General features: G+C 44.1%; 1 protein-coding gene across 8 annotated transcripts; it reads right to left on the bottom strand.

Moving 5' to 3' along the window:
- Positions 1-50,524: 50,524 nt before the first annotated feature.
- TACC1 (transforming acidic coiled-coil containing protein 1) lies at positions 50,525-139,993 on the bottom strand (the record flags this gene model as incomplete). Of its 8 annotated transcripts, none has more annotated exons than XM_080710870.1 (14): positions 50,525-50,593; positions 51,694-51,814; positions 55,498-55,604; positions 56,720-56,880; positions 61,509-61,552; positions 65,619-65,695; positions 67,530-67,655; positions 83,481-83,533; positions 89,263-89,470; positions 95,044-95,104; positions 96,329-96,364; positions 100,314-101,397; positions 138,820-138,935; positions 139,812-139,972. In XM_080710870.1, 14 exons carry the CDS (start codon positions 139,970-139,972, stop codon positions 50,525-50,527), a joined length of 2,424 nt encoding a protein of 807 aa, XP_080566996.1. The 8 variants fall into 8 exon arrangements, with proteins under 8 accessions (XP_080566996.1, XP_080566998.1, XP_080566999.1 ...); XM_080710872.1 differs by having other exon boundaries at positions 89,350-89,470; XM_080710873.1 differs by lacking the exon at positions 96,329-96,364 and having other exon boundaries at positions 139,812-139,993.
- Positions 139,994-144,179: the final 4,186 nt, after the last annotated feature.

Here is a 144,179-nt window from a genome sequence, read left to right as displayed (position 1 = left end):
AAAAAAAAAAAAAAAAGAATGCACTGTCAAGCCCCACCTTTCATTGCCACTGGGCACTGTTAGCTTCCCCCAGCACCCACCTTTCTTATCCTTCTTACCCAGAGCAGAAACAACAAAAATGAAAACAGTTATGACAGGAGAAAGGCATTTGTAGAAAACCAGGTCAACAAAAGGGGCATATAGGAAGCAGGAAAAGAGACTGGGTACAGTGTGGGCAAAACCCTTCTATCCTGTCAACTCAAGAATGCAGGCTGAGAGCCGGGCGTGGTGGTGCACACTTGTAATCTCAACATTTGGGAGGCTGAGACAGGAGAATTGCGGTTCTCAGACAGCCTCAGCTACTTAGTGAGGCCCTCTGCAACTTAGTGAGACCCTGTTTTATTTTTTATTTATTTATTTTATTTTATTTTATTTTTTGAGAGTCTGGGGGTGGAATCCAGGGGCATTTGATCTCCGAGCTACACTTCCTGCCCTATTTTTTATTCTTTATTTTGAAACCAGGTCTCACTGAGTTGCAGAGGGCCTCACTAAGTAGCTGAGGCTGTCCGCGAACCGTGATCCTCAGGTCTCAGCCTCCCGAATGCTGGGATTACAAGCGTGTGCCACCACACCCGGCTTGAGACCCTATTTTAAAATAAAGAATAAAAAATCGGGCTCGGGGTATAGCTCGGAGGTAGAAAGTCCCTGTGTTTCATCCCCAGTAAAACACACACACACACACACACACACACACACACACACACACACACAATGCAGGCTGAGTCAGGTGTGGTGGTGCATGCCTGAAATCCCAGTACCTGGGAGGCTGAGACAGAGAATTGCAGGTTTGCAGCCAGCCTCCGCGACTTAGTGAGGCCCTCCACAACTTAGTGAGACCCTGTTTCAAAATAGAAAATTTAAAAATGGAGCTAGGGGTGTAGCTTGGAGGTAGACGTCCCTGGGTTCAATCCCTAGTAAAACAAACAAACAAAATAAATAAATAAAATAAAATAAAATTTAAAAGTAGGGCAGGGGCAGGGCATGGTGGTGCATGCTTGTAATCCCCCCTAACCCCCGCTGCTTGGGACGCGGAGAAAGGAGGATCGCGCAGGTTCGAAGCTGGCCTCGTTGGCTTAAGAGACCCTGTTTCCAAATAAAAATATAAAAAATAGGTATCTGGAAGTGTAGCCCGGAGGTAGAAGGGCTTCCAGGAACCCCAGTACCACCAAAAAGAAAAAAATAGGGCTGGGGGTGTAGCTCAGAGGTAGACGGCCCCTGGGTTCAATCCTCAGTATTGCCAAAATAAGGGGGGCCCAGAGGGTAGAATGCTCCTGGGTATAATCCCAATCCCACACACACACAAATCGAGGCTCTGCTATACCCCCATATTTATTGTGGCCCTGTTCACAATAACTAAGGTATAGAATCAGCCTCAGTACCATTAACAGGTGAACAAATAAAGAAGACATGGCATATAGACACAATGGGGTATTATTCTACCACAAAGAAGGATGAAATCCTGTCATTTGCAACAAAATAGATGGAGCTGGAAGATATGTGTTAGATGAAATAAGCCAGGCACAGAAAAACAAGTAGCAGATGTTCTCTCTCAGGTGTGGGTGCTGCGCAGTGACTACTAGAGGCGCACCCGTGTGGAGGAGGAGAGGAGAGGGAGGTTGGATTTGAGCATTAACATAACACATGTTAATCAGCCACACATGTTGGCATGCCCCTGTAACCCCAGAGTTTGGAAGACTGGGACAGGCGGATCAAAAGTTTGGGACCAGCCTCAGCAGATTAGCAAGATTTTCAGCAACCTAGAAAGACACTATTTCAAACACAGAAAGTAAAATGGAGCCAGGCGTGGTGGTGCACATTCATAATCCCAGCATTTGGGAGGCTGAGACAGGAAGATTGCGGTTTGCGGACAGCCTCGGCTACTTAGGCCCTTTGCAACTTTGTGAGACCCTGTTTCAAAATAAAGAATAAAAATAGGGATAGGGGTGTCACTAGGAGGTAGAATGCCCCTGGGTTCCGTCCCCAGTGCTGCAAAATAAATAAATAATCAAATGGGCTGGGAATGTAGCTTGGAGGTAGAATGCTCCTGGGTATAACGTTGAAATTGAGTTGGAAGGGTCGCAAAGGCCCCAAACACCAACCAAGTTATTAAAGGCCTCTTTAATTAAAACTGGCACCTTCAGGTGATATCTGCCAACCATGGGAAAAGGGACCGATTACCGAGCAGCACAGCCACGCTGTCAGCAGAGTCACACGGCAGAGAGGAAGCATGTCTATATTTATAGCGGAGGTCTCGGTGTGGGGCTAGGAGCGTGGGAATGCCGATGCTCTCACAACATCCAGAGTCTCACGGCATCTGGAGTCTGACTCGCAATGTCTGGAGTCTTGTAATATCTTCACTCTGGCTTCCGGGGTTCTGCCTGCTGTTCCCGCCGTGGGGTCCCGTGGGGGAAGGGAGGTACCTGACCTATCACTGAGTTCAGTCTCCAGTACCACACATGCAAAAAGTTAATCACAAATAAAATAGTTATTGATAATTGTTGGGGTGTAGCTCAGGGGTAGAGCACTTGTCTTGCATGCACAAAGCCCTGGGCTCCATTCCTAGCACTAAAATAACAACAACAATAATAAAATTATTAAACATAATAACTAAACTTAAAATAAAGGTTGGGGAACTAAGGGTACAGATCATTGGTAAAGGATTTGCTTAGCATGCACAAAACCCTGTGTCCCATTGTGGGTACTGCAATAAAAAATTATACAATTTTTTAAAAATAATAAGTAAAGTAAAAATAAAGTTGTGGGGCAGGAGGTGTACCTAGTGGAACAACATGGACTTAGCATGCATGTATAAACCCTGATTTCAATGCCCAGCACCAAAAAAAAAAAAAAAAAAAAAAAACAGAGAAGGTGCTTTCTATTAGCACAGAAACTAATGTTATAGAATAATCTGTGAATATTCTTTTATTCTATTATAGTCTGTCTCACATCTATTTTATACCTACAAAAATTATTTTTCAAGTCAAACTATATTTCTTATAGCATTTTTGCTCCTCTGAGCTGTTCCTTAGGAACCTAGTGAGACTTCTGTTGTCATTTTCTCCCTTCCCCCTTCAGCTCCCATTTACCACCACTGCCCTCTTACTCTCCTCCCATCTCCCAAGCACCAAAAATAATTTGAATTTTAAGCTTTTTTTCCCCTTCCTGTGGGTGTGGGAGAGATCTCCTTAGGGGATTGTTCTATATCTGGTCCACTCCATCCAAAATTTGGCAAAATCTCTAACTCTATCTTGCCCCTATCTCGCTCCTCCTCTTTCTTTTTTGTGTATTTGTGTAGTATTGAGGATTGAACTCAGGGGCATTCTACCTCTGAGCTACACTGACACCCCTATTTTTTTAACTTTAAAACAAAGTGTCACTAAGTTGCTAAAGGTCTCACTACATTGCTAAGGCTGGCCTCGAACCTGCCATTCTCCTGTCTCAGCCTCCCAAGTTCTGGAATTCCAGGTGTGAGCTACCACATCTGGATGCCCACCTCTTTTTCTTAATACAAGGTAAATTTAGATCCCCTGTCTCAAGAATTTCTCTTCCTAGTCCTCAGGATAACCAAAGTGAAAACAGCCCCAGGAAGCCCCAGTGAGTCTACAGCCCACACTTATGGCACTTACCGGCGTCTTGCTTTAGAAGGATAATGCTTTCTGAATAAAAGTCCTCAGCCTCCAGCTTCAAAGGACCAGGTGATTGTAGGAAAGAGGAAAGCAAGATGTGTGCTGTTGGCTCAGGAGACCCAAGCCAAGTTCCTGTTTCAAAGATCAGAGTTCTAAAAATGATAAAGTTAAGAATGTTGTGTATGTGTGTGTGTGTGTTTTCTCTCTCCCCTGCTGAAGCACGTGATCCCCTTGACTGGCCTCTGGGGAGCAAACATCTTTCTAAAAAATTATCTCTGAGTCAGGCTCAGTGGCGCATGCCTGAAATCCTAGTACTCGCGAGGCTGAAACAAAAAGATGGCAGGTTGAGGCCAGTCTCAGCAACTTAGCAAGACTCTATTTCAAAATAAAAAATTAAAAGGGCTGGGGTGTTGGGGTGTTCTGGGTGTAGTGGAGCATACTTGTAATCCCAGTACTTGAGAGGATAAGACAGGAGGATCACAGGTGCATGGCCAGCTCCGGCTTGTTAGTGAGGTCTTCCTTAACTTAGTGAGACCCTGTTTCAACATAAAGAATAAAAAAATAAGGCTAGGTTTGGTGGCGCACGCTTGTAATCCCAGCATTTGGAAGTCTGAGACCGGAGGATCACAGTTCTCAGACAGCCTCAGCTACTTAGTGAGGCCCTTTGCAACTCAGTGAGACCCTGTTTCAAAATAAAGAATAAAAAGTAGGGCTTGGAGGTAGAATGCCCCTGGGTTGCATCCCCAGTACCACACACACAGACACACACACACACACACACACACACACACACACACACACACACACACAGTCCTTGAGTTCAATCCCCAGTGTCAAAATAAGAATGAGTGCTGTCTGCTATAGTGTCTGACAGAGTAGGTGCCAAATACTGTTCATTGACCACACAGCACGCGCGTCACATTGACTATTTGTTTACCTGTCTGTCTTCCCTCTGGACTCTGGCTGTCTTACTCATTTTTATATCCCCTCTACCTAAGCTGATACTGGAGAATAGTAGACATTCCATATTTGTTGATTGAATCAATTCACCAGCTAATACTGAGTCCCAGCCTCCACCCTGACCTGGTTTCCTTCGTTGGTCAAAAATACGCTCTTTGCCGTGTCTCCTCCAAGGTCTGGACTAAAGGTCCTGAAGTTCATACACTGACTTAAGTAGCCAGACCAGAACTGTATGAAAAGCCAGCCCTCCCCTTCCTAGAAACACTAAGAAAGTTTGTTCAGCAAAAGCACCGAGGGGAGAGATTATGGAATACAGAATCTAAGGTTGAAAAAAAAAAAGGAAAAAAAAATCTAGGGTTGTTGGTATTTCTGAGTTTATTGTGGAAACGTGGTGTGTTCAAATTAAAGCCAGATTCCGAGGTGCTATTTATATTCAGAGAATTTTTCAAAAGCAGAGAACATTAGTCTTCCTGCTTCCCTTCAAGTGGGGGTGGGGGCATTCTGAAAGATAAAAGCCAGAGAGGAGGGAAGAAAGAAAAGAAAAAGGGGAGACCAAAGAGGCAGTAGGGAGGAAACAGGGTGGGAGAGAAGGAGAGGAGGGGAAGTAGGAAGAAGAAAGGGACGGTGGGAAGGAGGGAGGGAAGCCTGGTGTGGTGGCCTAAGCCTGTAATCCTGTATTGGGAGGCTCACAGGCGGATCGTGGACTCAAGGACAGCCTCAGCAAGTGGTGAGACTCATCAACCTAGCAAGACCCTGTTTCCAAATAAAAATAAAATAGGGCTGGAGCTGGCTGTATCTCAGAGGTAGAACACCCAGTACCAAAAAAAAAAAAAAAAAGATATGCATATAATCACATAATTTTACCCCTTCTTCCTCTTAACCCTCCCGTAAAATGACAACAAATGGGAGGAAGGGTCATGAACACTCAAGAACAAAGAGTGTATGAAAACAGCTGCCAAGGAAAATGTTAGAATTTTGAGAAGCTTGAAAGCGGTGATGCCTGCGCTGAGGGGCAGGCTCGGGATGGGCTCACAGACTGACAGCCATCCTGTCCGTCCTGTCCAAGGGAGAAGAGGGTAGAGGGGTCCAGGAAGGGCCCAGGCTGCTCACAGGGGCCAGCAGCCAGCTCAGGAGAACAGCAGGGCAGACCAGCCACTCCATCAAGACAAACAAGGGGAGAAAGGGAACTTGGAAAAACCAGAGAGCGTGCAGGGAGAGAAAAGTCAAACTCCCAGCAAAATATGTGAATGACAGCTCAAACAGGCAAGGGGTTCAGGCTTGGAATCAAGCCTCAGCCTCTTGGTACTTGCGAGGCTGAGACAGAAGGATGGTAGGATCAAGGCCAGCCTCAGCAACTTAGTGAAACCCTGTTTCAGAATAAAAAGACTAAGTCTGGCGTGGTGGCACATGCCTGCAATCCTAGCATTTGGGAGGCTGAGACATGGTATTGAAGGTGTAGTTCAAAGGTAGAATGCCCCTTTAGTTCCATCTCCAGTACCCCCCCCCACACACACACACACTCAAAAAGATGCAGGGATCACTGCAAAAATAGTAATAATTTGGGGCTGGGGTGTAGCTCAATGGCAGAGTGCTTTCCCACCACGTACAATGTTCTGAGTTTGATCCCCAACATTGCAAAACCAATAAAATATAATAGTGGTAATTTAAAACATACACAGCTGGGCATGGTGTTGTATACTTGTAATCCCAGTACTTGGGAGGCTGAGGCAGGAGGATCACAGTTTCGATAAGCTTCAGCAACTAGTGAGGCCCTCTGCAATCTACTGAGACACTATTTCAAACAAAATTTTTTTTAAAAAAGGCTAGGGGTAGCTCAGAGGTAGAATGCCCCTGGGTTCCATCTCTAGTAGGACACATACACATCAGAAGCTAAAAAAAAAAAGGATTATTAATATTTTCACCATACAGATTCAGACATGGTAGCACATACCTGTAATCCTAGTATTTGGAGACTAAGACAGAAGGATTGCAAGTTTAAGGCCAGCCTCAGCAAGTTAGTGAGGCTCTTAGCAACTTAGTGAGAACTTGTTTCAAAATAAGAATTAAAAATAGAGCTGGGAAGCCGGCGTGGTGGCGCACGCTTGTAATCCCCGTGCTTGGGAGGCGGAGACAGGAGGATGGCGCTGGTTCGGAGCCAGCCTCGCTGGCTTAAGAGACCCTGTTTCCAAATAAAAAAAATATAAAAAATAGGTCTGGGAGTGTAGCCCGGAGGTAGAAGGGCTTCCAGGAACCCCAGTACTACCAAAAAATAATAATAATAATAATAATGATAATAGAGCTGGGAGTAGAGCTTGGAAGTAGACTGCCCTGGGTTCAGTCTCCAGTACAAATAATAATGATAATAATAATAATCTGAACAAAAGTGTGTGTGTGAGAAAGAAAGAGAGAAATATGCTTCTTAGAAAGATCATTCAGAAAACAAGAACTCATAGAGATTATGAAAAAAAAAAAAAGATCATTGGGAAAAGATATTTTCCCAGTGAAAAGTTGGGAAAATCAGAGAGTAAAACAGAAACACAAAAAAACTGAGGAAAATGAAAAATAATTTGGTCCAAAAATTAGGTAAAATTTTTAAGAGATTCAGCTAATTAAGAGAAATAAGCCGGGCATAGTGACGCACGCTTGTAATCCCAACCTTTGGGAGGCTGAGACAGGAGGATTTCAGGTCGAGGACAACCTCAGCTACTTAGTGAGGTTCTTTGCAACTTAGCAAGACCCTGTTTGAAAAATAAAAGAATAAGCTGAGTGTGTTGGTGCACGCTTGTAATCCCTGCGCTTGGGAGGCTGAGACAGGAGGATCACACAGGTTCGAAGCCAGCCTCAGCTGCGTAGTGAGGCTCTCAGCAACTTAGTGAGACCCTGCTTCCAAATAAAATATAAAATAGATCTGGGAGTGTAGCCCAGAGTCAGAAGGCCCCTGGATTTCATCCCCAGCACTACAAATAAATAAATAAATAAATAAATAAATAAATAAATACAAATAAAAGAATAAAAATAGATCTGGGAGTGTATCTTGGACATAGAATGCCCCTGGGTTCCCTGGGGGGCAGGGAGATTTAGTTAAAGGAACCAAGGAATTGCTTTAGTGGTTCTCTGTACCACATCTATTTCAACGTTTTCTTTTTTTTCTTTTCCATGGTGCTGGGGCTTGAACCCAAGACCTTGAATGTTGAGGACACATGGACACAATCTACCGCTGTTTTATTTTCTTATTGACAACTTTGTCTGTACCCTGGAGGCATCACTTGATTAGGGACCAGAGAACACTAAGACTTTAACCATGGCCAGGAATAGTGATGCACACCTATAGTCCTAGTACTTGGGGTGCTGAGACAGGAAGATCAAGGCCAGCCCCAGGAATTTAGTGAGATCCTGTTTGAAAAAAATAAAACAGGACTGAGTGTTACCTTGAGGTAGGATGCTCCTGGGTTCAATCCCCAGTACCACTAATAAAAGAGACTTTGGCTGTGCTCTGCCACTAATACACGTGGTGACTTTGAGCACATCGGATATGAATGTTGAACCTCATTTTCTTTTTTTTTTTTTCCTCTGCAAAATAAAAGGATTAGGCCATCTCCTTGCTATAGGCCTTCTGGGTGCTAATCTTACAGGAGTCATGACTTGTGAATGGATGTCAGGACTGCTGGCGGCCATGCACCACACCAAATGGCAGTGGCATTGTTAAATATAAGAGGAAGAATAGTGGCACCAGGTGGCAGGCGGCCGGGCCAGGCAACAGATGTGCAGAGGGAAGTAAAATAACGTGCAAGTGCTCGCAGGAGGAACAATCCACGAAGAAAGACGCACCTGCGCCCAGGCGTTCATGTGATTTTGCCAAGAGGGTTCCACTGGCCCGCACAGTTTGTGCCACTGTAGAGCTCAGAATTTCCAGAAAACGGTGAAGCTATTTCCATCAGAGTTGCTGAAGCTGAAGGTGTCGCTGGTAACTGGGGAAAAGCCAGTGAGCATCTGGTGAGGGCGGGAGGAAGGGCCAAGGCTTGTACATCACCAGCCCAGGAGCTGATTACAGAGGCTAGCCTGGCCCGTCCCTCCCCTAGACACAGCCCCCCGACAACTGCTCCTTCTCCCTTGCAACCTCCGCTTCCTGAGGGGGCCTTTGTGTCCTCTGTAACGTCTGCTGGACTGGCCTCCAGGTGGACAGCTCATCTAGTTTAGACCGATTATGACATCACACCAACCTGGTTCAGTTGGTTGAACCCTGGATGAGTCTGTGGCACAAGCCTGGCCAGTTCCCTAACCTTCCTGGGCTCTTTCTTTCTTTCTTTCCTTTTTTTTTTTTTTTTTTTTTTTTTTTGTCCAGGGATTGAACCCAGGGGCATTGTACCTCAGAGGTACACCTACGGCCCTATATTTTATTCTTCACTTTGAAACGGGGTCTCGCTTAGTTGTGGAGGGCCTGCCTAAGTATCTGGGGCTGGCCACAAACTTGCAATTCTCCTGTCTCAGCCTCCCAAGTACTGGGATTAAAGGCATGCACCCCATACCTGTCGGGATATTTCAAGTTAGAGCTGGATTTAGAAAAAAGAAGCCCATACTCTTGTGTGCATCAAAGCTGGGCGAGAGGCTACCTCGGGCTGCTAGAAAAAGTCCTGTGAAAACAAAGCATCTAAGCAGAAGAAAACAAATATTATTAAAAAGAAGAAGAGAAAAAAGGAGAGCCGGGTACAGTGGTGCACACTTGAAATCCTAGTACTCGAGAGACTGAAACAGAAGTATTGCAGATTTGAGGCCAGCCTCAGCAATTTAGCGAAGCCCTCAGCAATTTAGTGAGACCTTGTTTCAAAAATAAGAATGAGCCGGGCGTGGTGGCGCACGCTTGTAATCCCCGCGCTTGGGAGGCTGAGACAGGAGGATCGCACGGGTTCGAAGCCAGCCTCAGCTACTGAGTGAGGCTCTCAGCAACTTAGTGAGACCCTGTTTCCAAATAAAATATATATATAAAAAAAAGGGTCTTAGAGTATAGCCCGGAAGTAGAAAGCCTCTGGGTTCCACCCACAGTACTACCAAAAAAAAAAAAAAAAAAAAAAGAATGAAATAGGGCTTAGGGTGTAGCTCAGAGGTACAATGTCCCTGGGTTCAATTCCCAGAACAACCCCCCCCCCCAGAAAAAAAGGAGAATTGAGGAAGGAAACAGTTAAACAGTTAAAAAAAATTGTTATTTTATATAGGAAAGTGTCACTACCAGTCTTATGAGCATGTATGGGGGGGTTGGGGGTATGAAGGAAACTCAGCAAGTGCTATGCACCCTATGTTTGTTTCCCTTTGAATCTTACTATGATGTTTAATTACAGTGCACCAATAAAAGCATTTTTAAAATACTCATGAGCAACGGTTCCCCATAGCCTGGCACAGCTGACATTTAAAACGTCATCATGCTTAGTGTGTATGAGGCCCTGCGTTCAACCCCCAGCATCAAAAAATATTTTTTAACTTATTCTGTGGATACAGTTCAGTGGGAGAGTGCTTGCCCACCATGTACAAGGCTGTGGGTTTGATCCTAAGCAACACACACAATTTTTAATTAAAAATATCAATAAATTGAGATGTGGTAGCTCATGCTTGTAACCCAGCATTTGGGAGGCTGGGACAGGAGGATCTGAGTTTGCAGCCAGCCTCAACTACTTAGTCATGCCCTCCGCCACTTAGTGGGACCCTGCTTCAAAATAAATAATAAAAAAAAATAGGTCTTGGGGTGTAGCTCAGAGGTAGAATGCCCCTGGGTTCCATTCCCAGTGCTGCCAAAAAAAAATCAAATTGATGTTTGAGATTTTCTGAATATTTGGTTCATCCCATTAACCACTGAACCTCTCAGCAATGAATCAGCACAGGCAGACAAATATATGAAATGAAGGTGGTCGTTAGCTATTTATATTATTTTTCAAGTCCACTATTCAAATTGAATATTTAACTCTAATGCTGTGTGCGTGTGCGTGTGCGTGTGCGTGTGTGTGTGTGTGTGTGTGTGTGTGTATGTGTGTGTGTGTGTGTGATGGTGCTGAGGATTGAACCCAGAGGTGCTCTACTACTGAGTTATACCCCCAGCATTTTTTATTTTTGTTATTTTTGGTACTGGGAATTGAACCCAGGAGTATTCTACCTCCAAGCTACACCCTCAACCACATTTTATTTCTTATTTGGAAACGAGTCTCACTAGGTTGCGGAAAGCCTTGATAAGTTGCTGAAGGTTTGGTAAGTTGCTGCAAGCCTCCTGTCTTGCTTGGCCTTCCAAGTACTGGGATGCATGCTGGCTTATTTTTTGAGACAGAGTCTCACCAAGTTGCCTAAGACAGCCTTGAACTTGTGATCCTCTTGTCTCAGCCTCCCAAGTACTGGGATTACAGGTATGTATTACCATGCCTGGGCTAACTCTCCTAGTGTGTGTGTGTGTGTGTGTGTGTGTGTGTGTGTGTGTGTGTGTGTGTGTGTGACTGGAGACTGAGCCCAGGGACATTCTACCCTATTTTCTTTTTATTTTGAAACAGGGTCTCAGTAGATTGATGAGAGTTCCACTACTTGCTGAGGCTGTCCTCGAACCTACAATCCTTCTCTCTCAGACTCCCAAGTACCAGAATTACAGGTGTGTGCCACTACACCAGGCGTCGTCAGCATCTTGCTTCAAAAGCTAAATTCAACCAGAAAACTGTACCTGCCTTCGAGGCAATTTCTTGAGTAAGGTAGCAGAATGAGCCAAGAATTCGGGCACTAAGATTTCAGTTCTTCTGCCTTTGTCATTAACTTTCTGTGTTGCTTAGAATAAGCTACATCACAGTCTAAAAGAAGGAATGAAGAAAAGAAGGGGAAGGAAGTAGGTTTTGGCTTAGTCTTTCCTGACAGGAGAAATGCAATTGAGAACAAAACAGACTCCATTCTAGGGGCGAGGAAGGGAAATGAAGTCATTAAAATACAGGGGCATAGGTCAGGCGTGGTGGCGCACGCTTGTAATCCCAGAGCTTGGGAGGCTGAGACAGGAGGATCACGCAGGTTCAAACCCAGCCTCAGCTACTGAGTGAGGCTCTCAGCAACTTAGTGAGACCCTGTTTCCAAATAAAGTATAAAATAGGTCTGAGAGTATAGCCCAGAGGTAGAAAGCCCCTGGGCTCCACCCCCAAGTACCACAAACATACACACAGAAATACAGGGGGTGTGGTGGCTCTCATGGTAATCCCAGTACTTGGGATGCCGAGAGAGGAGGATCATTGGTTCAGGTTAGCCTCAACAATTTAGCGAGACCCTGTTTCAAAATAAAAAATAATAAGCCAGGTATGGTGGCTCATGCTTGTAATCCCAGCATTTGAGAGGCCGAGACAGGAGAATCTGGGTTCACAAACAGCCTCGGCTACTCAGTGAGGCCCTTTGCAACTCACTGAGACCCTGTTTGAAAATAAAGAATAAAAAACAGGGCTGGGGGTGTACCTCAGAGGTAGAGTGCCCCTGGGTTCCATCCCCAGTACTGCAGTAAATAAATAAGACTGAGGATGTGGCTCCATGGTAGAGCATTTGCCTGTGATGCATGAGGCCCTGGGTTCAGTTTCCCAGGAACACACACACACACACACACACACACACACACACACGTAAAATTTAAAGAAAAAAATAAAATGAGCTGGGGTTGTAGTCTAAAGGTAGAATGCCCCTATGTTCACTCTCCAGTACCATTACCTATACATATGTACAGATAATGGTAATATATATTACAAATTTTACACATACACACCCCCCCACACACTAACACATATATGTGTGTGGGGGGTTGGCTGTAGCTCAGTAGTAGAGCACTTGCCCAACATGGCCTGAGGCCCTATGTTTGATCCACAGCACCACACAAAAAAAAATAATTAAAAATATAAATATTGCTACACTTTGGATTTGGGTGTTCTCCGAAGGCCCATGCATTGAAAACTTGGTCCCCTTTGTCGGGCGTGGTGGCGCACGCTTGTAATCCCCGCGCTTGGGAGGCAGAGACAGGAGGATCGCACTGGTTTGAAGCCAGCCGCGCTGGCTTAAGAGACCCTGTTTCCAAATAAAATCATAAAAATAGGTCTGGGAGTGAAGCCCGAAGGTAGAAGGGTTTCTAGGAACCCCAGTGCCACGAAAGAAAGAAAGAAAGAAAGAAAGAGAAGAGAGAGAGAGAGAGAGAGAGAGAGAGAGAGAGAGAGAAAGAAAGAAAGAAAGAAAGAAAGAAAGAAAGAAAGAAAGAAAGAAAGAAAGAAAGAAAGCAGGCAGGCAGGCAGGCAGGCAGGCAGGCAGGCAGGCAGGCAGGCAAGCAAGCTTGGTCCCCTTTTGGCTGAAGTGGAAAGTGATGGGACCTTTGAAAGGTGGGGCCTCCAGGAGGGTTTAGGCCACTGTGGGGAGGCCCCCAGGGGTCTGCAGACTCAGGGCCTGCTTCCTCTTTTTCTTTCACTTCCTGGCAGTGAGAGGAGTGCCTCTTCTCCACCACAGGCCTGCCCTGTAATGGGCTGCCTCCCCTCAGGCACCAAAGCAACAGGGTCTGACACTTCCAAACTGTGAGCCAAAATTACTCTTTGAAGACACCCTCAGCAATTCAGTGAGACCCAGTTCTTAGTACCAAAATTAATATAAAATAAATAAGTATGTATTTTGAGCATGAGCCTTTATTCTTAACTAGGTTTCTATCCAATTGCTTCCTGGTTTCTACCTCTGACTGTCTCAACTTCATGTATCTCAAATGTACCTGAAGCCTCACTGCCTGCTCAGGAACCTCTCCCTTCCACAGTCCCTGTTCTGTAGACACTGCCCCACCTCGCCACCCGAGCCAGTTACCCCACAGCCCCTGCTCTTCCCCACGCCCTTCTTATTCTTCCTGTGTACCATTCATTCATTCATTCATTCATTCATTCATTTGTGGGTTGCAAATCAAAACTAAGACAGGGATGACCCCTGTCCTCATAAAGCACATTTGAGGGAACAGAAGATAGTAATCCAGCAAACAAAAGAACAGTGTATTAGAGTACAATGAAGGCCACGTGTTCTCTAGAAGGAGGTGAGGTTAAAACCAAGGTTGAAATAAATGGGAAAAGCTGACCAAGGGCCTCTGGTCAGAGGATGGCCCTGCAGGAGAAGTAAGGCCCCCAGCCCTTTTTAAATTTTAGTTTGAAACAATGTTTGACTAAGTTGCTGAGGCTGCTCTTGAACTTGCAATTCCCTTGTCTCAGCCTCCCAAGTACTAAGACCACAGGTGTGAGCCACCATACCCAACTGGAAGATAGCAGTTTCATTTTGTTTTATAGTGCTGGGGGTGGAACCCAGGGCCTCATTCATGCTAGAGCACTCTGCCACTGAGTCACATCCCTAGCCCCAGATTTTAAGCTTCTGAGAGGTTCTCTTTATTTGTTTGGTACAGGGAATTGAACCTAGGAACATTCTACCTCTGTGCTATATCCGCTATATCCCTAGCCTCCCCCCGTCTCTGTTTTGCAACAGGGTCTCACTAAGATGCTGAGGGTCACTGGGCATGGTGGGACACATTTGTAATGCCAGTACTTGGGAAGCTGAGACAGGAGGATCGCAGATTCACAGCCAGCCTCAACTACTTAGAAGAGGCCCTCTGCAATTTAGTGAGACCTTGTTTCAAAACAAAGAATAAATTGGGCGCGGTGGCGCACCCATGTAATCCCAACATTTGGGAGGCTGAAAGGAGGATCGCGGTTTGTGGACAACTTCAGCTACTTAGTGAGGCCCTTTGCAACTCAGTGAGAACCTGTTTCAAAATAAAGAATAAAAAATAGGGCTGGGAATGTAGCTCAGAATGCCTCAGTACAAAACAACAACAAAAAAACAAAAACAAAAACAAAAAAAGGTGCTGAGAGCCTTGCTAAATTGCTGAGGCTGGCCTCAAATCTTCATTCCTCCTGTTTCAACCTCCCAAGTACTGGGATTAAAAACATACACCATGCAGGGCATGGTGGTGCAGGCTTGTGATCCCCGCGCTTGGGAGGCAGAGACAAGAGGATTGTGCAGGTTCGAAGCCAGCTGTGCTGGCTTAAGAGACCCTGTTTCCAAATAAAAATATAAAATAGGTCTGGGAGTGTAGCCTAGAGGTACAGACCAAGGGTATTTGTAATCTCTACAGAGAAATAATTGCAGATACTTTTCCAAACATGGCAAGAAACTTGAACGTACATGTTCAGGAGACATATAGAACACTATTAAGACAAGATCAAAGAAGGACCTTCCCACGCCATATAATAATCAAAATGACCAACAACAGAGGCCAAGGAAAGAATTTTAAATGAAAGAATGGGTGAGAATGAAAGAATGGGTGACATATAGGGGCAAAATAATTAAAATCACCCCAGATTATACAACCCAAGTCATGAATGCCAGGAGAGACTGGTATGATGTGATCCAGACCCTGGAAGAAAACAACTTCCAACCAAAACTGCTATATCCAGCAAAGTTATTATTCAAAATTAATGGAGAAACAAAGTATTTCAAGATAAGCAGAACCTCAAAAAATTCATGAATTCGAAGCCAACCCTAGATAAAATACTTAAATAAATAAACCCTAAAGAAGAAAAAAGAAGCAGACTTCAGAACCAGAAAAGAGATGAAGTTCATCAGCAGGGTATCTAAGTAAAGAAGAAATAACATTATATCAAACAGAAGTTGGAACACAAAATGACAGGAAAGAAAAATTATATTTCAATAACCCTGAACACCAAAGGACTTAATTCACCAATCAAAAGATGTAGACTGTCGAGCCGGGCATGGTGGCACATGCTTGTAATCCCTGTACTTGGGAGGCGGAGACAGGAGGATCACACAGGTGTGAAGCCAGCACAGTGGCTTAAGAGACCCTGTTTCCAAATAAAAAGAAGTATAAAATAGGTCTGGGAGTGTATCCCGGCGGCAGAAGGGCTTCCAGGAACCCCAGTACCACACCCACACACACGAAAAGACATAGACTGTCAATGTGGATTAAAAAACATAATCGAAATATTTTCTGTTTGCGAGAACCTTACAGCCAAAGACATTCATAGACAAAAAGTGAAAGGATGGGAAAAGACATATCATGGGAAAAGATATATCATGCTAATGAAGACCAAAAATGGGCCAGGGTAACAGCACTGATATCCAACAAAACAGACTTTAAGCTAAAACACATCAGAAGAGACAAAGCAGGGCCCTTCCTTTATTAAAAGGAACAATCCACCAATAAGATATAATGATAGTAAATGTTTATGCACCAAATGTGGATGCACCCACATTTGTAAAACAAACCCTCCAGGACATCAGATCTCAAATGGACCCAAATACAATGATATTGGGAGACTTCAACGCACCTCTCATGCCACTAGGTGAATTTTCAGGGCAAAAAATGAGTAAAGACTCTTCAGAACTAAAGAAAACTATAAACCTGGAGAACATTATGTTAAGTGAGATCAGCCAAGCACAGAAAGAGAAGGGACATATGTTTTCTCTCATATGCCCCAAATACGGACTATTAGGAATACCTGAGGGACTCCAGATAATGGAGGGGAAACCTCAGCAAAGCTGAAAGGAAAGGGTAGGAGAGGAGGAAGGCTGAGGTTGATTAATGGAGGAGATACATTTGAATATGTGTAAAAATATGAATGTAGTATGGCCAACCTAGGCACTCATTGCTGGGAGGGGGAAGGGTAAGTGGGAGGTAGGTGGATGAGTGGTGGGATGACGGTGCAGTAGGCGATGACGGGAGGACTCATGCGTAATTCACGTGGCACTTTTGCTGGTGCCCTTTCTGCACAGCAGCTGTCCCACACCTGTGGAGCCTGGTCGAGAGGCCCTGGGCACTCGCATCCTCTCAGATCTGGCCCACTTTGGAGACAAGGAAAGCTGCTGTGGCTGCTACCAAACCTGTGCTCTTCCCGAGGAGCCCCGAGGGAGCCACCTTCCTCCTGCTCCCTGTTCTTCCTCAGTCTGTCAATTGGAGAAGTGATTTGCTGGGCGATGGGGCTTTCTGTGCTCTAGTTACCATCTTGAGATGTTTAGTGAATTTGAGGCTAGAACAACTGTTAGCGTCTCTCTGGGCAATCAGCAGACCTTCCAGATCTTGGGAAATCTTTGTAAGAAATCCTGACCTTAGCCAGGCGTGGTGGCGCACGCTTGTAATCCCAGCATTTGGGAGGCTGAGACCGGAGGATCGTGGTTCGCAGACAGCCTCAGCTACTTAGTGAGGCCCTCTGCAACTTAGTGAGACCCTGTTTCAAAATAAAGAAAAAACAAAACAAAACAAAAAAACAGGGCAGGGATGTAGCTTGGAGGTTAAATGCCCCTGGATTCCATCCCCAGACCCACCAAAAAAAAAAAAGAAAAGAAAAGAAAAGAAAAGAAATCTTGGTCTCAGTCCGTTGGATTCTCTTTGTCTCTTGATCGTGCCTATGGCAAGCCAGGGCTAGGATGACAAGTCAGCCGCCTCCTAAGTTCTGGCTTCCACAGAGAGCAGACCCTGCTGACTCAGAATAAAGCCTTGTACAGAAACAGCTTTGTTTAAATTTCTATTCATTTTTCATTTGTTTTTCTCATGTTGGGATATTATTTAGAAAACAGGACTAAAAAACGCTATTTATCAAAAGTTGCCCAGGCATTCTGTGTTTCTTCTCTGCCTTCCCCTACTACTGTGACATTGCTACACCCAACCAAGTGCAGGTGACCAGGCTTCACCGCTCTCGAGTCCCTGCTGGCCTCAGCTAGGAGGGAGGACGTCTCGTGCTTGAACTGCCACTGGTGTATAACAATGCATACAGATCATATAGCTGTTGTTATTCATCAGGCTCTGTGATAGAAACTTATTTAGTAAGTTTTTGCCATCAAAAGTTAAAAAGAATATTTTATAACCTCATCATCATCTTTCTTGATCTCCTAGACAGTATACCAAAGTGCATTTTTCTTGGAAGGATCATTGTTGATAGCCGCTGGGGTATCTCATTAAAGCAGCAACAAGTTGCCTTTTTTTTCTTGCCTTGACTAGTGGCACCTTTGTGCTTTGGGGAAGTAACATTTATTTGAAGATCAGGTCATGGGCACTTTTGTCTTCTCTCTTGTCTTTCTGGAACTGAGGATAGAACAAAGCAGGCTGAGCTACATCCTGGCCCCTAAGTTAACTCTTTTTAAACTTCTGATGATAAGTATAAGATACCAGAGACTGATCTGCAAATCAAGCTACAAGTATTTGTTCAAGATTCTGTCTGTGTTCAGGTAGGGAAAATAAAGATGATTCTATATGACAGTGGGATGACTGTAGTTCACAACGATTTGTTATATGCTTTATTAAGAACTAGAAGAAGCCAGGCATGGTGGCTCATGCCTATAATCCCAGTACTTAGGAGGCTGAGACAGGGAGGATTGCAGATTCAAGGCAGGCCTCAGCAACTCAGCTAGATCCACAGCAACTTAATGAGACCCCTTTCAAAATAAAAATAAAAAGGAGACTGGGAAGCCAGGCGTGGTGGCTCACGCTTGTAATCCCAGTACTTGGGAGGCTGAGTCAGGCAGATCACAGATTCACAGCCAGCCTCAGCTACTGTGTGAGGCCCTCAACTTAGATCCTGTTTCAAAATAAAAAATGAAAAATAGGGCTCGGGATTTAGCTCAGAGGTAGAATATCCCTGTGTTGTGGGTGTAGCTCAGAGGTAAAATGCTCCTGGATTCCATTTCCAGTAAACACAAGCGCGCGCGCGCACACACACACACACACACACACACACACACACACAGAGGTATAGTGGTACACACTTGTAATCCAGTACTTGGGAGGCTGAGACAGAAGGATCTCAAGTTCAAGGCCAGCCTCAGCAACATTTTTAGACCCTTGGCAATTTAGTGAGACTCTGTTTCAAAGGAAAAATTTTTAAAAGAGCTGAGGGTATAGTTTAGAGGTAGAAAGCCTCTGGGTTCAACAACTCCAGTACCAAAAAAAGAAAAAAAAAGGAAGAGTTTGAATATCTTCAACATGAATAAAAAGGCAATTTTTAAGGAGCCAGAAATGCTAATTTCCCTGATTTGATTATTACAATTATATACATATATCACTTTCAAACTGATCCCCATGAATATATATATTTATGTTAATAAAAATATTGATAATTTTTATTAATAAGCAACCGAAAATAAAATAATAGTGGTCAATGTGAGGGAATAAATAATTTGTGTCCTATACTTGTTGGAACGGAGAGCATGACTATGTCCATAGAAAACTCTAACTGAGCTGGGCACAGTGGCACACACCTGTGGTCCCCGGACTTGAGAGGCAGAGACAGGAGGATCACAGGCTCAAGGACAGACTCTGCAATTTAGTGAGACCTCAACAACTTAGCAAAACCCTGTTTCAAGACAAAAATAGGGCTAAATGTAGTTCAGAAGTTCATTCCTCAGTACCATAAACACACACACACACACACACACACACACACACACACACACACACCCATAAAACTCTAATTGATTTAAGGAGAGAGAGAAGGAGGGAAAAGGAGGAGGAAAAGGAGGAGGAGAAGCAAAAGAAAGCATTAACTGATTTTTTATTATCATTAACACATTAACATGCAAAACATAATTAATAAGATAATCTTGGAGCTGGGTGTGGTGGCTCACACTTGTCATACCAGCATTTGGGAGGCTGAGACAGGAGGCGTAATTTGTGGATAGCCTCAGCTACTTAATAAGGCCCTTTGTAACTCAGTAAGACCTTGTTTCAAAATAAAGAATTAAAAAAAACATAGGGCTGGGGATGTAGTTTGGAGGTAGAATGCCTCTGGGTTCCACCCCCAATACTGAAAAAAAAAAAAAGAAGATAATCTTGAACTAGGTGGTCAAATAGTAGATGGCATTACAGGTGGCAAATGCTATCAATTTTTTCAGGATCTCTTGGCCTTAATGTGAAAGATCAACACTGTACTAATCATAGGATGGGCCACAAATATGGATGAGAATCAGAAAATGACCACCAAGAGCTCAGAGTAGCCATGCGAATGACCTTGGGAATGTTTGCTCTTCCTGCCTGTTCAATAGCTGCAGACCTGGGACAGGGGGGACAAAGCTGGCCTGGAAGAGCAGAGATGGCAGGTTTGCTGAGCCCCAGGACATGCATGCAGGACCAGAACTCTTGTGCACTTTTATTGGGCAGTGTTGGTAACTGCTGTCATTAGTTACTGTTTTGTGAGTTCTTACTGAAGAAAGTCATAATGGGACACTGTATAAGTTAGCTTTCCATTACTGTGACAAGTATTCAAGAAAATAAACTTATGAGGAGGAAAGGTTTGCTTTGGCTTATGGTTTCAGCCCAGGGTCAGTTAGCTGTTGGCCTTGGGCCTAAGGTGAGACAGAGCATCTGGCTTGAGTGCCTGGTGGAGCAAAGCTGCTCACCTCATGAGAGGAAGGGGGTAGAGTGCTCCCAGGACATGCCCCCAGTGACCTTTCTCCTACTAGACTCCACCTCTTAAAGGCACCACAACCTCCCAACAGCACCACAGGCTGAGACCACATGAGCCTTGGGGTGGACGCTCCAGATCCAAGCTGTAACACTGTAGCAGGTTTGATGTTACTACATTGTGACCATGTTCAGTTAGCTCGTGTGTGTGTGTGTGTGTGTGTGTGTGTGTGTGTGTGTGTGTGTGTTGCTAGGAGTTGAACCCAGGGGTGTTCTGCCTCCAAGCTTCATCCTGAGTCCCCTGGTCCTATTTTACTTTTTAGTTGGAAACAGGGTCTTGCCGAGCTGCTGAGGCTGGCCTCAAACCTGTGATCTGCCTAACTCAGCCTCCCAAGTACTGAGATGACAGGCATGCACCACCATACCCAGCTTCAGCTGATTTGTTTGGGATTAGCTGCTTATTGTAGTCACATCACTAAAATAACTTAGATTTTCAACTTCCTTTAGAGTAAGTTTAGTGCTAGTTTGTCCTCAAGTAAGTGACTAAAAGTTTCATTTGGAAGGGGCCAAAAAAATCAATAATTGAAGGCAGAATTAGGCATTCACTCAGCTCTTGTTGGCTGGCAACTCCCCACCCCATCATCCCTATTTAACATCTTTGGGGGTGCACTGCTCCAGATGACTCATCCAAGCAGCTCTGGAAGCTGTCTCTGCTCTTGACAGTAAAGCTGTCCACCCCCATCCTCCCTGCTTGGTACGGTGACCAATGTTTCATGGCCTTCTATTTAGGTACAGGCTGTTAGGCATCTTCCTCCCACACACCGATTTTCATGTGTAGAGCTTCAATAATGGAGCTGCCTCCATTATTTTCATCTGCCCATGGCACTCAAAGTTTGTTTTAATTGTAATATTAATTAATTAATTTTTTGGTATAAGATACTGAGCTTGGGGACATTCTATACCCAAGCTATATCCCCAACCTTTCTTATCTTTTATTTTGAAACAGAGTCTCATTAAATACTTGAGGGTCTTGCTAAGTTGCTGAAGCTGGCCTTAAACCTGTGAATCTTCTGTCATGGGAAAACTAGATCATGCCACAGAGAATCCTGAGGAGTTCCCAGGCTTGCGGAGGGAAACTTGCCTCAGGATGTTGGGATCCTTGGCTTCCATGAGAGAAAAGAATTTCAGCACACGCCAGTCAGAGACAAAGACAGAGGTTTTATTTAGAAAAAGTGGGAATACATTTCCAAAGGAGAACACAGGCCACCTCAAAAGTGTGAGAAGCCCTTGGGTTCTTTACAATCCTTTTTTTATAGGGGACCCAGAGGGGGTGTGACCAGGGCATATGGTGGGGATGGGTAACCTGGATATATCTGGTCTCCTTTCCTTCCATTCTCAGGTTGTCAACATTTTATTGGTGAGTGCTGAGTGATGCCTGGGTTTGACCAAAAAAAAAAAAAAAAAAAAAAAAAAAAGATGAGATATCCTTTGAGATATTTTTGTTTGTCAAACATCTCAGGAAGTTCAGATATGAAGATAGGCCATTATGATTAAAAACTGTAGGCCTGGCCTATTGCAGACCCAAGTAAAGGACAGGCTAGGTGGGCTATTATTAAAATGCGTAGGCCAGACCTATTGAAGACCTTTGCCTAAGAAAAAGACAGGCTAGATCTGCTATTATAATTAAAACTGTGGCCCACTAAGGGCTTTTGTTTTATGAGGAACAGGCTCTATAAAGTGAAGTTAAGAATTATGAAGTTTCTGGGTGTGTGTGTGTGTGTGTGTGTGTGTGTGTGACTGGGGATAGAACCCAGGGGCCTTCTACCTCCAGGCTATCCTCCTAGACCTATTTTATATTTTATTTAGAAGCAGGGTCTCAGTAAGCTACTGAGGGCCTCACTAAGTAGCTGGGGTTGGCTTTGAACCTGTGTGATCCTCCTGTCTCAGCTTCCCAAGTACTGGAATTACAAGCATGTACCACCACGCCTGGCAAGTTTCTGGATTTTAAAACTATATTTTTGCTGGTCATGGTGGCACACACTTGTAATCCCATCATTCAGGAGGCTGAGACAGGAGGATCGAGGTTCATAGACAACCTCAGCTGCTTAGTGAAGCCCTTTGCAACTCAGTGAGACCCTGCTTCAAAATAAAAAATAAAAAAATAGGGCTTGGGGTGTAGCTCAGAAGTAGAATGCCCCTGGGTTTCATCTCCAGCACAAAACAAACAAACAAACAAATAAACAAAAAAACTATATTTTCCCCTTCCTTCACAATTCATCTCCTTTCTACCTAATATTTTATTTCTTCTAACCTACCTCACTGCTGTATCAGTCTCCCAAATACTGGGATTACAGGCATGTGCCACCATACCCGGCTACATCTAAAGTTCTCGTGCCCAGACAGAGGGTGAGCACTTCACTGGGCATAGCAGTGCCTGCCTTTAATCCCAGTACTTGGGAGGCTGAAAGAGGAGCATGGGAGGAGGTTCAAGAACAGTTGCAGCAAGTAGTGAGACTCTCACCAACCCAGCAAGACCCTGTTTCAAAATAAAAATAAAATAGGGATTAGGGTATAGCTCCGAGGCAGAATGCCTCTGGGTTCAATCCCAGTACCACAAAAATAAATACATAAATAAAATTAAGAGGAGGAGCACTTGATGATCCGTGGGGTCCTTGGAACCTACAAAACAGGCCTTTCCAACAAATTGTCTCTAGATTTGTAGATCCATGTATCCAAGGAAATGATTAGGGACTAAATTATTTCTCAGCTTTATCAATGTAGGAATCCTACTCTGTCCTGTTTACCTAAAATATAAAATATAATACTCTGTCTAGAATAACAGCAATTCTAAAACTGCTGGTGGTTATCAGCTCTTCCTTTTCTTTTAACAAAGAACTGGATGAAGCTGGGCTCAGTGACAAATGCCTGTGATCCCAGTTGTTGGGAGGCTGAGACTACAGGGTCATAGGTTCAAAGCCAGGGCCCAGTAACTTAGTGAGACTGTTCAAAATAAAGTTTAAAAAATGTCTGGGGGTGTAGCTCAATGGTAGAATGTCTCTAAGTTCAACCCCCTCCCCCCATACAAACAAATAAGTAATAAAAAATAGGGCTGGGATTGTAGCTCAGAGGTAGTATTAAAGGGCCAACATGACTCTATCTTTTATGGACTCCATTTTGTTACAATTCAGTGCTGTTACTCTGGAATATATGTACCTGCTGAACCCTGTTGAACCTTTGTATTGTTTTCCTAATATTGTAAACGTTTAACCTAGGCCTTGCTGGACTGTAACCACCCCTTGAATGCAATCACCACTCTTCCTCCTTGATTTGTTCTCTGATAAACTGCTCAGTACAAAGTTCGACCCCTCCCCTGGGGAAATCTAAAGAAGGCAAACTGGTTTCCAGATATGGACCTAAGAGGGGGCTAGCCAACCAAAAACTGATACCTGTCTCAGTTAAGGGGCTTAGTCAATAAGGAAAAGGTCAAATATAGTTAAGGATTTTATGGTTTTTCCTTCATAAAAAGGGTCTGGCTGACTGGAAGGGCACGCAGCTCTAACAATTGGTTCGAGAGTCTGCAGTCCCAGCTAGCTGGTAATTTTTCTTTTATGCTAAATTCTTTTAATTAATTAATTATTTATTTATTTATTGGTGGTACTTGGGGTGGAACCCAGAGGCTTTCTACCTCCAGGCTATACTCCCAGACCTATTTTATATTTTATTTGGAAACAGGCTCTCACTAAGTTGCTGAGAGCCTCACTAAGTAGCTGAGGCTGGCTTCGAACCTGTGTGATCCTCCTGTCTCAGCCTCCCAAGCGCGGGGATTACAAGCGTGGGCCACCACACCCGGCTTAATAGATTTTTTAAATATCCTGTTGGTGTGTGGCTCTCTTTGCTCCTGCATAGTCCTGGCCCAACAGTGTGCCCCTGAATTCAGACCCCAGTAACACACACATACACACAAACAAAACAAAACAAAACAAAACCAACTGGAAGTCAGATCTGCGTTCTGAGCTAAAAATAAGTATTTTTGTGTAATTGTCTTTTTTCCCCCTCCCTCCTTCACTCCTGGGTAGATTTTCACATTCTGTTGAAAGGTCAGGCTTTAAAGAAAAAACTGGGTATCTAAAGCTGGCCTCAAGGCCAGCCTCTCACATGCTAGGCACGTATTCTATCACTGAGCTGCACTTCCAGCCTTAAAAATTATTTGCTTCCAAAGTGATGCCCTATGCTTGTAATCCCAGCATCTGGGAGGCTGAGACAAGGATTGAGATTTGGGACCAGTCTCAGCTACTTAGTGAGGCCTTTTACAACTCAGTGAGACCCTGTTTCAAAATAAAGAATAAAAAATAGGGCTGGAAGGTGTAGCTTGGAGGTAGAATGTAGTACTGCAAAAAAAAATTTCTTCGCTTTCATACTAAAATAAAAATGAGACTGGCCAATTTATCTAATGTGGGAACCAAATCACCATTCAGTTTTGAGTAAAGTGTATTGGTTATCACTGAACTTTTCTGTATGATGTTGGAATTAATACATGAAGAAGTTATATAGAAGCTAGGTATTGTGGTACACCTAGTACTTAGGAGGCAGAGACAGGAGCACAGGTTCCTGGCCAACCTCAGCAACCTAGTGAGGCCCTCTGCAACTTAGTGAGACCCTGTTCAAAAATAAAAAATAAAAATAGAGCTGGGGTACTAGAACAGAAGTAGAATGCCCCTGGGTTCAATCTCTAGGAGCACACGTGTTACAGTATAAGAGATGTTGACATGCGTTCTTGCTCTTAGCTAGTTTAGAAAAACCAGAACTATCTTGCTGCAAGCTTAAGCAATTTTTATTATTACAAAGATAGAAAGAAAGTGTTACGGATTGAGAGAATGTGGTTGTGGGGAAACTGTTCCCCAGGAACCTCTGCGAGGGTCCCGGACACCCTTTCTCCCAAACCATAACAAAACCCAAAACGATCAAAAACAGAAAAACCGCGGCTTCTTGTCCTAAGCTAAGAATAAATATGCATAGCTTGGACAGTTGCTGAAGATTTAAAGAAGTTTATTAAAAAGATAGAAATACAGAAAATAGTTAGAGCCCCATGCCAAAATGGCAACGAGGGGGGAGGGTGGCCCGGGCCAACTCACCACTCCCAAGATACAGCACGTGGACCGGACTTTTTATACCCATGACCTCCATCTTGTTTCCGTAATTTTGACATGGTCAACGTCCCTGTAAGGTACCTCCCCTTATCCTGTAAGGTACCTCCCCCAGCAAGGTGTAGCAGGGTGTCTCCTTTCATGAAGGTCGACCCCTCCTACCATTTTAGCTAGCTTATCCAATCATGTAGATCTGTCTTTAGATAAAGGCCTAGTTCTCCTCTCCTACTGACTTAATTGCTTTTAGCTAGGTTAATTTACATTGGAATAGTTGCTTGCTTTTAGGCAGAAACCAAGTCCTTGCACAGATTTGTCCCTCACCCAATTTTTGAAATATATTAATAATCATAGCTTTCTCAAATCTTCCTAGGCCATTCCCAATACTGGTACAGAAAGGACAGAATTACAAAAACATTGCATTAGAGACATAAACGTAGTGAAGTGCCTTTAAGGGAGAACACTATAGTTTTGAACATAGAACTGTTTTTATGTAAGGATTCATTATCTCCTTTCTCCCATTCTTCTTTGCCAACAGTCTTTAGTTTATGACCAAGATGTGTTACTTGGTTAACAAGGTCAGGGGTTACATGGTATGTGCCTACTTTGGAGAAGACCTGTACCATCTTCCTGCGTCCTTGGGAGTTTTTAGCCATTTTGATCTCTATCTGCTAGAAGTTATTATGTAAACTTGTCTTTAAAGTATGGAGACTTTGGGCTATAACTCTTGTGTATTTGATAATTAATATAGGGTTCCTTATTAATTTAAACTACTTAATTTAAACTACTTAACCTTAATTTAAACTACTGTGAGAATTTAGTGTTTGTTTTAACATGGTTAGCTGGGCTAACAGCTAACTTTTAGCTCACCGCGGTCAATGTTGGCTGTAGCTATTGGCTGACAGCTTAGAAGCAGAGAAAAGGATTTTATTGTTTTGCCTAAGTATGAAAGCTTATTCTTATTAGCAATTAATACAGCTCTTATTAACAATCAATACAGGCTCAATTCCCAGACACACACACACACACACACACACACACACACACACACACACAGTGCTGAGCTACATCCCTAACCTTTGAGACTTTCTGATAAAAAACAAAGGCGGGGGGCAGTGATGGGAGGGTGAGTAGCAGGTAAAAATGAAGGGGGCGGATGGAAACAAGGTAGGTGGAATTGCCAGTGTCTCCTTTAAGTCCCCGGAAGTAAAGTGAACTCTTCTGCCTAGCCATTTTTGCTTCTTAAAGCTCAGTCACAAAGGTGGGTCCAGAGAAGCTAGACTGGAGGCCTGATTTACAGCTGGGAGCTGGAGGTTTTGCATAAAAGGAAGTAAGGGTCCCCTGAAAACTCAGCCCTTTAAGAGTCTCTCCCCATCAGCAGCCGAGCTCATGGTCCCAGGCTCACCAAGCCCCTGTTAGATAATAGAGAGATGAAGAGAAACACGGCTCTACAGACTGAACAAGCTCTTTAACTTGAGTGGAGCCTGGGAGGGGAACTGACCCAAGAGAGTCCACAAGAGTCAGGAGCCCCTTCCTTGCAGACCAAGGGGCCTTTTATGGGGAATTAGGAGGGAGGGAGGGCAAGGCAGTCATATCTTTCTCTGATTGGTCGTTTAACGGCAAGCCAGGACAGGTAAATTTATGGGGCTGGGGGCAGGGGCAGGGGGCTGGTCAGAGGCATCTTCCCACCTTTTCAGAAGGTCTTTGGGGCTTTCTGAAACCTGTGCCTTACTCGAGCACTATGAGTATGGTCATTAAGACTCAGCAGCAGGCCGGGCGTGGTGGCGCATGCTTGTAATCCCCGCGCTTGGGAGGCAGAGACAGGAGGATCGCGTAGGTTCGAAGCCAGCCGCGCGCACTGGCTTAGGAGACCCTGTTTCCAAATAAAAATGTAAAAATAGGTCTGGGAGTATAGCCCGGAGGTAGAAGGGCTTCCAGGAACCCCAGTACCACCAAAAAAAAAAAAAAAAAAGACTCAGCAGCATTGTTAGATTAAGATTTTTTTGCTTTTGAGCCAAGTGTGGTGGTACATGCTTGTAATTCCAGTACTTGGGAGGCTGGCACAGGAGGATCGCAGGTTTGCAGCCAGCCTCAGCTACTTACTGAGGCCTTTCACAACTTAGTACCTGTTTCAAATTAAAAGTAGCTGGGTGTGGTGGCGCACACTTGTAATCCCAGCATTTGGGAGGCTGAGACAGGAGGATTGCGGTTTGCAGACATCCTCAGCTACTTAGTGAGGCCCTTTGCAACTCAGCGAGACCCAGTTTAAAAATAAAGAATAAAAAATAGGGCTGGGGGTGTAGCTGGGAGGTAGAATGCCTCTGGGTTCAATCTCTAGTACTGGGGAAAGAAAAAAAAGAGTACTAGACCAAGAGGCTCTTCCTGGTCAAGCAGACTCAGTTGGTTTTTCCCACTGACATTGTACACTTTATATAGGTACTAGTATCTCTTAGAGTAGCTTGTGGCAAGATGCTAGAAATTTTTGTTTTTGTTTTCTCTGGTTTGATCTGTTAGGTTCTTAAACCTGGCTCTTTGGTCTATCGTGATAGGCTCCATTGTCTATCTGACTGGACCTTCAGGCAAGCTACAGTAGTCCAACAGTGGAGCATCAAAGGAGCACGGTGCCTGTACCAGTACTGGGATATATATATATATATATATATATATATATATATATATATATATATATATATATATATACCTTTTTTTTTCTTGGTGGTACTGGGGTTCCTGGAAGCCCTTCTACCTCTGGGCTACACTCCCAGACCTATTTTTACATTTTTTATTTGGAAACAGGGTCTCCTAAGCCAGCGCGCGCGGCTGGCTTCAAACCTACACGATCCTCCTGTCTCTGCCTCCCAAGCGCGGGGATTACAAGCGTGTGCCACCATGCCTGGCTTAATAAATATATTTCAAAAAGCATTCTGTGGGCAGACCTGTGGGAGGACTTGGTTTTGGCCAGGAAGCAAGCAGCTATTATAACATATATTAACCTAGCCAAAGGCAATTAACAAGTGGAAAGAGAAGGGGAGCTAGGACTTCTTCATTCTAAAGACAGGTTTACATAATAATTGATAATCTAGTTAGGATGGGAAGAGGATATCGACCTTCCTTCCAGAAAGGAGAAACCTGGGCATAGACCAAAGTTTGGCAGGAAAATCAAAGGAATGAACTTTACCTATGTCAGAGTTACGTAGTACAAGATGGAGGGCCTTATGTCTATAAAAACTGCTCCAGGTTTTGTATTTTGGTGATTTCATTCGAAGCCCCCCTCATGCTTTAGCATGAGGCTGTAACTGTCTTCTTTATTTCTATCATTTTAATAAACTCCTTTAAATCTTCAGCAAGAGTTCGGGCTATTGTATATTTATCCTTAGCTCAGGACAAGAACAAGGAAAATGGTTTCCAGGAGCCTAGCAAAAGTCCCCAGGACAGTTCACCCAAATAGTAACAGTCACCCCCAAACTGTACATGATGTTAGAAGATAGCTCTCGGCCCTTAAGCCCATAATAGAGGGAAGAATGATTAATAAGGACAAGCTCGTTATTTATTTGATGCCCTAGAAGAGGCTTTTTTTTTTTTATGGTACTGAGGATGGAACTCAGAGGCTTTCTACCTCCAGGGTACACTCTCAGACCTACTTTTTTATATATTTTATTTGGAAACAGGGTCTCACTCAGTTGCTGAGAGCCTCACTAAGTAGCTGAGGCTGGCTTCGAACCTGTGCGATCCTCCTGTCTCAGCCTCCCAAGTGCTGGGATTACAAGCGTGCGCCACCACGCCCGGCTCCAGAAGAAGCATTTTGGAGGAGAAACTTTAAGATTGTTTCCTCAGAGGAAATTTGATCTTAGGAACAATCAACTGAATCCCATGGCAGGGATAGTAGGTCTGCCTGTATATGTTTGGTTCCAGGAAGAGGTGTGAAGGCATTTTGGGCTCAGAAAAATAAAAGGATTAAGAGGCTCTAACCCAGCCAGGCATGACGACGCACACTTGTAATCCCAGCATTTGGGAGGCTGAGACAGGAAGATTGCAGGTCGCAGCCAGCCTCAGCTACTTAGGCCCTTTGCAACTCAGTGAGAACCTGTTTCAAAATGAAGAATAAAAAAAAAATAGGACTAGGGGGAAGAATGGCCCTAGGTTCCACCCCCAATACTGAAATAAAAAGGGGAGGGAATAGCAGTTTATATAGTTTATATATAAGGTACCTGGTTTTATTTGATTTATTTATTTATTTATTTATTTTGCAGTACTAGGGATGGAACTCAGGGGCATTCTACCTCCGAACTACACCCCCAGCCACATATATATATATATATATTTTTTTTTTTTTTTTTTTTTTTTTGGTGGTACTGGGGTTCCTGGAAGCCCTTCTACCTCCGGGCTACACTCCCAGACCTATTTTTACATTTTTATTTGGAAACAGGGTCTCCTAAGCCAGCGCGCGGCTGGCTTCGAACCTGCGCGATCCTCCTGTCTCTGCCTCCCAAGCGTGGGGATTACAAGCGTGCGCCACCACGCCCAGCTATTTTTTAATTCTTTATTTTGAAACAGGGTCTCACTGAGTTTCAAAGGGCCTCACTAAGTAGCTGAGGCTGGCTTCAAACCTGCGCAATCCTCCTGTCTCAGCCTCCCAAATGCTGGGATTACAAGTGTGCACCACCACACCTGGCTAAGGTACCTGGTTTTAAAGAATCCAGTTCTGATGAGTCTGGTGGTCTTGCCTGTTTGAGAGTGGATACATGATACCAGGAGAGGAGTCCCTTTCATTTTACTGATGATGAGGTAGTCAAGATAATTTGGTGTGGTCCTTCTCATGTTGAGCAAAGTGCCTTAGGCAAAGTTTGGAGATATACTGAGGCTCCTGGTTGTAAGGAAGAGTGGGTGAAGGAGAAGGATTGGGGAGGATTGGAATCTATGTTTCCATAACACAGAATGAGGGGAGTAGAGGAGGGGACTGAGCAAGAGTGGAGGAATGGAAGGCAAACCCGAGTGGGCTGAAGTACAAACGGAACAACAGGTCTCCCACACATTATTTCAAAAGGGCTGACTATTAGAGGGTTTTGGGGAAGTGTTCTTAGTTTTAGGAGGACTAAGGGAAGGAGGCTATCCAGTCAGTCGGAGTTTTGTTGGGAGAGCTTGGTTAAGGTTTTATTTTTTTATATATATATATTTTTAATATTCCATTCATTCTTTCAAACTTTGCTGATGACTGGAGATGTGGAAATGCAAAGTTACCCCCCAGAGTTTTTTTTTGTTTTGTTTTGTTTTTTGCGGGTCTGGGGATGGAACCCAGGGGCATTTGACCTCCGAGCTACACCCCCTGCCCTATTTTTTATTCTTTATTTTGAAACTGGGTCGCACTGAGTTGCAGAGGGCCTCACTAAGTAGCTGAGGCTGTCCGCAAACCGTGATCCTCAGGTCTCAGCCTCCCCAATGCTGGGATTACAAGCATGTGCCACCACGCCCGGCTCCCCCCCCTCAGAGTTTTATTCAAATTTTGAGTGATTTCTGAGGTAAACTCAGGCCCATTATTGGACTGGACTGAATTGGGCATGCCAAATCAGGGAATTACACTAGAGTGAGTGATGAGTAGCAGTTGAGGCTCTTTGCCTGCAGTTGGAAAGGCCTTGACCCACTCTGAAGTGGTATCTACTAAGACTAAAAGATATTTTACTTTTCTCATTAGGGACATGTGAGTAAAGTGTAAGATTGTAGAATGCGGTGTGGTCCCATTAGCATAGAGACATGCCAAGATCTATAATCGGTCTTATGGATATCTTTATTCGTGGGGGGTCAACCTCCAGCCCCCACGTGGCCGCGGGGGCCGGTGGCGGTCGGGAGAGTGCCTCCCTCCCTCCCTGGGTCCTCTCTGAACTCTGCTCCCCTTCTTCCAGGGCGGGAGGCCTGGTCCCCGGAATCGCAGGCTCCACCTCCTAGCTCTCGGCCCTGCCCCAACCTTACATTCCGACCTCTTTGACTCAGGGGTGCAGAAGGGCTTTGACTAAGGGGGTGCAGAAGGGCGTGGTTTTTGCTCATCTAGCGGCTTCATGCTGAGACTGGGCGACATCAATCAAGGGCCCCAGTCAAAGGCCCCAGGTCAGGAGAAGTCGGAATTTGAGTCGCCGGAAGGGAGCAGGTGGCTGTGGTCGCAGCGAGAGTTGGAGGTTACCCTGGAGAGCTCGGTGGCCGGTTTGCTTTGAGGACACTAACAGGCAAGGTGCTATTAAAGAAAAAGAAAATTGTGAGAGCGGAACCCAGGCTGGGCAGAAGCCCTTTTAGACGCAAGGCAGTCACTAGATCTACTAACTTAAATAGCAACATTTTCCTGAGGAGAGCGTCTATCGCCCCTTTAGCAGTTTTTCATTAGACCAGAGTTATTAATAGCAGCAACTCCCGAAGCAGACCCACACCACTCTTTTTAGCATTGAGTGAGTATGGATATGTCTGGTTAAACACCTGTCACTGCCTTGGGAGCATCAGTTACCCATTTTAGAAGTTTAATACTTACGCAATTTGGCATCCGAGGAGGGAGAGCACCATAGTACGTAAACAAGTGGACCTGCTAAAATATAAACATCAAAGAGAGTTATGTCGAGAGAAACAAAGTTTAGAGGGTCCCAACACCGTGCAAGAGAATTTGTCCCTGGAGCTGTTGTAACAGAGCCCTTTTAGATATGGCCTAAACTGTGGGCAGAGGCTGGAGGGCTTGCCTCATCATCCTGAACCGAGACTTGAGAAGGAAACTAAGGCCTGAAAGATCGAGCAGGCCACCAAAGAGGAAACTGGCTTACCCTGTACCTGCAGTTACCCTGGGCCAGCAAGGAAGATGGAGGAAGGAGGACGAGGGATTCCAGGAGCTGTCAGTCCTTGGTCAGACCAAATAGGGCCAGCGGCGGGTCCTTGTCCAGAAGGGTAGACCCCCTGTAGTGAGGTACCTGAGGTCCACCGCTTTTTAAAGGACATTCGCCTTTCCATGGCCATATACTCCACACCTGAAACAGGCTCCTGGAGGTGGTTGTTTTTACTGTCGTCCTGTCCTGGGTGGCGCTTGCCACCCGGAGGGCTGACCTTCCTCCTCCGGCCTCAGGGCTGCAATCAGGGCCTGGGACTGTAAATCCACCATCTGACGAAGATGGAGAGTACGCTCCGCTTCGGCCTGTTCCTCTCTGGAAGTAAAGACTTTAAATGCCATGTTCATCAAGTCTCGAATAGGAGTCTGTGGGCCATCCTCAACTTTTTTTAGTTTTTTTTTTTTATATCAGGAGCCGCTTGCCCAATGAAATGGGTGGCCAATATGATCGAGCCTGCCTCAGAGGATGGATCTAAACGGGTATAGCGTGTAAGAGCCTCTTGCAACCGATTAAGAAAAACTGCTGGGTTTTCATTTGGACCCTGGGTGATTTCCCTGAGCTTATCATAATTAACCGCCTTATGAGAAGCATCTCGCATACCATCAAGAAGACATTGTATCATATAATTTCTCATTTCTATTCCCTCCTTTACATTATAATTCCAATGGGGCTCCTCAGATGGAATTGCAGCCGTACCAATAGGAAGCCCTGGATCTGTTAAATGACTCTGGTCAGCCCTCTCTCTGGCTGCCTTCAGGATCCGATCATGTTCGTCTGGAGTTAGAGAAGAGGTTAGAATGACATGCAAATCCCGCCACGTTAGATCATATGCCTGCACAATATGCTGGAATTCCTTGATAAAACCAGAAGGATTGGTAGAAAAGGATCCCAGTCTCTTTTCCAGTTGAGTGAGGTCAGGAAGGGAAAAAGGAACATGGACCCGTATCACCCCTTCTGCTCCAGCCACTTCGCGAAGTGGGGCCAGGAGAGAGGAAGATGGGGCTTGTAACCCAGCTGTGTCAGACCCCGGCCCCCATGTTTTATTGCAAGATGGCTGCTGTGGGTCCGCAGAATTGTAAGCCTGTGACCCAGAATGGCCACCAGGTGGCGCCTGTGAGTTGCCACGTGGTGTCCAAGATGGCGGCTGTGGCTGGCGGGATACTCCAGCCAGCATGCCCTGGGCAGCAGTAGAGCCGGTAGAGGGAGAAAACAGAAAATGCAGCCGCCAGAAGGGCTGTAAATACTCGAGGTCACACCATTTTGCTGAACGCGTGCAATATTCACTGAGAGCCATCAGCGTCCTAGAGTCTAGCGTGCCCATGGCAGGCCATCGATTATCATTGGGTAGATCATATGTCGGCCAGATCTTAGTACAAAGGGAAATAAGTCTCTCTGGGGACAGTTCCCCTGAGAATCCCAGAGCCTGCAGATTAGATAACACATGGCCCAGCGGGGATTGAGAATCGATCTCAATCTTAGATGGCTGACTTCCCCCCATGAGTTGTAAGTGGGCGAGCGAGAACAAAGGCAGGACACTCCAGCGTCCCAGGGCCCTGCCTAGTTCAGTACAGAGTAGGTGTGACAGAGTGACAGAGAAAAGATATCTCTTTGTCTCTTTTACACACCTCGCGATCGTCCTGGACGATTGGAGAACTGGAGGATACCGGTATACCGGATATTACAGCAGTCAGTCAGTCAGAACCCTCCGAGTTAGGCGGAACCCACTTAGTTCCTTAAGGGGAAGCTTACCGCTGAGAGAGGCTGCTGTGGAGATCTGGCCTGAAGATGGCTGTGAAAAGTTTTTTTTTTAAAATGGCCGCCGACTCCTAGGATTGGTTAGGAGTGGAAAGTGGGAGGGATTAAAGATGGCGAGGCCTCCAGTGAGGCCATGAGGTGGGGGGGTTAAAGATGGCGAGGCCTCCAGTGAGGCCATGAGGTGGGGGGGGTTAAAGATGGCGAGGCCTCCAGTGAGGCCATGAGGTGGGAGGTTAAAGATGGCGGCTCCCCAGTGATTACACGTGGGCCAAAGATGGTGGGCCAAAGCTTGCGGCCTCCCCCCATAGTGATCCCATGTGGGTGCTTACCGGAATGGCCGGGGCTGGGCAGCGGGGGTGGGCGGGCAGAGGGTGAAGGAATCGGCAGGAGCACGGGATATCAGCAGAGAGCGGGCGCAGGGGCCTGCGCCATCTGGCAGGCAGGGGCGGGCGGGTCCAAGCACGCCAGGCGCAGAGAAAGCATGTGCAGCACAGGCTGAGTGGCGCCGTTTAGCAGAGTGGCGGCGCTAAGCAGCAAAATGTGGCGCGGTGGGGTCGCGGTGCTGGTGTGGCAGTCCGCGGGGCCGGGGGCTTGCCCCGGTGATGAGAGCGGCGCGCGCCGGCAGCTCAGGCCCATCCTGGGTCCACAGTCGCGGCAGCGCGGTCCTCGGGCACGCGCAGGGCGGTGCAGGCGCCCAGAGTGGTGTGGGCGCGGCGCCATACAAGCGGCGGGCTGGCGGCTGGCGGCTCGGGGCCGCGGGCGTGCTCGCGGTATTAAATAAGGTATTAAAATATAGAGTTAAGATATAGAAGTAAGGTAGGATTGGAAATAGAATGAAGATCCATAAGCCCAGCTGCCCAGGTTGCAGAATTCAAGGATGAGGGTAGGGGACCCACAAGGTCAAAGCCTCTAATCTCCAGCTTGCCGGCCAAGGTCTTTGTAAATGGGACCCCTTCCCCATATCTCTGAGCTAGATCAGCAAACAAGGCCAGGCTAATCTGCTCTCCAGGCAGATTCTTCAGTGCAGAGATAAGCCTGGCCCAGCCAAGGTGGGTGGGAAAGGCAGAGCAGGCTCTGACGTGTGTGGATGCATGTTTTAAAATTATTGGTTGTACTTGTTTGTCCTTGTATCTGATTGGTTGTATTCTAAGGTTGGTGGGCTCGAACTTTTGGCGGGCTCTGACGTGTGTGTAACCACTCCCTCGTGTGTAACCACTCCCTCCTAGGGTTATAAAATTCAGAGCGTGGAGTGGGGAGGGGTCGAACCTCGGCCATAGTGTCTTGGTCTAGACCCCTGGCTAGCCGGGACAGCTGCAGCACAATAAACCTCGCGTGCATTTTACATCTCTTGTGATTCCTTCGATATTTGGGTTGGTGGGCGATTCTCGGATCTTTCAGTGGCACACGCATGTAATCCTAGTACTTGGGAGACTGAAACAGGATTGTAGTTCGAGGCCAGCCTCAGCTATTTAGTGAGGCCCTCCACAACTTTGTGAGAACTTCTTTCAAAATAAAGAATAAAAAATAGGGCTGGGGTGTAGCTTGGAAGTAGAATGTCCCTGGGTTCCATCCCCAGCACCATACACACACACACACACACACACACACACACACACACAAATTTTGGACCCCATATGTTTCTCTTTTTTTCCCTTTCTTTCTTTCTTCCTTCCTTCCCTCCCTCCTTCCTTTCTTTCTTCTTTCATTCTTTTTTTTTCAGTACTGGGAATGGAAATCAAGGACATTCTACCTGAGTTATACTCCCAGCCCTATTTTTTTGTTCTTTATTTTGAAACAGGATCTCACTGAGTTGCAAAGGGCCTCACTAAGTAGCTGAGGCTATCCTTTCAAAATAGCTCAGGGGTAGAATGCCTCTGGGTTCAACTCCCAGTACCAAAAAAAAAAAAAAAAAAAAAAAAAAATCTAGGTGTGGTGGCACATGCCTGTAATTCCAGTACTTGGGAGGCTGAGACTGGAGGATCTCAAGTTTGAGGTCAGCAGCACACAGTGACTTAAGGAGACTCTGTTCCATAATTTAAAAAATAAAAAGATACCAGAGGTAGAGCTCCCTGGGCGTGAGTGCCCGGTACTCTCCCAAGACCAGCCTGATTGGGGTCCAAAAGCCCAGATAGGCTCAGAATGTGATCAGAGGCACCGGCTGAGCCGACAGCGGCTGCCTCCCTGCTTCCTGGGGAGTGTGTGGCCACCCGTACTGACTCACAAGGTCACACACAGAGGCACAGCTATATTTTTGCTTAGAGTTTCATGATTTCATTTTCTTTTTTGGTACTGGGGATTGAACCCAGGGGTGTTCTACTTCTGAGCTACATTGTCAGCCCTTTTTATTTTATGTATTTATTCTATATTTTGAGACAGGCTCTCACTAAGTTGCAGAGGGCCTCACTAAGTAGCTGAGGCTGTCCTTGAACCAGGATCCTCCTGTCTCGGCCTCCCAAATGCTGAGATTACAACCATGCACCACCATACATACCGGCTTAGCTTTTTTTTTTTAATTTATTTTATTTTATTTATTTTTTTAAACAATTTTTTTATTGAACATAAATAGTATACATTTACACTATATTTGTTGCCCTCTCCCCCCCACCCCCGTTTTCCCTTCCCCCCTCCCACCAATGGTTGTCCAGGTTAACCATGTCTTATTCATAATTTTACACATGTTCAGGTGTAGACCCTCATTAATCAAGATCAGCCTTCCTCCTCTCCTATCTTACCATCCAAACTTAGCTAGTATTTCCCCTTCAATATCTGGAGTCCCACTGGTATCCTCTGTGTTTCCTAGTTTGGGCATATTAGAGGAAACATATGTACCTTCTCCTTCTGTGCTTGGCTGATCTCACTTAACATAATGTTCTCCAGGGCTTTCCATCTTCTTGCAAATGATATAATTTTGTTCTTCTTTATGGCTGAATAGAATTGCATTGTGTGTATTTCCCACAGTTTTGCTATCCATTCATCTGTTGATGGTGATCTGGGTTGGTTCCATATTTTGGCTATTACAAATTGTGCTGCTATGAACATAGGTATTTATATATTGCTGTATTTCTCTGAATTCAACCCCTTTGGAAAGATACCCAGGAGTGGTATAGCTGGATCATATGGTGGATCTATACCCAGTTTTCTTAGGAATCTCCACACAGATCGCCATAGTGGCTGAACTAGTTTGCACTCCCACCAACAGTGTAAAAGAGTTCCTCTTTCCCCACATCCTCGCCAGCATTTGTTGTTGTTTGATTTCTTTATGCTTGCCACTCTGACTGGGGTTAGATGGAATCTCAGTGTAGTTTTGATTTGCATCTCCCTGATGGCCAGTGATGAAGAACATCTTTTCATGTATCTATTGGCCCTAAAACACAGTTTTGGGAAACCTCAGCAAAGCTAGAATGGAAGGGTAGGAGAGGAAGAAGGCTGAGGTTGATTAATGGAGGAGCTACATCCGAATATGTGTAAAAGTATGAATGTAGCATGGTCGACCCGGACACTCATTGCTAGGAGGGGGAGGAGGAGCGGTGGGGAGGGCACCAAGCACAATCTGAATTTCAATATGATCCACAGAAAAATAAAAAATTAAAATTGCCATCAACCTTAAAAAATAAATACATGTGACAAATAAAAATATATATTCCACCGGGCGTGGTGGCTCACACTTGTAATCCCAGCGCTTGGGAGGCTGAGACAGGAGGATCGCACACGTTCGAAGCCAGACTCAGCTACTGAGTGAGGCTTTCAGCAACTTAGTGAGATCCTGTTTCCAAATAAAGTATAAAATAGGTCTGGGAATATAGCTCAGAGGTAGAAAAGCCCCTGGGTTCTACCCCCAGTACCACCAAAAAAAAAAAAAAAAAAAAAAAAAAAAAATATATATATATATATATATATATATATTCATATTCCACATATTAAACAGAAAACACGGTCTTCCTAAATTGCTGAGGCTGACCTTGAACCCGCAATCCTCCAGTCTCAGCCTCTGAGTACTGGGATTATAGGTGTGTGCCACCACATTCTGCTTTTATGATTTTATTTTTGCCTATGATCAGATTTCATTTAGGGTACAGGAAAATGCTAATGTGGATTGTTACGGTTTTGAGAAGATGTTATGGTTTTGGAAACTGTCCCCAGGCACCCCTGTTAGGGTTCTGGACACAGTTTCCCTCAAAACACAAAAAGATAAAAGTTTGGGTTCTTGTCCTGAGCTAAGGAGAAATATTCAATAGCCTGGACTCTTGCTGAAGATTAAAGAAGGTTATTAAAAAGATTGAAATACAGAAGATAGTTACAGCCCCATGCCATTCAGGAGTGGCATGGGGGGGGTGGTTCGAACGAATTCACCGAAATACAAAGCACGGAACAAACTTTTTATACACGACACCCTCCATCTTGTTCAATTACGTAGTAAAACCCTGTAAGGTTCCTCCCCTTACTTCCCTGCCTAGGTCTTTTTTCATGGTCAAAGGTCGACCCCCTCCTCCCATCTTAGCTAGATTATCCAATGATTATGTAAACCTGTCTTTAGATTGAGGATGAGAAAGTCCTAGTTCCCCTCTCCTATACACTTGCTAATTACCTTTAGCTAGGTTAATTTACATTGGAATAGTTGCCTGCTTTTTTTTTTTTGGCAGAAACCAAGTCCTTTCACCAATTTTTGAAATATAATAATCAGAGCTTTCTCAAATCTTCCTAGGCCATTCCCAATACTGGTACATGGATGGTGGACTTTCAAAACAGAAATCCTACAGAAAGCAGCATTTCTCAATGCAGGAGTATGACCGAATCAATGAAAACTGTTGCGTCCCATGAACGTCTGCATTAAGAAGAAAACCCGAGAAGAAACTGAAAAAGATGTCAAGTTGTGTGCTTTGTTTGTTTCTTATGGTACTGGGAATTGCACTGGGGCAATTCTAACTCCGAGCTATATGCCCAGCACTACTTGTTTTCTTTCTTTCTTTCTTTCTTTCTTTCTTTCTTTCTTTCTTTCTTTCTTTCTTTCTTTCTTTTTTCTTTCTTTCTTTCTTTTCCTTCCTTCCTTCCTTCCTTCCTTCCTTCCTTCCTTCCTTCTTTCTTTCTTTCTTTCTTTCTTTCTTTCTTTCTTTCTTTCTTTCTTTCTTTTTTTGGTGGTCCTGGGGTTCCTGGAAGCCCTTCTACCTTTGGGCTACACTCCCAGACACCTATTTTATACTTTTTTATTTGGAAACAGGGTCTCTTAAGTCAGCGCGGCTGGCTTCGAACCTGCACGATCCTCTTGTCTCTGCCTCCGAAGCATGGGGATTACAAACATGCGCCACCACGCTTGACCCAGCCCTGTTTTTTAATTTTTTATTTTGAAATAGGGTCTCACTGAGTTGCAAAGGGCCTAAGTAGCTGAGACTCTCCTTGAACCATGATCCTCCTGTCTCAGCTTTCCAAATGCTGGGATTACAAGTGTGTGCCACCATGTCTGGCTTCTTTTCTTTTTTCTTTATTGTCTTCCTTTATTTCCTTTCTTTTTCTTTCTTTCTTCCTTTCCTGGAGATACAACCCAGGGACATTCTACCTCTGAGCTACATACCCTATTTTTTTTTTGGTAGTACTAGGGATGAAACCCAGGGGCATTTTACCTCCGAGCTCCACCCCCAGCCCTATTTTTTATTCTTTATTTTGAAACAGGGTCCTCCTGTCTCAGCCTCCCAAATGCTGGGATTACAAGTGTGCGCCACCATGCCCGGCTCAGCCCTCCTTTTTTTTTTTTTTTTTTTTTGGTGGTACTGGGGATGGAACCCAGAGGCTTTCTACCTCCAGGCTATACTCCCAGACCTATTTTCTATTTTATTTGGAAACAGGGTCTCACTCAGTTGCTGAGAGCCTCACTAAGTAGCTGAGGCTGGCTTTGAACCTGTGTGATCCTCCTGTCTCAGCCTCCCAAGCGCAGGGATTACAAGCATGTGCCATCACGCCCAGCTCTCAGCCTGTTTTTTTTTTTTTTTGGGCGGGTACTGATGATTGAACAACCCAGGGGCATTCTACCTCTGAGCTACAGCTACACCCCCAGCCCTATTTTTTAGTCTTTTATTTTTTGAAACAGGGTCCCACTGAGTTGTGAAGGGCCTCGCTAAATAGCTGAGGCTGTCCATGCACCCTGATCTACCTTTCTCATCCTTCCAAATGCTGGGATTACAAGCGTGCACCACCACGCCTGGCTTGATATTTTTTTTAGAATAGGCTTACACACTTTTATCTTTTTTTTTTTTTTTGGTGATAGTGGGGATGGAACCCTTCTACCTGTGGGCTACACTCCCAGGCCTATTTTATATTTTATTTGGAAACAGGGTCTCTTAAACTAGAGTGGCTGGCTTTGTCAAACCTGGGAGGAGATCCTGCTGTCTCCACCTCCCAAGCACAGGGATTACAAAGTGCGCCACCACGCCCAGCTCTACACTTTTATCTTTTAGATGCCCCCTTCCAACTTCCTCTTTTCTTCTTTGCATCACAGTTGAGGCTTAGGACATTTTCATACCATTTTTTGAAAGCAGCCTCACGTTCTTGAAGTTCTGATTTCTTCAAGTTACCATGAACTGTGTTTGTCAGTTACTAAGCATTCTGACCGCATAACTTGATTTCAAAAATAGAGGGGCTGGGGAGCATGTGCCCAGCATGCATGAGGACTTGGGTTTGATCCCCAGTACCATGTTAAAAAGAATGTAGCTTTCATATCAAGGTGTGATGGCATATACTTGTAATCTCAGTAGTTGCAAGGCTGAGGCAGAAGGATCATAAGGTTCAAGGTCAGCCTAGCAATTTAACAAGATCCTCAGCAACTTTGTGAAACCTGTTCCAGAATTAAAAAAAAAATAAAGAGCTAGAACATTCCTAGGCTCAATCCCTAGTAACACACACACACACACACACACACACACACACACACACACTTAAAAAGATATTGCAATCATAAATTATTTTAAAATTCTATACACTCCCCTGCTTCCCGTGACCTAGTTTAATGGCTTTTAAACTTTTTTAAATTTTTTTTTAACTTTTCAGTTCCCCAGCCCAAGACATTAAAATAGCAACACAGTACACGTACATATAAGTGTACCAAATATTCATGAAATAGCCCCCACTTTCTCCCCTAGCCTGCACAAGCATTCACTCCTTTCCTCATTATCTCCAAAATCTCTCTCCCCTCCCTCTCTCCCTCCCTCCTCTTTTTCTCTGGCACTGGGATTGAATTTGGGATTGAATTCTAACTCTGAGCTACACCCCTAGCCTTATTTTTTATTCTTTTTATTTCAAAACAGGGCCTTGCTAAGTAGCTGAAGCTGTCCTGGAACCGAGATCCTCCTGTCTCAGCCTCCTAAATGCTGGGATTGCAGGCGTGAGCCACCACGCCAAGCTTCCCAGCCCTATTTATTTTTTATTTTGAAGTCTCACAAGTGCGACCCAGAAGACTGTAGGCCTTAGGGAGCAGCGCCCTCAAGTGGCCATTCACCTGCACTTGCACTAAAAGCGGATAGAGAAAGTAAAAAAAAATTTTGGGGGGCGGTATTAGAGATTGAACCCAGGGGCATTCTACCTCTGAGCCACACCACCAGCCCTATTTTTATTCTGTATTTTGAAACAGGGTCTCGCTGAGTAGCTGAGGCTTGCCATCAACCTCCCAAGTGTTGGGATTACAAGCATGCGCCACCATGCCTGGCTTTTTTAGACATATATTTTTGCTGAAAATTGGTGATGTTTTACAAATCAACTGAAAGGAAGAAAGAAAAACAATGTGTCTGGCTGGGCATGGTGGTGCATGCTTGTAATCCCAGCATTTGGGAGGCTGATACAGGAGGATCCTGGTTTGCAGACAGCCTCAGCTACTTAGTGAGGCCCTATGCAACTCAGTGAGACCCTGTTTCACCTAAAAAAAAAAAAAAGACTGGGGGTATAGTTCGGAGGTAGAATGCCCCCGGGTTCCATCTCAGTACTGTAGTAGTAGTAGTAGTAGTAGTAGTAGTAGTAGTAGTAGTAGTAGTAATATAAAAAGGGAAAATCAGGGCTGCATTAGAGAGCAGCAAATACCAACCTCTTAGTAAAACAGAAGATGTGTTCATTATTGCGCAGCACCTAGAGGGCCTGTCTGGGCTCTAAAGTGTAGGATACTGTATATGCCTGCATGCACCAAAAGACCCGTGGTGTGTGTGTGTGTGTGTGTGTGTGTGCGTTACTGGGGATTGAACAGTCTTCATTTGAGCTACATCCTTAGCCCTCTTCATTTTTTATTTTAAACAGCGTCTTGCTAGTTGCGGAGGCTGCCCTTGAACCTTTGACCCTCTTGTTTCATACTCCCCAAAACTAATTCATTATAGGCAAATGTCACCATGCTCAGCCTAACCTGTGTGTGTGTGTGTGTGTGTGTGTGTGTGTGTGTGTGTGTGTGTGTGTTACTGGGGACTGAATACAGGGGAATTCTACCTCCAAGCTACACCCTCAGCCCTATTTTTTATTCTTAATTTTGAAACAGAGTCTCACTGAGTTGCAAATGGCTAAGTAGCTGAGGCTGTCTGCGAACCACTATCCTCCTGTCTCCGCCTCCCAAATGCTGGGATTACAAGTGAGCACCACCACGTCCAGCTTTTTCGTGACTTTAAAAGGAAGAAATTGAGCCAGGCGTGGTGGCACATGCTTGTAATCCCAGTTCTTGGGAGGCCAAGATGGGAGGCTCGGAGGCTCGAAGCCAGCCTCAGCTACTTGATGAGGCTCTCTGTAATTTAGTGAGATCCTGTTTCCAAATAAAATCAGGTTGGGGCATAACTTGGAGGTAGAATGCTTCTGGGTTCAATCCCAAGTACCAAAGAAAGAAATTGGGGACCTTATGCCTCATAGTTAGCATTATAGGGAAATGTGTAAAATTACAAAAATCAAAGGAAGGTTCCTTGCAGCAGTCTCCATCCAAATGGGGGCATGAGGGGTTTGCACAACGCAGTGGACAACACTGGGACTAGAGCCCGTGCCTCGACCTGTTCTGCAAAGCGTGTTTGGAGACACAGGGGTGCTGAAGGGAAGGGAACTGTTTTTTCCCCCTAATACATCTTCAGTATGGTGGAGCTGACTATGTACCTGTTTCATGTTCTTATACTCCTGAATGTTGGTAATAGGATTTTGCAAAAGTGTGTTACTGAGGATTGAGCATTCTACCTCTAAGCTACACCACCAGCCCTATTTCATTTTGAAACCGGATTAATGAGTCTCACCAAATCTGTGATCCTTCAGTTTCAGCCTCAGTACTAGGATCACAGGCATGCGACACCACACTCACCTGCAAAGACTTTTCTGATATCTATTAAAATTTTCCTTGAGACGAGGAAGACAATTCACTTAGTGCATAAAAAGTCTCCTGTGAGCTGGTGTTGTATGCCTGTAATCTCAGTACTTAGGAGGCAGAGACAGAAGGATCCCAGGTTTGAGGCCAACCTCAGCAACTGAGCAAGATCTTCAACTCAGCAAGACTGGGTTTTTTTTGTTTTTGTTTTTTGCGGTATGGGGGATGGAATCCAGGGGCATTGTATCTCTGAGCTACACCCCAGCTCTATTTTTTAGTCTTTAGTAACTTGTTACCTTGACCAGGCCTTTTCCTACATAGCTCTAACAAAAATTAGTATTTTGTGAAGATTTATTACACATACTTTTGCATCTGAAACTAATTTCATGAACCAACACTTATCCTTGACTTGTACAATGACTTCTGATATTTGCTGTTGACGTTTCTCTTATTAAAACTACCGATTGCAGCCAGGCGTGGTGGTGCGCGCTTGTAATCCCTGCGCTTGGGAGGCCGAGACAGGAGGATCGCATAGGTTTGAAGCCAGCCTCAGCTACTTAGTCTCTCCGCAATTTAGTGAGACCCTGTTTCAAAATAAAGTACAAAATAGGTCTGGGAGTGTAGCCCAGAGGCAGAAAGCCCTGGGTTCCATCCCCAGCACCACAAAAAAACAGAACAAAACAAAAACTGACTGCAGCCGGGCATGGTGGCATACTACTATAATCCTAGTACTCATGAGTCTGAGACAGGAGGACGACAAGTTCAAGTTCACCCTAGGCAACTGAGCAGGACTTTCTCAAAATAAAAAGGGCTTGGGGATATAGCTCAGTGGTAGAGTACTCACCTAGCATGTGTGAGGGCCTGGGTTCAGTCTCCACTCTTTGCAAGAAAAGGGAAGAAAAAAAACCAAACACTGGTAGTCTTAAATTATATAAGAATAAAGTTCTCTAAGAGAGTTGAGGGCAAACTTCTATCCTACTTTCCCCATGAATTCACAGATAACAAGGTTCCTTCTGTTAGCATTTTGCAGACGGCAGGGCCTAGGCAGCCCTGTAGTGTTTGCTGAGCCTCCATTTGCAGTTCAGGAGCGGGCATTCCTTTTAGGAACTTTATAGGCAACAGTGTCTCAGTATGGGCAAAGAGAAAGTGACAAGAGAAAGGTCCTTGGGGTAGGGGACCCCTCCTGAGATGTACAGTGGACCCTTGACTATCCAATTTGTTTTCCAAAAATACAACCAAGGAAGCTTCTTGCCTGCTCCCCCACCCCTTTAAGTGGAGTTGGCCTGGTCAGTGTTGAAAAAGTTTTTCCTGGTATTAACCTAGAAGAAACAAAAGACGTCAACTATTTTCTCTGGGCTGTAATGTTTATACAGCTCTGGCATATTCTGTCCTTTCACAAGTCAGAAAGCTTGGGGTGACTTAGCTTCTTAGGACTTGAGCAATGCCAGGACAGACAACCAGTCTCTAAGCATGACCAAGAGGGACCCAGCTGAAAACTTTGTTTGCACAGATGCAAAGTCATGGACATTTATATGGCAAGGTCTGGACTCCAAAGTTTGTTTTAATTACACACCCATGCCAAATGCATAAAACCTTACAAAATGAGTGTAAGGAAAAATGTCATTTTCCTATTTTCGGACTGAAATATGGAACTTGTAAAAACAAGCAAGGCTGCTGTAAATAAATGTTCACACTTGAGGATAAAATGATTTGTAACCAGAAAAAACCACCACCACACATACCCAGATCTAACAGTGGTAAACAGTTTTTATTCAGGCAATGAAACATGGAAAAAATATATTAGTAATCATTATAATAATTTCATTTGTGAGTATAACTTTTACAAATATTTACCTTACATATAAAAAGGGAAATTACTATGTATATAAAATTTATGTAGATGATTATTCCACACAGCACAATCCTGACAGCAGTAGTCAATGCAGTGCTCGCCACAGCCCCCTGGCGAGGGCTCAGCACAGCTTTGGGGACACAGTGGAAGCAGATGTGCAATACAGTTGCTTGTTGGCACATTAGTACAATGGATAGCTATTGGCAAACACACACTTGCTAACGGCAATACTGAAAAGTTTACAGCTACCTCTGAGGTTTAAGAAAACGCCTGCATCCCGTCCATCCCAGTGGCTGGGAAGGACCAGGCAAGTCTGAGGCTAGGGCTGGGGTATGGTGACCTGCCCGGTCTGGACTGGGCATGGCTTCAGAGTTCAAATCTTTATAGGTCCTTTTGAAAATCATTAGTAAATAGTGTAACAGTTAACAATGTACCTAGGAAATACTTTTGGAGTATATCCCAGATAACACTAAGAGGCAGAGGGGGAGAGTGGCGGCCTGGCAGTGGCTGGAAAGCCTCAGGCCATACCTCTACCTCAGGCCCGGCCTCCTCCTACAGGTTAAAGCGCAGACAGGCTGCCACGGGCCAGCATTGCACGCAATGTCTCCATATTAGAACTATAACCAGAATATATATTTATATAATAGCTGTAACCATATTATAGTTAATAATTAATTCCTTAGGAATCTTGTTTGTCCACATCTAACTGCATGCGAAGAGGCACAAAAATGGGATTCTATTTGGACAAAAAACTACGAAAAGTGCAATCTTTAGTCTCCAGGTTCAAGCTCTGGCACTAGGGAGTGGGACTCCACTGGGGAATCAGCCATGTATTACTTTCCAGAGGAGATCCTTGGAGAGAAGGGCCTACAGTATCAATTCCATTATCTCTACTGTACAGAGACTCAAGGACTGAGTGGTAAATAGCTTTTGCTTTTCCCCAGTGCTGAGGATGGATCCAGAGTCTCATGTGTAATAGGCAAGCGCGGACTCTGAGCTACGCCCCAGCCCCTATAAATTGCTTTTCAAAAATAATTGGAATCAGGAGGCCAATCAAACCATTTGGGAAAGAGGTCTCCTCAAAATAATTCTCTAATAAAATCTTTGAAAGAAGATGACTTCTTAGACCTTTGGCTTGACATTCTGGGATTTCCAGAGTATACTTGTTCTTTAATAAGCAAATAGCAATCTGCTAAAACTCTCCAGAATATATACATCTTTACTTCAATATCACTTGCCTGAATTGTTTACTCTTTGAATACTTAGTTTCTCTTCCCAAGAAGAAGATAAACTAGGAAACCAAGTCTGAGACAAGCTAACATGGTCACAAAACCACAAGATGACAAGGCGTCCTGAACACTGCATGGCGTGGCTGCTGGTGAGACCCAGAAAGAAAAGGGGGCTGTGGGAAGCTCACTCTCTTCACACTCCCCAACACTCTTCCTAAACCCCTTTGTGAGCCCCAGGGCCCTCCAGTCCTTGCAACCTTTTCCAAAAGCGAGTCCTGCAATCTGGCTGTGTCGGTACCAGGAACACCTGGGGCAGTTATACTCCCTGTTGTACTTAGAATTAATCCAACCTTTCTAATCAATAGCTAAGAATTTGTGTGAGGGTTGTACCAAGTATGCATAGGGAGGGTCACTGGCTGGAAAGAAAAATTCAACCGGAACTAGCTAGCCTCCAAAATGACACATAAATCTTCCCTTAGATTTTCACCATTCTAGAAGGATGCCAAATCCTCAGATTTTATCATATCATGTGTTTCTGCACTTCCTAATTTGGGCTGAGTCTGGAAAAAACAACAACAACAACAACAACTGGAAACCATGTGAGAACACTGGTCTTCTCAAAATTTCCAGAGCAGTTTTACACAACAAAAGGTTTAGGTGAGTCACTGGCTTCAAGGAGCTCATCCAAGGAAAGCAAATTTCAGAGTGTCTGAGACCCACGATCTAGCCAACCACACTGCCAACTGTTCGGTCTGTCTTCTATAAAAATACTGCTAGATCAACACTTTGGCAGACTGAGGAGTAAAGAAGTGGCTCTGGATCCAGACGTTTCAAGACCACCTGATCCCAAACCAGCTGCCTCCTCCTGTCTAACAAGCCATTTGGCTCTCACATATGTTGAAGCAAACTCTGGCTGTATTATTACTCGTCTTCTTTTTTTTTGGGGGGGGGGTTATTTACTTTGTGGTACCGGGGATTGAACCCAGGGACACTCTACTTCCAAGCTATACCCCCAACCCTTTTTATTTTTGAAACTGGGTCTTGCTAGGTTGCTGAGATGGTCTTGAACCTGCAATCCTCCTGTCTCAGCCTCCCAAAGACTGGGATTAAAGGCATGCACCACCATGCCTGGGACAGGAGGGCTTTTTTTTTTTTTTTTTTTTTTTTGCCAGTACTGGGGGCATTCTACCTCCAAGCTACACCCCCAGCTCTATTTTTTATTCTTTATTTTGAAACAGGGTCTGAGTTGCAGAGGGCCTCACTAAGTAGCTGAGACTGGCTGTGAAGAGTGATCCTCCCGTTTCAGCCTTCCAAGTGCTGGTTTTGATGGGCCCCAGGGGCTTTTGACCTCTAGGCTACACCCCCAGAACAATTTTTTGAAACAGGGTCTCACTAAGGAGCTGAGGCTGGCTTCAAATCTGTGATCCTCCTGTCTTAGCCTCCCAAGTACTGGGATTATGAACATGCATCACCACACTGGCTTACAGTTTTATTCTTGTTGGAGAGTATCCTTCTGTTCAATTAGGATGGTGGACATTTCCTTGTAATGGTCACAACTGAGCTCAGCTCAACTTAACAAGGGCCCTTTTTTTTTTTTTTTTTTTGCAGGTCTGGGGATGGAACCAGGAGGCATTTGACATCCGAGCTACACCCCCTGCCCAATTTTTTATTCTTTATTTTGAAACCGGGTCTCACTGAGTTGCAGAGGGCCTCACTAAGTAGCTGAGGCTGTCCGCGAACCGTGATCCTCTGGCCTCAGCCTCCCAAATGCTGGGATCACAAGCGTGCGCCACCACGCCCGGCTACAAGGGCCCTTTTGTGTTCCTAGTGCAGCAACTCCATTCTCTAGGGTCTAGCTTTTGGAGGTTCTCTTCCCCAGTATGCTAGGCAAGGGTTGGCATCACCTCTGTTCTAACATACAGCACAGAGTACTTTTAAAATATACAGTAAGATTAAGCAGATGATGGGGTTGAGGATGTAGCTCAGTGGTACAGCACATGCCTACCATGTGTGAGGCACTGGATTTGATCCCCATCACTACAAAAATAAGTTAAAAAGAAGGGGAAAAAGGATGACTAAATGTATTATGGAGAACACTAAAGCCTTTCATACTTAAACCACATAAACAGAAAACAAATAAGAATGGATGTGTCACCCAAGCACAGTAGAAGTTTTACAATGTCTGTTCCTGCAAATTAACTTCTCGTGTGGCATAGGACTAGGAAAGGAAGCGGTCAGACCAGCAGGAGACACGTGCACTTGATACCTGACTACCGGTGCAACTCACCTTGAGCCACAGTGGCTACTCTCAAAGCCCAAATGATTGTCAAGCCACTTCTCCAAATACAGATAATTATTATTATTTTTTGTACAAAATGTTAAGACAATAGGCTTTATCTAGCCTAAGCACCAATGCATATTGGTAAATGTGACTTCTGGCTTTAAAAGACATTACTGACTTCCCTGGGGCTAAAGATTGCACCCATGTAAGTGATACACTGCTAAAGAAATATTCATTTTTTTTTAAAGATCTATAGAGGCTCTCCACGAGGCACAATTCATTGCTGGAGTTGGCTCATGCAATAATTTACAAGAAGTAAGAAAATGTACATGTACTGAATACGTGTGTATTACCATCAAGATTCTCCGGGTGCAAGGTTGAGACAAGAGTGCTTTGAAATAGGTACATGGGTTTGTTTTGCCTAAGGAATGAAAGAGAAGTCACTGGCATCATGTGGGAAAGGTTCGTTTGGGGGTTACTGCCTCACCACCCTGAACTAAGTCCACCAAGACCTCGAGGACCTTGGTTTCATCTGTCCAGACCATCTCCTGGCTCCATCCTACCTCAGTTCAAACTGTTTTTGTTCAAACGTGCACAATGCACTGATTTTTGTAGTGGGTCACATTATTTTTACTGCCTGCTTCCTTAAAAATTCTATCTTAAGCTTGAAAATTTTTGCTTTTTTTTTTTTTAAGAAAAAATGTACTACTCTTGTGAAGTCAAAAAACCCAAATGCTTCTTTATATTATAATCAGTAATGGGGCTACAGTTACCTTTTAAAGACATACGATCATCTAAACCTTTCACAGTAGGTTTTTCTTTGCACACTTCAAGTAATATAATGAAGGTGAGCATTAACTTTGTATTGACAAATGGAAGCAGAAGAGATGGGAGGCTCAGGGCGGGCTTGCCAACCCTCTGAGGGAGGCCTGGCACTGCAGAAAGCAGGCGGCACTTTGAGTCTGAGGCTGAAGGGCCAAAGGGTGGTACCCAGGGGGTGTCCACATGATAGGGCAACAAAATAGAATGGCAAAGTCTTCCCTATATGTGGAACCCAAGTTTGGGGCCTTCATATTTTTCATTACCCCCAATTTCTTTTCTTTTCTTTTCGGGTGGTACTGGGGATGGAACCTGGGGACATTCTACATCTGAGCTACACACCCAGCTCTATTTTTTATTCTTTATTTTGAAACAGGGTCTCACTGAGTTGTAAGAGGCCTCACTAAGTAGTAGCTGAGGCTGGCTGGGAACCATGATCTTCCTGTCTCAGCCTCCCAAATGCTGGGATTATAAGCGTGCGTCACCACACCCGGCTTCCTTTTCTTTTTTATTTACTATTTTTGACACAGGGTCTCACTATGCTGTCCTGATTGTCCTCAAACTCCTGGGCTCAAGTGATGTTCCTACAGGCATGCCATGCCATGTCCCCAAATTCTTTAAGGTGGCATCTGAAGTCAGGATTCTGTTTCAAAATAGTTTTACATTTATGAAATATGTCTTTCTATAGAGAAGCTCTTATGTGACTGTGCTTCGAAGGGAAAGCAGCAGCGTACACAGACACAGGTGTACGAGTAAGAGTGTGTTATAAGAGGGTACTTGGAGCCCCTTCTTGTTCTTAAATTGGAATAGGCCAATTTATCTCCTTCAATAAAATTGCTGATATTGAAAGTTAAAAGATCAAATAGGTAACAAAAATATTGGACAGAGAGATGGAAAAGGAGTGTACCCTAACAATAGCCACAAAATTAATAAATTTAGTGAACCTGGGATTTTAGGACAAACCAAAGACAGAGAAATCACAAACCCAGACTCTGAGCCTGCCTGCCTGAGCCCACAGCTGGGAGCTACAACAGGCTCCAGTGCTGCAGGCCACACTCCCTGACCTGCAGGCCACATGCTGGGATGGCTTCCAGGGCTGGTGCATTGGCAGCAAAGCGGTACACTCAGCAGGAGTGTGGGGTTTTTTTTTTAAGTTTTTTTTTCTTCTTCTCTGTTAAGGGGCAATTATTCCTGGATAAGGCAAGATAACTGTGGTCACAATAAAGCAGCCAAATGCAGATCTGAGCTAAGAGGAGGACTCTCAGTCAGTCTTTCCCAGCTTCGCAATGAGCTCATCACAGATTTTTGTCAGTTCTTCAATTTCTTGGTTCTGAAAGACAGATAATATGATTATGCAAGCCACTGTGTGTTCTAAGATAAAGGTGATTAAAGCTAGAGTCCCAGGACTAGACCCTACCTAGACATCCTAACTCAGTGATTCTTCATTCTTCTACATTAGGGAGTCGTTAAAGAGGAAAACTAAGCCGAGCACGGTGATACACGCCTGTAATACAGCATTCGGGGGGCTGAGACACGAGGATCGTGGTTCATGGACAGCCTCAGCTACTTAGCAAGGCCCTCCACAACTCAGTGAGACCCTGTTTCAAAATAAAGAATAAAAAATAGGGCTGGGGATATAGCTCGGAGGTAGAAAGAATGCCCCTGGGTTCCATCCCCAGTATGGCAAAAAAAAAAAAAAAAAAAAAAAAAAAAAAAAAAAGAAAGAAAGAAAGAAAAAGAAAAAGAAAAAGAAAAGAAAAAAAAAAAAAAACAACTATAGACCTTTCCCCCTGGAAACATGCGTGTCCTCGGTGTCTAGCTTAACTGAGTAGAGGCTGAGGGTAGTCATCAGCTCTCTGAAGCTTGTCCACTAATGTCAGTTTCCAAACTTTCTTGTTATTGTAGAAACATGGTGTATTTGCTACTGACATTACGGTTGGGAGGTCTATGGTGCAGGGTCACGCTGCACAGTGCTGAGTTCATTAGGCGGCATTCCTGGCTCCTACCCTGAGATGCCACTGGCCTCTCCCAGTCACGACAGCCAATTACTCTTCAGACATTGCCTAATGTCCCCTGGAGGGGGACACTGCCCCTAATTGAGAACTAATGGTCGAAAGCACTGAAAGGGGAGAATGGCTTCATGTACTGCACAAAAAACAAACAGAAGTAATGGAAGTTGCCTCGTGACCCCAACTAAGAAGGCGCTGGTCTCCTGAAATTCGGTTAGAATGCAATTCTTCTTGCCCTGCCTGTGGGCTCCCATGCCGTATGCCTGGAAAGGTGATGGTGACTTGTCTCCCCTCGATCAGCTCACCAGGAGCTGGGCTGAGGAGTCTGAGCAGAGAGGTGAGGCCACTTTCACGCCCACCCGCTGAGGACACCAAGGACCAAGGAGCCACTGTGAGGACACAGACCCGGGCCCTGCCGTACCTTCTGCTGCAAGGCCCTCTCCAAGGATTCCACCTTCATCTGCTCCTTCCGGAGTCCCGCGTGCAGAGCTGCGCTCTCAGCCTTCGCCTTGGTGCGAACCTGAGCGATCTCTTCGTTGGCTCTGTTTATAGTGTTTTGTTTGTAGAATAAAGAGATAAAAAAGCATCTGGTGAGCCACTGGGCACAGCTAAACGCTCAGGATACCAACTGTTAACTTCCATCAACTACAGACCCCAAAGAACTGACTGCATGATCCAAGAAAACGAAAGAATCAGTGACTGCGCAGTTCAATTCTAATTTATAAAAATTCTGAAGCCAGGCATTGTGGTGCATGCTTGTATTCCTAGCATATGGGAGGTTGAGAAAGAGGACCTTGGGAGGCTGAGACAGGAGGATCACGGTTTGAGGACAGCCTCAACTACTTAGTGAAGCCCTTTGCAACTCAGTGATACCCTGTTTCAAAATAAAGAATAAAAATAAGACTAGGGGTGTAGCTCGAAGGTAGAATGCCCTTGGGTTTCATCTCCAGTATTGCAAAATAAATAAATAAATAATTTAAAAAAATCTGAGCAGGGTATGGTGGCAAACATCTATAATCCGAGGCACTTGGGAGGCTGAGACAGGAGGATCACAGTTTTGTGGTCAGCTTCAGCAGTTTATTGAGGCCCTCCACAACTTAGTGAAAACTTGTTTCAAAATAAAAAATAAAATAGGGCTGAGGGGTATAGCTCAGAAGTAGAATGCCCCTGGATTCAATCCTTAGTAACACAAACAAACAAACTCAATTTGAGAACATTTCTATGGCACACACCAAAGACAGAATCAATCTCAAGGACCACAGTGTTCTTCAAAATCTGCATTTCATGAGAAAATGGAATCATAGAGCAGCTTCTACAATAATTATGATCCTCCAGTCTCTGCCTCCTGAATGCTGAGATTACAAGTGTGCACCACCACGCCCAGCCTACAATAATTTTTTTTAACCCAGTATAACAGTGGGCAAGATTACTACAGAGATCATCATAGCGAAAACAAAAAACCTCAAGATACAAATAACCATTGATGTTTATGAGACACACACCTCAAGGAAATCTTTATTAATGATACATAAATTAATGATATATAAATTTTATTTTGAGACAGAGTCTCCCTATAAATTGCCAAGGTTGGTCTGCGACAGGAGGATCACAGGTTGGCAGCCAGTCTTCAACTACTTAGTGAGGCTTTCTACAACTTTGTGAGACTCTGTTTCAAAATGAAGAATAAAAAATAGGGTTGGGGCTGTAGCTTGGAGGTAGAATGCCCCTGGGTTCAACCCCCAGTACCATCAAAAACAAAACAAAACAAACAAAAAATAAAACAAAAGCCATAAAGCACAAGAAGAAAAAACTGAGAGCATATTTTTTATCCCACATAGGGAATCTTTGTTACTATGCTAGAGTCCAGAAGCTGCAAAAGAAATGACTGCTTTTTTTTTTCCTTGCGGTACTAGGGATGGAATCCAGGGGCATTCGACCTCAAAGCTACAGCCCCAGCCCTATTTTTTTTTATTATTATTTATTTTGAAAACAGGGTCTCACTAAGTTGCAGAGGGCCTCACTAAGTAGCTGAGGCTGGCTGTGAACCTGTGATCCTCCTGATTCAGCCTCCTAAGTATTAGGATTACAAGTGTGGGCCACCATGACTGGTGGCTGATACATTTCACTACATAAAAATTCTTTTCTATAAGGTTGGGAATGGTAAAGTGCTTGCCTAGCATGTGTGAAAGACTGAATTCAATCCTAGTACAATATGCACACACACACACACACACACACACACACACACACGTTTTCAGCATATCAATAAACACCGTTAGCCAGGCATGGCAGGGCGGGTTTGTGGCCAGCCTCAGCTACTTAGTGAGGTCTTCTAACTAAACGAGGCCCTGTTTCAAAATAAAGAACAAAAAATGGTGCGGGATGTAGCTCCAAGATAGAATACCCCTGGGTTCAATTCCAGTCACACACACACACACACACACACACACACACACACACACACACACACACCATAAACAGCTAGGCATGCTGGCGGTACACCTGTAATCCCAGTACTTGGGAGGCTGAAACAGAAGGATCACAGGTTTGATGGTAACCTTAACAACACAGTGAGACTCTCAGTAACTTAATAAGACCCTATTCCAAACAAAAAGAAAAGAGGCTGGAGGTGTAGCTCAGAGATATAAAACTCCTGAGTTCGATTCCTAGTGCCACAACAAAACAAAACCATAAACAGGGCCAAAAGATAAATAGAAAACTAGAAAAATTACTCACAACTCGTATCACAAAGGCCTGGTGTCCCCAATATATAACATATAAATTGACAACAGAAAGATGGACAAACAACAGTCATTCACAGTAAATATCTGAGTAGATAACTGCTGAAATACATTTAATTTCACTAAGAGAAATGCAAATCATAACTACATTGACTAAAATAATGTTCTGTTGCTCGCTAATACCCACACAAGAATCTACACTGAGCACTATGTGGCGGTGCACACTTGTAATCCCAGTACTTGGGAGTCTGACATCAGAGGAGTGCAGGTTCCAGGACAACCTTAGCAAGTAGGAGAGCCTGTGACAGGGCTGGGGGTGTGGCTCAGGTAGAATGCCCCTGGGCACAATTCCCAGTAGGAAAAACAAAAACAAAAACAGAAACCTACACTGAAATTACTACTTTCATGTATTAGATTTACAGAGAACAAGAAGTTGATCTGCTGACAGACCTTCAGGATAAAGAGATGCTCCCGTGCGCTACATCATATATCATATATATCATAAGGATAACTTACATATATGTGAAAGAATAATTTATAAGGCTACTTACTATAGCATTGTAAAAGTTTTTTTTGCCAGGCGTGGTGGCGCATGCTTGTAATCCCCGCGCTTGGGAGGCGGAGACAGGAGGATCGCGCTGGTTCGGAGCCAGCCCTGCTGGCTTAAGAGACCCTGTTTCCAAATAAAAAATATAAAATAGGTCTGGGAGTGTAGCCCGTGGGAGTGTATCCCGGAGGTAGAAGGGCTTCCAGGAACCCCAGTACCACCAAAAAAAAAAAAAAGTTTTTTTGGTGGTACTGGAGACTGGACCCAAAGGTGGTCTACCTCTGAGCTACATCCTCAGCCCTTTTTTATTCTTTTATTTTGAAACAGGGACTTGCTAAGTTAACCACACACCTGAGATCCTACTTACTGCTATAGCTTCCCAAGTGCTGGTTTACAGGCACAGGACACAATACTTGGCTGCGGCAAAAAATTTTAGTTAACCTTAATGTCCAACAGGAGACTGGCTAAATAAATGATACATGTGAACAGTAGAATTACACGAGAAAGCTCCTTGTGGACAGATATGAAAATATCTTCAAACTGTATTGCTACACACACAAAAAAATTATGTTATTTATCTGTATAAAAATGAGTATCTCTAGAAGAAAAAACAGAAACTACCAATAGCTGCTACTTGGGGTGAGAGAGGTGGGAAGCTCAGGGAAGGAGCCAGGGGTGGGAGATGGTACTGTCTACCTTTCAACACTTTTTCATGTCTTAACTATGCAAAGAAGATGGTCCACAAAATGAAATCTCTCCCTCACACATATACCCTGAAGTTCAACTGCTTTTTGTTTTACAAATAAGAATATATAGTAAAATATATAAGTATATATTATATAAGTATATACTTCTTTTTAGATAAAAACAAAGGTTTTGCCTCCACCAATATCCCTGTAAGATTATAAAAACTGAAATCCAAATGCACAACTCTTACTTGTCTAGTTTTCCTTCAGCGTGTATTTTCAGGGCCTGGTACCGTTGTTCCTCTTGTTTGACTCTGGCTAAGTAATCCTGAGCACATTTTTTCAAAGCTTCTTCATTCTGTTTCAGAGTGAAAATCAAAGTAAACAGGTTGCTTTGTTGTTCTTCTACTAATTATAGACCATGTACCAGAGTTTTGTGCTTTCTTTTTTAATAAGATGCCTTTAATTTATATTCCATAGTAACTTGAAATGGTCACACACAATTCGCACCAAAAAAATTCTATATAACCTTTTTTTTTTTTGCCCCCCCACCCCAAAACTGGGGATTGAACCCAGGGCCATTTTACCTCTGGGCTACACCCCCAGCCCCATTTTTTTTTAAAGTTTGCGGTATGGAGGATGGAACCCAGGGGTATTCTACCACCAAGCTACACCCCCAGCCCCATTTTTTTTTTTTTTGAATTTGTGGTACTGGGGATGGAACCCAGGGGTATTTTACCTCTGAGCTACACCCCCAGCCCTAATTTTTATTCTTATTTTGAAACAGGGTCTCACTGAGTTGCAAAGGGCCTAAGTAGCTGAGGCCATCTGAGAACTACGACTTTCCTGTCTCAGCCTCCTGAATGCTGAGATTACAAGTGTGCAGCACCACACCTGGCTCCCAGCCCCAATTTTAATTATGTCTTTTTTTGAAACCACACAAACAAAAAGAATATGTAGCTTGGATTTTTTTTCAGTGATATGCAGTCCCTTCTATATTTACTAATATTGAAAAGGTAAATGATCAAAAAGAACATTTCTAGGATCCTCCTGAGGTCTGAGGGTTCCAGTTCTTGTGCTCCATGCCAAACCCTGGTTTTGTCTGTTGACCCAGTAGAAATGATCACGAGTCACCCACTGTGGGCCAGCTACCTGTGCAACCACAGGAGAAAAGTGAAAAATAACAGTTTCACTGGGAGCGCCAGAGGCCTTGAGCCCCCTTCATTATTACTTATTTAGTAGGTACTAGGGTTTGGACCCAGGCATCCTACCTTCTAGCTACACCCCAGCCCTTTTTATTATTCATTTTGAAACAAGGTCTTGCTAATTTGCTGGGGCTGGCCTCATGCCTGATATCCTCCTGTCTCTGCTCCCCAGTACTTGGATTACAGGTGTGAGTCAGGATTATATGTGTGACGATCTGTTGCCAGCAAACTCTATCACCACCAGAAGACAGACCGAAAAACGCACTACCTTCTTGAAGCCTTCCAGCACTCCTTTCAGGTTCTCATATCTTCGGAAGAGCTCAGAAAGTGACCTTTCCACAGAGTTCAGGTCGGCCAGGGCCTGCTCCTTCTCCATGGTCAGTTGCTGGAAGCTCTTCTGGGAGGTCATACTTGTCCTTTGTTCATCCTCTGGGAATTGTAAGTCAAAAGCAATGGCATGTGCATTCAATAGCGCTAGCAACTGCCTTCTGTGAGCTGGGTGGTGTTCACAGCTATGGGTGTACCCAAATCCCCACTCTCAAAACCTTGTTCTGACGAGGGAAGACACGCAGTGACACACGATGTCAAGAGTGGAGGGGAGGAAGGGGTGGGTGGTGGAAGGGAGTGGCTGCTGTTTTAGAGAGTGGCGTCTCTCAGAGGAGAAATTTGAACTGAGGGTGGGAGCCACACAGCTCTGGGAAGGAGAACATCAAACCTGGAGGAAACAGTGAAAGCAAAGGCTAAGCTGGGCAGACATCAGGTGATGAGGATGTATGAACTACCATTTCAGCATCTAAGTGCTGAAGGTCAGACTTGAGTTAAGGAGTTAATCCTTAAAATATTCACTAGAAGAGGCTCTTAACTCAACACAGGTGGGCCAATCACCTTGTTTTGTAAAGGCACCATGGAGAGTGGAGGGAAATCAGAACTTGCAGTGGAGTAAGAACTTGGCCTCAAAACAAAAGACTCCTCTCAGGAAGTACTAGTGAAGTAGCAGGTCACTAAAAAATAAAGTGGTCTACTTAGTAGTGCCACGTTTTTCAACTTTTTGTTCTTTTTGTTGGCAACACCAACACTCTGGGGGTGCGCGTGGAGGGTGCTTCATACACATCAATAAAGAAAACCTCAGCACAGGCAACCCTCATGATTTGCAGTCTGTTGTGGTAAATGTGCCTAACTGCTAAAATCTATCTGTAATCCCCAAATCAATGGTCAAGGGCTTTTGCAGTCTTTTATGGACATGTGACTAACATTTTTATTTGCCTGATATTCACATTCTCACTTGAACAAGATGGTATTTTGCGCTTTGCTTGTTTCATACTATACACATGTACTTTAAAAGAGGTCCACTTAGAACTGGGCGTGGTGGCACACGCTTGTTATCCCAGCGTTTGGGAGGCTGACACAGGAGAATCACACAGGTTTGAAGCCAGCCTCAGCTACTGAATGAGGCTCTCAGCAACTGAGTAAGACCCTGTTTCCAAATAAAATATATATATTAAAAAAAATAGGTCTGGGAGTATAGCTTGAAGGTAGAAAAGCCCCTAGGCTCTGCCCCCAGTACCACAAAAAATAAATAAATAAAATAAAAATAAATAAAGTGGTCTACTTAGCAGGACGTGTGGTGCATGCTTGTAATCCCAGTACTTGTTTGTAATCCCAGTACTTGGGAGGCTGAGACAGGAGGATTGCACAGGTTCATAGCCAGTCTCAGCTACTTAGTGAGGCTCTCAGCAAGTTGGTGAGACCCTGTTTCCAAATAAAATATATTAAAAAAGCCGGGCGTGGTGGCACACATTTGTAATCCCTGCGCTTGGGAGGCTGAGAGAGGAGAATCACACAGGTTCAAAGCCAGCCTCAGGTACTTATTGAGGCTTTCAGCAACTTAGTGAGACCCTGTTTCCAAATAAAATATAAAATAGGTCTGGGAGTATATCCGGATGTAGAAAGCCCCTAGACCAGTACCATAAAAATAAATAAAAAATAATAATAAAGTGGTCTACTTAGCAGGGTGAGGTGATTATGCTTGTAATTCCAGTACTTGGGAGGCTGAGACAGGAGGATCACAGGTTCACAGCTAGCCTTAGCAACTTAGTGAGACCCGTTTCAAAATAAAAAAGAAAATCCAGGCGTGGTGGCGCACGCTTGTAATCCCAGCACTTGGGAGGCTGAGACAGGAGGATCATACAGGTTTGAAGCCAGCCTCAGCTACTTAGTGAGACCCTGTTTCCAAATAAAGTATAAAAATAGGTCTGGGAGTATAGCCCGGAGGTAGAAAAGCCTCTGGGTTCCACCCCAGTACCACAAAAAATAAAAAACAAAATAAAAAAGAAGCTGGGTGTGGTAGCACACACCTATTGTAATCTCAGAGCTTGGGAGGCTGAGACAGGAGGATTACACAGGTTCAAAGCCAGCTTCAGCTACTTAGTGAGGCTCTCAGCAAGTTGGTGATACCCTGTTTCAGAATAAAGTATAAAAATAGTCTGGGAGTATAGCCTGGAGGTAGAAAAGCCCCTGGTTCTACCCCCAGTACCACAAAAAAAAAAAAAAAAAAAAAAAGATTAAAATAGCCTGGGTTCCATCCCCAGTAATCACAATAAAATTAAGTGAATGAGCCGGGCATGGTGGCGCACGCTTGTAATCCCAGCATTCTGGAGGCTGAGACCAAAGGATCGAGGTTCGGGGACAGCCTCAGCTACTTAGTGAGGCCCTCTGCAACTCAGTGAGACCGTTTCAAAATAAAAGAATAAAAAAAATTGGGCAGGGGGGATAGCCCGGAGGTCAAATGCCCCTGGGTTCCATTCCCAAACCCACATAAATGAATAAATACATAAATAAATAAATAAAGTGGTCTACTTAGTGCCATGTTTTTGAACTTTTTGTTCTTTTTGTTGGTGTCCTTGCTGTTTTGTTGTTGTTTTTTTAGTAATTAAAAAAATTAAATTATAAACCGGGCATGGTGGTGCACGCTTGTAATCCTAGTACTTGGTAAGAGACAGGAGGATCACACAGGTTTGAAGCCAGCCTCAGCTACTTAGTGAGGCTCTCAGCAACTTAGTGAGACCCTGTTTCCAAATAAAATATAAAATAGGTCTGGGAGTGTAGCCCAGAGGTAGAAAGTCCCTGGGGTTCCATCCCCAGAACCGCAAAAAAAAAAAAAAAAATATATATATATATATATATAAATATAATTTATATATAATTATATATAAATATATTTTATGTATATATAATATATATATAATTAGTAGGGTTTACTGTAACATTTATACATCATGCTCAATATAATTTGGTCAATTTAATTCCCCAGGACCTCCCTTTTCTATCTTCCCTCCTTCCTCCTGCTCCCCTTCTTCTACTTACTGGTCTCCTTTCCATTTTTTAGGACTTTCCCCCTTTTGACCTTACTGCTTAAAAATGGCCCCCAAAGGTGGTACTACTGAAGGGCCATTAGTGTCCCTAAACATAAGACTGGTGCCTTAACATACATGTTAGGTAAGCTTCAGTCAGACTGAGTTACAGTGTTGCTGGCTATGAGTTCAATGTTAATGAGTGAAATATATATATGAAAGTCGGGTGTCTTTTTTGTTGTTTGTATGTGGTACTGGGGATTGAACCCACTGACTTTCTATCTCTGAGCTACACTCACCCAGCCCAATTTTATTTTTTGTTTTGAAATAGGGTCTTGCTAGGTTAATTGAGAGTTTCACTCCTTGCTGAGGCTGTCCTAGAACCTGAGATCCTCCTGTCTCAGCCTCCCAAATACTGGATTAGGGGTGTGCATCACCCTGCCTGATGAAAAATCAGGTGTCTTGAAAGAGAAACACACATAAGACAAGGACTGATTGATGAAAATGTGGCGAGGGGCTCACAGGAACCTAGCCTTGCATTTCTCTTAGTGAGTGGTTCAGTATTCACTAACTCAGTGTTTGCAGCAACTTCACAGAACATACCTGTCAGGGGAGTGAGATAAGGGAGAGACAAATTAAAGTTTGCATTATGATCTGAAAATCATACATGGTCCTGCTGTAGTCTGAATATTTATACTCCCTGCCCCCCTATTCCTATGCTAGAAACTAAAAGCCAAGGTGATACTGTTGTGGAGCAGGGGAAGGCAATTAAGAGTACAGAGATAAGACAGTATTCTTATAAAAGAGACCAAACCAAAGAACATTATGTCAAGTGACGTAAGTCATTCACAGAAAGACAAACACTGCAAGTTTTCTGTCAGTCATATGTGGAAGTGAAATGAGTTGATTTCATATTAGTTGGGAGTGGACTAGTCGCCAGAGGCTGGGAAGAGCGGCCCATGGTGAGGATGGGGTGCGGTGGGTGGAGTAACAGGCACCAAAACACAGTTATATAGGAAGAATAAGTTCTAGTATCCCATAGCATAATTGGGTAACTACTGTTTATAATTTATTATATATATATTTTTTATTCGGGTCTGGGGACGGAACCCAGGGGCATTTGACCTCCGAGCTACACCCCTGCCCTGTTTTTTTTCTTTTATTCTTTATTTTGAAACAGGGTCTCACTAAGTTGCAGAGGGCCTCACTAAGTAGCCGAGGCTGTCTGTGAACTGCGATCCTCTGGCCTCAGCCTCCCGAATGCTGAGATTACAAGTGTGCGCCACCACGCCTGGCTTAATTTATTATATATTTTATAAAGAACTAGAACATAGGAGTTCAAATGTTCCCAACATAAAGATATGATAAAATGTTTGAGATGGAAATGCTAATCACCCTGATTTGATCACTGCACACTGTACTCATGTATTAAGTATCTCATAAATGGGTACAATTATTATGTGTTAACTGAGTGAAAAAGAAGGATCCGGCCACCAAGTGAGGACAAAGCAAAAAGGCATAAGATGAGCGGCCCTTGCAAGACACTGGGCCTGCCAGAGGCTGGGCCCGCATCCCCACCCCGCCCCAGAACAGTGAGAAGTAAATGTTGTTGGTAAGTGCCCCGTCCAAGGGAGGCTGTTATGGCGGCCTGAACAGTCTGAGTAGCGCTTATACTCATGCCCTAGGGAAAAAAAACATTCTCCTTACCGATCATTTGGGCAATGGTCTTTTCATATTCAGCCACAATTTTCCTAAATAATAAAAAAAATTTATTATCAAAGAGAATTTTTAAGCAATGAAAGTTAGACAAATACTGTCCCAAACAATTAAATTCATTCACATACACTGACAAGTTTATACAATCACTTACTGGTTTGTCCTCCCTTTCTTCTTATATTACATAAAGTTTATTAAAGTTAAAAGTTTGGCTGGGCGTGGTGATGCACCCTTGTAAGCATTTGGGAGGCTGAGACAGGAGGAACAGCTACTTAGTGAGGCCCTCTGCAACTTAGTAAGAACTTTTTTCAAAATAAAGAATAAAAAATAGGGCTGAGGGTACAGCTCGGAGGTAGAATGCCCCTGGGTTTCATCCCTAGTTCTGCCCCCCGAAAAAAATTTTGTGTTCCCAACACCTCCCACCAAAGTTTATGGGATTTGCTTGTGCTGAGGTCTGAACTCAGGGCTTCAAGCATCCTAAACATGCATTTTACCACTGAGCTACCCAGCCCAAGAGGTTAAGATTTTATGTTAGCCAGGTGTGGTGGTGCATGCTTGTAATCCCAGCATTTGGGAGGCTGAGATGGGAGGATCACGGTTCTCAGACAGCCTCAGCTACTACTTAGGGAGGCCTTTTGCAACTCAGTGAGACCCTTTTTCAAAGTAAAGAATAAGAAATAGGGCTGAGAGTATAGCTCGGAGGTAGAATGCCCCTGGGTTCCATCTTCAAAACTGGGGGGGGGGGGGGGGAGATTTTATGTTATTCAGGAGTGGTGGCACATCCTTGTGATTCAGAGAGGCTGAGACAGCAGGATCATAGGTTTGCAGACAGCCTCAGCAACATAGCAAGACTCTCAGTAACCCAGAGACACCCTGTTTGAAAACAAAAATATAAAAAGAGCTGAAGGTATAGCTTGGAGGTAGAGTGCCTCTGGGTTCAATCCTCGGTATCATCAAAAAAATTAAAAAATAAAGCTGGGCTTGGTGGTGCACACTTGTAATCCCACATTTAGAAGGCTGAGACTGGATGATCACGTTTCATGGACAGCCTCAGCTACTTAGTGAGGCCCTTTGCCAGTGAGACCCTGTTTCAAAATAAAGAACAAAAAATAAGGCAGGGAGTGTAGCTTGGAGGGCGAATGCCTCTGGGTTCCATCCTCAGACCCGCAAACAAACAAACAAACAAACAAACAAATAAATAAATAAGCCGAGCATGGTGGTGCACGCTTGTAATCCCCGCGCTTGGGAGGCAGAGACAGGAGGATTGCGCTGGTTCGGAGCCAGCCTCGCTGGCTTAAGAGACCCTGTTTCCAAATAAAAAACTATAAAATAGGTCTGGGAGTGTAGCCCGGAGGTAGAAGGGCTTCCAGGAACCCCAGTACCACCAAAAATAAATAAAAATAAATAAATAAATAAATAAATAAAATGTTTAACGAGCCTTTTACTCTAATTGTAGAAACAACTATCTTTGCCTTTTCTCTGCACCTATTTGAATACCTCAAGATAACAAATTAATTCTGCTTGGATAAGTCAATAATATCTAATAAATGAAGTTAAAGACATTATTAGAAGCTTTTCCTAAGAGATTCACCCTGACTTCAGGCTTTCCTGATCCCACCCTGTTAACCGTTCTGCCCCCTCTGATTCAGTTACAAATTTTATTTTATGTCCTAATTCCAAAAGTATTCACTTATTCAAAGACGGTGATGTCCTTCTGAGCCCGTCCAGCGTGGGTGCTTTTCCCTGTGGCCCTCAGTGAGTCATGACCGCTCCTCCCTTGCAGCTCGCTGCGCTTTGCACCACTGTGGACTTCACACCTGAGTTCTCAGTGCTGGCTACTCCAAGCTCTCCTCAGGGTGGGAAGATGCCCTTCCTTTCTACCCATGAAATGCTTAAGAAAGCAAGTAATACAGGAGCCTTAAAGTGGTCATATTTAAAATGTTTCTTTTCTTGTGTGTATGGTGCTAGGGACTGAGCCTAGGGGCATTCTACCTCTGAGTTACCTCCAGCCCTATTTTAATTTGAAACAGGGTCTTGCTAAGTTGCTGAGGCTGGCTTCAAACCTGTGATCTGTCTGTCTGTCTGTCTCTTCTTTTTGTGGTACTGGGGATGGAACCCAGGGACATTCTACCTCTGAGCTACACTCCAGCCCGGTTCTTTCTTCCTTCCTTCCTTCCTTCCTTCCTTCCTTCCTTCCTTCCTTCCTTCCTTCCTTCCTTCCTTCCTCTCTTTCTTTCTTTCCTCCCCCCTCTCTCTCTTTCCCCCTCCCTCCCTCTCTCCCTTCCTCCCTCCCTGCTTCCCACAGTACTGGGGATGGAACCCAGGGGCATTGTACCTCCGAGCTGTAACCCCAGCCCTAATTTTTAGTCTTTTTATTTTTGAAACAGGGTCTTACTGAGTTGCAAAGGTCCTCCATAAGTACCAGAGCCTGTCCGCAAACCGTGATCCTCCAGTCTCTGGCTCCCGAATGCTGGGATTACAGGTGTGCACCACCATGCCTAGCCTATTCTTTATTTTGAAACAGGGACTCTGCCCGGCATGGTGGCGCACGCTTGTAATCCCTGTAATTGGGAGGTGGAGACAGGAGGATCACACAGGTTCGAAGCCAGCTTTGCTGGCTTAAGAGACCCTATTTCCAAATAAAATATATATTAAAAATAAAATAGTTCTGGGAGTGTAGCCTGGAGGTAGAAGGGTTCCATCTCCAGTACCACCAAAAAAAAAAAAAAAAAGAAACAGGGACTCACTGAGTTGCAAAGGGCCTCCACTAAGTAGCTGAGGCTGTATGCGAACTGTGATACTCCTGTATCAGATCCTCTTGTCTCAGCCTCCCAAATGCTGGGATTACAAGCATGCACCGCCACACTTGGCTTCTTTCTTTTTTGAGATGAGGTCTTGCCATGTTGCTCAAGTCATCCTGCCTCAGCCTCCTAAGTAGCTAGAATTACAGAAGTAATTTCTTAATCACTTAAGCACTGGCTATACTGTGTGATTTATGTATGCTTTTCTCCTCTTCTTTGATTCTATCTTTTGCCATTTATTTTCTTGTGACCAAGTAAAATAAAAAAAATTAAATTTAAAGTCCATTTTGTTTCCTGCTAACTTACTTCTTATAATATATTTAGTGGTTATGAAATTTGAAGCTACCGTATATAACTTTTAAAAATATAATGAATTTCATGGTAGTTCATGCCTCTAATTTCAGCTACTTGGGAGGCAGAGGGCAAGAGAATTGCAAGTTCAAGGCCAACCTAGGAAACTTAATAAGATCCCGTCTCACAATTAAAAAATCGAAAGGCCTGGAGATGTATCTCAGTAATAAAGTGACACTGGATTAAATCCCTAGAACCAGAAGGAGAAAAAAAAAAGTATAGTCAGGAACTCTGGCACATGCCTATATTCCTAGTATTTGGGAGGCTGAGACGAGGATGGCAGGTTTGAAGCCAGCAGCATATGGTAAGTTAGTGAGACCTTGCTTCAAAATAAAAAATAAAATAGGGCCGGTGGTATAGCTCAGAGGTAGGATGCTCCTGGGTTCAATCCCTAGTACCACAAAAATATATATACAAGCCGGGTGTGGTGGCACACACTTGTAATCCCTGTACTTGGGAGGCTGAAAAAGGAAGATCACAGGTTCAAAGACAGCCTGTGCAAGTAGTGAGACTCTCCAACAACCTAGCAAGACCTTATTTCAAAATAAAAATAAAAAATAGGGCTGGAGGTATATCTCAAGAGGTAGAATGCCCCTAGGTTTGATCCCCAGTAAAACACATGCTTTGAATGTCAATGCCTTCCTCATCAATATACAAATAAATCTTTTCACTCTATTCCAAATTTTCACACAAATTTTTGTTCGTTCTTTTGAAAAGAATTAAGTGATTTTTGCTTACCTGTAATGTTCTGGACAACCCCAAATAAGCTATATTTGAATAAATAACTAGTCAGTGTAACTCATGAAATGAAAGTCTTACTCTCAAAGTAAGGTACAAAGAGCAAAGCCCTCGAGTTCTCAACAGATGGCTGCTGGTGAGCAAACAATTGTGTGTTACATCTAACAATATTCAAAGGCCTCCAGCCCTCCCCACAAGCTTCCAATCTAACCTCATCTCCAAGACTTCTTGCCGGGTCTCTTCATATTTTTTCTTCCATTCATTTGCTTCAATCTCTTTAGTGATTATCTAGATTATAATAAAGCGTGGTTTTTACCTTATCAATCTACATAGTTTCAATTTAAGATTGGAGACCGAAAACAACACATGACTAAGTATAACCAAAGTATTCAATGGACATTAAAATATAAAATTTCAACATCTATATACAATGTTTGTCTACATTTGGAAAAGTATGCTCTCAACCATGGAGAATGCTGGAATGTAACCACCAGAGTAAGGGTAAGTGAAACACGTCCCAGAGATTTTAGTGGGATTTACCACTTCTGGGAATGTTACTACAGTCCAGAGTTTGGCTCTCAACTCTGCAGGCCCAGAAACCTGAGAGAGACAAGATAGCATGGGCAGAGATTCACTCTACCCAAAGCCACATGACTGCAGCAGATACCAGACCACCAAATTTCCTTTGAGGTAAAAAATGAAACTGCCACACAATCAGTATTAGGCATTGGCATGACCAACACAATCTTCTCCAGAGATTTCTGACTGCTTGATAAGAATGGAGTAAGGAGGGGGTTAGAAGTCAGAGGATGCAGGTTATATATATCCCTCTCTAGGACCCATCACTATAGGCAGGATCTTGCCAATCAGACCAAAGCCCATATCCATACTTGGTTAACTCTTGCTAACTGGAAAGAACTGCCATGAACTGGACTTGGACGGCTTTATTTCTTCTGCGCTCACTATATCCCCTGGCTGTGCTCTCCACTTCCCAATTGTTATGTTCTTTTTCTCGGTGTCCTTAGGGAGCATCTCAAGAACCTGGAAGCCACCCTGTGTGCTTCAGGTGAGGAGGTGTTTACAGTTTAACTCGCAGGAGGCAGATAAAGTAGTTTCTCCCATTTATAAAGTTTTGGAGGATCCCCTCACCACTGCTCCCAAGTTTTGACAACAGGACTGCTATTTTATAAAGTCCTGAAAGACCTATAGCTGAGGTGCTTAGCTACTTTCATCCTGGTATAAAGATAATATTGCTACACCAAGGGAATTACCTTCTTTAAAAAAAAGGAGGGGAGGGAGAATAAAAAACATAACAAGCCTAGCACATAAAATATAGCACAGAAATAGGATAGTAAGTGATTAGTAACAGAACATGAACAGTGTCTTTCACATTTTGCAGTTCACCGAGGAAAGGCCTAGCAGTGATCTACTTTGAATAGAAGCTGTTCAGGAAACAAAATATAGGAACTAGAGAGCTGGACCATTTAAGGAATGGATGGGATTAGGAAACAATTTTATATTGCTACTAGCTTAGAATTTAAAGCATTTTGGGGAATGAGCACATATCCTCTGTAAAAATGAATTAGATCAGGGTAGGCAAAATTGGATATTTAAAGCTTTAAGGCTCAGTCGGGCACAGTGGCACATGCTTGCAATCTCAGCATTTGGGAGGCTGAGACAGGAAGATCGTGGTTCGTGGACAGCCTCAGCTACTACTTAGTGAGGCCCTTTACAATTCAGTGAGACCTTATTTCAAAATAAAGAAAAAATAAATAAATATAGGACTAGTGGTGTAGCTCAGAGGTAGAATGTCTCTGGGTTCCATCCCCAGTACCGCCAATAAATAAATAAATAAATAAATAAATAAATAAATAAATAAATAAAGCTTCAAGGCTCAACGTTAAAGCAGTAGGTAAAATTCCTAAGAATGTTTTAGAGCATCAGCCTTTCCCAGAACAACAGCATGTCAGGACTCCTGCATCAACACTGAGTCTTACAAGGAGCACTTTATATGAATAGGCTGCACAGGGAGTAGTGAGCCAACAAAGATGGAATCTACTGATTGGCGCAGGGCTTCCCCAAGACATGGAGTAACAAGAAGACAGAACAAGAGTGCTTTTACCTCTTCTCTTATTAAGGTGAGCACTGCTGTCTTATCTGATTCGCTGAGGCAGATGCCATCCAGGGGGCTCTCACCTCCGCAGGCCACGGACACAGGGGCCTTCTCTGTAGAGGACTCGAAGAGTCCCTGGGGGGAAGAGGATCACAGTCAATTAATTCAGCTCTCAGCTACTTAACCCCAAACAGTCTTTAATTAACTTCCTCATTGCTAAATTTAGCTAAATTTATCACACCTTCTAAAAACACACTTGCAGGGGGAAAAAAGCAGCAGGAGGGAAGCTTTTTTTTTATTTTATTTTTTGCAGGTCTGGGGATGGAACCCTGAGGCATTCTACCTCCAAGCTACACCCCCTGCCCTAGTTTTTATTCTTTATTTTCAAACATGGTCTCACTGAGTTGCAGAGAGCCTCACTAAGTAGCTGAGGCTGTCCACGAACCACGATCCTCCAGTCTCAGCCTCCCAAATGCTGGGATTACAAGATTGCGCCACCACACCTGGTTAGATGGGAAGCTTTAAAAACAGTCTAGAGCAGAACTGGGCATGGTGTGTACGCTTGTAATCCCAGTACTTGGGAGGCTGAGACAGGAGGATTGCGGTTCACAGACAGCCTCAGCTACTTAGTGAGGCCCTTTGTAATGCAGTGAGATCCTGTTTCAAAAAACAAAGAATAAAAAATAGGGCTGGGAGTGTAGCTCAGAGGTAGAAAGCCCCTGGGTTCCATCCTCAGCACCACATGCAAAATACATACATACATACATACATACATACATACAATCTAGAGCAGAGCATGGTGGCACAAGCTTGTATTCCCAGTACCTGGTGAGGCCAACACACACACACACACACACACACACACACACACACACACACACACACAATCTAATAGTGCTATCTAAAGAAAAACTGTTCTAATGAGAATCAGGTAGTCTTAGGTTGAATGATCAGATAACATGGGGAAGTTTTCTTCTCTAGAAGGAAGAAAACATAATTATCAGTGGTTAGTTGTGAGAGTACTGAGATGCAGGCTCCTGCTTAAAGGGTTAATGAAGCAACTCTGGCTCCTGAGAAGCAGCTTGGAATGCCAGGCTGGGAGGCAAGCATGCTTCCTCCAATCAGTGAGCTATGAATTTTGCCAAGTTCCCTTGAAGGTCAAGACGCGGCTCCAGGCCTCTTCGCATGTCCTTCCCAGCATAGAATCTCTCAGATAATTTTATTGGTATGATAAACAGCTTGAGATGTTATGAGCAGTCACAGGTGTTCTTTGCTTCTATTGTAAAACAAAGAAGTTGCTTTAAGTTTGAGATTAGTCCTTTGGCTTTATTATATACATCCATTGCTGCTTTAAGATAACCTTGTAATGTCTGAAATAGCTGATTTGTCTATGGATCCCCTAGAAGCTTTCTCTATAAAAGTCTGATTGCTCTCTCAATAAAACATCCAGTGTACATGAAAACCTGCATCCCCTGTGCCCCATGATTAACTGGCTTTACCCTTAGGTCTCCAGTGCACTAGACACTGACAGTCAGTCACCAAAGAATCATTGGCAAAGAGAGACATGTGTTTTTTTGTTTTTTTAAGATTTAAAGAAGTTTATTAGAAAGACAGAAATACAGAGGATAGGTACAGCTCCATACCAGACTGATATGGAGGGGTGACTTCAATGAATATACCATGAGAGACATGTTTAATGGTTAATTTTTCTGGGTTTTTTTGGGGGGTGATATTTTTCATGTGAATATTTTTTCAAAAAAAAGCAATAGCAACTCCTTTTACATATTAAAGTACTTAATAAAGATATGTACGTATCTTTAGGCACTTTTTAAATTTTTAGGTACTGGGGATAGAACTCAGTGGCATTCTACCTCTGAGCTACACCCCCAGTCCTATTTTTTTATTCCTTATTTTGAAACAGGGTCTCATGGAGTTGCAAAGGGCCTCACTAAGTAGCTGAGGATGTCCATGAAACACAATCCTCCTGTCTCAGCCTCTTGAATGCTGGATTACAAGCGCTCGCCACCACACCCGGCTCTTTAGGCATTTTGGATGGCAATGTTTCTCAACGTATTACTAACTTACCAATCTAAGGCAGTAGAAATGACAAGTATGTGTGAACTCTGACCCCAATCCTCCCACCTGTAAGGTTCAGGATCAACAGGGACTCAGCTGCTCTGCAGTGATGCTCTGCTTTATCCCAGCACTGCTTTCAAGTGCACACCATTACCTGTCCATACACTAAGAGGCCATAGTAAGTCAAGACCTGTGTGTGGTTCCTTTTTGTTTTTGTTTGTTAGGGTTATTTCCTGTCATGAAGTTTCCAGCTCCCATCTGGTAGTATTTCACCTTCTGATGTGCTGGTTTGCTTCTATTATAAACTCAGTTCTAGAGAGCAAAATTTAGTTAGTGTTTTCTTTTGCCCCCAAGAATGTGGGGCTTCATCCTATGTTCTTTCGTAAAAGACATTTTTGAGCAAGACACAGTAGCATGCACCTATAATTCCCATACTTGAGATGTCAAGATCACAGGTTTGAGGCCAGCCTCAGCAACTTGGTGAGACTCTCAGCAACTTAGTGAGACCCTTTTTCAAAATAAAATAAAGTGGCCGGGCATGGTGGTGCACGCTTATAATCCCAGCGCTTTGGAGGTAGAGACAGGAGAATCGCGTAGGTTCGAAGCCAGCTGCGTGCGCTGGCTTAGGAGACCCTGTTTCCAAATAAAAATGTAAAAATAGGTCTGGGAGTGTAGCCCAGAGGTAGAAGGGCTTCCAGGAACCCCAGTACCACCAAAATAAATAAATAAATAAATAAATAAATAAATAAATAAATAAAATATAATAACAACAGCCATTTGTGGGGCTATTTCTTCCCACCTATAGAAGTTTTTGTATAAATATGATGAAATATAATTTAGTAGTTTGGGAACGCCCAAATTCCAGCCAACATGACCTGGGAAAAGTTGGGCATGGTGATACACTTTTATAATTCCAGTACAAGTGGGATCCCTAGGAAGATCTCAGGTTCAAGGCCAGCTTGGCAACTTAGTGAGAACCTATTTCAAAATAAAAGAATAAAACAGGGGCTAGGGGTATAGCTTGGAGATAGAATGCCCCTGGGGTTCCATCCCTAGTAACACAAAAAACAAAAACAAAGTGACTTGGGAATAATTTTAAACATGAGAATAACTGACCAATTATTGATTTACAATTGATCCATATTCTGGTATCTTGTTTGAACAAAGACTAAACAGGAAGTCCAACATCAACTTAAGACCAGTGGCTTTTCTGGGTCACGACAGCCTCATACCCTTTTTGTTTAAAATGTTCAAAAACACCAGGTGTGGTGGCACATGCTTGTAATACCAGCACTTAGGAGGCTGAGACAGGAGGATCACATAGGTTTGAAGCCAGCATCAGCTACTTAGTAAGGCTCTCAGTAACTTAGTGAAGCCCTGTTTCCAAATAAAGTATTAAAACAAAATAGGTCTGGCCAGGCGTGATGGCACACGCTTGTAATCCCCGCACTTGGGAGGTGGAGACAAGAGGATTGCACTGGTTCAAAGCTAGCCCCGCTGGTTTAAGAGACCCTTGTTTCCAAAAATTAAAAATGTATAAAATAGGTCTGGGAGTGTAGCCCGGAGGTAGAAGGGCTTCCAGGAACCCCAGTACCACCAAAAAACAAAACAAACAAAAAAAGGTCTGGGAGTATAGCCCAGAGGTAGAAAAGTCCCTGGGTTCCACCCTCAGTATCACACACACACACACACAAAAAAAGTTCAAAAACACACAGTTCATAGACTTCAGCCATGGGTTCAATATATAAACCCATCTCAGATCACAGAAATGGGAAATATACAAGCCACAAGCTGGCGTGCCCATTTTTTATAGCGTCATCTGGGGGAGAGTATCCCACCATACTGAAAGGTCCAATGTCACCCAGAACCTTTCTCTTTCTGGGTTGAGATCTTGTGGGCAGCTCTAATTGCTCCTTAACCCCCATCTCCTAGTAATAATCCTCACATGTGGACTCAGTGACTCACCAAGATGTGACAAACAGAATCTAATGTTACAGAAAGACTCCGCTTCCAAGTCTTGTGAGGCTCTATGGAAAGGCCCACATGGGAGGGACTGATGTCTCTGCCAACAGTCCCTGAATGGCCATGGAAGCAAATCCACCCTAAGTCAAACCCAGGATGATCGCAGCCCTGGTCAATACACCATGTCCTGGACTGAGAGACATCCAGAAAAGCCTCCTAGAATCTTAACTATCCTAGACAATGAGATAATAAATGCTTGTAGTTTTAAGCCACTTAATTTTGGAGTAATCTGTTACTCAGAGGTAGACAGCCAATATTCCCATGGACATTAAAACCTTCTCATTAACTTCCTGTGGCACCTGCCTGCCTTCCCCCCCTTTTTAAATTTTTGATACTGAAGATTGAACCAAGGGGCATTCTATCTCCAAACTACACCCCTCAGCTCTTTTTATTTTTAAACAGGTTCTCATTAAGTCGCTGAGAGCCTTGCTAATAGCTGAGGCTGGCCTAGAACCTGAGATCCTCCTATTTTAGCCTCTAAATACTGAGATTATAGGTATGCACCACAACGCCTCATCCTCTTTCTTTCCTTTTCTTCTTTCTTCTCCCCTCTCTTCCTTTCCCCTCCATTCCTCCCTTCCTCTCATCTTACCCCACCCCTGTTTTTGTATTTGTAGTACTGGGGATTGAATGCAAGAGGGCTCTACCACTGAGCTACATTCCCCAGTCCTACTTGCTCACTTATTTATTTATTGGGACTGGGGATCAAATCCAGGGGCATTCTACCTCTAAGCAACATCCCCAGCACTTTTTAATTTTTATTTTGAGACAGGGTTTGGCTAAGTTAGCATGCACTGCCTATTTGTTTTTTATTTTAAGACACAGTCTCATTAAGTTGCCCTGGCTGGCCTCAAATTTGAGATCCTCTTGGCTCAGCCTCTGAAGTAATGAGATTACAGGCATGTGCCACCATGCCTGACTCTACTTTATATTTATATTGAAACAAAGTCTTACTAAATTGCTGAGGCTGGACTCAAACCTGTAATCTTCTTGTCTCAGCTCCCCATCCCCCCAAGTACTGGGATTACAGGCTTATGTGTGACACCATACCTGGCTCTATACTTTATTTCTTACCAAGAAACTGTCTCATAAAATTTTAAAATTTTGATATAATTTGCCTAAAGGCAGACAATGTACTGGGTTAAAATGACAGATTTTACATTTCTACTTCTAAATTAATATACCTTACCATCAATCTCTTGGGAGTTTTTATTTTATTATGGGAGTCAGAACCCTCAAGTCCAGTCAACTAACTCTAAGAAACTGTCATGGTTAGGCCAGGCATGGTGGCACATGCTTGTAATCCCAGCATTTGGGAGGCGGAGACTGGAGGATCTCGGTTTGCAGACAGCCTCAGCTACCTGGCGAGGCACTTCGCACCTCAGTGAGACCCTGTTTCAAAAATAAAAGGGACTTCTGGGAAGATGGCGACGGAGCAAAACGGGGTTTACGAGCCCCGCTAACAACCAATCTCTAATACCACAGAATCGGCGCCTTTCATAGCCAGAGAACACCATCAGCAGAGAAACAAAAGATGTAATTTTAAGGGACAGAGAAAAGAGGGCTGGAAAAACGAGACACCAGAAGCCAGACTGCAGTGCTGCAGCCGGAGCTACGGTGTGAAGCGGCGGGCGCCATTTTGCCTTGCAGCACCAGGCTCCAGAGAGGAAGGGAACTTATAACGGAGCCCAGAAACCAGAGAGGAGATACGCTGGCCTCACGCCAGAGAACGCGGCAGCAGCGCCTTACTGCTGGCGGCAGCAGCGAGTTCACCGGACGGCACCAGACCAACTCACTCAACAGCCCACCAAGCTCCAGAGAGGAGCAGAGGACAGCGAGGCGAGGTGAGCCGCTGCGGAACAGCCGGGCGGGATATGGCAGATTTCTCGGTGCAGGAAACAGCTAAAGCTCCCAGGGGCTGGGCTCAGCACACCCTGCAGGGACTCAGAGTGGAGTTCAAAAACAGAGAAGAAATACGCCAGCCTCACAGTTGAGGGTGCGGCAGCGGCGCCATATTGCTACCGGCGGCAGCAGCAGCGAATTCACCAAGTCCACGACAGCTCCATCTGCGCACTCAACAGTGAGTCAAATTGCGGCCCCTAGAGGAGAAATTCCAGTACTGTACTCCCAGGGACTTGACCCAGTGGGGGAGTGGTGGTGGCAGAGATATCACACCAAAAAAAAAAAAAAAAAAAAAAAAGCAGACTCAATTGACTCCCTGGGTCTGAGACTCTGCGATACAACCCAGTAAAGGAGTAGTGGGGACTGAGATACCACAGACTCGAGATCCACAGCACCTTAAGTGAAGTCATAGTGACCTAGGGAAGAACCCAGAGAATGCACAAGCTTCCGAAATCATGGGAAAGAGGAATAACAATGGAGCAATGAATGCCCACAACCCCACAACATCAGAACCCGATAAAACAGAAATTCAGAGATTTATAGAAGATCAAATCAGGAAAATAACTGTAGAAATAATAGAGGTGTTTCGAAAAGAATTCAGAGAGAGCCAAAAAGAAATGAAGGATGCAATTAATGAAGTAAAGGCCTCAATTCAAAGTACAAACAACCGATTAGACCACATGGAGAATAGAATCTCACTCCTAGAAGATGATCATTCCAAAAATGAACGCATAGTTTCTAATTTAGAAAAAAAAATCCGACAGCAGGAATCTGACATTGAAGAAATATGGGCCCATTTTAAGAGAGCTAACCTAAGAATAATTGGAATAGAGGAGAGAAAAGAAGGTGAAACCAAAGGGATTAACAATCTTTTCAAGGAAATAATAGCAGAAAATTTTCCAAACACAGAGCAAGAGGTTGATACACAGGTCCAGGAAACTTATAGAACCCCTGTTATAGAGGATCAGAGAAGAGGATCTCCACACCACATAATTGTCAAAATGACCAATGTGGAAGCCAAGCAGAGAATCTTAAAGGCAACAAAAACAAAGGGCCAAGTGACATTCAGAGGCAAACCAATTAGAATCACTCCAGACTTCCCAAACCAAGTCATGAGAGCCAGAAGGGCTTGGAGTAACATATTCCAAACTCTGAAAGAAAACAACTTCCAGCCAAAAATTTCCTACCCAGCAAAACTTTCTATCAAATTAGATGGGGAAATAAGAAGCTTCCACGATAAACAGAAACTGAAGGAATTTATGTCTTCAAAACCAGCGCTAGAGAAAATACTCAAAGAGATTAACTACAAAGAAATAGGTAACACACACCAGAACCAGAGAAATAAGATTTTCCATCCAACAGACAACTAAGATTGGTTATCTGTGGAGATTCATTATTTATGTTAGTCTTTTACCTATCTCTAAATTGTATTGTTTTCTTTTATTGTTGCTATTTTTAGAATTTCTAGTTGGAACATTAATATACCTTCAGATATAGCATTTGGAAATATTTTATCCCATTCTATCAGTAACTTTTAACTCTGTTTACATTGTCTTTGGATATACAATTTTTTTTTATTTTTTAGGGAGTTTGTATACTCTTCTGTTGCCTGTGCCATTGAAATCATATCCAAGAAATCACTGCCAATTTCAATGTTGTGAGGTTTTATGACCCAGATTTTCTTCTAAAAGTTTATAGTATTAAGATTTATATTTAGGTCTTTTATCTATTTTGAGTTAATATTTGTATATGTGTTAGGTAAGGGTCCAATTTTATTCTTTTTCATGTAATTATTATTTTTCAACAATATTTAGTTGAAAGATTATTATTTCTTCCACCAAATGTTCGTGGAAACCTTGTCAAAAATAACTTGACAATATATGGAAGAATTTATCGCTAAGCTTTTATTTAACTCCAATAGTTTATATATCTGCCTTTAGAACAGTACTACACTGTTTCAATTATTGTAGCTTTATATGGTTTGAAATCAGAAAATATACATCTTCTAGCTTTGTTCTTCTTCGAGATTGTTTTGGGTATCTAGAGTCCATATTCCATATCAGGATAGATTTTTTCTGAAAAATAAATAAATAAATGTATGATAGCTTCACCTAAAAAAAAAAAAGAAAAGAAAAAAATATTCTCTGGTAAGAAAGAAAGCAAAAAGAAATATTGAACTGTTATCTTTTAGTCATCAAAAGCTTGGTATCAGACAAATGAAACTGTTTTGTGAGATTATCATCGTTAATATTGGATAAACTGCTATAAAAGTAGATGTCAACCACTAAGCCAAGCATGGGAAGGAGGAATGGGGAGAGAACGGGGTGGGGATCGGGTAGGGGCTGACTGGGCGATGTGTGCATGTATGTCTACAAAAGTATTTTCTTTGTACCATTATGATGTGTGAATACATTGCACCAATAAAAAATAAAAATAAAAATAAAATAAAAAAATAAAAATAAAAAAATAAAACACATTTGTTAAAATAAAAAAAAAAAGGACTAAAAAATAGGGCTGGGCATGTAGCTCAGAGGTAGAATGCACCTGGGTTCCATCCCCAGTACTGTAAAAAAAAAAAAAAAAGAAAGAAAGAAAGAAGAAAAGAAAAGAAATAATCATCGTGTTAATGAGAACATGAGAAAAAAAGCTCAAGAGTTTTCTTCTTAAAGGAAGAGTAATACCACTCCAGACTACTATACTCATCCTCTGGGAGGGCAGATGAGTTCTGAGAGAGAACAGCTCACAGACAGGGCTAACAAAGGCACCCTGAAGAGGCAGCGCTGAGCAGGTGGTGAAGGATCAGACCTGAGGTGGTGGGCCACATGCCCAGGCACCGCCCTCCTGGCCATTCTTCCTGGTCACAGCCACAAGCCTTCAATGCTCAAAATGCAACCGCTCTTAGCTGAGCATGGTGGCACAAATCTCTAATCCTAGTACCTGGAAGGCTGAGACAGGAGGATTGCAAGTTCGAGGACAGCTTCAGCAACTTTGGCCCTCTGCAACTTAGTGAGAACCCACTTCAAAATAATAAAATAGGGCTTAGGAGTGCAGCTCAGAGGTACAATGCCTCTTCAGTTCAATTCCCAGTACCACAAAAGAATTAAAAATAAAATAAATAGGGCTGGAGGTGTAGCCTGAAGATAGAATACACCTGGGTTCAATCCCCAGTCTCTCCCCCCCGCACTTCTTACAAGGTGATCAGAACAAGAATTTATGCTGTTCATTTTAGTCATCCTTCTGAGTCCTAGAATTTAACCTTTTATATTCCTTGATTTTTTATTGTTGTTGTTTGGTTTTGCAGTACTAGTGATTGAAACTAGGGCAAACATATGCTGGGCAAGTGCTCTACCACTAGGCTACATGCTCTACCCTTTTTACTTTGGAACAGATTCTCACTAAGTTGCCCAGGCCAGCCTAGAATTCGCAATCTCTGAACTAGCTGGAAATGTAAGCAGGTACCAATACGCCTGTCCTTCAGACTTCATACTGCTCACCAGAGAGCGCAAGAGGTCTTCAAAATCTATCATCACAAACAATTAGCCAGACGGTATCTTTTTTTAATGCAGTACTGGAAATGAAACCCAGGGGCCTTCTACCTCCAAGCCACACCCCCAGCCCTATTTTTTAAATTCTTTACTTTGAAATAAGATCTCACTAAGTTGCAGAAAGCCTCACTAAGTAGCTGAGACTGTCTGCGAACCTTGATCCTCCTGTCTCAGCCTCCAAAATGCCGGGATTACAAACATGCACCACCAAGCCCGGTAGACAACATCTTTTAAGGCTAGGCTAGAATCTAGTTTTTGTTTTTTTGTGGTGCTGGGAATCAAACCCAGGGCATTGTGCATGCTAGGTAAGCATTCTACCACTGAGTTACCTCCCCTGGCCCGTTAAGTTTTTTTTTTGTGTGTGTATGTGTGTGTGGTACTGGAGATTGAACCTAGGGTTGTCTTGCCACTGAGCTAAACCCCTAGCCATATATAATGTGTGTGTGTGTGTGTGTGTGTGTGTGTGTGTTCCTAAGGAAGGATTGAACCCAGGGAACTCTATCTCCAAGCTATACCCCTAGCCTTATTTTATTTTTATTTCGAAACAGGGTCTTGCTAGGCTGATGAGAGTCCTTGAACTCGTATTCCTCCTGTCGCAGCCTTCCAAAGATTATAGGTGTGCACCACTATACTCAGCTGTCCTTTATATTTTGAGAGAGGGTCTCAATAAGTTGCTGAGCCTGGCCTTAAGCCGGTGAGCCTCCTGCCTCAGCTTCCCAAGTACTGGGATTACAGGTATGTACTGCTTACTTGGCGTTAGACTAAATTTAATAAAGATGCCTCAATCATGTCCTTCTAGAAAGGTCTGGTTCCTGTTCCCTAGTCCTTCTCCCAGTCACTCAAGCATTCATAATTAAGACAACAAAGACCTATAGATAGAACTGAATGTCATCTTGGTTGCAAATTTATAATGAACACATTCTTTTTTTTGGGGGGGGGGTGGTATTGGGGATGGAACCCAGGGGCCTTCTACCTCCGGGCTACATTCCCAGACCTATTTTATATTTTATTTGAAAACAGGGTCTCTTAAGCCAGCTGAGGCTGGCTTCGAACCTGCATGATCCTCCTGTCTCAGCCTCCTAAGCACAAAGATTACAAGCATGTGCCACCACACCTGGCGAGAAACATTCTTGAAAAGAGATATAAAGCTAATTTTTTTTGTGTGTGTGTGGTATTGGGGGTGGAACCCAGAGGCTTTCCACCTCCGGGCTATACTCCCAGCCCTATTTTATATTTTATATTTGAAACAGGGTCTCACTAAGTTGCTGAGAGCCTCACTAAGTAGCTGAGGCTGGCTTTGAACCTGCGCGATACTCCTGTCTCTGCCTCCCAAGCGCGGGGATTACAAGTGTGCGCCACCACGCCCGGCTTATATGAAGCTAATTTAAAAAATGCTCTTAAGCCTGGTGTGGTACCCCACATGTGTAATCAGTATTTGAAAGGGTGAGAAAGGAGGATCACAGGTTCAAAGCCAGCCTCAGCTACTTAGTGAGGCCCTCTGCAACTTAGTGAGCCCTATTTCAAAATAAAAAAAAAATAGGGCTGGGGTTTTGGCTTGGAGGTAGACTGCCCCTGGGTTCAATCCCATTGCCACAAAATAAATTAATTAATTAAATTAAATAAGCCGGCATGGTGGTAGATGCTTGTAATCCCTGTACGTGGAAGGCTGAGACAGGAGGATCTCAGTTCACGGCCAGCCTCAGCTACTTAGTGAGGCCCTCTGCAACTTGGTGAGACCTTGTTTGAAAATAAAGGGGAAAAAAAAAAAACCCACAAGACTGGGGGTGTAGCCCAGAGGTAGAATGCTCCTGGGTTCCATCCCTAGCACCACAAAATCAAAAAAAAAAAAAAAAAAGAAAGAAAAGAAAATGAATAAATGAATAAAAATAAAATAGGGCTGGGGGTATAGCTCAAAGGTAGAATGCCTCTGGGTTCAACCCAAAATAAACACACACAGACACATATACACACACTTCTTAAAAAATAAACTAAGCCGGGCGTGGTGGCACATGCCTGTAATCCCAGTACTTGGGAGGCTGAGACAGGAGGATCGCATGTTTGAGGACAGCCTCAGCAACTTAGTGAGGATCTCAGCAACCTAGTGAGACCCTGCTTCCAAATATAAATAAAACAGGGTTAAATAAAAATAAAACAGGGTTGGAGATATAGCTCAGAGGCAGAATGCCCCTCGATTCAATCCCTAGTATAAATAAATAAATAAATAAATAAATAAATAAATAAATAAATAAATAAATATTAACTTCTAAGTAAAAGTGCTACAGCCTAATAGCTAAAAAGTGAGATGAGACTTAATCCACACCACTTACAATACCCTGGTCTTATTTTTTTGTTGCAGCTATCATCTACCACTGAGCATGAGGCTGCAATAGGGATGTAATTCAAAGCAACAGAGGATTTAAAAAGTAAATGCTAAACCAGGCATGGTGGCCCACTCCTGCAATCCCCGTACTTGGGAGGCTGAGACAAGAAGATCACAAGTTTAAGACCAGCCTTAGCAACTTAGAGAGACACTATTTAAAAAATAAATAAATAAATAAAAAAGTATTGATAGTACAGCTCGGAGAAAGAAAGCCCGAGTTCAATCGGAGAAAGAAAGCACACACACACACACACACACACACACACACACACACACACACACACACACAGAAAAATAGTAAACACAAGATTATACATCTTAGACTCAAGGTCAGCCTCAGCAAATTAACAAGACTCTCTCAGCAACTTGGTGAAATCCTGTTTCAAAAATGAAAAAGAGCCAGGCATGGTGGCGCACGCTTGTAATCCCCGCGCTTGGGAGGCAGAGATAGGAGGATCGCGCAGGTTCGAAGCCAGCCTCACTGGCTTAAGAGACCCTGTTTCCAAATTTAAAAAATATAAAATAGGTCTGGGAGTGTAGCCCAGAGGTAGAAGGGTTTCCAGGAACCCCAGTACCACCAAAAAAAAAAATTAAAAAAAAAAAAAGGAAAAAAGAGCTGGAGTTGTAACTTGGAGATAGAATGCCTCAGAGTTCAATCCTCTATACCCAAAATAAAACAACAACAAAAATAACCCCAGTAAAACAGATGAGGAATTTTCAGAGTAAATCACATAAAGAAAAGCAAATAACTGCACATTTTGTTTTATAAATATATAAAACCATACTTGTGTTGGTGAAGACTAAAATGTATTTTAACTGTGGATCAAGGTAAAGTGTTTCAATCACAACTTTACCTATACCCACCTATTCCCAATTATGACCGGGGTCCTACAAAGCTACTAAAATCAACCCAGACTTTTCTTGAGCTCATGTTATGTACCTATCATTACCTATTAAATATATGGAGCCGGGAGTGGTGGCACATGCTTGTAATCCCAGCATTTAGTGAGGCCCTTTGTAATTCAGTGAGACCCTGTTTTAAAATAAAGAATAGCTGGGTGTGGTGGCGCACACTTGTAATCCCTGCGCTTGGGAGGCTGAGACAGGAGGATCGCACAGGTTCGAAGCCAGCCTCAGCTACTTAGTGAGGCTCTCAGCAACTTAGTGAGACCCTGTTTCCAAATAAAATATAAAAAAGGTCTGGGAGCATAGCCTGGAGGTAGAAAGCCTCTGGGTTCCACCTCCAGTACCACCAAAAAAAAAAAAAAAAAAGAATAAAAAATAGGACTGGGGGTGGGTTCCATCCCTAGTCTCTCTCATACACACACACACACACACACACACACACACACACACACGGACCAAGAAAATGGCCACACATCTAATCATGTATCTAAAAATAACACTTTAAAATTCAACTTCTTCTGCATTCCTAATTTATTAGTTTCTACATGCAGGAATAAAGTGGTGGGTATAAGGGTGTAGCAGCCAACAATACAGCCATGGTCCCTACCTTCACCATGCTTCCAATCTTATAGGGAAGGTGGTGAGAATGGGGAAATGACTTAAAGAGGCAGAGTCTCAGACCTGAAAGAAATTCTGTAGGGGTAGACAAGTGTCAAATGTATGAGGGGAAAAGAGCCTCACCCTATCCTTAAGACAAGGGAAGATCATGGAGAGCTTTAAGCCTCAGTAAAAAGATTGAGATTTGAGTTTTATGTCAAAGGCTGAGCAACTAAGCCCAGCAAGAGGGAGACTACAAAACTGCTACCATCCTAAAATAAGACTAATAATAATCATAGTTTAAAGAAGAGCACACAGATTTACAGTACGTTCTGGACACAGAAGACACAGCTCTTGATGTGGGAAGAAGGGGTGGGAGGAGTCAAAGATGACCCCAGGTCTGTGGCCTAGACACCTAGGAGACTGGCATGGTACCATCTGTTATAATGAGGCCCCTCTGGGCTTGGTGAGCAGCAGTACTGACCACCTTGATACTCAGGGCAGAAACCTGAGTGGCATTCATCAACTCTCTCTCATTACCACCCTCACCTAGTCATCACATATACCACTATGTCACCAAGCAGTGATGATTCTACCTGCCAAACCTCTACCATCCTTTAGCTCATCCTCTGAACTGTAGCAATCACACTGCTCCCTACTTAAAACACTACAAGGAGCTGGGCGTGGTGGCACATGCTTGTAATCCCAGCATTTGGGAGATTGAGACTGGAGGATTGCAGTTCACGGACAACCTCAGATACTTTGCAACTCAGTGAGACCCGGTTTCAAAATAAAGAATAAAAAAAATAGGACAGATGGTGTAGCTGGAAGGTCGAATGCCCCTGGGTTCCATCCCCAGACCCGCAAAACAAACAAACAAACAAAAAAACACTACAAAGGCTCAAGGGATACCCACCAATTCTACTAAATTCTAAACCTCTGGAAGTGTATCTAAAGTCCCTGATGAGCTGGCCCTTGCCTTCCATATACACAGTATCATCAAATCACAAGAGATTATTAGTATTCACAATTCCTTATAAAATACATACTTTTCCTATTCTCTGCTTTTGCACAAGCCAGTTTTCCTGCATGGAATCTATTTCCTTCCCTCATCTGCCTGGCAAATCCTATAATTCCTTTAGAACATATTCGAGTGGAGAAACCAGGGAGACATTGCCTTACCCAAGTGATCAAATTAATTCCACCAAAAAGAGGCAAACTGACATCCACATCCTTACTTCTGCTCTGTCTATGCCAATGATGGACAGACTGACTTTAATCATGAAGAGCCATCAGAAGAACCCAACTGAAAGTCATTCTATACAATAACTGGCCCAACCTCTTCAAAACTCATGGTCATTGGAGACATAGATGAAGGAACTGTCAGATGAAAGGTGACAAAGGACATTATAACTAATGCAATAGGAGATCATGAGTTGAAGCCTCCACTAGAAAAAGGCCATTAGTGGGCTAAGTGGATAAAATATGAATAAGTTTTATGTACTAGACAGTAGTACTGCATCAGTGACTAGTGTCAAGTGTATTTGTGATTTTGACAACTGTACTCTGTAAAATGTTAGCATTTGAGAAATATGAATAAAAGTTATACAGGAATTCCTTGTACTACTTGTACAAGTCTAAAACTATTTTTTGGTTTTTTGGTACTAGGGATTGAACCCAGGGGCATTCTACCTCTAAGCTACACCCCCAGCCCTAGTTTTTATTCTTTATTTTGAAACAGGTCTCACTAAGTTGCAGAGGCTGGCTGTGAACCTGTGATCCTCTTGCATCAGCCTCCCAAGAACTGGGATTACAAGTGTGCACCACTATGCCTGGCTAAGCCTAAGATTATTTGAAAATGAAGAGTTTAAAAATATTTTGTTTTTATTTAGCTCAGCTTCAGACTTTCTGAAACCTGCCATGCAGCTGGTTCTGCCCTGGCTCCCATAGCCCCTGGTACATGTTCTATTACAACAATCACCAAAAGTACTGCTGGTTTGCATTTTGTATCTACAACCAGTAGCGTTCAACAGAAATACACTGGAAGCTATATATAGTTTTCAGTTTTCTAATAGCCACAATAAAAGCATAAAAAGAAATTGATAAAGTGACTTTAATAATGTAATGTAGTCAAAATATAAAATATTATCTTACTGTGTAGTTAATATTAAAAGCTACTAAGACATTTAATATTCCCTTTGTGTGTGTGGGGGGTACATTTTCAAAAACTGTTTGTATATCACAGATAGATGGCATCTCAATTCAGATTAGCCAGTTTCATATGGCTAGTGGTTATTATATAGAACATTACACACAACTATGTGTTCATCAAGCAAATAAACTATACCATGTATATGTAAGTGTGTGTGTGTGTGTGTGTGTGTGTGTGTGTATGTAAATGTCATATGTTTATATATTTTATCACTGTCAACCAGTACTGACTAGAATTTATTTAGCAAACTAACCTGGGCCTCAGAACAAATACTGAAAGAAACCTAAGCTCTACCCATCCCTCCAAATTTAGGAACTTACGAGCACAGCAGACCCATCCTTTTCCATCTTCTGGCATGTCTCTTTCTCTATGCCTAAAATAAAGAAAAGTCATCTCTAGTTATTCCAAGAAATTGATTCCTTCCCTTCCTGGTGAAAGACTCCTGAGAATAGGTGTAGGCCCAAAATGACTACAAACACACCAACAATGTTTCAAGATTTTAAAAGTAACACTGGCATTCAGTTGAGTTGTCTGTTAAATGTTAAAAGTCCAGCGGTGTGGTGGTGCACGATTGTAATCCCCGCGCTTGGGAGGACTGTGCAGGTTCGAAGTCAGCCTCTGGCTTAAGAGACCCTGTTTCCAAATAAAAAAAGTATAAAAACAGGTCTGGGAGTGTAGCCCGGAGGTAGAAGGGTTTCCAGAAACCCCAGTACCACCAAAAAAAAAAAAAGTTAAAATTCCACAACATTCAGAAGAGGAGTGTGATTAATCATAAATAGGCCAGCAACCTTCAGGTAGAAAGAATATCAAGGCTGCCCCCATGTGTCCATTCATATTTAGCAAGTGAGGTTTACTAATCTGGAATTATTTTAGAAAGAAGAAACTGTAACACTGAATTGTGTGTGTGTGTGTGGGGGGGGTACTGGGGATTGAATACAGAGGTATTCTACCTCTCATCTACACTCCCAAACCTATTTTATTTTTTATTTTGAAACAGTCTCCCTGGGTTGCACAGGTCCTCACTAAGTTGCTGAGGCTGGCTACATACCTATGATCTTCCTATGTCAGCCTCCCAAGTACTGCCACCATGCCCGATTTGAATGCTATTTCATTACGAACTTTAAGTTAATTTATATTTCAACGCAGAAAGATATCCTTAACCTAATTATGTAGCATATAAAATAATAAGCTTTAGCCAGGTGTGGTGGCGCACGCTTGTAATCCCAGTATTCGGGAGGTTAGACCGGAGGCTCGCAGTTCGCGGACAGCCTCAGCTACTTAGTGATGCCCTCCGTAACTTAGTGAGACCCTGTTTCAAAATAAAGAATAAAAAACAGGGCAGTGAGTGTAACTTGGAGGTCGAATGCCCCTGGGTTTCATCCCCAGACCTGCAAAATAAATAAATAAATAAATAAATAAATAAATAAATAGCTTTAGATTTTAAGCCTGTAAAACTAAGCTTTAGCCTTAACTTTGTATTTTATTATCTTCATTTATTCATTATCTTCTTCACATCCTTCTAAATGATTCCTTGTGTCAAGTCTACTTTTCACTCTCCACCACAGGTAACATTTTTTAAAAAGATATAAGCAGGGTGTGGTGGTGCACGCTTGTAATCCTGGTATTTGGGAGGTTGAGACCGGAAGATCTCAGTTCATGGACAGCCTCAGCTACTTAGTGAGACCCTGTTTCAAAATAAAGAATAAAAAATAGGGCAGGGGGTATATCTCAGAGGTCGAATGCCCCTGGGTTCCATCCCTAGACCCATTAAAAAAAAAAAAAAAAAGACAAAATATGCCCTCAATGAAGAAAATTTAAAGACACAGAAAGCACACAAAAATTTAAAGCTATAATCCTTCATGGAAAAATAACACTTTAGTCAATTGCTAATTACTTAAAACATATATGTGACAATCACTCCCTTGCTCAAACCCCTTCAAAGCCTTACCAGACCCAGGAGATCAAGCCCCATTGTGTCACTGCAGCTTTGCTTCCCATTGCCCTGTACTTAGGAAAGCCAGTGGGAAGGTCACCAATACCACAGGTTTCCTCCCACAGCGGAGTTTCTTACTTCCTGCAGAATCATGTAGCATTTGTCAGGATGAACCTTCAGCTTGACTATCTCCAGCCAACAGTCTCTGGTTGTTGTTCCAGAGCCTGAGGTACCCCCACTATCACAGCCTTGGCCAGCTCCTTTGCTATAATTAATCAGTTACTGATAACAGTGCATTTAAACCCTTTCTACTTTTCCAAAGCCAACAAGTGGTACTAATTTTGAGGACAGTACTGTATCTCACGGAGCCTCAGTTCCTGAACTGAGGAATTTCTTGCAGTAAGGAAGAACATATTTTAACAAATATTTACTATATGCTTGTATGAGAGGAAACTAAAAAGTGTACGTGTGACAATCTCTAACCTTGAGACATTCAAAACAGCCACCTCTCTATCATAAACGCACCATCCAAGGCACTGTGGCACAGAAAGGCAAGTAATGTGGCGGGAGCACAGGCACTCTGGATTCAAGGAGTATTTGAGACAGACATGAAAGGATGGGCAGAATTTTTATAGGAGATGGCAAAGAAAGATATTTCTGATATATAGAAGAAACAAATGCAGGTATAAGAGAATTTAGGATTAACCTGGTAACTAGGCCAAAAAGGAAATAGTAAACATGATCTTAGGGAAAGAAATCAGGAACAATGCCTGGCACACTTACTTCACGGATGGTGTTCCAATATGGATCATGGGCCCCAAAGGCCCATGTGTTAAAGATGTAGTCCCTACTGCAGCACTTCTGGAGGTAGTAGAACCTAATTTAAGAGAGGGGCCTGGCGGGAGGTCTTCAGTCATTGGGGGTGCCCTCGAAGAGAACTGTGGGAATCCAGAATCTTCCTTTCTACTCTTTTGCTTCTTGGCCATAAGAGCAATTTTGACAACCATATGCTCCCTTGTCATTAGGCTTAGAACACAATGGATCCAATTGATCCTGAACCAAAATCTTGAAAATCTTAGCCAAATTAAACTTTTTCTCTTTATAAGTTGATTGTTTTGGGTATATGTGATAGTAATGGTGAGATGACCAACAGACTGGAAACTGAGAGCTAGAGGTCTGGGATGAGGCTGAGAGAAATAACTTGCCTGAAGTCCCAGCTTTCCACCCGCTTCCCTGGCTTGATGGAGGATCATAAGCTTCCACATTCTAAGTATAAAAGCTCACAAACTCAATTGTGTTGCTTAAGAGAATCTGAGTTTTAATAATGTTAAACATAGTCTAGAACATGGTTCTAAAGCCAGGCATGGTAGCACACACCTGTAATCCCAGCATTTGGGAGGCTGAGACAGAAGGATCATGGTTCACAGATAGCCTCAACTACTTAGTGAGACCCTTTGCAGCTCAGTGAGACCCAGTTTGGTAGAATGCCCCTGGGTTCCATCCCCCTACGTAAAAAAAGAATAAATAAGGCCTTCACTCTAGAAAAATATCATGAGTCCTACAGTAGGAGGCTTCAGCCCAGGTTAGTTTAGGTTCTTCAAGAGAGTATTAAGGTCGGGTATGGTGGTACATGCTTATAATCCCAGTACTTGGGAGGATTACAGAAGGATTACAGGTTCACAGCCAGCCTCAGCTATTTAGTGAGGCCCTCTGCAACTTAGTGAGAGCTTGTTTCAAAATAAAGAATAAAAAATACAGTTGGGGGTACAGCTCAGAAGTAGAGTGGCCCTGGGTTCAATCCAGAGAGAGAGAGAGAGAGAGACAGACAGACAGACAGACAGACAGACAGACAGACAAAGAGTATTAGGAAGGATTTTATAGGGCACTGGACAGGAAAACTTACAATATCCAAATATAATGAAAATACCACCACACACCTTAGCATGGTGGCTAAAAAGCCAGTAAACCAGACTGTTTAAGGTTCAAATCTAATTGTATCATTTACTAGTGATTGTGTTCAAAACACAGTATCCCAATATATGACACCTAAGTGAGGCAGGGCAGAGGTCCAGGAACAGGAAGGGTTAAAAGAAACCATCTGTACAAAGAACAAAAACAGGGAAGGTTGATAAGATACAGGGTAACAATGACCATGTAAGGACTACAGAAATCAAAACTAAATTTCAGCTCCTTCTGTAGGCTGCATTCTGAGGACAATTAGAAGAAACAGATTCTAAGTGTAATCAAGGGAAAAGGACAGTGGGTGGGGCAGACAAGTGACTCCCAGAGATTAGAGCCCTTCAACTCACTAGTAATGATTCAAATTAAGAATTAAGACTAGAAAAAAGACATTGGGTTATACCCAACTCTGACCAATAACAAAACGGCAGATAAGGAAACACAAGAAGGGCTAAGAGCTCACCTTGGAAGCCCCTCTTCTGTGTGGGAGCTATTCTCTATTTTTTATTTTTCTTTGGCTTACAAATAAACTTTCCTATACCTACATCACCCTTCATTGGTCCTTGGACTTCGTTTGCCAACATCCATTGGACCAAGAGCCCAGAGTAAGAGGAACCCTGTACTGTCAGCATTTTTTTTTAATCAGCAGCATTTAAGGAAGCAGCTAAAGTGGGAAGGTTTGCCTTCTCTTCTGATATAGGCAGTAAAAGACTCCTCTCCGCTTTCCTTAATAATACATGGTAAGAGCCGGGCGTGGTGGCGCACGCTTGTAATCCCCGTGCTTGGGAGGTGGAGACAGGAGGATTGCGCAGGTTCGAAGCCAGCCCCAAAGGCTTCAGAGACCCTGTTTCCAAATAAAAAAGTATAAAAATAGCTGGGCGTGGTGGCGCACGCTTGTAATCCCCGAGCTTGGGAGGCAGAGACAGGAGAATCGCGCAGGTTCGAAGCCAGCCGCGCACGTTGGCTTAGGAGACCCTGTTTTCCAAATAAAAAATGTAAAAATAGGTCTGGGAGTGTAGCCCGGAGGTAGAAGGGCTTCCAGGAACCCCAGTACCACCACCAAAAAAAAACAACAACAAAAAAAAAAACATGGTAAGGCCCTCTTTCCAGACGGGTCCTCCCAATACCCAGAGGAAAAGAACATTCTCATCTCTGAAGACAGAGACACTGAGCCCTTCCTAGTTCCCTTGTTTATCACCATCAGATCACGCTCTCCTCCAATCACACTTTTGTGTGACAGTCTTCCGTTTTCCTGGGTCTTCATTGGGAAGGCTCTCTCACACCTTGTAAAACTTATACTAAATAAATGTGTGTGGGTTTTTTAGTCTGTCCTTTTGTTATAGAGGTCTCAGCTATGAACCTTGAAAGGAAATAATACTACTTTTCTTTGCTGCACTAGGGTAGTGACCTTGGTCAAGTTAACTTCCTTTCCCTGAAGTGAAGAATGGTGAGAAGAGCGACTACTGAAACACAACAGAATGCCTGCAAAGCTCTCAGAACAGTGGTAAAGCACTGCAGGTGTTAACTGTCACTGTGGGCACTGTGAGGCCTGACTGAGGCCTGGCAGGAGGAGGAGGTGGACTTCAGAAAGGTGGAGGAAATGCCTCTGACCAGCACCCTGCCCCCAGCCCCTGAGATTTACCTGCCCCGACTTGGTATTAAACTCACCAACCAGAGAAATACACAACTTCCTTGCTCTCCCTCCCTCTTAATACCCCATAAAAAGCCCCTAGACTGTAAGGAAGGGGCTCCTGACTCTTGTGGACTCTCTCCTGGTCAGTCTCCCTCCCAGGCTCCACTCCAATTAAAGCCTGTTCTGGTCTGTAGAGCTGTTTTATTCTTTCTCCGTATATTTTCTAACAGTTATTATTTTCACAAATTAAACAATAGCACAATAATTATAAGAAAGCCAAATGTATGACAGGTATAGGGCACCAAACTTTCAGAAGTGGCCACATTAACACAAAGTACAGAGAAATTCAAGCAGTCCCAAACACCAAAGTCTCTTGGACATACTGCCACACTCATCCATGTGTTCCTAGGACTTTGATAAGCACTTTCCTCTGTTTCTTTTCTGGAAGCAAAGCATAGATCAGTATCCTAAATGTATCCATCAAGTGACACAATTCTCTAATCTTTCTAAGATGTCTTAGGTATTCCGATATTTTTATGTATATGTATGTTACAAAGATGAAGATAGGCTTCCATACCTGCTTCTGAGGATGAAAACGCATGATTTATGGTAGACACAGGAACATTGGAACATTCAAAGTACTCCAGGTCTTCCTCTGGCTCACCTTTCACCTCGGCCCCAGTTGATTTGTGACCACATGATGTGGACGCCAGTTTCTCCTCGTCAGTAGCGTGGCCATCCCTACTGGAGATGTCTGAAATCTGGGAGATCACTGCTCCTTCATCCTGGAAAAACAATAAAGAAGACACTCTCCTTTAGGAAGGAAACAAAAAGGAAAAGTGATTTCAGGAATGGAGCAGGTGGCCACATTCCATGCAGATATTCCAGAGTTAGCCACAGATCCAGGTACAAAGCCAGAAAGATGCTGTAGTATTTCAATTATGAAAAAAAACTGTGCTTTCTAGAACCTAGTTTTTGTAAGTCTGAGGTTTGAAAAATTAAGCTTTCTAGAAAGCCTAAATTTATAAGCAAGCAGTTTAGCTGGTCTAAGACACTTATTATATCTCTCCATGTGTGCTCACATACCTCCTAACTTTTTAAAAGTCCATGTACCCCATTTTGCTTTTAAGTCACATCCAAAAACTTTCTGGCATAAGTATCTTAGATAACCAATAAGTATCTTTTGGGTGTGGTACTGGGGATTGAACCCAATGGTACTCTACCACTGAAATAAACTCCCAGGATGTTTGCCTGTCCCCCCCCCACCCCCAGTACTGGGGATGGGACCCAGAATCATTCTGAGCTACAATTTCTAACCTTTTTTTTTGGGGGGGGGGGCGGTGCTGGGATTTGAACCCAGGAGTATTCTACCTTCAAGCTATACTCCCATCCTGATTTTTAAAAATTCTTTATTTAAAACAGGGCCTCACTAAGTAGTAGCTGAGGCTTTCCTCGAACTGCAATCCTTCTGTCTCAGCCTCCCAAATGCTGGGATTACAAGTGTGAGCCACCATGCCTGGCTCCCTATTTTTTATTCTTTATTTTGAAACAGGGTCTCACTGAGTTGCAAAGGGCTTTACTAAGTAGCTGAGGATGGCCACAAAACGGCAATCCTCCTGTTTCAGCCTCCCAAATGCTGGAATTACAAGCATGTGCCCCCACAACGTCTGTCTGTATTTGAGACAGGGTCTGCTAAGTTGCCCGGGCTGGCCTTGAACTTGTGATCCTCCTGCTTCAACCTCCAGAGTAGCTGGGATTACAGGGGAGTGTATCATTAAATACATTTAAGAGATTATGTTATCTCTGAATAACTGCTAACAATGTAATGTTGTATGCAGGTTTAGTGAGAAATGAGAGACTTGAGAGTTCAAGGAAAAAATGCCAATTGAAACCTTTATTAGCTGGCCAGCAGTGGTACCCTCAGTCTAGACATCTGACTGGAGAGGTGCGCCATCTGCTGGGGAGAGGGACTTATATAGAGGAGGAAGAAGAGAGGAAAAAACCAGAAAGGACTGACACACACACACACACACACACACACACACACACACACACACACACACACACACACGGTGTTGAGAAGAGTCAGAGCAAGAGCTTAATGTCCCAATCTTTAGCAGCACAATTTACTTTTGTGCGGTGGGAAAGAAAGAGAGGGGGTGGTAAGTGAAACAGTGTAGAATGGCTGACAGAAACAAAAATGGAGTTACTTTTGCTATTACATTTGGTACAGGCAGAAGAATTTGTGGAGTAATCTTAAACTTAGCCAATTAACACAGTGTATTACAGAAATATCTGCCTTTTTTTTTTTGTGGTACCGGGGTGGAACCCAGGGGCAGAATCCAGGGGCATTCTACCTCCGAGCTACACCCCCAGCCTTATTTTTTATTCTTTATTTGGAAACAGGGTCTCCTTGAGTTGCAAAGGTCCTCACTATGTAGTAGCTGAGGCTATCCCAGCTCCATAAGATTTTGTTAAATTAATTTTCAAGCCGGGCGTGGTGGCGCACGCTTGTAATCCCCGCGCTTGGGAGGCAGAGACAGGAGGATCGCGCAGGTTCGAAGCCAGCCGCGCGCGCTGGCTTAGGAGACCCTGTTTCCAAATAAAAATGTAAAAATAGGTCTGGGAGTGTAGCCCGGAGGTAGAAGGGCTTCCAGGAACCCCAGTACCACCAAAAAAAAAAAATTAATTTTCAAAAATTTTATAGTAATATGTAGAGCTTTTAGGGTTTTTTTTTTTGGTACTGGAATTTCTATCTTCAAGATACACATCTAGTCCTTTTTATTTTGAAACCAGGTTTTTTATTTTTGCTAATTTGCTGAGGCTAGCCTTGAACCTGCAATCCTCCTGTCTCAGCCTCCATAATACTAGGTTATAGGCGTATATTATCACACCCAGCAGGTTTTTTTTTTTTTTTGTAAATCAAAAATAAATTTTTGTCCAGACATGGTGGTACATGTTTATAATCCCAGTAGTTGGGAGGCTGAGACAGGAGGATCACAGTGTTGAGGGCAGCTTCAGCAACAAAGGAGACTCTCAGGAACAAAATAAGACCCAGTTTCAAAACAAAAAATAAAAAAGCCAAGGTGATGCTTGGTGATTCTGGTACACAACTGTTACCCAGTACTTGGGAGGCTAAGATAGAAGGATCATAGGTTCAAGGCCAGTCTCAACCACTTAGTGAGACTTTGTTTCAAAATAAAAAATAAAATAGGACTGGGAGTCTAGCTCAGAGGTGGAGTATCCCTGGGTTAAATTCCCAGTACCAAAAAAATACATTAATTTCTCATAGTCCTTGTTGCCTGCTTTGGCAACACCTGAGTTAGTCTTTAATACATTTGTCATAAATGAAAAATAAATAGACCAGACTGCAAATCACCAACTTTTTTTTTTTAACATTTTAAACTATGTATCAAGTTTCTGGCCCAAACCATGTGGGTAAGTTTAACTTAAATCAATTCTATTAGTCAATGAGTATATATCTATAATTATATTTATGCAAAATAAAGTTTTCTTGTTTTTTTTTTTGTGTGTGTGGTACTGAGGATGGAACCCAGGGGCTTTCTACCTCTGGGCTATACTCCTAGATCTATTTTATAGTTTATTTGGAAACAGGGTCTAAGTTGCTGAGAGCCTCACTAAGTAGCTGAGACTACCTTTGAGCCTGTGCAATCCTCCTGTCTCAGCCTCCCAAGTACTGGGATTATAAGCATGTGCCACTATGCCTGGCTTGAAATAAAGTTTTTGTTTTTGTTTTGGGTGGTACTGGAATGGAACCCTTCTACCTCTGGGCTACACTCCCAGACCTATTTTTTATATTTTATTTGGAAACAGGGTCTCTTAAGCCAGTGAAGCTAGCTTCGAACCTGCGCAATCCTGTCTCAGCCTCCCAAGCACGGGGATTACAAGCGTGCGCCACCACACCTGGTGAAATAAAGTTTTAAAAAAAGAATCTATTACAACCAAATGAACCTGGATTTTTGGTAATTTGTTTTCTGATTATTTCACATAGTTATGAATGGATATATTTATTGCTAGAATAAAATAAGGGTCAACACCAATTTTATTTCTGATTTCTACTTTTGTAAGTATAATCAATAAGAAGCCTTATTTAGTTGCACAGTGGTACACACCTGTATAGCCAACATTTGGAAAGCTGAGACAGGAGGATCACAAGTTTGAAGGTGGCCTGGGCTGTGTCTCAAAGTAAAATAAATTTTTTTAAAAAAGAATTGGGGGTATAGCTCAGTAGTAAAGTGCTCTTGGGGGAAATCCCTAAATGTCTGTCTGTGTCTGTCTGTCTGTCTGTCTGTCTGTCTGTCTGTCTGTCTCTCTCTCTCTCTCTCACAGACACCTTATTTACATAAGCAAGCATATGAAACCAAAGAGAAGTTTTGTAACGTCAGGCCAGTGTGATGATGCACACTTGTATTCCTACTTACTTGGGAGGCTGAGACAAGAAGATCAAAGGTCTGTGGCTCGCCTCAGCTGCTTACTGAGGCCCTCCACAACTGAGACTCTGCTTCAAAATAAAGCATAAGGCTGGCTTGGTGGCGCACACTTGTAATCCCAGCATTTGGGAGGCGGAGACCAGAGGATAGCAGTTTGCAGACAGCCTCAGCTACTTACTGGCCCTTTACAACTCAGTGAGACTCTGTATCAAAAAATAAAAATACTAAAAAAATAGGACTGGGGGAGTAGTTCAGAGGTACAATGCCCTAGGTTCCGTCCCTAGTAAAGCAAAAAAAAAAAAAAAAAAAAAAAAAAAAAAAAAAAAGAAAGAAAGAAAGAAAGAAAGAAAGAAAGAAAGAAAGAAAGAGAAGAATAAAAAATATGGCTGGGGGTGTAGCTCGGAGGTAGAATGTCCTGGGGTTCTGCCAGGCGTGGTGGCGCACGCTTGTAATCTCCCCACTTGGGAGGCGGAGACAGGGAGACAGGAGGATCACGCCAGCCCCGCTGGCTTAGGAGACCCTGTTTCCAAAAATAAAAAATAGGTCAGGGAGTGTAGCCTGGATGTAGAAGGGCTTTCAGGAACCCCAGTACCACCAAAAAAAAAAAAAAAAAAAAAAAAAAAAAAAAAAAAAAAAAAGAATGTCCTGGGGTTCCATCCCCAGTACCCAAAAAGTAATGAATGAATGAGGGGGGGGGGAGGAAGAGTGAGTAAAAATGTCTTTCAGCTGGGCATGGTGGTACATGCCTGATATCCCAGTACTTGGGAAGTACTTCAGAAAGGAGGATTACAGGTTTGACACCAGCCTTCACAACTTATTGAGGCTCTCAGAACCTTAGCAATATCCTATTTACAAATAAAAAATAAAATACTTGGAGGTAGGATGCCTCTGGGTTCAATCTCCAGCACCAGAAAGAGAAGAAAGGAAGGAAGGAAGGAAGGGAGGGAGGGCGGGAGAGAGGGAGGGTCTTTGATTTGTTTTTTAACTCTTTCCCAAGTTTTATGCCAAAAGATTCTATTATCAGAATCTTAAGTTTTTGCCAGGAGTGGTGGTCCATACTTGTAATCCCAGCACTTGGGAGGCAGAGGAAGCCAGCCTCAGCTACTTAGTGAGGCCCTCAGCAACTTAGTGAGACCCTGTTTCCAAATAAAATACAATACAGGTCCTATACGTTTGTTGAAAGCAATGAATGAGAAAACCACCTAACTTTAAAATACTGACATCCAGCGCCGGGCGTGGTGGCGCACACTTGTATCCCCACGCTTGGAAGGTGGAGACAGGAGGATCGCACAGGTTCGAAGCCAGCCTTGCTGGTTTAAGAGACCCTGTTTCCAAATAAAAATAGCCCAGAGGGAGAAGGGTTTCCAGGAACCCCAATACCACAGAAAGAAAGAAAGAAAGAAAGAAAGAAAGAAAGAAAGAAAGAAAGAAAGAAAGAAAGAAAGAAAGAAAGAAAGAAAGGAGTAAAATACTGATATCCATTTATCTAAATCTTTATAAGATTTAAAATTGGAATTTTTTGCTGGGTTTGGTGGCACATGCTCATAATCTCAGTATTTAGGAGGCTGAGACAAGAGGATTACAGGTTCAAGGGCAGCCTCAACTACTTAAGTGAGGCCCTCCACAACTTAGTGAGACCTTGTTTTAAAGAATAAAAAGTCAGGCTGGGGGTATAGCTCAGAGGTAGAATGCCCTTGGGTTCCATCCCCAGTACTGCAAAAAATAAATAAAAATAAAAATAAAGAATGTAAATTTTAAATAAAAAAGAGGTAATTGTGAAAAAGTTCCCTTGTCTTCAGGGACTTTTCTACATGATTTTAGGACATTAAGGGTCTAAAAATTGTTTCCTTAAAGTTGAGAACTCAGATATCCATTGAAGAGTATATGTGAACCATCCACAGACTTACCTGAGAACAAGTGTCCAAAGCAAGAGGCTGAGTTTCATATTTCTTCACCTTACAGCCACTCCTGGAAAGAGAGAAAAACACAAACAGGCCAGTTTGGAATCACAATGACAACTTTCAAGGTATGCGATGGAGCAAAGCGCAGTCTGTGCAGAGAGAAGCCAAAGCATACAGCACCACACAAGTCAGACGTCTACAGAGAGATGGAGAGACACTTTTGTTGTCTCTGAATCTTCTCCCAAGATACAGGGTAAGCAGAGAGTGATAGTGGGCTCGTTCTCTGAAAAGCCCTCATTTGCGTCTTTGGGTTGTTAAGCACCAGTAATCTGACCCCTACTATTTTTAATGACACACTACCAAAGCCTTTTAGATAGTACAGCCTTAGCAGCTACAGACATTCGGTTCTTCTGATCTTTATTCATTTTGCTTTGACGGTCATCAAAAAAATTATCACACCAGACCAGATTCTTTGAAAAATTGTTTATTGCACAGAATTCTCTTAAAACAACTCCAGTCTAGACCTGAGTGCTCACAGAAAAGAACTGTGCTCAACAGAAAATAGAAAAGTATTTGAGTAAGTTGTTATCATTCTTATGAAGTAGTAAGATGAAAGATGAATACCATGTACTGTACAAAGCCCAGAACTGGGAAAAACTTGGACTACTTGCTATTTGGGGGCAAGCACATAATTTGTAATCACAGGACTAATTCAGATTCTGCTCTGTTTTAATGAACTTAAAATTATCAGTAAAAACGTCACTCTGACCAACAAAAGAAAAGTTATTTGCAACTTGCTTTTCTTTGGTAGAAAAAAAATTTAAGGTTAGCACATAATTACCACAATGTGCACAATCACTAGTTCAGAGTCTTCTTTTCTTAATGCTAAGTGCCACACACTGCTACCAAACTTGAGTTGACTCAGTGAAATTTACATCCTATCAAAAAAAATCCAATATACCCAACATTAAATAGCAGAGCAGTCTCTCAAACCACTGCTGTGATGATCTGGGGGCAAGCCAACTCTTGGTACTCAAAGCGTCATGTGACTTGTGCCAAGCCAGGGGGCGCAAGCTCTCGCACCTAAGGTGGGAAAGACATCTCCACTCCTTTAGGTACAGACAATTGCAAGGCTAAGCTGACTCATGAAGTGGCAAATAAAATGCCAAAAAAGTTATCAGATCAAACTCAAAAACAGAAGCCAACATGCTGTGGAGAGTCAGGGCAGGCGTGGGAAAGGAAATTGCCAACAGTCCCAAGGACAAATGCCAACTACAGCAACAGTACTTACAACAGAAAACAGAGAAATTTCACTTGCTCAGTAGTCCTGGTGCACCAATAAATTAGAGACAAGAAAGAGACAGACAGATGGAGAAAAAAAATCATGTAAAGACTAGAATTTATCTTTTCTGAGGTGAGATACAAATTAAAAGCATCAGATTCATGAATGTCAGCACTGGTGAGTGAATGATTAACAGGACCCTAACTCCAGTGGAGTAAGACAGTGGTATAAACACTCAGAAATGCCTATAAATATCCAAATTTATAGGTGAAAAACAAACTTCCAAAAATGTATAAATGTATAAAACAGTATTTCACATTAAGCATGTTTATGTTTAACTGTCTAGTCATCCATATCAAAAGCAATGCATAAACAAAAGTATAGTTGAAAAGATATTTGGATATCTCTATAATAGGCCTGTATGACTAAGAAGCTTAAAATGATTTCATATAATTTATTTTACAGTGACTGGATTGCAAATTCCCAATCATAATAAAAAAATTAATCATTTACATTGTCATGTGTATGTGTGCATGTGTGTTTGTATATGTGGTACTAGGAATTTAGCCCAGGGATGTTCTTCCTCCCAAGCAACACCCCCAGTCCGTTTCATTTTTAATTTTATTTATTTATTTACTTATTTATTTTGGTGGTGCTGAGGATGGAACCCAGGGACCTTATACTTTACCCCCAGACCTACTTTCTTAGTATTTTATTTGGAAGTAGGGTCTCACTAAGCTGCTGAGGCTGGCTTTGAACCTGTGGTCCTCCTGTCTCAGTCTCCCAAGTACCAGGATTACAAGCATGGGCCACTACACCCAGCTTGCTTGCTTTTTTCCTTTTCTTCTCTCCTTCCTTCCTTCCTTCCTTCCTTCCTTCCTTCCTTCCTTCCTTCCTTCCTTGTGGTGATGGGGTTTCTGGAAACCCTTCTACCTCCCGGCTATACTCCTAGACCTATTTTATATTTTTATTTGGAAACAGGGTCTCTGAAGCAATCGGGGCTGGCTTCGAACCTGCACGATCCTCCTGTCTCCACCTCCCAAGCACGGGGATTACAAGCATGCGCCACCATGCCCAGACTGGCTTTTTTTTATTTTAAAGCAAAGTCTTGCTAAGTTGCTTAGGTTGGCTTGAAACTCGCAAACCTCCTGTCTCAAACTCCCAAGTATTGGATAACAGCCATGCAGCACCACAACCTGGCAATATATATATATATCTTTTTGAATGTCATACAGTATTTCTATCTAGTAGATGCTATCACCAAATGTTTTCAGTCTTTCCTACCAATGGGTGCTCTGCTAACCCAAATCCTGGCATTTTAAAAGAAAGAGGTCTTTGTGGACAGCCTCAGCTACTTAGTGAGGCCCTTTGCAACTCAGTGAGACCCTGTTTCAAAATAAAGAAAAAATAAAGGGGGGTGTGTGGCTTGGAGGTAGAATGCCTCTGGGTTCTGTCCCCAATACCAAAAAAAAAAAAAAAAAAAAAAAAAAAAGGAAGGAAGGAAGGAAGGAAAAAAAGAAAGGTCTTGCATTCCTTCTTTGGAGAAAGAAAAGAAGATAAGCATTTTGATTATGTAAGAATTTTAAAAAATCTATAAAGTATATTAGATTGAGAAGTTTATTCAATGAAAATAGAATAGGGGCAAAGACTAATAGGTGAGGATGGTGGGACTTAAGAGATAGTGCTTCCTAGTACTGAACATAAAGTATAAAATTAATCTCCTCTAACTAGTAAGTGCACTAGATACACATCTTTAACTTGTAACTGAAAACGCTTACAAATTATTCCTAACAATAAACAAACAAACAAACATAAATGATGACTCCCAATCTCCTTTGGTAGGAAGCAGCATCTCCTATTTAGGGGGGGAAGTACTACGGCATCAACATATACAATACATGCCCCAAGCATTGTCCACAGACAGGTACCTGACCTTAAAAGTTCCAAAAGAGCACTGTGCAGACCCCAACCTATAATATTTCTCAACAATCATTTAACTGCTCCTATATAATAAGAGAAGAGATCAAAAGCTACAAATGACATTTAATTCCTCTAGACTTGTGGGAATATCATGGGGCTGCTGAAGAACTGATGTCTGCATTTCTCAACCTTCTTGGTCTTGAAATTGATACTTCTGCCCTTTAAACCTCTGGATATTTTCCTTTCCAGTATAATTCACCCTCTGGTATAAGTCACAGTAATGAGAAAGTATTTCTTCAGGTCTAATTACAATTAACAATACAGAGCTTCTCATATTTGCTTTTCATATTTCATCCTCTGTTACTGATCCTTATTTATCTCTAATTTTTAGCAAAATGTTACAAGGTCACAAAGGGCTATACCATCATCTACTCAATTCAAGTTCTGTGATAAGGTAATCAAAGTTAAAACTGACCCTTGACATGGAATATGATAGCTCTGGGGACTCCAAAGACTTGTTCAAGTCTATCAGATTTCCCAGGAGAAATGGGGGGCAGGGAAAACACACAACAAAAGACTAATTTACTCAGATTTAATGATCAACCAAAAATATTCTTGATTCTTACCAGAAACTCACCTTCTTGGTAATGAAACAGAAACTATACAATAGAGAATGTTAGGTATTCTCACCAACTTTTCGAGGTAGGTTTCTTCTCAACAACAATAATGATGAAAATAAGGTTTTGTCTTAAGTGAAAAGACTTCCACAAGACCCTTTTGGACCATTTTGCATGTAATTGACATTTTGACACTACTTGGGAACGTGTGCGTCTGTGTTACTGAGGATTGAGCCCAGGGGCATTATGCCTCTGAGCTACACTCTCCAGCCCTATCTTATTTATTTTGAAACAGGGCCTCACTAAACTGCAGATAGCCTCTCTAAGTTTCTAGGCTGGCCACAAACCTGCGATCCTCCACAGTCTCAGTCTCCCAAAGTACTAGGATTGCAGGCATCCATCACCATGCCTGGCTATCTTAGGAAATTTGTAGGCTTGGAAATATTTTTCCCAACAAGAATTTCTAAAAACCATCAAATCTCTATGTGGTTAAAAAAAAAAAAAAAAAAAAAAAACAGGTGGGGCATGGTTATCCATATTTATAATAACAGTACTTGGGAGGCTGTGATGGGAGAACTGCAAGTTCCTAGCCAGTATCAGCTACTTAGGCTCTCTGCAACTTAGTAAGACCCTGTTTCCAAATAAAGAATAAAAATAGGGCTGAGAGTGTAGCTTGGAGATAGAATGTGCTAGGTTCAATCCCCAGGACTGGAAAAAAAAAATAAAAAAAGTATCCAGGGTGAGGTTGGGAAAGAGCTTAGCTAAATAAGAGGGTTTAGAAAAAAGACAGAAATTAAGCTGTGCATTGTGGCACATGCTTGTAATCTCAGCATTTGGGAGGCTGAGACAGGAGGATCATGGCTCGCAGCCAGCCTCAGCTACTTAGTGAGGCCCTATGCAACTCAGTGAGATCCTGTTTCAAAATAAAGAATAAAAAATAGGGCTGGGGGTGTAGCTCAGAGGTAGAATGCCCCTGGGTTCCATCCCCAGTACTGCAAAAGAAAAGATAAAGGAAGAAATGAAGAAAGGAAGAAAGAAAGAAATCAGGCAGGAATGGTGGCACATGCTTGTAATCCCACCACTTGGGAGGCTGAGACAGGAGAATCACAGGTTCAAAGAGAGCCTCTCCAATTTAGTGAGATTCTCAGCAAACTAGTAAGACTTTGTTTCAAAATAAAATAGGTCTGGAGTGGTTAGTTTAGAGGTAGAATGTCCCTGGGTTCAATCCCCAGTACCAAGAAAAAGATAAAGAAATCTTACAAAGAAAATCTCCAACATTTCTGATTCTGTACACAAGTGTGGCAACATAGTAAAAAATGCACTATAAAGTTATATAAGCTTCATATCACCCCACTACACCTCAAAGATAAATGCAGTTCAGCAAACCCAAAAGTAGCTAGCTGCCAAAACTCACAGAGATATACAGAACACAACACCCAGCACCCACTGTCACTCACGTTATTAAACGCGACTTTGCCTTCTTAGGTGACTCTAAGTTTTCATTAACATGATTACCAGTGGTAGAACAAAAGTCACTGCTTGTTAAAGTCGTAGGTGGCTTAAAGGGATCCATAGATTCATCAAAGTTATCTGGGTCAAAGTGGTAGGAGCCCTTAGAGGAGAGGGGTGGGGAGTTCTGCAGAATGGAATGGCTCCCAAAGGGATTAAGGTTGGGGTGATCCCATTGACCAAGGTCTAGCTTGGAAGACGCTTGGGAGAGAGGGGCATCACTGGCTGTTGGGTCTGCAGGCTGTTCTACACCTATGAGCTGACTGACGCCATCTTTTTGTATCTTGGGAGCCTGTTTGTTACCCAGTTTCCTTGGAAGGGCTTTCCTGGTCTCTATTTTTTCCACATCTTCTGTGAAATCACACTCCAGTTTGAGAGATGAGCTCCTTGCCTCCTCCTGGAGCTCAACTCTTGAGTCACTGGTGACACTACTGAGAGCACCTAAAGTTTCCTTTGTGTCAGGGGGAGCTGTGTGGCCTCTGGTACTTCCTGGTAAAGGGGGATGAGTGTTCTCATCCAATTCACCAGAACTGAATTGGTGGGATGCCTCCAAGGCAGTGTCCGTTTCTGAGCCCTCTCCACCAGATGTCTTCTTCCTCAGGGAGACAGGTTTGGGCTTTCTCAGCTTGCTTCTGCTGGCTACAGGCTCTGGACCAGGGCCTCCAGCCTTCAGATGAGCTTCTGTGGAAGTGCCAAGGGCGACCCCTGTGCTGCCTTCCTTCATCGCCTTGTCCTGGGTGGATTCTGGCATACTGGAGGACAAAGCCTCGCCTGAGACTGCAGTTACAAGGCCATGGGCCACTTTTGTTCCCAAGGCCGCCACGGTATCGGTGGAATTCTTGGTTTCTATAGAAAATGGCCTCACTACTGAAACTTTGCTAACTTCATGCTCAGGTTCTTCCTTGACGTCCTTGACTGAGTGAGAATCAATGACCAAATGTGGCACCTCATTTTCTGAAGGTTGAGAACAAGTCTCAGATGAAGAGTTTTCAACCACTTCCGCTACCAGCTGTTTATAAGCTTCTTGTGATTCTAAAACAAAACAAAAGAAAGCCATTTATTAAAGAATTAACTTTCTAACATTGGAAAGCATTCTCTGAGACCTGAATTCACACAAACAGTAAGCTCTTCCCTCTGCTTTTCTTAAATATCTCTAAAGTTCAGCAAGGATGGCAGCACAGCCTAAGAGTACTACACCTTAAAGTGAATTTTCCTATTCCAAATTGTGGATGTGATTTATCTAAGCAATACGAGTAAAAATGATAACAACAGTATAGACACTTGAAAAAAGTCTAGCTAACTGGGTGTTGTGATACACAACTATAATCCCAATATTTAAGAGGCTGAGAAAGGAGGATTGCAGGTTTGAGGATAGCATCAGGAACTTAGACCCTCAGCAACTCAGAAAGACCCTGTTTCAAAATAAAAAACACAAAAAGGGCTGGGGGTGTGGATCAGAGGCAGAATGACCCTGGACTCAATTCTCAGTATTAAAAAAAAAAAGCTAGGTAGAGAAAGGATCTACTGCAATGTAGATTATGTGACTTAACATTTTGTAGGTTAAAACTGGTCTGAAGGAACTAGGCATGGTAGTGCACATGTACTTCAGAGGATGAAGTGATAGTAGTTATCCAAGTACTTTAGAGGATGAGAGAGGAGAATTATAGGTTCAAGAACAGCTTCAGCAAGTAGCAAGAACTCTCAGCAACCTAGTGAGACCCTGTTTCAAAAGAAAAAAATTAAAAGGGCTAAGGGTTTGGCTCAGAGGTAGAATGCCAGAAAACACACACACACACACACACACACACACACACACACACACACCCACCACCACCACCACCACCACCACCACCACCACCACCACCACCACCACCACCACCCCATCACCACTACCACTACCAACCCCCCCCCCCAAAAAAAAACTAAAAACACAAAAAACTGAACCTAGTGTGTTGCCGTATGTCTTTAATAGAGTACTTGGGAGGCTGAGACAGAAGAATCACAGATTTGTGGCCAGCCTTGGCAATTTGGTGAGGAACTCCACAACTTAGTAATACTGTTTCAAAATAAAAAATAAAATAGCATTGAATGTGTATAGCTCAGAGGTAGAATGCCCCTGAGTTCAATCCTCAGTACTACCACACACACACACACACACACACACACACACACACACACACTTGTCTGGAGGAATCTTCAGGCATCAACTACTTGGCTGTAGATACAGATAGTCAAGATAGTGCCCAGGATCCCAACTTTACACAGTAAGCTGGTTTGAATCTTTAGACATTAAAAACACAAATGTTCCCTATCCCAGGCCAGAAATAGATAATCAGACTATTTAAAGAACAAATGAAAGCTGGGCATGGTGACTTACTCCTATAATCCCACGCCTATAATCCCTGCTTGGGAGGATGAGACAGGAGGATGAAGGGTTCACAGCCAGCCTCAGCAACCTCATGAGTACCCTCTGCAACTTAGTGACAACCTGTTTCAAAATAAAAAATAAGGGAGCCTGGTGTGGTGGCGCATACTTGTAATCCCAGCTTTTGGAAGGCCAAGACAGGAGGATCTGGGTTGATGAACAGCCTCAGCTACTACTTAGTGAGGCCCTTTGCAACTCAGAAGACCGTTTCAAAATTAAAAAAAAAAAAAAAAAATAGGGCTGGGGGTATAGCTCAGAGGTAGAATGCCCCTGGGTTCCAACCCCAGTACCGCAAAAGAAAAGAAAAGAAGGGGGGGGGGCAAAGAAAGGGAGAGAGAGAGGGAGGAGAAACCTCATCATTACTAGCTCAGAATCACCTTTCTGTGGCCCTTAAAACCAAAGAACCAAATAAAAAAGCAAAGTTGGAAAAGGTTTGGTTTAAAATAAATGGTTTTAAAAATAGCCCTTACTTAACTAAGACACAATCATAAAGCAATGTTTCTTAAAAAGAAGAAGAAGAAGAAGAAGAAGAAGAAGAAGAAGAAGAAGAAGAAGAAGAAGAAGAAGAAGAAGAAGAAGAATTATTTCTGCATCTATGATCGGTCAGACATTTTCTTAAACACTTGTGAATAAAGATCTTTGCTGGGTGTGGTGGTGCACACTTGTAATCCCAGCATTTGGGAGGCTTAGACAAGAGGATATTGCTTTGCGGAGAGCCTTAGCTAATTAGTGGGACTCTGTTTCAAAATGAAGAATAAAAAATGGGACTGGGGGTGTAGCTAGGAGGTAGAATGCCTCTGGGTTCCACCCTTAGTATTGAAAAAAAAAAAAAAAAGATCTTTTTAAATTGGGGTTTTGCCAGAAAAAACACTGCAAATATTAGAAAGGTGTAAATAAATTTTTGTAAAGCATAGAGCCAGGGCTTTCCCGACTTAGATACATAAAATAACATCAGAGTAGCAGCAAAACCTGAATAAGAGTAAGACGCTGGGTTCTGGGCAGGGGTCGCGCGCGGCGCACAAAAGCCGGGGCCTGGGTCGCGGGACCCTGGGCCCCGGGCCGAACTGCGCGTAGCACGCCAGACCCCTGGAGAAACCAGGCCCAGTAAGACGCTGGGTTCTGGGCGGGGGTCGCGGGCGGGGCACGCCTAATGGGGCCCGGGTCGCGGGACTCTGGGCCCCTGCCGAACTGCGCGTAGCACGCCAGACCCCTGGAGAAACCAGACCCAGTAAGACGCTGGGTTCTGGGCGGGGGTCGCGGGCTGGGCACGCCAGATGGGGCCCGGGTCGCGGGACTCTGGGCCCCAGGCCGAACTGCGAGTAGCACGCCAGACCCCTGGAGAAACAAGGCCCAGTAAGACGCTGGGTTCTGGGCGGGGGTCTAGCACAGGGCACGCCAGCTGGGGCCCGGATCGCGGGACTCTGGGTCCCGGCCGAACTGCGAGTAGCACGCCAGACCCCTGGAGAAACCGGGCCCAGAACAGAAAAAGATAAAGAAAAATATCGGAGAGGTGGTAAGAAAGCCGTTATGGATGCCAGGACACTGGAGATGCAGACAAAACTTATCTAAATGCACTGGAACTTATGGAAAAATTCGCCGTGAAAGAGGACTGCTATTTCTCTATATTGTTAAGAATCTCAGACATCACATATAAGGAGAGAGTTTAGCGGAGACCAAGGAGAAATGCGGTGTTGAAAGAGTTCTTCGCAATGGTGGTAGAGACTTGTATTCAGGAGAAGCAGAAACCGGATCTTACCAACTTTATTTTTTTGGAGAAATTACACCAAATGTCGAATGCTACCATCACGCATGCTTAGGAACACTGGACAACATTCAGAGTGGAAAAAGAGCCTGGGAAGGATTTGAAACGGTGGAGGCAGTGGCAATGCCAGTGGCCAATATTCGGGGGAGGCAGAGATCTGATACATTACAACTGGAACCTTTGAAATACTAACCACAGAGACAGTGATCGGAACCTGCTGAGGGGTTAGGCGGGCGCCGGGGCCAGTGGCCGACATCGGAGCTTGCTGTGAGGCAGGGCCACTACTGAGGCCTCCGTGGCGGGATTGTAACCTGCAGAGGGGTTAGACCGATGCTGGGGCCAGCGAGGCCGGCATTGGAGCCTGCCATGATGCAAGGCTTGTGCTAGGGCCTCCGAGGTCGGGTCCGGAACATGCTGAGGGGTTAGGCCGATGCTGGGGTCAGCGAGGCCGGCATCGGAGCCTGCCGTGAGGCAAAGCCAGTGTTGGGGCCCCCGAGGATGGGACCGGAGCCTGCTGAGGGGTTAGGCCGGTGCTGGGGCCAGCGAGGCTGGCATCAGAGCCTGCCATGAGGCAAGGCCGGTACTTGGGCCTCCGAGGCCAGGATAAGAGCCTGCCGAGGGGTTAGGCCGGTGCTGGGGCCTCCGAGGCCAGGATAAGAGCCTGCTGAGGGGTTAGGCCGGTGCTGGGGCCAGCGAGGCCGGCATCGGAGCCTGCCTTGAGGCATGACCAGTGCTGGGGCCTCCGAGGCCGGGATCGGAGCCTGCCGAGGGGTTAGGCCGCTGCTGGGGCCAGCGAGGCCGGCATCGGAGCCTGCCTTGAGGCAAGGCCGGTACTGGGGCCTCTGAGGCCGGGATCGGAGCCTGCCGAGGGGTTAGGCCGCTGCTGGGGCCAGTGAGGCCGGCATCGGAGCCTGCCGTGAGGCAAGGCCGGTACTGGGGCCTCCGAGGCCAGGATAAGAGCCTGCTGAGGGGTTAGGCCGGTGCTGGGGCCAGCGAGGCCGGCATCGGAGCCTGCCTTGAGGCAAGGCCGGTACTGGGGCCTCGAGGCCAGGATAAGAGCCTGCCGAGGGGTTAGGCCGGTGCTGGGGCCAGCGAGGCCGGCATCGGAGCCTGCCGTGAGGCACGGCCGGTACTGGGGCCTCCGAGGCCAGGATAAGAGCTTGCCGAGGGGTTAGGCCGGTGCTGGGGCCAACGAGGCCGGCAGCAGAGCCTGCCGTGAGGCATGACCAGTGCTGGGGCCTCCGAGGCCGGGATCGGAGCATGCCGAGGGGTTAGGCCGGTGCTGGGGCCAGCGAGGCCGGCATCGGAGCCTGCCGTGAGGCAAGGCCGGTACTGGGGCCTCCGAGGCCAGGATAAGAGCCTGCCAAGGGGCTAGGCCGGTGCTGGGGCCAGCGAGGCCGGCATCGGAGCCTGCCTTGAGGCATGACCAGTGCTGGGGCCTCCGAGGCTGGGATCGGAGCCTGCCGAGGGGTTAGGCCGCTGCTGGGGCCAGCGAGGCCGGCATCGGAGCCTGCCGTGAGGCAAGGCCGGTACTGGGGCCTCCGAGGCCTGGATAAGAGCCTGCCGAGGGGTTAGGCCAGTGCTGGGGCCAGTGAGGCCGGCATCGGAGCCTGCCTTGAGGCAAGGCCGGTACTGGGACCTCTAGGCCAGGATAAGAGCCTGCTGAGGGGTTAGGCCGGTGCTGGGGCCAGCGAGGCCGGCATCGGAGCCTGCCGTGAGACAAGGCCGGTACTGGGGCCTCCGAGGCCAGGATAAGAGCTTGCCGAGGGGTTAGGCCGGTGCTGGGGCCAACGAGGCCGGCAGCGGAGCCTGCCGTGAGGCATGACCAGTGCTGGGGCCTCCGAGGCCGGGATCGGAGCATGCCGAGGGGTTAGGCCGGTGCTGGGGCCAGCGAGGCCGGCATCGGAGCCTGCCGTGAGGCACGGCCGGTACTGGGGCCTCCGAGGCCAGGATAAGAGCTTGCCGAGGGGTTAGGCCGGTGCTGGGGCCAACGAGGCCGGCAGCAGAGCCTGCCGTGAGGCATGACCAGTGCTGGGGCCTCCGAGGCCGGGATCGGAGCATGCCGAGGGGTTAGGCCGGTGCTGGGGCCAGCGAGGCCGGCATCGGAGCCTGCCGTGAGGCAAGGCCGGTACTGGGGCCTCCGAGGCCAGGATAAGAGCCTGCCAAGGGGCTAGGCCGGTGCTGGGGCCAGCGAGGCCGGCATCGGAGCCTGCCTTGAGGCATGACCAGTGCTGGGGCCTCCGAGGCTGGGATCGGAGCCTGCCGAGGGGTTAGGCCGCTGCTGGGGCCAGCGAGGCCGGCATCGGAGCCTGCCGTGAGGCAAGGCCGGTACTGGGGCCTCCGAGGCCTGGATAAGAGCCTGCCGAGGGGTTAGGCCAGTGCTGGGGCCAGTGAGGCCGGCATCGGAGCCTGCCTTGAGGCAAGGCCGGTACTGGGGCCTCTAGGCCAGGATAAGAGCCTGCTGAGGGGTTAGGCCGGTGCTGGGGCCAGCGAGGCCGGCATCGGAGCCTGCCGTGAGGCAAGGCCGGTACTGGGGCCTCCGAGGCCAGGATAAGAGCTTGCCGAGGGGTTAGGCCGGTGCTGGGGCCAACGAGGCCGGCAGCGGAGCCTGCCGTGAGGCATGACCAGTGCTGGGGCCTCCGAGGCCAGGATCGGAGCATGCCGAGGGGTTAGGCCGGTGCTGGGGCCAGCGAGGCCGGCATCGGAGCCTGCCGTGAGGCAAGGCCAGTACTGGGGCCTCCGAGGCCAGGATAAGAGCCTGCCAAGGGGTTAGGCCGGTGCTGGGGCCAGCGAGGCCGGCATCGGAGCCTGCCTTGAGGCATGACCAGTGCTGGGGCCTCCGAGGCCGGGATCGGAGCCTGCCGAGGGGTTAGGCCGCTGCTGGGGCCAGCGAGGCCGGCATCGGAGCCTGCCGTGAGGCAAGGCCGGTACTGGGGCCTCCGAGGCCAGGACAAGAGCCTGCCGAGGGGTTAGGCCGGTGCTGGGGCCAGCGAGGCCGGCATCGGAGCCTGCCGTGAGGCAAGGCCAGTACTGGGGCCTCCGAGGCCAGGATAAGAGCTTGCCGAGGGGTTAGGCCGGTGCTGGGGCCAACGAGGCCGGCATCGGAGCCTGCCGTGAGGCATGACCAGTGCTGGGGCCTCCGAGGCCGGGATCGGAGCATGCCGAGGGGTTAGGCCGGTGCTGGGGCCAGCGAGGCCGGCATCGGAGCCTGCCGTGAGGCAAGGCCAGTACTGGGGCCTCCGAGGCCAGGATAAGAGCCTGCCAAGGGGTTAGGCCGGTGCTGGGGCCAGCGAGGCCGGCATCGGAGCCTGCCTTGAGGCAAGGCCGGTACTGGGGCCTCGAGGCCAGGATAAGAGCCTGCCGAGGGGTTAGGTCGGTGCTGGGGCCAGCGAGGCCGGCATCGGAGCCTGCCGTGAGGCAAGGCCGGTACTGGGGCCTCCGAGGCCAGGATAAGAGCTTGCCGAGGGGTTAGGCCGGTGCTGGGGCCAACGAGGCCGGCAGCGGAGCCTGCCGTGAGGCATGACCAGTGCTGGGGCCTCCGAGGCTGGGATCGGAGCATGCCGAGGGGTTAGGCCGGTGCTGGGGCCAGCGAGGCCGGCATCGGAGCCTGCCGTGAGGCAAGGCCGGTACTGGGGCCTCCGAGGCCAGGATAAGAGCCTGCCAAGGGGCTAGGCCGGTGCTGGGGCCAGCGAGGCCGGCATCGGAGCCTGCCGTGAGGCAAGGCCAGTACTGGGGCCTCCGAGGCCAGGATAAGAGCCTGCCAAGGGGTTAGGCCGGTGCTGGGGCCAGCGAGGCCGGCATCGGAGCCTGCCTTGAGGCATGACCAGTGCTGGGGCCTCCGAGGCCGGGATCGGAGCCTGCCGAGGGGTTAGGCCGCTGCTGGGGCCAGCGAGGCCGGCATCGGAGCCTGCCTTGAGGCAAGGCCGGTACTGGGGCCTCCGAGGCCAGGACAAGAGCCTGCCGAGGGGTTAGGCCGGTGCTGGGGCCAGCGAGGCCGGCATCGGAGCCTGCCGTGAGGCAAGGCCAGTACTGGGGCCTCCGAGGTCAGGATAAGAGCTTGCCGAGGGGTTAGGCCGGTGCTGGGGCCAACGAGGCCGGCATCGGAGCCTGCCGTGAGGCATGACCAGTGCTGGGGCCTCCGAGGCCGGGATCGGAGCATGCCGAGGGGTTAGGCCGGTGCTGGGGCCAGCGAGGCCGGCATCGGAGCCTGCCGTGAGGCAAGGCCGGTACTGGGGCCTCCGAGGCCAGGATAAGAGCCTGCCAAGGGGTTAGGCCGGTGCTGGGGCCAGCGAGGCCGGCATCGGAGCCTGCCTTGAGGCATGACCAGTGCTGGGGCCTCCGAGGCTGGGATCGGAGCCTGCCGAGGGGTTAGGCCGCTGCTGGGGCCAGCGAGGCCGGCATCGGAGCCTGCCGTGAGGCAAGGCCGGTACTGGGGCCTCTGAGGCCAGTTTAAGAGCCTGTCAAGGGGTTAGGCCGGTGCTGGGGCCAGTGAGGCCGGCATCGGAGCCTGCCGTGAGGCATTACCAGTGTTGGGGCCTCCGAGGCCGGGATTGGAATCCTGCCAAGGGGTTAGACCGGTGCAGGGGCCAATGGCCAGCATCGGAGCCTGGCGTGAGGCAAGTTCACTCCTGCGGCCTCCAAGGTTGGGACCAAAGCCAGCTTAGGGGTTTGACCGGTTCAGGGGCCAGCGAGACCAGAACTGGGTCCTCCCATGAGGCAAGGCCGCTGCGTGAGCCAGCGAGGTCTGGATCAGTCCACTGAGTAGCCAGGCCACTACTGGGACCATCAAGAGTGGGATTGGTACTTGCAACGCAGCATGCACAGAGAAATATCGCAGAAAATATAAATCAGATGCTTCTCTTAATCAGCAATAACTAGGAGGAAAAGGGCAACAGGAAGAGGTTGAGCTATAGAAAGGGCCCTATAGTGAAGCAACTAATGTGATCAATCAGAGGGTATGTAATACTGGAGGACGGAGCCTCTTTAAAATGCAGGAGGTACATAAACAAATATATCAAAGTAAATCACCAAAGAAGTGTGGGATGGAGGGAGGGGGAGGGAATGGGACGGTGGCTGGAGGAGGGCTAATTGGATGATGTGTGCTTGTATATCCTCTCAAGTCTTGTACTCCAATGTGATTGATATATGACTACAATGCACCAATTTAAAAAATAAATTAATTAAAAAAATAAAAAAAAAAAAAAAAAAAAAAAAAAAAAAAAAAAAAACCTGAATAAATTGTTTTTATTAAATCTTTTTATGCTAGGCATGGTGGCACATGCTTGTAATCCCAGTACTTGGGAGGCTGAGAGATTGCAGGTTCGTGGCCAGCCTTAGCTACTTACTAAGGCCTTCCCTCCGCAACTTGGTGAGACCCTGTTTCAAAATAAAGAATAAAAAATAGGGCAGGAGGTGTAGCTCGGAGGTCGAATGCCCCTGGGTTCCATCCCTAGACCCGCAAAAAAAAAAAAAGAAGAAATATAGGGTTGGCAGGTAGCTCAGAGGCAGAGTTCCCCTGGGTTCAATCCCCAGTATCACAAAAAAATATAAATAAAAATTATAATTTTTTAAAAAGCTCTTGCCAGGTGTGGTAGCACATGCCTATAATCCTAGTACTTGTAAGGCTGAGACAGGAGGACTACAGGTTCCAGGATAACCTCAGCAAGTAGTGAGACTCTCAAACTAGTGAGATACTGCTTCCAAATAAATAAAATCAGGTTGGAGGAGCCAGGCTTGGTTTCGCACACTTGTAATCCCCGCGCTTGGGAGGCTGAGACAGAAGGATTACACAGGTTCAAAGCCAGTCTCAGCTACTTAGTGAGGCTCTCAGCAACTTAGCAAGACCCTGTTTCCAAATAAAATATAAAATAGGTAGCCTGGAGGTAGAAGGCCCTGGGTTCCATCCCCAGTACCACCAAAAAAGGGGGGGGGGGGAATCAGGCTTGGGGTGTAGCTCAAAGGTAGATGCCTCTGGGTTCAATTCCTAGTACCATAAGGGGAAAAAAAGCTCTCAATGATTAATCTCTGGAGTTTGCTTTAACATATTTGGAAGGGATTGTTTTTGTGGTACTGGGGATTGAAGCCAGCATCATTCTACCTCTGAGCTACACTCCCAGCTGTGACTATTTCTGTGAGGGTGCTGGAGACTGACCTCAGGGTCACCTCACCTTGAGCTAGATCCTGAGCCTTTGTTTGACCAGGGCCTCGCTAGATCGCTGAGCATCTCCTCCTCCGTGACCCTCCGTCCCCGCCACCCAGCTACTACAATGATAAGCACGTGCCACCATGTCTCACGCCTGGGTTATTTTTTATTTTGTTTAATTAATTAATTAATTAGGTATAAGGGATTGAACCCAGGGGTAGTCTACCTCTGAGCTATACCTCCAGCCCTTTTTATTTTTATTTTGAAACAGTTTCTTGCTAAGTTACTGAAAACCTTGCTAGATTGCTAAGGTTGGCCCGGAATCTATGATCCTCCTGTTTCCTCTTCTCAAGAACTTTACAGGAATGTGCCACTATACCCAGCTAAATATTTTATTTTATCTATATATGCACTGACAGATTGATTGAGGTTCTGAAGATTAACACCTGGGCTACATATATTAGGCAAGTGCTCTACCACTGAACTATATCCTAACCCTTAGCAAGAATATTTTGAAGTAGACATGGTGTCACATGCCTCTGTGGCTGTCAGTATCAATCTGTGTCTGGAAAGCAGGCTCACAAAAAGAGCCTGTCCAGTGGTATAAAATTAAATCTCGATTATATCAAGATATAGACAGTGCTTCTTTTAAGTTTTGGTGCTTAATGTCAGCCTTTGAGATTCAACAGAGGAACTATTATAAAATATCTATTTGGATTTTGTCCTCACAAATGATCAGAAGTCCAGAGAATGCTTCAAGATGGGAGGTGGGCACAAGGAAGACCAAGCAAAGTTTCAGAGCCACCCTAGCCCCTTCCAGAAAGGGGAGAGAAGATGGAGATTTTAGTTCAAGTCACCAATGGCCAATGGCTTACTCAAGTATGCCTGCATGATGAAATTTCTATAAAACCCCTAAATGAGGGTTGGAGGCTTCTGGGTTAGTGAAGATACTGACTTGCTGAGGGAGTGATAAACCTGGGGAGGGCACAGAAGCTCTACACTTCTCTATAGCTCACCCTGTGCATCTCTTCCATGGGCTGTTCTTAGGTGGTATCATTTATAATAAACTGGTAAATATAAGTATTTCCTGACTTTTGCAAGTCAGTCTAATAAATTATGAAAGCTGAGGATGGGGTTTTAGAAACTTCTGACCTCAGCCAGGCGTGGTGGCGCACGCATGTAATCCCCGCGCTTGGGAGGCTGAGACAGGAGGATCGCACAGGTTTGAAGCCAGCCTCAGCTACTCAGTGAGGCTCTCAGCAACTTAGTGAGACCCTGTTTCCAAATTAAAAAAAAAAAAAAAAAGGTCTGGGAGTATAGCCTGGAGGCAGAAAGACTCTGGGTTCCACCCCCAGTACCACCAAAACAAAACAAAACCTCAGACCTCAGAGCCCATGGGACTTGTGACTGGTGTCTGAATAGTGGAGCTTTTAATTTGTGGGATCTGAACTAAATGCACAAAGGAACTACCTTATGTGCTTTTTCTAAATTTTACATCTAGGAAATTAAGAAATTAAATCAACTTCTGATAACTGTTAGCAATTCAACTCTGCAACACTAATCTCCCTCTGCTCCTTTCAGACTTCCAGAACAGTTTAATAAAAGCATATTTTCAGGTACTAAGCTAATTGTTTGAAAATATTAATTGTAACTACTGCTTTGCATCAATAAAGGTTCTCTCAATTACATGTAAGCCAATATTACTGAAACAAATTAGATTTCAATTAGATTCTGATTTAGCTTTTTCTATTTCAATATCATAATTAACATTATTGTAATAAAGAATGTTTTGAATCTTTGTAACTACAATATATATCATGTTCATCTACTATGTATTAGAATCTACCCAATATTCTCTTTGGGGAAACTGTCCTACTTCCTAAAGATTTTGGAAATTATGCTAAAAGGGGAAGCACATCTCTAAACATTAGGGCACAGATAAACTGAACTGGCCTGCTAGGGACTCATACATGTGACCTTTTGAAAAGAACTTCAGCAAGTCTCAAGTATACTTCAGGTGATCCCCCGACAGGCAACAGATGTGAGAAACCTATGGCTGTATTTGATCCAAGGATGGTTGCACATACTTGTAATTTCAGTACTTGGGAAGCTGAGGCAGGAGGATCGCAGCTTCCTGGCTAGCCTCAAGAATTTGAGTCCCTCTGCAACTTAGTTAGACTCTGTTTCAAAATAAAAGAATAAAACAAGGTGGGAGTGTAGTCAAAGGTAGAATGCCCCAGGGTTTCATCTTCAGTATCACACACACCAAAGTTCTATATTAACAGATTAAGTAAGGTACATTATGATAGATATTCAATACAGGCAATTTGTTCCACGTTCTTCCAGTCCTCTGCTCAATAGATTTTTTTTTATTTGAATCATTTTACTATAAATCAGACTGATACACTAGACAAACTTGTTACCATAAATCATGAGATTTGATAAAATATTCTACTTCTAAATACTGGTAAACAAATGTGTATATTCATGTACAGGATTCACTAAAAGTAATGCTTACCTAAATTAATTAGCTTATATTAAATGCTATGTTAGGAACAATCCCCTTTCATTTGTTGAATGTATGCTTTCCATTTAATGTGTGTGTGTGTGTGTGTGTGTGTGTGTGTGTGTGTGTTTGCTAAGAATTGAACCCAGGGGTATTCTACTTCCGAGATACACTCCCAGTTCGTCCATCTGTCCGTTTGTCTGTCCCTCTTTCCTATTTAGCTATTTATTGTGGCAATGGGGATAGGAACCCAGGGCCATTCGACCTCCAAACTATACCAAACTACTGCCCCCAGCCTTCTTTTCTTTTTTTTTAAATTTTGAAACAAGGTCTCACTGAGTTGCAAAGGGCCTCACTAAGTAGCTGAGGCTGTCCACGAACCCAGATCCTCATGTCTTGGCCTCCCAAATGCTGGAATTACAAGCGTGCACCACCACGCCTGGTTTATTATTTTATTTTATTTATTTATTTTTGTGTGTGTAGTACTGGGGATAGAACCCAGGGGCATTCTACCTCCAAGCTACACCCTCAGCCCTATTTTTTTATCCTTTATTTTGAAACAGGGTCTGAGTTGCAAAGGGCCTCACTACATAGTGAGGCTGACCTTGAACCTTGATCCTCCTGTCTCAGCCTCTCAAATGCTGGCATTACAGGCATGTGCCACCACGCCCAGCTTTTTAAATTTTGAAACATGGTCTCACTAGGCATTGAGAGACTCACTAAGTTGCTGAGGGTGGCAAAAAAAAAACCCCAAGATCCTTCTGTCTCAGCCTCCCAAGTACTAGGATTACAGGAATGCACCATTTCCATTTATTTTTTAAAATTTATTTTTATTGGTGCATTGTAATCATATATCACATTGGAAGACAAGACTTGAGAGGATATACAAGTACACATCATCCAATTAGCCCTCATCCAGCCCCCATCCCATTCCCTCCCCCTCCCTTGATCCCATGCTTGTTTGGTGATTAACTTTGATGCATATGTTTATGTACCTCCTGCTTTTTAAAGAGGCTTCATCCTCCCCTATTCCATACCCTCTGACTGGTCACCTTAATTGCTTCACCATAGGGGCCTTTCTATAGCTCGACCTCTTCCTGTTGCCCCTTTTCTCCTAGTTATTGCTGATTAGCGGAAGCAGCTGGCTGTTGTTATTTTTTTCCTGCGATATTTCTCTGTGCATGCCGGGTTGCAAGTACCATTCCCACTCTTGACAGCCCCAGTAGTGGCCTGGCTACCCGGTGGACTGATCCAGACCTCGCTGGCTTAAGCAGCAGCCTTGCCTCATGGGAGGCCCCAATTCTGGTCTCGCTGGCCCCAACACCGGCCAAACCCCTCAGCTGGCTCCGATCCCGGCCTCGGTGGCCCCAGCACCGGCCTAGCCTCAAGGCAGGCTCCGACACCAGCCTCGGAGGCCTCAGTAGTGGCCTTGCCTCACGGCAGGCTCCGATGTCGGCACCAGCCTAACCCCTCGGCAGGCTCGGATCCCAGCCTCGGAGGCCCCAGCACCGGCATTTATTATTTATTATTTTTTTAATGGAACCCAGGGGTATCCTATCTCCTAACTACATCCCCAATCCTATTTTTTATTTTTATTTTGAAACAGTTTCTTGCTAAGTTAGAGGGCCTCACTAAGCAGCTAAGGCTGGCTGTGAACCTGCATCCTCCTATTTCAGCTTCCCAAGTAAGTACTGGAATTACAAACAACCACCACCACACACCTGGTTTCATTTAATCTTTAAAAATTTTGTTTATTTCATTTTTAGGTTGACAGAACAGTGATTTCAAGCTGGCCATCAGGGCCTTTCTATTCATCGTTTAAGTAGAATGACTGTTTAAATTCTGTCCTATGAAATAGGAAAACTTGTTATTTGGGGTTTTTTTGTTTTGTTTTGTTTTTGTTTTTGTGGTACTGGAGGCGGAACCCAGGGGCCTTCTACCTCTGGGCTACACTCCCAGACCTATTTTATATTTTATTTGGAAACAGGGTCTCTTAAGCCAGCTGAGGCTGGCTTCAACCTGCGTGAATCTCCTATCTCAGCCTCCCAAGGGGATTACAAGCCTGGGCCACCACACCCAGCCAACCTGCCCACTAGAAATACTTGTGTTTTTAACATCCAAAGATTCAAATCTGCTTACTATGTAAAACTCTGACCCTGACACTGTCCGGCTGGGCCTGGGAACTGTCTGATTGCTGATATGCATCCCTTGTTCCTAACCCATTGGTGTCTGAAGAGTCTGCCAGGCCAGTTTTAATCTATAAAATAAATGTTAACATCATGTAATCTATACTGCAGTTGACCCTTGATCTACTTAGTCTTTTCCTAAATAACTTCTATTTGTATCACTTGCATTATCCAAGTGATACAAATAATAGCCAGGTGTGTGTGTGTGTCTCTCATGTGAATTAAACTATAAATGGATTTGTATAAGACTAAAGGCAGAGTAGAATGGAAGATCATGCTATTCTTGGAGGAAAGTGCCTGATGCCCACAAGGCCCCTCCTACATTCCTCTGCTTAGTTTCTTTGAAATTTCTCCATCTCTTGATGTGTATTTGAGCTAGTCCAACTAAGTTTCTGCCATTTGAGACCAAATAGATCCAAACTAAAGTTCATAGACATCCAACTACTGTGGTGCACACCTCTAATCCCAGTACTTGGGAGGCTGAGACAGAAGGATCACAGCAGGTTCAAGGCCAGCCTCAGCAACTGAGTAAGACCTTCAACAACTTAGGGTGTATTCATTTCGAGTCACTCCTCCATGCCATTTTGGCATGGGGCTGTATTTCTATTTTCTGTATTTCTATCTTTTTAATAAACTTCTTTAAATCTTCAAAAAAAAAAAAAAAAACCTTCAACAACTTAGGAAGATCCTGTTTCAAAATAAAAAAAAGTACTTGGGGTGTAGCTCTGAGGTAGAATGACCCTGGGTTCAATTCCCAAAACAGAAAAAAGTTCGCAGAGATTTAAGTCAAGTCTGAAGATTTAGAGGCCAAATGATGCTACCTAATGAGAGACAAGTGTATTCTGATACAACAGGAGAGGGCTTGTCTACAAGTCCCTGTGCAATGAGAGGAGTCTGGAAAAGAAAACGAAACCTGCTTTAAAAGCACAGGGTAGAGAGACCTGGTTAAGCTACAGTTCTGACATTTTTCAGATGTGATTTTATGACTACAAGATCAATACAACTTACTGTGGCAGAGCTGATCACAAAGCAAGTGCAATCTTGCATCACACTAAAAACAAAAGAAGTATAAATCAAGTGTGAGGCTGGGCTGGGCAGCACACGCCTACAGAAGACTGAAGCAGAAGGATCACTTGAGCCCAGGAAGTTCAAGGCCAGCCTGTACAATGGATCAAGACCTTGTCTCAAAGATATAAATATATGCTGTCAGAATCAAAATGAAGTTATCTATGTCAACCCTAGTCAGTTACTAAAACCAAGAGCCTGTGAAAAAAGAAAAGTTTTTCAGAATGATGTCTGATAGTAACTACAAGACCATCAGAACCACAAACTTCTGTAGAGGCCACCACAATCTCAAATGAAAAGTACTTCTAAGAAGGGCATGGTGGTGCACACCTATAATCCCATCACTTGGGGGCAGAGACAGGAGGATCACAGGTTTGAAACCAGTCTCACCAACTTAGCAAGACTTTCAGCAACCAAGTGAGATCCTATTTCAAAATAAGTAAAATAGGGCTGGTGTAGCTCAGAAGTAAAGGACCCCTGGGTTTAATTTCTAGTAACACACATGAAAAAAAGGAAGGAAGGAAGGAATGGAGGGACTTCTACAAGGACATTTGCCTGTTAAACAGCATCTATCTGTTTAACTTTGGATGGATACTACTGATAAGTTGGGTTCCTCCCCCACGTGATCTCAGCAGTGGGAACAGGAGGCGGAACCCCGGAAGCCTTTTATTCCTACCCTAGTCTTCTCCATGAGAAAGGGCAAAGCCTTCTAGCCTTCCTCCACATCTACCGACACCTTGGGGTCTTCCCTCCTCTCCATTTCCATCAGCTGCTTTGACCAAAATGAGAGCATGAGGCTCTGGAAAGGAAGGATGTAGCCAGTGATGGGCAGAGAAGCAATCTGAGAGCTGGGGAAGCAGAAGGAGCCCCATCTCAGTATGCTAGGAAGAGATTCTGCCCCATCCCGTCACTACCTGGGGCTCTGCAGATTAAGGGGGACACCATTCCATCACTCCTCCTGCCATCCCCAAACTGTACACCTAAGGGGGCAGCACCAGATACAGAAAGAGTCCAAAGGGCTTGTGTGGTACAGCCTCACTCTGTGTGCCGCTCTTGCTGCTATCTGGTTCTCATAGCAGTCAAGCGGCTGGGCGATGAGATTTAAGCTTCAGTGGGTACACTATAAAACATGCTGCCCTTCCACAGAGGAATGGAAAAAGAAAACAAATACTCCTCATCAGGTTTCGGTCCCCAGCCTGAGCTGACAATTGGGGACTCCGCTCAGTGCCAGAGCCAGCCGGCAAAAGTACGGTTCCGAAGAGAGGAGTGAGGATGAAAATAATTCAATTCTAAGAATTTGATTCAAAGAATATTTAATTCTGTCATGGAAGGATCGCCAGCATACTCTTGGGTCAATATCTCTACTGACTGATCCCGGGTTTATCACTCTCGTCCTATTTATACAGCTCCAGGTCAATCAATCCCTCCTGCCATCACCACCTGTGTGCATAATGGTCAAGTCAATCAATCCCTTGTGCCATCATCACCTGTGCACATAACAGTCAGGTCAATCAATCCTACCTGAGCTTCTCTCAGACCTTGAACTTTCCATGACCCCAAACCTTATTGACTCTGGGCAAAGGACAGTGAGAAGTATTCTTTCAGGGGAAAACCTTAATGGCTCCCCACAGCTCAGTCATTTCTTGGCCAGCCCAGGCCTTTGCATCTTCACTGAAGTCCTCACAGAAGTCCAGTGTCCTGTCACTAACAGAAGCACTAACAGGACTGAATGGGTGAGAGAGGACTGTTCATTCAGTGAAAATAATCTGGGGAGCTATGAGAACAGAAAACAAGAAAAAAATAAATTCCCACAAGACTTAAAAAGGGATGTTTGGGTGAGATATTGTTTCCACTGACACTATCAATCAACAAATGTCACTAGCTGATCCCACACCCAGCTCTACCCTGGAACAGAACCCAAACTTCTCAGATCACACAAGTAACTTTCTTTTTTCCTTCTTTTTTGTACTGAGAGTTAAACCCAGGGGGGCATTCTCCCTCCAAGCTTCACCCTTGGCCCTTTTTTATTTTGAAACAGGGTCTCCCTATGTTGTTGAGGCTGGTCTCAAACCTGCCATCCTCCTGTCTCAGCCTCCCAATTACTGGAAGGTATGTGCCACCACACCCAGCACAAGTAATTTTCAATAAAGAGTAAAATATCCAAATTCTCAGGAGGCTCCAAGTGCCTCCATCCTCCACCAACTCAAGAGTTCTAGCCATAGATGCCAGGCCTTGCTTTTCCTCTAAAAGTGGTTATGTAATTAACCTACCGTTACATGCCTTTCCATTTTCACAAAAATCATGTCGCCCCTAAAAACTTTCAGGGTATGGAAAAGCTCCCTCGTGGGAATGCATTTGATGATTTGGTTCTGACAAGGTCAGCACTGCCCAAAGGCTGACTGAACACAGCTGGGTAGATTAAGTCAGACGGATGCGGAGCAAACAAAGGAAATCCAAAAATAGACCCACACTTCTGCTTCTGCCATATTTGCTGCTGTTAATGAAACTCTTTCTTTCAATAATCAGCCTCCACTAAAAGGTTGTGTGAGTCGCCCTGTGCGCTTCAGCAGTAGATGCCTTAGATGCTTATTCAGGATAAAAACTGTCCTCCCAGAAGGCAAATTCTTCCCTCCCCTCCTGCTTCATAATATTTTTAAAAGAAAAAGTACAGAATAGCAAGATTTTAAAAATTTAGGCAAATAGCTTAACATTCTAGATTGTATGTTGAAAATATACTAAGTTAAAATACAAATTTATGAACCTTGAAGACTTAGAAAAAAGATATTATTATCTCTTCTCTCTATACATACATACATACATACATACATACAAACACACACAACCTCATATATAATCTCATTTAGGAAAAGATAAAGAGCAACTACTTGGAAAACAACGTACTTGCATATTAATACTTTATATATGGCATTATTCTCAATTATGCTTGAATTTTTCCTCCTAGTTTTTGGCTTTACGGTAAAATATTACATGTGAATTCCTCTTAGATTTGTTCATTAATCACTTCCTCTATTTTAGCTACAGAAACTTTTAAAATGATGTGTGTGTGTGTGTGTGTGTGTGTGTGTGTGTGTGTGGTACTGGGAGTGGAACCCTGGGGCTTTCTACCTCTGGGCTATACTCCCAGACCTATTTTATACTTTATTTGGAAACAGGGTCTCACTAAGTTGCTGAGAGCCTCACTAAGTAGCTGAGGCTGGCTTTGAACCTGTGTGATCCTCCTGTCTCAGCCTCCCAAGCACCAGGATTACAAGCATTCGCCACCATGCCCGGCTGAGAAAGCTGCCAAAATTTTTACAAGCCTTTAGCACCTCACAAACATATACACTGGTTCTCTTTCTGACCTTAAAATACACAAACAACATCTCACATCCAAGTGACTACAGAATGGGGGCTGGCCTCCAGAAAGATTAAACACAGACATGTGATTAGAAGATGTGAACTTTCAGCATTCCTCAGCCCATCTATGGGTAGGGTGATGATGTTAGCCATGAAAGTGACCTGTGAGGTCTAGTGAATTATCAAAACTAGGGTGTATGTGAGTCCCCAAATTTGTAGCCAAATTGGTTAGAAGCACAGGTAGCACAGGGACCAGGGCCTGTGACTAAAGAATCATGTGAGGATAGTCCCATGGGGAATAAGCCCTTAAATCTCTGGAGTCTGACATTAACTGAAGGTGGATAGCTGGTACCAGAAAAGGGTTGATTTGTAGAACACCCAGTTAATGCTGGAAAATTAGAGAACTGAGGTTTAAGAAAAGTCTACAAGCTTCAGGCTAGCCTCAGGAAAGTCAAGGAACATAATGTATTTAATAGCAACAATAAAGGATCTCTCTCCATGTGATGAGAAAAAAGCTTGTTTCATGATTACCAAAGCTGGATGATCTTCACAAGGGGCACCAGGCAAATTTCCATGCAACCAGATTCCTCAAAATTTCCAGCAGTGGTACCCATATGCCCTCCATAAAAAGAACAAAGAATCAAGTCTTTCCACAGCCACTGTTTAACTTACTTATTACTAGTGGCCTGAATCCAATTTCATGATTAAAAACCAACATATTGTAGTATAAAAACATTAAAAATAATGTTGAAGTAGTTATTGACATGGAAAGATGTTCATTATGTGCTGTTGGAGAAAACAATATCTATAAAATACCAAGAACACAACCTTGTGCTCTCTTCTAGAATGAGCTATTTACTAGTCTTTTATTGCATAATTACTCCTTTACTATAAACCTTAAATAAACATTATTCTCCAGTGTTATACAGTAACTCCTCCCTGATCCTCCAGGTATATTTCCAACAATTCCTGAAGCCACAGATAGTGCCAAATACTATCTATACTATGTGTTTTCCTTTATGTACATTTTAATTTAATTTTTATTTTTTGCAGTACTGGAAATAGAACCCTAGTGCATTCTACCTGTGAGCAACACCCCCACACACACCCTATTTTTCATTCTTTATTTTGAAACAAAGTCTCACTGAGTAGCAAAGGACCTCACTAAGTAGCTGAGGCTTTCCCTGAACCACAATCCTCCTGTCTCAGCTTCCCAAATTCTGGGATTACAAGCATGTGCCACCATGCCTGGCTCCTCTACATAATTTATATGATAATGTTTAATTTCTAAATCAGGTACAGTAAGAGATTAAAAATAACTATCAATAAGCTTGGCATGTTTGTAATCACAGTATTGGGATGCTGATAGGAGGATCACAAGTTCGTGGCCAACCTCAGCTACTTAGTGAGACCCTTCAGAACTTAGTGTGACTCTGTTTCAAAATAAAGAATAAAAAACAGGACTAAGTGTGTAGCTCAGAGGTAGAATGACCCTGAATTCAATTCCTAGTATCACAAAAAAACAACAAAAAACTATACCAATAAATTAGTACAATTGTAACAATATACAATTGACTTGTTTCTGTAGGTAACATATCTGTGGATTTAATTAACTGTAGATTGAAAATAATCAGAAAAGAAACCCTACATTTGTACTGAACATGTAGACTTTTTTTTGTGTCATTATTACTTAAACAATATAGTATAAAAACTACTGACATAGCATTTTCATTATATTAGGCATTATAGGTAATCTAGAAATGATTTAAAGTAGTACACCATTTCATAAAGGAATTGGACACCCATGGTATTGGAACCAATCCTCTGTGGATGTTCTACCAGGGAAGGAATATATTGTATTAAAAGTGAATGTGAATCCTTTCTCTTTCAAAATATCTTGCAGGCATCCTGGTTATGAGACCAACTGTCATGGTACCTCAGTGCCTGTGTTCAAGTAACCCTTATTTTACTTAATAATGGTTCCAAGAGCAAGAGTAACATCAACATTCTCACTGCCATACTCCAAAACAACTGACCATACAACTTAGAAGGATGATTTTGCTCACAGTTTTTGGAGATTTGGGGTTTAGTTCTATGAGGCCAGGGTCTATGGATCTCAAGGCATGGTGGTGGGAAACAGAGAGAAGAGAACAAGTGCTCTGCTCTTACATCATGAAGGCCAGAAGCAAGAAAGCAAACAAGCAAGGGGATACAAAGACACAAGCAGAGTCCCTAAAGCCACACTCCCAGGGATCCACCTTCTCCAGCCACCCCCCACCAGCCTAGGTTACACCCAGTGAATCCATTACAATGGCTTTATCCAATGATGAGATTACTGTCCTCAGTGCTTAATTATAGGACATCAGAGTTCTTCAGGGGACATATAAAATCTAACCATAACAAGTAATGATGTTGGCAATACAAATATGTCAGAGGCCATAAAGTGTTTCTTTTAAGAGAAAAGGTAAAAGTTTTCAAAATAAGGAAAAAAAGTCATATGCTGAGGTTGCTAAGACCTCTAGTAATAATGAATCTTCTATTCATGAAATTATGAAAGAAAAGGAAATTTGAGCTAGTTTTGCTACTCAGTGGATGGTCAATAACTAAAGTCATGGATAAGGAGGGAATACAGCATATATATATGCGGTACATATGTATACAAATAACTTGTATTAAGCCAATTCTCCCATTTGAAGGCCTACAATGTTTTTTTAAGGGGGGAATACTAGGGATTGAACCCTTGGGCATTCTTCCTCCAAGCTATACCCCCAGCCTTATTTTTATTTTTTATTTGGAAACAAGGTCTTTCTAAGTTGCTGAGAACCTTACTGAGTTGCCGAGGCTGGCTTTGAATCTGAGATCCTCCTGTCTTGGCTTCCCACGGATTATAGGTATATGCCACCAGGTAGGGCTTGGAACCCTTCTTATTAAGCACAAATTTTTCCCCCAAACCTAATCAAGTTTTACCCATGTCTCCTTTGTCTCCATTTGGGGGAGGGAGAAAAAAGTAGGCAGACTGGGCCAGGGCCATGGTGGAAAAACTTCATTTCCTGAAAGGCAACAGATGCTAACTTCCAAAACTCCTGTAAAGACTAGACCTCCCAGATGTCAGGTGATAATAAGATCAGAAGCCTCCTGAGAGTGACCACAGCTTCACAAAGCTCATTGTTCCTGCTGATAATGCCAGGAGATTTCCTGGAGAGTTTAGGAAACAGCTTCTGAACCCCAACCAAGAGAAGGAAACTTTGAAGGACACTGTACAAACACACTATGCCAATCCCAGGAAGCTGCCTCTGAGACCTCAAAGGACTCAGAGAAGTATAGAAGCCCCTAGACCAGCCACTCTAAAGGGTTTTCACACTTTATATAAACCCCATCCCTTTGCAAGCTCTCCTCTCTCTAGGTCGAGTTGGTTTTGAGAGAAAGCAGTATATAACCGACGGGCACTCAGCCCAGGTAACTCTTGGTTAGTGACCGGAAGGCATCCGCTGGACATCAAGGCCCCTAGGGGTGGCCTGCAACTCTCTTCCCACAGATTGTGTGGACTCTGGGAGAAAGTACTTTGCAATCGACAGTGAGTAGTTTAGGCTACTGTCGAGTAGTGTCCAGAAGGCAGCTGTGGACACCAGGGTCCCCACTGCCACCAATGGTTCTGCCTCTTTTCCCTTCCCCGTTGTCTTTACAATAAACTCCCTGCTTGCCTTCCTGTTGTCTGCTAGTGTCATTCTTCGTACCTCATAGACAAGAGCCCCAGAAAGGAAATTCCCATTGAAATTTCACCACAAGACTACCATCCTCAATCAAATAACCATACTTTTTTCCTCCTCCCAAGACCAGAGGGAAGAATTTAGTATTGTGCTTGCACACACACACACACACACACACACACACACACACACACACACACACTGGAGCCAAATGAGCACAAGCAGGTTATAGCTCACCATGAGAGAGGCTCCCAATCCATTCTACAGCTGTCTTCATTAATTGTGTGTGTGTGTGTGTGTGTGTGTGTGTGTGTGTGTGTGTGTGTGTTACTAGGTTTGGAACCCAGGGCATTCTACCTTCAAGCTATACCCATAGCCCTATTTTTTATTCTTTATTTTGACACAAGTTCTCACTAAGTAGCTGAGGCTGTCTGCAAACCCATGACCCTCCTGTCTCAGCCTTCCAAGTACTGGGATTACAAGCGTGTGACACCACACCTGGCTTCTGTTCCTATTGATCTAATTTCTTCATTCCTGAGACAACTTAAAGGCCCAAGTGGGATGATAAGCACCAGGAAGAAAGGACCCAGGGTAGAGGTTCTGAAGGCATGACAAAGTCCAGTACATTGCTCTGTGTTACACCATCCATTGTGGGCAGGTACTGAGAGTCAGGATGGAAGCGGAAGGCCACTCTCCAAACCCCATGCCATGGTTCTGGCCACTTGGAAGATAAGGAATTCATATGATCAAAGCTGGGCCAGATAGCTCCAACCAATGGAGCTACTACCTCCCCACCTGCTCAGTCCTCACTTGGAGAGGCAATCCCACAGACTCATACAACTGCCAAAGGTGTAATATATGTAACAATACACAACAAATCTCTGAGAACTTACAGAAAAGAACCCTAGGTATGAAGGCACTGGCTTAGATTTCTGAACTCAAGCCTAGAATGTGGATCTCTGCTGCCATGTGCCACATAAAAGATATGCAGAGAGTACCACAATCTTTGTCCAAAACCTAACTTTATTTTGAAAGAGTGTCTCACTAAGTTGCTAAGGATAGCTTTGAACCTGTGATCCTCCTGTCTCAGCCTCCAGACACTATTATTCCAAGCATGTGTCAAAGGCCTGGCTGAAAATCTAATCTTCTACCTAATCCTGGACATAAGTGACCAGCACTGACACTAAAATTTACAAATGTTTAAAAGCAATTTTTTCAGGTTTAGTGGTACACACTTGTAATCCCAGCATTTGGGAGGCTGATACAGGAGGATTGTGGTTCATGGCCAGCCTCGGCGGCTTAGTAAGGCCCTTTGCAACTCAGTGAGACCCTGTTTCAAAATAAAGCATTAAAAATAGGGCTGAGTGTGTCGCTCAGTGGTAGAATGTCCTGGGTTCCATCCAGTACCACACAAAAAAAGAGCAATTTTAAGTTACAACACTTAAGAATTTTTTTTTTTTTTTAAGTACTGGGAGTTGAAATCAAAGGAAGTTTACTTCTAAGCTACACCCTCAGCCCTTTTTTTTTTTGAAACAGAATCTTGCTAAGTTGCTCAGGTGCCCTTGAACTTGTGATCATCCTGTCTCAGCCTCCCAAGTACTGGGATGACAGGCATAAGCCATAGCACCTGGCTACAAGACTAAGAAATTCTATATAAAGATCCAAACCAGATATTTAATGTTAGCACTCTAATGAACTCTTGGCAGCTGGGCAGGGTGGCGCACGGCTCACTTCATAGGCCTTTTTAGTGTGAAGCATACACTGTGTTAGGCATAGGTATAATGAAACCATAAACTAAGTGCACAGTTTGGTTAGAGACAAAGACCACACTTAAAACCCCTTTGGAGGCCAAGCACTGACCTGTGAGGAAAGAATTGCCACTTTCTCAGAACTGCCACCTCATACTGCACAAACATGGTTTTACACAGAACACACTCCCACTGCAGGACTTCTGATTCTAAAGGAGTCATTTCCTGCATCACCAACTTCCCTTTGTAAGCAAGTTACTTCTTTTTAACTAGTCTTTGTATTCACCAAAAGAATATACGTATTTAGAAGCATTATATAAAATAATTCTTTGTATTTGAAAGCCACTAGATTGTATTTCAGAAGGACCCAATCACAGACTTAGAAGCAAGCTGGGAGAAGGTGGGATGAATAAATACAGCACATCAAGAGCTGGGGGCTACAAGAGAGGGCAGGAAACCAGTGACTGGACCAAGCAGCATTTCCTCAGAGAAGAAAGAAACCAGTTGCTCTCAGTGCCTGCCAGGAGCTGAGCAGCTCAGAGCCTGAAATGACCAATAGGCCCAGGTGCCCTTTGATGCTGATAATACAGAATGTGTGTTTTTTGAGAAACAGGCAGAGAGAGGTCCAAAAATCACTTTACTTGTCCTTCCAACCCAATCTTAGTTCATAATTCTTTAGTAACAGGGAAATGAGCCTTTCCTTGGAATGTAAATCATAAAGAAGGAGCACAGCACAGTGTTAAAGTTCATAAATTGTAGAAAGTGGTAACACTGATCTACTCTTAATGCTGAGTATGGGAAATGCAAAGAAATATTTATTTATTTGTTTAGTGTGTGTGTGGTACTGGAATTGAACCCAGGGGCATTCTATCTCTGAGCTATACCCTCAGCCCTTTTTATTTTTTGTTTTAAAACAGGGTCTCACTAGGTTGCTGAGTCTCACTACATTACTGAGCCTGTCCTCAAACCTGCTATCCTCCTATCTCAGCCTACCAGCTATTGGGATTGTAAGAATGCACTCCCAGCCCAATTTTTTCTTCTGCATTTTGAAACAGGATCTTCTTGCTAAGTTGCAGGGGGCCTTACTAAGTAGCTAAGGCATGATGAGTTCCTCTTGTCTCAGCCTCCCAAATACTGGGATTACAAGTACTTAACCACGCCCATCTCTGGTAGGAATTTTTTTTAAAAACTCACATAGGTTCTCCTGCAATTTAGTTGTCTTCCTAGGAATAAGAATTTTGAAGAAACAAATACTTTACATTTACATGGCCTTCAAAGCACTTCTATAGACATTACTTAATTTGATCCTCAAATTAATCCTGTACAAAAAGCATAGTAGGGCTTTACTGATTTCATTTTAAAATAGTAAAATGACACTGAATAATTATGCTAACAAATTAGATAAAATAGATAAATTTCTAGAGACACACAAACTATTAAAACTGAATCAAGAGGAAACAGAAAATCTGAATAGATGCTTGTAATCTCAGTACTTGGGAAGCTGAGACAGGAGGATCACAGATTCATGGGTGGCCTCAGCTACTTATAGGCCTTCTGCAACTTAGTGAGACCCTGTTTCAAAATAAAGAATAAAAAATAAGGCTGCAGGTGTACCTTGGAGGTAGAATGCCCTTGGGTTCAATTCCCAGTACTGAAAAAATTAAAAAAAAAGAGATTTTAACAAAAATCTAATACCTTTTCATGATAAAAACTGAACAAACTATGTATAAAAGAGAGCTTACTCAACTTAATAAAGGGCATCAAAAAAACAGACCCACAGCTAACATCATACTTAATGGTAAAAGACTGAATGCTTTCACTCTTAAGATCAAGAACAGGAAGGCCAGGCATAGTGGCAGTGGTGCACACTTGTAATCCCAGCATTTGGGAGGTAGAGACCGGAGGATCACGGTTAGCGAACAGCCTCAGCTACTTAGGGAGGCCCTTCGCAACTCAGTGAGACCTTGTTTCAAAACTAAAAAGACTAAAAAATATGGCTGTAGGTGTAGCTAGGAGGTACAATGTCCCTGGGTTCCATCCTGAGTACCGCCAAAAAAAAAAAAAAAAAAAAAAGACTAAACACTAGGTCTGGGGGTGTAGCGTATAACGCCCCTGGGTTCCATCCCCAGTACCATAGGAAGGAAAAAAAGGGACAAGAATGCCAGCTCTTGCCACTTCTACTCAAAATTGTTCTAGAAGTTCTAAGACAATTAAGAAAGAAAAGGAAATAAAAGGTAATTTGGTTTCAAAGGAACTAAAACTATCTCTACTTGCAGGTGATAAATTGTATGTATAAAAATTCCAGCCAGGTGTGGTGGCACATGCTTATAATCCCAGCCGCTTGGGAGGCTGAGACAGGAGGATCGCACAGGTTTGAAGCCAGCCTAAGCTACTTAGTGAGGCTTTCAGCAACTTTGGTGAGACCCTGTTTCCAAATAAATTATAAAATAGGGCTGGGTGTGTAGCCCGGACATAGAAAGCTTTTGGGTTCCACCCCCAGTACAGCTAAAAAACAAAACTGAGCCAGGCATGGTGGTGCACGCTTGTAATCCCAGCATCCTGGAGGCTGACACTAAAGGAATGTGGTTCAAGGACAGCCTCTGCTACTTAGTGAGGTCTTCTGCAACTGAGTGAGACCCTGTCTCAAAATAAAGAATAAAAAAATAGGGCAGGGGCCTAGCTCAGATGCCTTTGGGTTCTATCTCAAGACCCACAAAAAAAAATTTTTTTTCAGAGGACTCTACTAAAAAATTATAAATAATAAATTAATGCAATAAGGCTGTAGTATACAAGATCAATATGCAAAAACTAGCTTTATATCTCTACATCTGCAAAGAAAAGTTTTAAAATATGAAATTACAGCCAGGTGTGGTGGTGCACATCTAGAATCCCAGTACTTGGGAGGTTCCAAACTAGAACCTCATGCCATTTCATTCATTCATTTTGCGGAACTAGAAATTTTGGAACTAAGGATTGAACCCAGGGGCATTCAACCTCCAAGGTACACCACTAGCCCAACTTTTTATTTTTTATTTTGAAGCAGGGTCTCACTAAGTTATTGTGCGCCTCACTAAGTAGCTGAGGCTGGCTGCAATCCTGCAATGCTACTGTCTCAGCCTTCTAAGTGCTGGGATTACAAGTGTGCACTACCATACCTGGTCCCCAGGTCTCTTTTTAAATGAAATGGCATCACTTGAAAATAAAATAGGAGTGGGACTATAGCTCCTAGGTAGAATGCCCCTAGACTCAATCCTCAGTTCCAAAAGAAAATAAAGAGACCTGGGGGGTGGGGTCTAGTTCAGTGGTAGAACATGTGCTTAGCATATGTGAGATGCTGGGTTCAATTTCAAGCACCAATAAAATAAAATAGTAATCCCAGCATTCGGGAGGTGGAGACCAGAGGATCACAGTTCAAGGACGGCATTAGCTACTTAACCAGGCCCTTCCCAACTGAGACACTGTTTCAGAAATGAAAAGACTAGCTGGACCTGGTGGCCCACGCTTATAATCCCTGCGTTTGTAATCCCTGTGCTTGGGAGGTGAGACAGGAGGATCACGCAGATTTGAAACCAGCCTCTCTGGCTTAAGAGACCCTGTTTCCAAATTTAAAAAAAAAAAAAATGTAAAATAGGTCTGGGAGTGTAGCCCAGAAGTAGAAGAGTTCCATCCCCAGTACCACCCAAAAAAAAAAAAAAAAAAAAAAAGGCTAAAAAATAGGGCTGAGGGTCTATCTTGTAGGTACAATGCCCCTGGGTTCCAACCCTGGTACCACAAACAAAACAAAACAAAAATAAAATAATAAAAAGAGACTCCCAACACTATCCTCTTAAGGCCAAGAGTATGTTCCTATCAAGAAGCCAAAGCCAAGCTGGGCATTGGAGGCTCACGCTTGTAATCCCAGCATTCGGGAGGCTGAGACCCGGAGGATCGTGGTTCACGGAAGACAGCCTCAGCTACTTAGTGAGACCCTCTGCAACTCAGTGAGACCCGGTTTCAAAATAAAGAATAAAAAATAGGGCAGGGTGTGTAGCTCGGAGGTTGAATGCCCCTGGGTTCCATCCCCAGACCCGCAAAAGAAGCCAAAGCCTTCTCCAAAACCAAGTTCAACTATGAATATATCTTCTCACTCGAGATGTCCGCCAGTCTGTAGTCACCTGGATTTGCTTGAGGTTATATATTAAACAGAGAAGTCCCCACTGGACTTCCTCTCCAAACTATTCCAGCAGGAAGAGCAAAGGAAGAAAGAGCATGTGCTAACACATGGGACTCCTTTGCAGAGATCTGAAATTATATAACTTCAATCTGTTACACCAGCTATAATGTGCAATCTCTTCAGAAATAATTACTAGAGAATTCAAAATACCAACAGCCTCTCTCACACAGCAGCAACCACCTACACAGCTGGGAAGCCGATGCTGCATAAAGATAAAAAGAGACAGATGTTCAGCTAGAAGAGCCTCCACACAAAAGCAATAGCAGCCAGAACACCCAGTGCATGAGACACCTCTACAGGAGGACAACCACCCTGGTTGTGAACCATGTCACCTCTCCCACAGTCCAGAAAAGCAAGCAGCACAAAGGATTCAGAGAGGCAGTGAAGAGGCTCCAAAGGAAGAAAGCATGGGAAAAGCTTCAAGGACTATTAAAGTATACCCTTTGAAACAAGTATATCCTTTCTTTAGGTATATAGTATATCATTATAATAGGTATATACTATTATACTCTTTCTTTCTTTTTTTCCTTTATTTATGGTACCAGGGATTGAATCCATGGGCATTCTACCTCTGAGCTACACCTCCAGCTCTCTTTTTATTTTGAATTAGAGTCTCACTAAATTGCTGAGCCTGACCTTGAACTCAAGATTCTCCTGTCTCATCTTCCCAAGTAATGGGATTATGGGCCTGCACCATCATGCCAGGGTTGGCACAAGTGTTTTAAAATTTAGAAAAGAGCCGGGTATGGTGGCACACACTTGTAATCCCAGCATTTGGGAGGTTGAGACCGGAGGAGGATCGCAGTTCGTGGACAGCCTCAGCTACTTAGTGAGGCCCTTTGCAACTCAGTGAGACCCTGTTTCAAAAGAAAGAATAAAGCCAGGCCTGGTTGGCGCAAGCTTGTAATCCCAGCATTCGGAAGGCAGAGACCCCAGAGGATTGCAGTTTAGAGACAGCCTCAGATACTTAGTGAGCCCCTTCGCAACTCAGTGAGACCATTTCAAAAAATAATAAAGACTAAAAATTAGGGTATAGCTCAGAGGTACAGTGCCCCTGGATTCCATCCCCAGAACCACAAAAATAAAAATAATAAATTAATTAAAAATAGGGCTGGGAGGTACAGCTCAGAGGTAGAATGCCCTGGATTCCATCCTCAGTAAATAAATAAATAAATAAATAAATAAATAAATAAATAAAGTAAAAGTATTAGCATGGACAGTGTCAAAAGAGCCATATGAGTTGGACAGCTGAATTATGTAACGTTTAAGAATCCTTATTAATCCTATTATTTCTAGGAAATCCTAATAAAGAATCCATTGTTGGGAACAAGCAAAGGATGCTAAAACTAAATCCCTCGAAAGACATGCTTGCAGATTTGAATGGAACACTCCAATATGTACCTAGTGGAAAATGTTTGTACAGTATTACTTATGCAAATAACTCAAAGACTTAGAATAAAAAAAAAATCTAGCACTCAGCTCAGCACAGTTGTGCACACTTGTAATTCAAGCTACTCAGGAGGCCAAGGCCGGAAGATCATAAATCCAAGGCCAGACTGGGCAATTTAGTGAGACCCTATCTCAAAATAAAGTAAAAAGGGCTGGGGATATAGCTCAGTACTTGCCTTGTTGCACCTGAGTTCAATCCCTAGTACCAGGGGGGAAAAAACCCTAGTGCTCAGATTTTAACAAAACATAGGTCATACACACACATACACACACACACATTTCAATAAATATGCCATATCAAATTAAGAAATCTAAAAGCTCAGTGGTAGAGCACTTACCTAGCATGTAGTACATGCATTTCTTTTTCTTTTCTTTTCTTTCTTTTTTTTTTTTTTTTTGTGGTACTGGGGTTCCTGGAAGCCCTTCTACCTCCGGGCTACACTCCCAGACCTATTTTTACATTTTTATTTGGAAACAGGGTCTCCTAAGCCAGCGTGCGCGGCTGGCTTCAAACCTGCGCGATCCTCCTGTCTCTGCCTCCCAAGCACGGGGATTACAAGCGTGCGCCACCATGCCCGGCCATGCATTTCTTTTTTAATTACTATTTTACTCCTTGGCTCTTTCAGTCATTTAAAAATTGGATAAACTGGCCGGGCGTGGTGGCACACGCTTGTAATCCCAGCATTCGCGAGGCCAAGACCGGAGGATTGTAGTTCACAGACAGCCTCAGCTACTTAGTGAGGCCCTCTGCAACTTAGTGAGACCTGGTTTCAAAATAGAGAACAAAAGATAGGCCAGGGGGTGTAGCTCGGAGGTCAAATGCTCCTGGGTTCCATCCCCAAACCCGCAAAAAAAAAAAAAAAAAAAGGATACACTGACAGATTAATTATACCATTTCCATTTCACAAAGGAGACAAATGGCCAGTCCAAATCAGTCTCTCCCTTAGGTCTCCCTGACCACAAAGGCCTATGTTAATGACACCCACTGTCATTTGTTATTTAAGTATAGCTTTGCCATTCTTTTTTCTTTTTTATTAAAGTCTGAACTCCAAATATTCAATCCTGCTATTGAAACGCAAAAGCCATTACAGACAATACCCAAACAAACGAATCAGCTATATTACAATAAAACTTTGTTTATGGGCTTTGAAATTTAAATAGCAGAAGGGTGGGCACTGAAGATTGCACCCAGGGTCACTCTATCACTGAACTATATCCCCAGCTCTATTTTATTTTATTTATTTTTTATTTGTTTATTTTTGTGGTACTGGGGATGGAACTCAGGGGCATTCTACCTCCAAGCTACGCCCCCAGCCCTATTTTTTTATTCTTTATTTTGAAATAGGGTGTCACTAAGTTGTGGAGGTCCTCACTAAATAGCTGAGGCTGTCCATGAACCAGGATCCTCCTGTTTCGGCCTCCCAAATGCTTGGATTACAAGCATGCACTCCCACGCCCGCTTTATTTTATTTTTGGGATAGGGTCTCATTAAACTGCCTGGGTTGGTCTTGAACTTGTGATTCTCCAGCCTCAGCCTCCAAATAGCTGGGATTACAGGTCTAGGTCACCTGTTGGATTAGGTTTGAAATCTGAATTTCAAAGCTAGATGGTGTGGTAAAGGCAGCCTCTAATCCCAGTACTTGAGGCTGAGACAGAAAGATCATTGAATCACAGATTTCAGGTCAGCCTAAGCAACAGAGCAAGACCTTCAGCAATTTAGGAGACTAGCTCACACTAAAGAGTTAGAATGCAGCTCAGGAGTAAAATGTTCCTGGGTTCTATCTTCAGTACAAACAAAAAAAAAGAGATGGGGGGTGAAGAAGGAAAGGAAGAACAAAGGGAAAATTTTATATAACTTTTGCATATCACAAAATATTTTTTTCAATCACTGAAAACTATAACACTCATTCTTCACAGGAAAGTCATACAGAAAAACAAGTAGCAGTCCAAATTTAGCCTCTGCGCTGTGGTTTGCCTTTTCTGATCTAGATTACCAATACTGTGTCAACAGGCAACTTTGCATTTCCCACAAGGCCCATAGCAATAAATATCTATGGGCTGATGTAGTTATTTCTTTTCTTCTTTTCAGAGTACTAGAGTATATCTTTGAAATACCTAGGCATCTAATTAGTACATCAAAGGATAGGTTTAACTTGTTGTTCTAAGAGTGATAAGAGAGTTTCTGCATTGAAATTCTTTCTCAAAAAAGGTAACAATCTATAAATATGTGGGGGATGCTCAACTGGCAGAGTATGTTTTTGTTGGCTAAAACAGCTGCTCCAAATCACAGCCCTTAAGTCCTCCAGTCACACAAACACCCACAAAAGAAGGAGTGAACTTGAAGTTGCACCTCTTCAAAAATCCTTTTGTAGGGGATGTTTCTTCACTAATACATTTCCCAGCAAAGAATACAACAATGCAACATAAGCATCCTTTATGAAAGAAGGCAGACACACAGCAAATACAGAACTATGAGCCCAAACTTCATGTTTGGTGTTTTCAAGAAATTTCTTCTGTTAGAGTTTTATTGTTATTTGGAAACTAAGTTTATCTCTGGGGCTTTTTCCTGACATAGAATTATCTCAGGAATAATTCTTTTAGAGTTTAGATACTGTAAGTTCTTAAAATAGTTCCAATGAAAAGAAAAGCTGGGTGTGGTGATATACACTTGTAATCCTAGTACTTGGGAGGCTGAGAAAGGAGGATCACAGGTTCGCGGCCAGCCTCAGCTACTTCGTGTGCAACTTGAAGAGATCCTGTTTCAAACTAAAGAATAAAAAATAGGGCTGAGGAGCCAAGCGTGGTGGCACAAGCTTGTAATCCCAGTATTTGGGAGGCTGAGAAGGAGGACTATGGTTTGGGGACAGCCTCAGCTACTTAGTGAGGCCCTTTGCAAATCAGTGAGACCCTGTTTCAAAATAAAGAATAAAAAATAGTGCTGGGGGTGTAGCTCGGAGGTAGAATGCCCCTGGGTTCAATCCCCAGTACCAAAAAAATAAATAAAAAATAAATAAAAAGAAAAGTCAAGCCGAGCAGGGATCATTACAATGTTCATTCCTACTCATAAATCATTCCTCTTACATAATCTATATCTGCTCTCCAACCACGTCCTAAAACCACAGAAATATGAAACAGACAATTCCGGGAAAAAGAAAACCATCCAGTTTCAGAAATTAGACTCCAACCTGAGATGACTCTTAAGAAATTTTTGCCCACTGAACTCTGGTCAGACCTGGGCTCTGACTATATTTGCACACTTACTGTGCAGGAGTGGCAAAGCAATGCCTGGGTTCTGCACGTTCAGGAAGTTACATGAATGGCCAAAAAGGCAGGACACTCTTAGGCTGATGAGCAATCAACTTACTGTCTAAAGACCTTAAATTGAGAGATTTTGTAATGTGCAGAGTTGTTTCCTAGATGGTACACCACCATCCTCTACCCCTTACCCTTAGTTTGCACTCATGAATGATTTCATTGAGCTTTCCTGATCTAAAACTCTCTGAAAAGAAAATGTTCAAGTTTTCCTTCAAGGCAGAATGAAAAGGAGAGAGTGAGAGTCACTGAGATAGGAAGGACCAAACAATTGCGTCTCTGTGGCTTTGGGGACATCGGTCATCCAGGCTGTTATTACAAGCAGAGAGTCTGACAGGATGAATCAGTCCAGCAGCTGGTAGACTGATGAAGAAGGGCTGCCCAGGCTGAGGGCAATTCAAAGAGGCTTCAAACAGCTACTTCACATGTGTCCTATGAGCGTTATTTATATTTCATGAGAAGGCCACAACACAGTTTTTTCCGCCTTTAAAACTCCCATCTGATCTGCCCATCTTGAAAGAAGAAAAGAGAACTATGAGGCACAAGCAGCATCCTTATCACCCAGAGTGCTGCAACTCTGTGCTGCCAAATTCTCCAATACAAACCTGTCTGTGCCCACATGGCCCCTGCCTATACCAATGGTAAAAGCAGCCCAGGGCAGGATAGAGGGACTGCTGGTTTCTCAGCAGGGCAAGCACAGCACAAAGCTCTTAACTGCAAGCAAAAGCAACCAGAAAGCCAATGTCACTTTACCAATAATCCCAACTCCGTCACAAAGCCTGTTACCAGAGCAACCTGACTTCCCTAGGCAACTGGTGAAGAAGTCACCAAGCAACAGGATACATTAACTGTGGAACCAAGGAAACCATCATCATCAGCTCAAGAAACAGGTAACTAGGTAACCGAAAGCGGATTCTGCCACTTGTAAAGTGATGTCAGACACTGGAAGAGAAAAATCACAAAGGACATCCACCCCTAGAGTCCTTTCTCCATACATCAGCCAAAGACCATTTTAAAAAGGAGGTCAAAGCACAATCCCTCTGCTCAAAGCCCTCTGCTGTGGGTTGAGCTGTGTCCCTCAAAAAATAATGTTAAAGCTTTAACTCTTGGTACCTGTGAATGTGCCCTTATTTGGAAATAGTAATTTTGGAGATGTAATCAAGTTAAGATGAGGTCATGCTGTGACCTCAAAATGAGCCTTAATTCAATGATTGGTATTTTGAAACCTTGTGAATTGAGCCCAGGGGCATTCTACCTTCAAGCTACACCCCTAGACCTTTTTATTTTTTTCTTTTTCTTTATTTTTGGTGGTACTGGGGGTGGAACCCAGAGGCTTTCTACCTCTGAGCTATACTCCCAGACCTATTTTATATTTTATTTGAAAACAAGGTCTCACTAAGTTGCTGAAAGCCTCACTAAGTAGCTGAGGTTGGCTTTGAACCTGTGCAATCCTCCTATCTCAGCCTCCCAAGCGCGGGGATTACAAGCGTGTGCCACCACTCCTGGCCCTTTTTATTTTTTTAATCTAAAACTGGGTCTTGATAAGTTGCTGAGTGTCTCACTAAGATGCTGAGGCTGGCCTCAAACCTACGACCCTCCTGTCTCAGCCTCTCAAGTACTGGGATTACAGGTGTGAGCCACCACACCTTGTGTGACTGGTTTTCTTACAGGAAGACCTTCGGAAGACACAGACACACAGGGAAAGACTCCCATGTGATAACGAGTAGAGTTAGGCTGCACAAGCCAAGGACCATTAATAACTGTCAATAACCACAAGAGGCAAGAAAGGGATCATGGCTCTGCAAACACCCTGGCTTCAGCCTTTTGAGTTTTTATTTCAATTATACAGACTGTGAGAGAATAAATTTCTGTTGTTTTAAGCCACTGCTGTGGTACTTTGTTACAGCAACCCTAGGAAGTTATTAAGTCCTCTGTGGCTTTTAATCTCTCCATGGCTTTCCATCTCACTCAGAAAACCAAATCAGATAACAATACACTCTGTACCTCCTCATAACTCCGACTTCAGCTCCTACCACTGCCTGCCTAGTCACTCCACTTCAGCCACCTTGGCCTCTGTGCTGGTCCTCAAACATGCCATGAACCTTCCCACCACCAGGGCCTCTCCCATCACAGGATGGTCCTGTCTCAGACCTTTGCAGATGCTGTGTGTGTGCGTGTGTGTTGGGATTAAACACAGAGCCATTTTACCTCTGAGCTACAACCTCAGCCCTCTATTTTTTACTTATTTGTGTGTGTGTTTCTAGAGGCCTTCTATCTCAGGGCTATACCCCAAACCCTATTTTTATTTATTTTTCGCTTGTGGTACTGGGGATAGAACCCAGGGCATTCTACCTTCAAGCTACACCCCCAGCCCTATTTTTTATTCTTTATTTTGAAACAGGATCTCACTAATTTGCAGACAGCCTCACTAAGTAGTTGAGGTTGTCCTCAAACCTCGATCCTCCCTTTCTCAGCCTCTCAAGTACAAGCGTGCACCACCACACCTGGCTTATTTCTTACTTTGTTTTATATTTATTTATTTATTTATTTATTTATTTATTTATTTTTGTGGTACTAGGGGTAGAACTCAGAGGCTTTTCTACCTCTAGGCTATACTCCCAGACCTATTTTTTATACTTTATTTGGAAACAGGGTCTCACTAAGTTGCTGAGAGACTCACTAAGTAGATGAGGCTGGCTTCGAACCTGTGCGATCCTCCTGTCTCAGCCTCCCAAGTGCTGAGATTACAAGTGTGCGCCACCACGCCCGGCTCCTTATTTCTTATTTTGAAACAGGGTCTTGCTAAATTGCTGAGGTAGCCCTGAACTACTGGTCCTCCTGCTTAGCCTGCCAGACATGCACCACCATGCCTGACTTTATTTTTTATCTTAAAACAGGGTTTTTGGAAGCTACAGCACACTGGCCTAGAGCCTGCAATCCTCCTGTCTCAGACTCCCAAATCCTGGGATTATTTATAGGCATGTGCCACACTACACCCAGATGTTGTTGCTTTTGCTGAAAGGGTTCTTTTTCCAAGAATCTACAAGTATTTCTCCCTGAATCCTCCTCTTCCATGTCTCTGCTCAAGTTACCTTATCAGTCATGTTCCTCTAACCACTCTTCAGCATCAATTAACCCTCTTTCTCCTGTTTTATTTTTTCCGTAATACTTAATACAAGCTGGAATATTGATAGATATTTTGCTTACTATTTAATTATTTCTTGCTTAACTCTTAATTTTTTTTCCTTTTTTTTTTTTGTGGTACTAGGAATAAAACCCAGGGGGCTTTCTACTTCTGGGCTACACTCCCAGCCCTATTTTTTATTTTTTATTTGGAAACAGGGTCTCACTATGTTGCTGAGAGCCTGCCTTACTAAGGAGCTCAAGCTGGCTTTGAACCTGCACAATCCTCCTGTCTCAGTCTCCCAAGTACTGGGATTACAAGAGTGCGACACCATGCGCAACTCTTGCTTAACTGTTAAAAGGCTCATCTCCCTCCAAAAGTTAGTTCAGAAAAAGCCTGGCATCTCTGTTGAATGAGTGTACTCTCTTTACTGAATGAACAAATGATTTATATTAGGACAAATGAAATTTTACTCAAAATTGTGTGACAAATAAAGGTTTCTACTAAGTAGGGCAGCAAAAGTTTCTGTCAATGAAGGGCAAGCTCAAGGTTGGACTTAGGAGCTAGAAGAAAATATATGTGCCAGCTCTTAGGTAGAAAAGGGAGAGGTAAGCAATTTTGAAACAACCTCTTTAGATTCCTCTCTATCAAAAAAAAAAAAATCAACTCTTACCTATAATTGTTGTCTTTAGCCACACCCTGGTGAAAAGCCACTTAGTCTGAGGAATTTGTGAAGCCAGATCTAAACATAACCCCACCGCTAATTATTGCACACACGTTTTTTTTTTAGGGGCTGAGAAGAAAGGCCCGCAGGAATGTTTGACAATGCTAATCTAATACTGTAAGTACACAAACTCTACTCAAAGGAAAAATGTGGTGATCAAAATATTTTGTTTTGCAAAAACAAATACAAGAATAAAGAGCCTTCCAAATATGCCAGGAGCTTTAAAATGGCTCTATTTGAGAAAAGAGACAATTCTAACCTAAGTTAACACTTTCCCTTTTAGGATGGGGTTGAGGTGCTGGAGATTAAACTCAGAAGTATACTACCTCAGAGCTACAATCACTCAGCACCCTCTTTTTTCTGGTTCTGGGGATTAAAACCAAGGGTGTTTTACCTCTGAGCTAGACTCCCAGCCCTATTTTTTATTCCTTATTTTGAGATAACATTTCACTAAGTTGCTGAGGGCCTCACTAAATAGCTGAGGCTGGCTGCGAACCTGCGACTCTTCAGTCTCAGCCTCCCAAGTACTGGGATTACAAGAGTGCACCACCATACCCAGTACAGACCTTTCTTAATTTGAAAAGGGTCTCCCTAAATTGCTCAGATTGGCCTCAAACCTATGACCCTCTCAACTATTGGGATTATAGGTGTGCCACCGCACTTGGCCTCCATTTCTTTCATATACATTTTTTAAAAACTTTAAAGCGGAAGAAGCAGAGAATCAAAGTTTTTACCTTGGATTTTGGCCCCATGTCCTGTCAATCCTAGTGATGAATCACAGGATTCCTTGAGAGGTGATCTGATTGGAGTTTCAGCTTCAGGGGTCTCAAAATTACCTTCAGAATCCGAGCTGCCAAGGGGGAAAAATGAGGAATTACCACTTTCAACGGTATTTCCGACACCCTTTAAAATATTCACAAGGGTTAAAGTGCAGCATTTTGATTTACCTTTACAACCAACTGATCCTTACCCACAGACTGCTGCTGCAGGTTTTTCTTTAGCAGTGCTTGCTCTCCTGTTTTCCTGAAATCTGCTCCAGTCTCTGGAGCTTTTCTCTAGCAGCATTTATTTCTGAAGTCATCTTTCCCCCTCACACCGATGGAAGGAAAATAAGTGCTTTCCAACAGACTCCTATTCTTACTGAGTCTCTCTTCCAGACGGTTAAGAACGAATATAGCTCCCGCCCCCAAATTAAGCCAATTCTAGACGTGTCTTTCTCCTCAGTAGGCCTCTACCTGTCTGGAACTCACTGGGCTGGAGGCTAAGAATGCTGTCACCTGCCTTCCGCAATCACAGGGTGACAGCTCGGACGGATACCACCCTTTCTCACCAGCTTCGTTACCATGGCTACACTTTGGGGACACAGTGGGGCCCCGGGGGGCGATTCCTCCCCGCGGGGAGGGCTTAGTGGCACCTGCTGTGCTCAATGACACTGTCCCTGCGTGTGTCTGGCTTGTGGGGGCGAGGGCTGCAAGCTTAGAGAAAGTGACGGGGCAAACGGGGATGCGGAGAGACTGCAGACTGTGGCCTGGGTTCAGGAAGCTCGCTGCGAGGCCGGGGGAGAACACACGGGAGGACGGAACACTCGCAACTTTGCAACGCACAGCGGGGACCGGCCGCGGGCAGGGACGCAGCACGGCCACCGACATGGACGGGCGGGTGGGCGCACGGCGCGAACGCGGATGGCGGGCGGCAGCGCGGCGCCACGCAGGATGCTGTTACTTGCCTGAAGCTCAGCGACTTGGTCTCGGCTTGCGAGTCCTCCTCCTCCGGGTCGCCCGCCGGCCCTGCGGCCTCGTCCTCGCCGGCGCCCGCGCCGCGCACCGCCGACCACGTCCATTTCGCCCACTGCACCGGGGACAGGATCTGCCAGGGGCTGAAGGCCATGAGCGCGGCTCCTCGCGCCGCGGCGCCTGGCCGGGGGCCGGGAGGGCCTCGCCGCTCTCCAGATGCAGGGGCGCGGTGGCGGGCGCCCCTGGAGCGCCGTCGGGCGGGCCGCGCTTCCCCTCCGCCGCTCGCGGCTCCGCGCCCGCCCGCCTCCTCCCGCCTCGCCGCGGCGCCGCCCCCGGGCCGTACCACTCGCGTCGCGCGGGAGGGGGGACACGTCTTTGAAGTGCGCGCGCGCGCGCCCGCCCCACGCGCCCGCCCCGCTGTCTGCGCCTGCGCCGCGCGTCAGCCCCGCCCCGCCCCGCTGTCTGCGCCTGCGCCGCGCGCCCGCCCCGCCCCTCCGCCGCGCTATGCGCCTCCCTCCTTTCCCAATTATCTTTGCATTTTGCTACTGGGACTTAATGGGGTGGGTGACCTTAAACCGCACAGAAGTTAAGCCCTTATTTAAAACAATATCTGAGAGGTGTCATGACCGGCGCTGTGCCCCTCCGCGCTACTGACGTCTTGGAAGATTTCGGCCTGTTCATCTCTGTTATCCCCAGGACTTGGAAAGCGCTCCCGAGAGCCATCAAGGACAGGAATTTGGGATGCCTTGCTCCTCGACCGTGGGCGGGTCTGGGATACAGGATGCAAAACTGGGTTCTCCTTTTTGAGACTTGCTTTTCCTAACTTAAGAATCTTTGATTTCTGACATTGCTTCAGTAGTAAGCCAATAGGCACGGTGATGGCAGCCTTCAAAATTAAACATCTTCTTATTTGGGCACAAAGGAAAATATTAGATTTTCTTCATTCTTCCTGGGGGATTCCTCTTAGGGGTTGCTCCTCCAAAAATCACCAGTGCACCCTCTTCCATGAGATTGGCTGTATCAAACACCAGGCTTAATGATCCCTGCCTGGCTAAGGTGTTTCATATACTGTTGTCATTCCCCATAGTTGCAGTGAATCTGTGAGGTGCCTGCAGGTTCCTATAGACAGGGCAGTTCCAACATTTGGGGAAACTTGTCATCTCTCCTGAAACTGGCCATCTCTCCTGAAGTGGGTTTGCATGTATATTGCTGTCTGTCTCTCTCTCTCTCTCTCTCTCTCTCTCTCTCTCTCTCTCCTTTTTCTACTGGGAATTTAACCCAGCGACATTCTACCACAGAGCTACACCCCAACCCTTTTTATTGTTTTTTTATTTTGAAACAGGTTCTGTTAAGTGGCTGAGGCTGGCCTCATACTCACAATCCTCCTTTCTTAGCCTTCCAAATACTGAATTTATAGGCATGCACTACCCCATTTCCCAGTTCTTACACTTTCAAACAGAAGCAAGGACAGGGTTTTGTCTGAAAAAAGAGAGTTGGGGTGTCCAGATATTCTCACTAAGTTGCATAGGGCTTCACTAAGTAGCTGAGGTTGGCCGCGAACTTGCAATCCTCCTATTTCAGCTTCCCAAGTACTGGGATTACAAGCGTGCACCACTACGCCTGGCATGGTGTCTTACACCTGTGATACCAGTACTTGGGGAGGCTGAGACAAGAGGATCGCAGGTTCAGAACCAGCCTCAGCAACTTAGTGAGACCTTGTTTAAAAAAAAGATTCTAAAGGTCAGGGACCACATTATATTTATGATGAATTTTTGTTTCCTAAGAGATTGGGACAAGGTTATGCACTCAGTAAGTGTTCATTAAGTATGTAAAACTAATATTCTAGTTTACAAATAGTCCTTGTGAGTTTGGGTAAGATGACATAGCTTCCAGAAGCCTGGTTCTTCTGAAGAAACCAAGTTTGTTAGATCAGAGGGTACACAGGGTCCGGTGGGTTTCACAACTACAGCTATGTGGGTATTACAAGCAATGCTGTGTCATGATAACACAGAGTAGTCTCACCCAGTCTAAGGAGCAGTTATCAAAAACAAAACAGTGACAAGGGGGAATATTCCAACCTTGACCACGAAGGTCAGCCTCCATCATCAGTGAGCAACCAAGTCGGGCTGTTCCTGAAAACAAGTACTGCCCCCCTCCTTTGTTCTCCCAATGAGGCACTACCCCCTCTCTCTCTTTGTGTGTGTGTGTGTGTTACTGGGGGTGGAACCCAGAGGCTTTCTACCTCCGGGCTATATACCCCAGACCTATTTTATTTGGAAACAGGGTCTCACTAAGTTTCTGAGAGCCTCACTAAGTAGCTGAGGCTGGCTTCGAACCTGCGCAATCCTCCTGTCTCAGCCTCCCAAGCGCGGGGATTACAAGCATGCGCCACCACGCCCGGCTCCACCCCCTCTCTTGCTTCCCTGATATAAAAAATTTTTACTTCCTCCTAGAGCTGCTGTTCTCCTGCGTGAGACAGCCTGGCAGCTTAACCTTGCTTACAATAAATTTTCCCTAAATGGACCGGCCTCTGGGGTCTCACGTCTCTTGGGTGCCGAGGATCACCTGTTTTCACCAGCAAAGAACAGAACAGGTCCAGTGATGGCCCAGCAAGATAAGGCCTGACCTATACAACTTCTTGACACTAGAAAAGTGAATGCCCAGGCTTCTGGAAATCAGTCCTCTGCAAGTTCTTGGACTTAGTGCAAACAGAATGAGAAGTTCACTCCATAGCCTGACTGGTTTTATTTTCCAAATGGATAATAATGAGGCTAACTGAGGTATCTATTGTTCTGAAATTCTGGCAAAGAATGGGCAGTGTTTGACAAAAGCCATCCTAACTGAGATAAACCAAAATGTGCTCTCCAACAGCATAATGTCTGCAAACACGTAACCAAGCAATAAATGAAGCACGTTTATTTTGGAAATTACCTTAATCACAGAAAAAGGCCGTCTGCTTTGTTCCTACCTCGGCTTCTCAGCTTCCCAGAAGCAAGAGATCGATGTACTATGAAAAGTTAAAATGTAACTCCCTGCTGAGAGGTGTAGCCCAGTGGTAGAGGCCCTGGGTTCAATCCCAGCACCAAAATAAATAAACAAAAATAAAATGTAACTCCCCTGAAACATTCCAGGAATGTTAGTCTAATCAGGCACAAACCTTGCAGCTAATGGATGGTCCAGAGGGGCTTGCAAAATAGGTCTCTTCAGGGAAGATTAAATAAATGATATGAGTGCAGGACACAGTGGTGCACACCTGTAATCCTAGTACTTGGGAAGCTGAGACAAGAGGATTGTAGGTTCAAGGCCTACAATTAACACAGTAATTTAGCAAGACCTTGTTTCAAAAATAAAAATATATTGTATTTATTTACTTGTTTATTTATTTACTTAGTGTGTGTGGTACTAGGGATGGAACCCAGGGGCATTCTACTTCTGAGCTACACCTCCAGCCCTATTTTATTATTTTCTTTTAAAACAGAGTCTCACCAAGTTGTGGAGGGCCTCACTAAATTGCTGAGGCTGGCCTTGAACCTGTGATCCTCCTGTCTCAGCCTCCCAAGTACTGGGATTACAAGTGTCCACCACCATTCCTGGCCAAAATCAAAATTTTTAAAAGGACTGGGGGTGTGGCTCAGGGGTAGAACTGCCCTGGTTTCGATCCCCAATACCATAAAATGAAGTAATAAAAATAATAAACTGTATGAGTAAGAAAACTTACAGAGGCTAACAAAGGCTGTCCCACATTTAACTCCTTTTGTCTCACTATGCACTACAGGATGCAGCCTTGGTTTCGGTGTCTGGCTTTGTGGTGTCTACTTTCATCAAGAATCCTGCTGGGTCGCTTTAGTGAGAATCCCCACCCTCGTCTCTACCCTGGCCTGCCTTCAGAAAGAATCCTGTCAGGGTGGTTCATTTCGCCGGAATCCTCTTTACCCCTAAAACTTCCTCTCAGTAATTTTCCTTCCACAGACTCCACCCAGATCCCCGACTATCAATCCCCACTTGCCCTGTTATTTGGAATTAGTTCTGATCTTTCTCTGCGATGGCAAAACCCTGGTGCCGTAGTCCTCTTTTAAGCTAAGTCTTCCTTATTCAGCAAATGTCATGACAAATCTTTAATGAGGCAAACCACTATGTATTTAGTAGTCCAGCTACTGGGGAATGGGCCAGGAGGCCAGAGGCAAAGGCCAGAGTGGGGTCCTAGCTGTGAAATACCCCATACACCAGCAAAGGAGTTACAACTTGGTCCTGGAGTAGGGAGTAAGGCAAGATAGGAAAAATAAGATAGGAGTCAGGTGCAGTGGCACACCCCTGTAATCCCAGTACTTGGGAGGCTGAGATAGGAGAACAGTAGGTTTGAA

Source organism: Muscardinus avellanarius, assembly GCF_963383645.1.
Source record: "Muscardinus avellanarius genome assembly, chromosome: 14".
In the NCBI taxonomy this organism is placed as follows: domain Eukaryota; kingdom Metazoa; phylum Chordata; class Mammalia; order Rodentia; family Gliridae; genus Muscardinus; species Muscardinus avellanarius.
The sequence above is the reverse complement of the archived record's forward strand: the minus strand, read 5'-3'. Positions and strand labels throughout refer to the sequence as shown.